Source organism: Pristis pectinata, chromosome 10 (genome assembly GCF_009764475.1).
Source record: "Pristis pectinata isolate sPriPec2 chromosome 10, sPriPec2.1.pri, whole genome shotgun sequence".
NCBI classification, from domain to species: Eukaryota; Metazoa; Chordata; class Chondrichthyes; order Rhinopristiformes; family Pristidae; genus Pristis; species Pristis pectinata.
Window position 1 is genome coordinate 10245651 of NC_067414.1, and position 111656 is coordinate 10357306.

The 111656-nt window shown below is 39.2% G+C and overlaps 1 protein-coding gene across 1 annotated transcript; it reads right to left on the bottom strand.

Annotated features, from left to right (window-relative positions):
• Positions 1–21371: 21371 nt before the first annotated feature.
• On the bottom strand, positions 21372–111342 carry disc1 (DISC1 scaffold protein). The gene is made up of 14 exons (XM_052024851.1): positions 111084–111342; positions 100180–101210; positions 96474–96543; positions 93564–93720; positions 91457–91493; positions 87820–88052; positions 83913–83967; positions 78591–78693; positions 64721–64909; positions 47154–47214; positions 42468–42726; positions 38199–38243; positions 30063–30184; positions 21372–25609 (listed from the first exon to the last, which is right to left on the bottom strand). The coding sequence occupies exons 1-14, from the start codon at positions 111340–111342 to the stop codon at positions 25498–25500; spliced, it is 2733 nt and encodes a 910-aa protein (XP_051880811.1). The 3' UTR covers positions 21372–25497.
• Between the last annotated feature and the right edge of the window lie 314 nt (positions 111343–111656).

A 111656-nucleotide genomic window follows, 5' to 3' on the forward strand; every position in this document is an offset into this window, starting at 1 on the left:
CAGGTGAACTAAGGTAGGGATGGAGTCTAGCCATCCTACGAGATGGAAATCTTTGTCTTGGAGATGGTGTGGATATGTGGTCTTAAATACATCTTGGGCAAAATTTTAGTCCTGGGCTGCAAACAGATTGATTGAGTCACATTTGTCAGGGCGAAGGATCTGTGGGAACTGGAGTTTGTGAAGGATGGAGAAAATTAAGGCATCAATCTTTAATTGTTATAAACTTCTGCACATACATTACTGAAGGGGTCAAGAGAGATTTACATAGCAATTCCTAATATAAATGTGTAAATAGATATTTATAAGGGAAACATTTACAGTAAGTGAGTGCAGACAAAATGAGATCTTAGTCTCCTAACATTACAGCAGTCTCAGAGCAAAAGACGCTGTTCCCACTTCCCCTGGGGACAGCTAATAAAATGGCTTTTTCACTGCTTCCCTTGGGGTTTTGTGGGTTAGTGCAAAAGTCCCGGAGGATTCCTGCACTATGCGAGGGGCAAGATTTTCAATACATTATTGGTACGTAGCGGCTGCAGCAATTAATTTCGCAAGAAGGCGAATAATGTATTTTCACAGTGGCATGAGCTCCAGCAACTGTCAACTGATGGATGATGATTCAAAATCTTGCAAAGGAAAACAGAAGTCAGCTGATTAAGGGTGTGCAACACACTCTTATATAACTGTGGAGGTAAGAACTTAAGTGAAACAACCAGAACAAGTGGGAGCCAATTACTATTCACCCTCTCCAACTTACCTAGGGAAATTTAATATATTCCTGCTCCAACTGCAGACTGCAATGCTCCAACCCAAGTACTGGGAGACACACCACAGGGCAAGTGAAATGAAAGCACGCTCGGTTCAAACCTTTTCAATGAGCTGATTTGAATGCTTCAAGAATGAGACCGATTCCTGAGGCCACAGGAGAACAGAAAGTGCTGCAAGTACTCAGCAGGTCAGGTAGCATTCTGTGGAAGGAGAAACAAAGTTGACATTTTAGGTCAATGGCTCTTCATTCTGAGGCAGGAGCTTGTTCTGAAACACATAATAGCTCCGGGTTGTAGAACAGCACAATTGGCTAGGTTATTGATGGTTCAGATTGGAATCTGCAAAGCGTACTAGGATGGTGATGGTGTTCCCACTCCCAATTTAAACTCTTTCCCTACCCCAGTCTGTGCTGGGAACCCCAGATATACTGTACTCTGACTGTGACTTAACTTTGAGGGGAAAAAACCTCTTCATCAATATATAGACAAAGGTGGTCTCCAAGGCCAGGTTCATTGCTGCTTCAATGAGTCAGGTAGGAAACATGATCGGTTAAGGCTCCAGGGTGAAACCCAAGCAGACCACCTACACATCAGCATGGAAACTGGAGGGGCAAAGAATGAAGCAGGAATGTACAAGAGATAAGTAAGCAGAAGGGTGGGAACAATTTAATTTTTATCAAAACATATTAAGAAATAAGAAAGTAAAAGACTGCTGTAAAACAGAGCATAGAAGTGTCTCCTAACTGATGTCAAATCAAAAAGCCCAAGATATATAAAACTCCTATAATCTGACATCTGATTGTTCAGAAATCCTGACAATCCAGCATCTGGCTCATTCATTAATCCAGAATGTGAGCCAGGGGTCCAGAGTGCAAGCGAGGTTTGCAGCCAAAGCCAGGGGTCTTGAGTGCATCTGGGACTGGGATCTGGAGTGTAGGTCAGATGTGCAGCCAGAGATGGGTTGGGATCCAGAATACCAAGGTTTGTGAACATCAACATGTTTGTAGCTGGAGCCACAGTCCTGAATGCTTAAATATTCCCCACTCCATTAAATTCACTGAGTTCACTGCAAAATTTGTTATACAATTTGTAATATGTAAAAAAAAGGGAAATAAAAGTGCATTTGGAAATCTACTAATCCAGCACTAACAAAATACTAAGGGTGCCGGATTATCAGAGTTTTACTGTAGTAGAGCACTCAATGGAGAATGGCAGTTCTTTTGGGTTCTGTACTTTCCATCGTCACTTAGAACATAGAACAGTACAGCACAGGAACAGGCCCTTCGGCCCACGACATCTGTGCTGAACATGATGCTGAATTAAACAAAATCTCTTCTGCCTGTACACGATCCATATCCCTCTATTCCCTGTATATTAATGTGTCTATCTAACAGCTTCTTAAACACCTATTGTATCTGCTTCCACCACTAACCCTGGAATTCTAAGGATCACTTTTTAATCAAAAAAATCACTTTCTTAAAGTCACTGAAGGCATGTGAATGCTGTTGCATTTATAGTCCATCCTTAATTATCCCTGAATTGCGAATTGAACCAGACTGGAGCCTCCTGAACTAATCAAGTTTCCCTGCCTGAAAGACATCAGTGAATGGTGGCATTTCTTTTAAAGACAGTCCAGTAGTTTCATGGTTACAGTTTGTGAGACTATCTTTTAAAATTAATTCCAGACTTATTTCATCACTTGAATTTAAATTCCCTAGCTGCAATTAATATGGGAATTAAATTCATGTCTTTGGATCAGCAGTTTAGAACATTGCCTACTAACCCAGTAACTATCCAGTATGCTACCATATACGTACCACAATGTAGCATTCACAGAATTGTGACTGGGTGTCACATTGCAAGGTGCCTACTCACTTGCCCTAATTGGGGTGCATGGTAAGTGGTAGATCCATGTGAATCTGAGATTAGAGTTTTTTGTTTCACAGTGAAGACAGTGAAACACATTACATTTTCAGCAGGGGAATTGAGGGTAACAGTAAATGCTGAGAACATTACCATAAATCCAAAGATTTTGACCCTCGAGGGGGTGGGGGTTATTTCTGACAATTGTTTTTCAGTGGTGTTGGGTACATGATATTATTTTTGACCTGAGCTCTTCAAATTTGTGATCATGTAGTAAAGCCCTTTATACTCTGTACTGCTCTACTCTCTCTCAATAAATTCTTATTACTTGGGGATAGATTTACTTCGATTCTGCACTGTGATGTTATTAAATGTGTCAAGGCCATTGTTTTACTGTATTAAAAATATATTTTTGACAGAATAAACGCTGCACAGTTAAACGCTGCACAGTTTTTTTGATAACAATAAGATATGAATGGTCTGAAGTCTGCAGCTGCCTATACTTGTTTACCACCAGCACTGCTGACTAGCTGTGTACACACGACAGGCAGAACAGTGATTCTGCCCTATAGGATAATTACAAATCTTGGCACTTTAATTATAATGCACTTTATTCAATGCATCCTTTTGCCCTTTTGATTTTTTCCAATTGTCTCTATCTATTTGGAACACATTTTCAGATTAATGTCTTTCACAACATGTTGTATATTTTAAACATTAGGTTTAATTGCAAAAATTTCATTTGCTGTCAAAGAGTGCAAAGTGAATGTGATTCCATTTTCCAACACAGTTGTCCCTCACCAAGAGAAAGACATTTGTAGGAGTTTGTAAAAACACTAAATTGCGTCCTGTGTTTCACCTATCAGTATAATACATGCCTCAGGGTCTTAGTTCCTTAAAGAAACACATGCAGTCATGATAAACTACTGCCGTCCTTGACCTTGTCCTCCATATCAACAGAGTGTGGGAAGAAAAATAGCAAGTCTAAAACTGCTGATAAAGATAGTCTGACACATTGCACCATCTGATAAAGGAGCAGCATATAAACTATGTTGTTAGGATTCCTGTTCCTGCTGTTTCTTGTTATGTGTGCCCCGTGTCAAAGTCATATCAAGGTATTAATCAGTGCTTTGCAGCATTTGGACTAAGATAAATGGAAAACCAAAATAAAAAGGAATAGGACTTTTTAAAGGCATTTCTTACTCCTTAAAATTTATGCTTACACTGATATAAGATTTATGTGTGCAGGGATACATTGATGAAGATATGGTATTTTGTAAATTAATAAAATAACTAAGAAAACCACGTTTGGCATTCGTGATGTTAGAACAGTGGCGCAATATCTCAAGTTATTGGACTTGAAATCCAGGAGCCTGGACAAACAGTTGAGAATCAATCCAGACTGTCATAGATCTTTGGAGTTCTCTACTGTGGATGCTGAACCTTGAATATATTTAAGACCTCAATGGACAAATATTTGGTCTATCGAGGAGTCAAGCATTTTAGGGAATATGCAGGAAAGTGAACCAAGGCCAAGGTGGCTAGAATTAACTCCTGCCTGAGCAAGGACCTGGACCTGCAGCAATTTGCCTGCCACCACAACAGGTCTACAGCAGATGCAATCTCAATGGCTCTCCTCTCTGCTTTGGAGCACCTAGATAACAGCAATACATACATCAGGCTACTGTGTATCAATTACAGCTTGGCGTTCAACACCATCATCCCCACAGTACTAATCAACAAACTTCAAAACCTAGGCCTCTGTACCTCCCTCTGCAACTGGATCCTCAACTTCCTTATTGGGAAACCACAGTCAGTGCGGATCGGTAGCAACATCTCCCCCTTGCTGACAATCAACACAGACACAACTCAAGAATGTGCGCTAGGCCGACTGCTCTACTCTCTCTACACTCATGACTGTGTGGCCAGGCACAGTTCAAACGCCATCTATAAATTCACCGATGACACCACTGTTGTTGGTAGAATCTCAGGTAGCGATGAGGAGGCGTACAGGAGTGAGACAGATCGTTTGGTTGAGTGGTGTCGCAACAACAACCTCGCACTCAACGTCAGCAAGGCCAAGGAATTGATTGTGGACTTCAGGAAGGGGAAGTCGGGAAAACACACACCAGTCTTCATTGAGGGGTCAGCGGTGGAAAGGGTGAGCAGCTTCAAGTTCCTGGGTGTCAACATCTCAGAGGATCTATCTAGGGCCCAACACATTGATGCAATCACTAAGAAGGCACGCCAGCAGCTCTATTTCATTAAGAGTTTGAGAAGATTTGGTATGTCACCAAAGACTCCTGCAAATTTCTACAGATGTATGGTGGAGAGCATTATGACAGGTTGCATCACTGCCTGGTATGAAGGCTCCAATGCATAGGATCGAAATAGGCTGCAGAGGATTGTAGACTCAGCCAGCTCCATCACGGGCACAACCCCTCCCTGCATTGAGGACATCTTCAAGAGGTGGTGCCTCAAGTAGGTGGCATCTATCATTAAGGACCCTCACCATCTGGGACATGCCCTCTTCACATTATTCCCACAGGGAGGAGCCTGAAGACCCACATTCAACGTTTCAAGAACAGCTTCCTCCCCTCTGCCATCAGATTTCTGAATGGTCCATGAACCCATGAACACTACCTCATTATTCCTCTTTTGCTCTATTTATTTATTTTTGTAACTTATAGTAATTTTTATGTCTTTATGTCTTGCACTGTACTGCTGCCGCAAAACAACAAATTTCATGACATACGTCAGTGATAATAAACCTGATTCTGTAAGATCTTATTGAATAGCAGTACAGGCTTGAGGAGCCATATGTTCTATATTTTCTTATTTCTTATTTTCTTAAATTCCATCTAAGGAATTTAAGTTAAGATTTTTAAAATAACTTCTGTCTCAGTCTCAGTAATAGTGACCATCAAACTACCAGATTTTCATTACAAAGTTCATCTGGTTCACAAATGTCAATAGTCACTAGTATCAATGATTTGGATAAGAATGCCTTTAAAAAGTCCTATTCCATTTATTTTGTTTTCCATTTATCTTAGTCCACATGCTGCAAAGGACTGATTAATACCTTGATACGACTTTGACATGGTTAGTATGTTTGCAGATGACACTAAAACAGGTGGTATCGTAGACAGTGATGTGGTTATCATAATTATAGTGGAATCTTGTTCAGCTGTGTAAGTGGGCTGAGGAATGTCAAATAGAGTTTAGTTCAGATAGTTGCATTTTTGGGAAGACACATCAGGGTAGGACTTTCATGGTGAACGGTAGGGCCCTGGGGAGTGTGGTAGAACAGAGGAACCTTAGGAGTACAAGTACATGGTTCCCTGAAAGTGGCGTCACAGGTAGGCAGGGTGGTGAAGAAGCTTCTGGCATGCTGGCCTTCATCAGTCAGGGCATTGAGAATTGCAGTTGGGATGTTATGTTGCAGTTGTACAAGATGTTGGTGAAGGCTGCATTTAGAATATTGTGTTCAGTTCTGGTCACCATGCTATAGGAATGATGCCATTTAGCTGGAAAGAGTGCAGAAAAATTTTACGAGGATGTTGCCAGGACATGAGGGACTGAGCTATAGAGAGAAGATTGAGCAGGCTAGGACTTCATTCACTGGATCATAGGAGAATGAAGGGTGATCTGACAGAGATGTATAAGATCATGAGGGGCATAGATAGGGTGAATGCACACAGTGTTTTTCCCCCAGGGTTGCAGAATCAAGAACTGGAGGGCATAGGTTTAAGGTGAGTGGAGAGAGATTTAATAGGAACCTGATGGGCAATCTTTCCACCCAGAGGGTGGTCCATATATTGAATGAGTTGCTAGAGGAAGTGGTTGAGGCAGGTATATTAAAATTTAAAAAGACACTTTAGACAGGTAAACATGGATAGGCAAGGTTTAGAGAGATATGAGCCAAAGCAGGCAAATGGGCTTAGCTTAGATGGGTATCTGGTCAGCATGGACCAGTTGGGCAGAAGGGCCTGTTTCTGTGCTGTATGACTCTATGAACCTCTAGCTTAATAATATGACTCCAGACCCACAATAATGTGGTTAACTCTTCTTAATTGCCTACTGAAATGGCTCACCAACAATGAAACCCAATGGGCCATCTGCCATTGACCAAGGAACCAATTCATTCATGGCAATGTTGCTCCAAGCCCAGCAGACATTGCAAAGTCCTACTCAAAACTATCCAGGGACTGGTATCTAAATTAGGAGAAATGCCCCACAGATTAGTCAATCCAAAGCCTAACAGAATCATACATGCAACCAATGTGCCAGACTCTTCCTTCAAAGTCCCCAGAATAAAAACAGAAAACACTTGAAACAATCAGCAATTTAGACAGTATCTTTTGGGTCTTTGAAACGTTACTCTGTTTTCTCTTTCAGAGATGCTGCCTGACCTGCTGAGTATCTCCAGAATTTGTGGCTTACTATTGGGCATCTGTGAGGCACTGTGGACTATCAGGGCTGCAGACTTGTAATTCACCACAATCTGTAACCCCATGATGCTCTATATCCTTCATTCTGCCTTAATATTCATGCAAAGGAATCAATTCTATTTCAATATGAAGTGTAGACAGCATCCTGGGAGTAGCAACAGGAGCACTTGAAAGTGAAGTACCAATCTGGCAAAGCTGTAACATGGCTGTAGCATGGTCCAACCATGGACCAAAGAGCTGAATGTCAGAGTGAGTTGGGAGTGATTACCCTTGACATCAGGCAGTGTTTGACTGAATGTGGCATCAAAGGAGTCCCTGGTATAAAATTTAAGTCATTGGGCGCCAAAGAGAAAAAATCCAGTGGTTACAATCAGATCTTGCTCAAAGGAAGGTGACTGTGGTTGGTGTAATTCAGTCCTCCCAACCTAAGGACAATGCCAATGGAGTTTTTCAGGGCTATGTCTGAGGCCCAACCACTTTAGCTGCTTCATCAATGACCTTCCTTCCACCATTTTGTCAAAAGTAGGAATATTTGTTGATGATTGCACAACGTTTAATTCCATTGACAGCTCCTCAGCGAATAAAGCAGTCCATGCCACCCACAACGGGAACGCCAGACCAGAACATTCAGGCAAGGGCTGATTAGTGGCAAGTACCATTCATGTGCAAAAAATGCTAGGCAATGACCATCTCCATGAAGACAGAACCTAACCATCTATCCTTGACTTTCAATGGCATCATCAACATTTTGGGGCTGGCGGGGCGCGGGGTATAACTTCTGACCTAAAAACTCAAATGAACCAGCCAACATAAATACAAAGGCTGGGTATACTGCAGTGAATAACAGCACAGCCTTTTCACCATCTATAACACACAACTCATCCGATTGACGGAATATACAGTTGCAACAACACTCAAAAAGGTTGACTCAGTTGAGGATGAAGCTACCTGCTCGACTGTACTAACCCAATGTAACTGCACTGTGTAATGAAATGACCTGTACGATCAGTATGCAAGACAAATTTTTCACTGTACCTCAGTACAAGTGACAATAATAAACCAATAACAATACCCCATCCACCAGCCTAAACATTTATTCCCTCCACTAGCGGCACACAGTATCTACAAAATGCACTGCTCTTACCCTTCTAGCAACTCCAGTAGCAACCTCCAAAATCTATAACCTCCACCAGGAAGGTGGACAAGGGCAGTAGGTGCGTGGGAACATACCACATTCAGGTTCCTTTCCAAGTTGTATGCCATCATGACTTAAAATATCTATCACTGTTCCTTCATTGTTGTTGGAAACTGCCAGCCCAATAGGCATTCTGACAGTACCTTCATCAGAAGGGCTGCAATGATTCAAGGCAGCAACTCACCACAGAGCACTGGGTCAATGACCTTGCGAGCAATTATCTAGATTCTCAAAATTCAATGAATTTAGAGAAGTATTTTTGAGATTATTATATTTGTGGTAATTGCTGGATCAAGTAAGAAAAAGTTGCAAGTACCTGGGCTCTGGTTGGCATTTAGTTTTATACACAAGCGGATATTTGAGTCTCATTACACGTGACATAAAAATAAAAACAAATATTGCTGGTAATATTCACCAGTCAGGCAGTATTCTGTGGAAAGAGAAACAGAGCTAATATTTCAGGTCAATTACCCTTCATTAGAACTGATCTGCCATTGACCTGAAATTATGACTCTGTTTCTCTCCCCACAGATGCTGCCTTACTTGCTGAGTTTTTTCAGCACTTTGTTGTTATTTCAGATTCCTTTCAAAATACAGTTTTTGGATTTACAGTCTGGGTTCTCACTGTCCCTCATTCTTTCTCTCCCCCTTCTTCTAAATATGGCGAGATTCATGGAGGGACTAAGTGAATCATGGAGGAACGCAGTGAATCACCTCACCAGCCATAGTTCAGTTGGTAGCACTCTCGCTCAAAGGTACTGGCTTCACTACACACTCCAAAGACTTGAGTACAAAAACCTAGGCTTACTACAGTTATCAGGGTAGGTATAAGGAGGGAGCAGCATTGTTAGAGGTGTCAGATTTGGATGAGAGATTAATCCATGACCTCATCTGCCCTCATGGTAAAAGATCTATATAAATACTTAAACAAGGTGGTGGTGGGGGTGGGTGGCAGGGGGATGGGGGGAGCTAAGGGAGTTCACCCTGGTGCCCTGGTCAATATTTACATCTCAATAACATGAAATCAGATTATCTGGCCGTTATCATATTATTGTGTGCGGGAGCTTGCGTGCTTTTTGCGCAGTAACTACACTTAGAAAATGCTTAATCTTCTTCTGTAGTGATTTGCGATTCATAGATCATAGAACAGTACAGCACAGTACAGGCCCTTCGGCCCACAATGTTGTGTCACCCTATATGAACACTGACTCAATTATCAATCTAACCCTTCCTTCCTACACAGCCCATACATAACTCTCCATTTTTCTTACATCCATGTACGTATCTAAGAGCTTTTAAATGTTCCTATTGCCATCAGCCTCTACCACCACCCTGGCAGTCCGTTGCAGGCACCCACCACTCTGTGTAAAAAAAAACTACCTCTGACATCTCCCCTAAATGTTCCTCCTCTGACCTTAAACTAATGTCCCCTGGTAATTGGCCATTGCCATCCTGGGGAAAAGGTGCTGGCTGTCCACTCTGTCTATGCCTCTCATAATCTTATACACCTCTATCAAGTCACCTCTCATCCTGCATCACTCCGAAGAGAAAAGCCCCAGCTCGCACAACCTTTCCTCATAGACATGTTCTCCAATCCAGGGCAGCATCCTGGTAAATCTCCTCTGCACCCTCTCTAAAGCTTCCACATCCTTCTTATAATGAGGTGACCAGAACTGAACATAAGCGGGGTCCAACCAGAGTTTCTATAGAGCTGCAACATTACCTCATGGCTCTTGAACTCGGTACCCCAACTAATGAAGGCCAACATACCATATGCCTTTTAAACCACCCTATCAATTTATATGACAACTTTTGAGGGATCTATGGACTTAAACCCCAAGATCCCTCTGTTCCTCCACACTGCTAAGAATCCTGCCATTAACCTTGTACTCCAACCTTCAAATTCGTTCTTCCAAGTATATAACTTCACACTTTTCCAATTGACTCCATCTGTCACTTCTCCGCCCAAATCTGCAAGCTGTCTATATCCCATTGTAACCTACGACAACCTTCATACACTATCCACAGCACCTCCAACCTTTGTGTCATCCACACCACTACTAATCCATCCCTCCACTTCCTCATTCAAGGTCATTTACAAAAATCACAAAAAAGTAGGGGTCCCAGAGCAAGCCCTGCGGAACACCACTAGTCACTAACCTCCAGGCAGAATATTCTCCATCTACTAGCCAATCCTCTGCCTTCTGTGGGTGAGCCAATTCTGAATCCACACAGCCAAGTCCCCACGGAATCCCAGGCCTCATGACTTTCTGGATGGGGAACCTTGTCAAACGTCTTACTAAAGTCCATATACACCACAATCCACCACTCATACCTTCATCTATTTGTCTTGTCACCTCCTCGAAAACTCAATTAGGCTCGTGAGGCATGACCTGCCCCTCACAAAGCCATGCTGACTATCCCTAATAAGACTATGCTTCTCCAAATGATCGTAAATCCTGTTCCTAAGAACCCTCTTCAACATTTGCCAACCTCTGACATAAGACTCACTGGTCTATAATTCCCAGGATTATCCCTATTACCTTTCTTGAACAAGGGAACAACATTAGCCATCCTCCAGTCCTCTGGTCCACTCCTGTGGCCAGGGAGGATGCAAATATTATCGTCAATGCCCCAGCAATCTCTCCCCTCGCTTCCCGTAGTAACCTGGAGTGTATCCATCCATCCCCGGGGACATATCTGTCCGAATGTTTTTCAGAAGCTCCAACACTACCTCTTTCTTAACCTCATCATGCTCCAGTACATTAGCCTGTTCTACGCTGACCTCACATTTGTCAAAGTCCCTCTCCTAGTGAACACTGAAGCAAAGTATTCACTAAGGTCCTCCCCTACCTCCTCGCCTACAGGCATGTTCCCCCTTTATCCCTGAATGGTCCTACCCTCAGTCTGGTCATCCTGCTGTTCTTCACAGACATGTAGAATGCCTTGGGGTTTTTCCTTAATCCTACTCACCAAGGCCATCTCATGTCCCCTTCTAGCTCTTCTAATTCTGTTCTTAAGCTTGTTCCTGGCTTCTCAAGAGCCCTGCCTGATTTTTGCTTCCTAAAGCTCAAGTATGCTTCCTTCTCCTCTTGACTAAATGTTTCACCTCTCTCGTTAACCATGGTTCCTTCACCCTGCCGTCCTTTCCCTGTCTCAGTGGGACAAACCTATCCAGAACCTCACACAAGTGTTCCCTAAACAGCCTCCACATTTCTGCTGTGCATTTCCCTGAGAGCATCTGTTCCCAATTTACACTCCCAAGTTCCTACCTAATATCGTCGCTATTAGCCCTCCCCCCATTAAAAATTTTCCCTTATCGTCTGCTCTTATCCTTGTTCATGGCTATGTGAAAGGTCAGGGAGTTGTGGTCACTATCTCCAAAATGCCACGCCCACCAAGAGGTCCTTCACCTCAGTGCTGGAGACCTGGCCGCTGTGGCTTTCCCCTGGTAGGTCAACCCTCCCAACAGTATCCAAAACGATGTTATTGAGGGGAATGGCCACAAGGGTACCCTGCAGCTGACTGCCTATTCCTTCCTCCTCCTGCTGGTTACCCAGCTACCTGCATCCTAGGTGTGACTGCCTCCCTGTAAGTCCTGTCTATCATCTCCTCAGTTTCCCGAATGATCAGTTCATCCATCTCCAACTCAGTTCCAGTTCCCCAACACGGGTCTGTGAGGAGCTGCAAGCCGGATGCACTTCTCACAGGTGTAGTCATCAGGGAACTGGAGGACTCCCTGACTTCCCACATCCTGCAAAAGGAGCAAACTACTGCCCTGCCTGTCATTTCCAACTTCTCTAACTGTGCAATAACAAAGAAAGAAAGACGACTTACCAGACCTCACTTTAGCCTCCGTTCACTTCCTCCGTATCTTCTCGCCGAAGCCTCTGAGCAAAGCCCCAAATTCCCCACTCTTACACTGAGCCACTCTTACAATGGCCCGCTGCTAACTTGACGTTTATGAGGTCCTGAAAGATGCTATAGAAATGCTAGCCTTTCTTTTGGTCAGTGGAATATACACAATAATGAATCTGATTCTCATACATTGAATGATTCAGCAGTCATCCCTCCTCCCTGACCCAGGGCCCAATAAGACTCATTACTGTAGCACAAGCAAGGGGCCAATAAATGTCAATCAGTAGGAGGGGCCATTGAAACCTTCTACAGTTATCTGAGGCTCAAAAATAAGCAAAGCCTTACATAAAGACACAGAGACAGTATACAGTGTTCAAGTATGGCATCAGACACCCTTAAACAGGACATTGTTTTTGTATTGGAGCTAGATTCTCAACCAGAAAGATCTATCGCGATACACTTTGTTTAGCTGTCTACTACTAAACAATTACTATGACTTCAAAAATAAAAATGTTAATTGGCTTCCTATATATGAAAGCTTACTAATTAAACTAAACCCTGTGAAGAATCTGGGTAAGCTTGGGTGGAGAGAAAAGTACGCTGGGACTATACTCATTGGAATTCAGAAGAATGAGAGGGGATCTTATAGAAAGTGCAGGAGGTCCAGAAGGTTAAGTTGCTTGGCATTCAGGATGAAGTAGCCAAATGGATTCAGCATTGGCTTAGTGGGAGAAGCCAGAGATTGGTAGTAGATGGTTGTCTCTTTGACTGCAGGCCTGTGACTATTGCTGTGCCGCAGGGATTGGTGCTGGGTCCATGTTGTTTATCATCTATATTAATGATTTAGATGATAATGTGGTGAACTGGATCAGCGAATTTGAGGATGACACCAAGATTGGGGGCGTAGTGGACAGTGAGGAAGGCTATCAAAGCTTGCAGCGTGATCTTGACCAGCTAGGAAAATGGACTGAAAAATGACTGATGGAATTTAACGCAATAAGTGTGAGGTGAGGACAAACCAGGGTAAGGCTTACACAGTGAATGGCAGTGCTCTGAGGTGTGCGGTAGAACAAAGGGACCTGGAATACAGATCTATAATTCCTTCAAAGTGGCATCACAGGTAGACAGGGTCATAAAGAGAGCTTTTGGCACATGGCCTTCATAAATCAGGACATTGACTACAAGAGTTAAGATGTTATGTTGAAGTTGTACAAGACGTTGCTGAGGCTGAATTGAGAGTATGGTGTGCAGTTCTGGTCACCTACCTACGAGAAAGATATCAATGGGCTTGAAAGAGTGCAGAGGAAATTTATAAAGATGTTGCCAGGGCCTGAGGACCTGAGTTATAGGGAAAGGTTAGGACTTTATTCCCTGGAGTGCAGGAGAATGAGGGGTGATCTTATAGAGGTATACAAAATTGAGGAGTATAGATAGGATGAATGCATGCAGGCTTTTTCCCCAAAGGAAGGGTGAGACTAGAACTAGAGGTCATAGGTTTAGGGTGAAATGTGAAATATTTAAGGGGAATCTGAAGGGAAACTTCTTCACTCAGAGGGTGGTGTGAGTGTGGAACGAGCTGCCAGCAGAGGTGGTAGATGTGGGTTCAATTGTAACATTTATTGGTATTGATATATTATTGTCACTTGTACCAAGGTACAGTGAAAAACTTGTCTTGCATACTGATCATACAGATCAATTCATTACACAGTGCAGATACATTGAGTTGGTACAGAGTGCATTGAGGTAGTACAGGTAAAAACAATAACAGAATACAGAGTAGTGTCACAGCTACAGAGAAGGTGCAGTGCAGGTAGACAATAAGGTGCAAGGTCATAAGGTAGATTGTGAGGTCAAGAGTCCATCTCATCGTATAAGAGAACCGTTTCAATAGTCTTATCACAGTGGGATAGAAGAGACGATTTAAGAGAGGTTGGATAGGTAACATAAGGCAGGCATGGTAGTGTAGCGGTTAGTGCCAACGACCTGGGTTCAATTCTGGCCACTGTCTGTAAGGAGTTTGTACGTTCTCCCCATGTCTGCATGGGTTTCCTCCGGGTGCTTTGGTTTCCTCCCACATTCCAAAGACATACGGGCTAGGAAATTTGTGGGCATGCTATGTTGGCGCTGGAAGCATAGCAACATTTGCGGGCTGCACCCAGAACACGCTACGCCAAAGATGTATTTCACTGTGTGTTTTGACGTACGTGTGACTAATAAAGATATCTTATCTTATCTTACATTAATGGGAGGGTCTTGGAGGGATATGGTCCAGGTGCAGGTAGATGGGACTAGGCAGAAGATCAGGTTGGCATGGAGTAGATGGGCCGAAGAGCCTGTTTCTGTACTGTAGTGCTCTATGACTCTAAACATATAAAATTATGAAAGGGATAGATAAGCTAGAGGCAGGAAAGTTATTTCCACTGGTAGGTGAGACCAGAACTAGGGGACAGAGCCTCAAGATAGTTGAATGGTGGAGCAAGCCCAATAGCCTACTCCTGCTTCCATTTACTATGTTTCTATGTAATTAACTGCAACAGGACACAAAAAAAGAGGTTAGCAGAATGGGGAGACAAATGCTAGTTGAAATTTAATACAAAGTAAGGCACTTGAATAGGTAAGGCGTACAGGGATATGGACCTAATGTGGACAAAACGGGATTAGTGTAAATGGGCAAAGAGGTCAGCATGGATGTGGTGTGCCAAAGGGCCTGTTTCTGTGCAGTACAACACTAAATCTGGTGTGATCCATAATGGCGATATGGACAAGAAGAGGCAATGACCACATAATGGCATAGTTCTAAAGAGTGCACAGGAACAGAGGAAACTAAATGATCTTTTAAGATAGCACAATATATTGAGAGAGTAGTTAGCAACTTGAATCATCACCATGAATGAACTGCAAGTTTTCATCTGAATATCCTCCTGGATCAAAATTAAGATCAGGTCAAACCAGCATAAAGACACTAATTTCTCCTTTTAGTGTAAAAAAAAGGCAGAACAATCAAAGCTAGTTTTGTTATTTCATGGAATAAAGTTCTCACTAAACATTCATACGCTAATGGAGAATTTGTTAAGAATAACGCAGATGTGGTTGCAATTTTAAGTTCCAGAGAGCAAATCCTCAACAACTAATAAATCCCAATTTCCAAAAGACTTAAGTGTAGCCACCATGAAGCAGGTGTTTAAGTGGGTTTCCATAAATTCCTTTGACTCCTTAGCAATAAAAATGCATCTATAAGAATTGTACCTCTCTTGAATTTTACTACATGCTGCTGCAAAGGTCAATAGCTTCGGTCACAGCACTGTAGAGGTTAAAGTTCTTCCTAATTCAAATTTTCTTGTCTGTAAATTCAGTTTTTAGCATTTTCTGTGCCATGTACTTAGTTTGATTCAAATTGTTGGATAACTATTTTCTTCACTGCTTTAAACAAATTCAAAAGGTTCAGTGTTGTTTATATAAAAATCTGCAGATTTGTCGCTGCTGAATCTCCTACAGCTCTTCTCTTCATGCTGAAATTAAAAGACTTTATTTGATTAATCAGCTGCTTAGTTGTTAATATCTTCTTCTTTGGCAGTCCCTTGGAGTTGAGGATGATTTTCTTCCACTCCAGTTGTGGATTCGGATGTGGCCAATAAGACTAATGTGCAATCTTCAGTTTTGTTAAAGGTTGAACAGGAAGTGTTTGATGGGAAGATGGCAGACTTCATCTGCAGTTTTGGACAAGGTTCTGAGTGCCCCAGAAAAGACTACAGTTCTCAGTGTCATCCCAGATGTTCCCTCCACTGAGGTCAGGAACTTACCCAAGACACTGAGGATTTACATTTTTCCCCAAGGAGGTTCTGAAAATGTCCTTAAATCATTTCCTCTGTCCTCCAGGTAACCTCCTGAGAGCTCAGAGTAGAGTGCCCATTTTGGGAATATGGTGTTGGGCAGTGGGACGCTTCTTGGAAAATGAAATGTTGTGGCAAGGAGTAAAGTAAGCATCAGAATAGTGAGACTGCCTTGCTTAACCTCAGCCTGGAGAGGGACCAAATCTGTGGTCGATCATTTAGAATCTTGACCTGTATGCCATGATGCAGCAGATGTAGAATGGACACAAATCTGTAGAATGGACAGTCAAATCTGAGAAGGCTTCTTCACAGTCCCATTCAACTAATTGTGTGCTGAAATAGTTCAGTTAGGAGAGTGTTAGACTGAATATCCTAAGGTCCCTGGTTCAATCCTGGGTTTTGGCATAATTATTGTTGGAATTTTTTATAGGGGCGGCACGGTAGTGTAGTGGTTAGCATAACGCTATTACAGCGCCAGCGACCCGGGTTCAATTCCAGCCACTGTCTGTAAGGAGTTTGTACGTTCTTCCCGTGTCTGCGTGGGTTTCCCCCGGGTGCTCCGGTTTCCTCACGCATTCCAAAGACGTACAGGTTAGGAAGTTGTGGGCATGCTATGTTGGCGCCGGAAGAGTGGTGACACTTGCGGGCTGCCCCCAGAACACCCTACTTAAAAAGATGCATTTCACTGTGTGTTTTGATGTACATGTGACTAATAAAGAAATATCTTATCTTAATAAGAGTAAGAAGCTTTTGCAGGTCAAATAAAGCCACATACAGTTGTTGGTGCTACTAGGTTTGATGGGGAAGATGTCATATTGTCATTGTATACCCTATGGGTAACCAAACTAAATGGGAAATCAAGCTGTTGTTCATTTTTTAAAAGGGTGATTAACACTTTATCTGTAAAATTAGCAAACATCTCCCCTTTAGTTATTTTAAATAGATTGATCAATGATTTTTTACGGAAACAACTGCTGGACTGACAACTTATTCATACCTGTGGCTCAATAGACGAGGAAATTAAATTGCTAACTGAATTCAAGGGTTGAAAGGTCACATTCCTCAGAACAGCTTAATTTTGTTTGCATTAGCTATTTTTGGATCTGTGATTCTGCCTTTTGGTGACATATTTGATTAAAGTTATCATTTTGATGAGTTCACGGGTCTGAAAGCATTATCTGTCACATTATAACTGCCTATTTTATGACCCCCCCCCCCCTTAAGCAAAATAATTAAGGCTGGTGTCAGTCAGCAGGAAATAACTTACAATTTACCTAAAGCTGTTTTGCTTCCATTTCAACTATAATTGTTTCACTTTGCCGAATTTTGAAGCTTTTAGCATTATGTTTCATTTTTCAAAATATAAATAATATGAGATTACTTACAATGTTGTTTGTAAAAACATGACAGGAAGCATTGTTTTTAAACTCATTAGTCTTTCAAAGTTCCCTTCCTGCAGTGTAATTTTCCATGATTCTGCAACCTTTTGTCCTAAACATTTTGTTCTTAACCTTGCTTTACATCTCCTTGAAGACACCAGTCATTGGGAAGAATCTATGCATACCTACACTGACCTATCAATTTTAAACACTTCACTTCAATCAAATCACACAATCATCTTTTCTGTACTTACAACACATCCCAATTTTACAAATCTCACCTCGTATTTTTATTCTATCATGCCAGGCAGAATCCCAACACCCCATTACCACAATATGGTTGTTAAGAAGGCTTATGGTGTGTTAGCCTTCATTAGTCAGGGTATTGAGTTCAAGAGCCGTCAGGTAATGTTGCAGCTCTATAGAACTCTGGTTAGACCACACTTGGAGTATTGCGTTCAGTTCTGGTCGCCTCATTATAGGAAGGATGTGGAAGCTTTAGAGAGGGTGCAGAGGAGATTTACCAGGATGCTGCTTGAATTGGAGAGCATGTCTTATGAGGATAGGTTGAGTGAGCTGGGGCTTTTCTCTTTGAAGAGAGGGAGGATGAGAGGTGATTTGATAGAGGTGTACAAGGTGATAAGAGGCATAAATCGAGTGGACAGTCAGAGACTTTTTCCAGGGCGACAATGGCTAACACAAGGGGACATAATTTTAAGGTGATTGGAGGAAGACATAAGGGGGATGTCAGGTTAAGTTTTTTTACACAGAGAGTGGTGGGTGCGTGGGACGCACTGCCAGCAGAAGTTGTGGGGGCAGATACAGTATATTAGGGACATTTAAGAGACTCTTAGATAGACACATGAATGATAGAGAAATGGGGGGGCTATGTGGGAGGGAAAGGTTAGATAGATCTTAGAGCAGGATAAAATTCTAACTTAAATTTCTAATATCTTACACAGGTGTAGTAATACATCCGACAGCAACCAACATGAAAATTGCTAGGTCATTGTAGACAGTTATCTTAAATATTAGTAGCACCATTACTTCTCCATTGTCTGCAACTTCCAAGTGCATGGACTTGTACAGTATTATTAAATATAGCTTCCAATAACATTCATTATAGAGAAAACTGAACAGCTAATGGTAAACAAAGTGAAGATGTGAGGATTCCACACACAACCCACATCTGAGATGTCAACATGTCAATAAGATACGAACATGGTTAAGTTGAAGAACAATTTTGAGGGAAGGCAGGAAGTATCAGCATTAGTTATGCTTTCAGACCAGCAGAGGTTGCCGCTGAGGAGAAGCAAATTGAAGCAGAGTAGTAGTGAGGGTACAGTTTTAACAAAGCAAATTCACTCCACCTTTTTAAAAAAATAGACATTTTAAAGATTGTTTATAGCTTAAAGGGAAATTTTACATACAGAAGTTGTAAATAACAATTATAAATTTACAAAAACTGCTGGAAACACACATCTGGTAGCATCTGAGGAAAGAGAAAGAGAATTAACATTTCAGGTCATAGACCCTCCATCAGAACAGGAAAAGTGAGAAAACAAGTTAGTTTTAAGTTGCAAAGAGGGTGGGGGAGAGATAGGCAGGATCAAGAGAATATCTCTGACAGGATGAGGTCAGGGTTACCCAGGTGACCTTGATGTAAACAGGTCATTCTGGTTAACGGATTAACGAGGACAGTGAGAACAGAAAAAACAAAACAACACATTAAAGCTGTGCAGATCAGAGCTGTTGCCAATATGTGAAACCAAAAGAAAATGCTGGAAATTGTTTTAGCTTGCTCTTGCCCCAACACCAAAGATATTTCTCCCCATCTTGACTCCATCCTTTCTCCTCTGATCTAGTTCGTTCCCACATAAAATCATGAAACCTCTGATGCTCTCCACCACTTTGATAGTTTCCACTTTCCTGGTCACAAATGGCTCATCTTTAGCATGGAAATAGAATCCCTCAACACCTCCACCACATCACAGTGGCTTGCTTCTTTCTAAAGAGGCCCAACCAGTTCCTCTTCACTAATGCACTCATTCACCTGGCTGCACTTGTTCTCACATTGAACAATTTCTCCTTCAACTCCACTCACTTTCTCCAGGTAAAAGGTGTAGCCATGGGAACTCGCATGAGCCCAAGCTACACCTGTTTGGACCCTCTCCCTTATCTTTTTTTCCAGTACATCAATGAATGCATTGATGCTGGTTCCTACACTCACACAGAACTTGAAAATATTATTACTTTTGCTGACAATTTCCATCAGCCCTCACTTACATGTTTCATCTCTGACTTCCCTTCTTTTTTTGGATTTCTTTGTCTCACTGTCAGGGGATAGGCTAGTGACAAATAACCATTACGTCCACAGACTCCCTTAGCTATAAAGGCTATCTTTGTTCCCACCTTGCTTCCCATAAGGACTCCATTTATTCATATCTGCTCTGATGATGAGACTTTCCACATGGGTGCTTCTGAAGTGGCTTCCCTTTTCCTTAACTGTGGTTTCTCATCTACCATGGTTGGCAGAACACTCAGTCATGTCTCTATTTCCCATGCCCCTGCTTTCACCCTTCTCCTCCAGGACAGAACAAGGATAGGGTTTTCATCTTCCACCACACCAGCCTTTAAAATCAACAAATTATTCTTCACAACTTCCACTGCTTTTATAGAGATTCCACCAGCAGACACATCTTCCTCTTCCCTCCTCCTGTAGACATTCTGAAGGGACCAGTCCCTTTATGAATCCTTGTTCCACTTTTCCAGCTCCACCAACTACTCCCCTTTTCACAGTATTTTCCCATGGAGGTGCAGCACCTGCTCTTATACCTCATTCCTTCCCATCATTCAAGGATGCAAGCAATCCTTCCAGCTCAAGTAGCAATTCACTTGAACTTCTTCCAATCTAGTGTATTGCATTCAGTTCTCATCATGCAGTCTCCTCTACACTGGAGAAACTAAACGGGTGACCATTGTGTAGAACACCTCTTTTCAGTTCACAAATGACCCTGAGTTTCAATTATCTGTCACTTCCATTCTCCATCCTTCTCCCACTCTGGCCAATCTGTGTGTGGCGTCTACACTGTTCCAATGAAGCCCAAAGTAAACTTCAAAAGCAACACCCATCTATGCATAGTGCAATTTTCTGGACTAAATATCAAAATCAACAATTTCAGATATCTCTCTTGTTCAGTTTACATCAGAATAGGCTAGTTCCACTGCAAGGTTAACCATCTGTACCATTCACTCAGTTCTTCTCTCTCCATAGACACTGGTTGATCTGCTACGTATTTCTAGCATTCTCCTTCTGGTTTCAGGTTTCATCAACAGAAGACATTGGGTTCACCAGACAATGCTGACTTCACCCTAGGAAAAGGTTCCCTTTGTCCGATCCAACCCTCCCAACCTCTCTGCAAGTTAAATCTAACATTTTTTTCATTTCTGACGAAGGGTTTGACCTGAAATGTTAACTCTGTTTCTCTTTCCACAGATGCTGCATGACCTGCTGAGTGTTTTCAGCATTTTCTGGTTTTTGATTTTCAGTTAAGCATTTCTATTTACAAAGCACGGGATAACAAAAAATAATCATACTTTCAAAACATTAAGTGAGCAACATGAATAATATTCTAAACAAATGATATTCAGAAACTATTTTAGATAAAATACATGTCTTAATCTAAAGGTGATAGGAGGGTGGGCACATCTATTTCTAACTTATCTTTGTCCTTCTCATGCTATCTTTTTAGAAAAAAAATGTTCACTTTTTAAAAAATGTGGTGCCTTACTTCATCCAACAATCAGACAAATTCAGAAAAACATGAGCTACTGCAGCATTCAAAGCTTTGATAGCAAATGAAGTAAAACAGAGAATTTCTTATTAACCAAGCATACTAGCTGATATATTAAAATCCATTTTGATAAATTACTCCAAGCAACTTTTTTTAATAATTTATTCTGTCAATTAATTGCATAGTTAAAATTGTAAATATGTATAATATATAAATATAACTTGGTTATTCAAAACATTGGCATTCTAAACTTCACCCATCAATCTCAAGTACAAAAGATAGTAAATTATATGGTTATTCTTGAGCTGCCTACATTATCATGGTCATTAAGATTTAGTAAAAAATATTTACAATGGATTTTTAAATACTTTTGTTAGTGGTAATACTTCTTATGTTTACATTTGCAGCTACCTTTTCATGCAGTTCTTAAAATAAACTACAAGTCCTCAAAAGAATAGAATATTCATGTATTTGACTTTAAAGGCTACAGAGGTGCTAAATAATGAAATTTCTGGCATTTGTAATGGAACTAGAAACCTTAATGGCTCAGTATTATTTTATTCATTTTCACAATGCATTGTCCATCCCCAATCTTCCTGACGTGCTGGCAGTGGGCCCTTAACCCACTAGTGTCCGTGTGGTTTGTAAAAGCTGGACAAATGAGTGGGCTATTAAGCCCATTCAAAGGACAGCCAAAAACATGAGAATAGATCTGAAGTCATTTGAATGTCAGACCAGAAAAAAAAAGGTTCTGTCCCTGAAGAGTACCATTGAACCACTTTTTAAACCAAAGAAAGATAGGTACAGAGTCACTTCTATTTGTACTAGTTTTTTACCAGGTTTACAAAGATTTTGAATGTTGAGAGATTAATTTATTATATAGCAATAGTGTTACTGAATACAATGAATCAATGTTCCTTGTCTTATTATACTTAGTAACACAAGATTTTCTTCTCAGAGTTTGCAGGATGGTTAAGTGTACCAGAAATAAACTCTTGTGAAACTTTGACCAACTGTGCTCCAATTTCCTCAGTATTATTTCATATAAGGAAGACATTCGCCAGGTGAAATAGCAGAGGATAGTCATAATAAAATACAACCTTAAAAGGAGCTGTATTACCTGCCTACTTGAAATGCTGGACCTATTAATTGACAACTTTACAATCCATTTCTGACATTTTACCCTCACCAACGATCTTGTTCCTCTTGTTCAAAAGAACTAGTATAACAAGTGGCCATCAACAAGCTTCAAGTTAAATGCCTATTAAGGAAGAGGTACGACGACTTGTTTTGACAATGACATTAAGATTCTCTTGCAGCTAACACAAAGAGCCAATATTATCTCCAGCAAGGGAATAAAAGTGGCAAATTCAGTGAGTCAAATGCATGGCAGGAGTCAGAAGTTAATAAATCCCAGCAACATAATACTGTGTAGGGAGAAGTTCAATAACTTCACCAGAAAGGGCAAGGAAGGCCATTAATTGTAAACTTTGCATTCCCTCTGCTGATAAAGGTGCCAATTGCTACAGTACATTGTTTTACCTCTTTCTTACAGGTATCAATAAATTCAAGATTCACTCCTTTGGCACCTTGGAGGCCAGAGGTGATCGCATTTCAGGGAAAAATCTGCTGTAAAGTCACCAACTATTGGGAGCCTTTTGTTGTTACAAAAAGGCCACTCAAATTTCCATCAATGGTATTCTTTGGAGACAATAACGTTGCCCAATACTTAAAGCACTGTACAAAAGTTCAGAATCTCTATGGAACAAATGTTAACCATCTAAGTAGCTCTCTTAAATGTCCTGTTCAAAAATTTGTGGTGACCATCACCACACAGCAATAGACTCGAGGGTGCTCTGCAGGACTTGAGAAACCCCCTGCAATGTGGCATCTCCTACTTGCCAATCACCTCAACAAAGTGCCTTCAGACCACCAGTGATCCATAGTAATAATTATTTTCAAGATTGTACTATGACCTGGTCCTTAGGCATCTCAACCTTGGCTAGCTGTTTCTTCTCAAGCACATAGAAACACCATTCCTCCTTTTCTTCCATCATTGAAGCTCATTGCTTCACCCAATCATTGGTAATGTAAATATAAATGAGACATTACTGAAGTACATAACATTCTGGAAGCATAATGTTAGTAAAGTGCATTCTGCCTAGTGCTAAACAGTGTAACAAACAAAATCTACATTATTTTGCATCTCTTTAAAAGGGAAAAGGACCCACCAGTTGTATTGCACTGTACCTCTTAAGTGCCTGAGAAGAATCAGTGAATAGTCAAGAGTTTTGTAACAGAGATTTCACTTTTGGTGAATTAAATGTTTATTCTGGTCACACCATTCACTTCTATTTGCATATTATACTGTGCTTGGAATGCCATTTCAAATCTTCATGGACCTTTGCTTTTTTGAATTTAATCAATGGAATCAGCTGTAACTAAAACTGCCTTGGCACTACTTCCAAAAAAAAGTACCATTCTATAGCTCATGCAACAAATTGCTTGTACAGTTTGAAGATGAGTGAATGATGATACCCTATATCCAGTGTAAGGGTAGAAACTGAAATTATAAGGAAATTGCATTGCACTTTTAGAATTACCAGCTTAATTTTCCATTGAAACTTCATTGGCCTTAACCTTTAGGCCATATACATTCACAAGAATAATCTCTTTTTATGTATTGTCATAGTAATGTTGGGCAACATCAATGAAGTTCCTCTGCTGGAAACATTAACCTTTTCAAAAGTTCACAGGCCATGCTCCTAGCAGCTATGCTGATATTCTACACACCAGTTACTTCCCATTGTACCCTTGGAGTTTGCAGTCATTGGGAGAGCATCAACTTTGTATCAAACCTTTTAATGGATTTCCAATGTATGCCTGGCCATGAAGTGAGGAAGCTTGCCACTTGCCTGATTTAGGTAGGCATATTGCCCAGGAGCCCCTTAAAATTTCCATTCAATACTCCCTTAGTCTGGTTTCCCTGGACTATTGCCCATTTTAATCCTGATTTATTTTCTTTCCTTTGGTGTACTACTTTCAAGACCTGAATGAGAAAGGATGCATTAACAATTGGAATAAGGAGCCCCAATGCCCATAGCTATCTCTACCATCACTGGGTAAAGGTTTGTGCTTTTGCTGTTTATTATATTGTTCAGAAACGTCAGGTACCAGCACAACTGTACTCCGCCATTTTCTGGTGAGTTCCACAAGCCGTTTGTCAGAATTACTGCATGATAATTAGGGAAATTCTGCCTTGTTATCTTCTAAGAAGAGGTCTAAAAGCAATTCAGAAAAAAGCAAGTTTGAAAATATTTAATGCAATGCATTGTCAGGTTCCGAAATGACTCAAACTAAGGAACACAGCTTCCAAAATGTAATGAAGGTTTACTTATGCCTATCTGGTGACTTGAATGAAACTGTCATTTATGGATGCATACTGTTACTATTATGGGGACTTTGGTGCCACTGTTAGATCCAAGGGAAGCAGTTTACATCAGTGACTCTTCCTTTAACAATGAACTTTGGCCATATTTGAATATCACCCCGTATCAATGGGAAATATAAATATCTAGCACCAAGCAGTAATCTAAGCACTGTCTGGAGTATCTGGGGTGATGGTAGCATCACCATTTGAAAATACTATAAGAGGGCTTACCTTTTACATGTGAAATATTTGAAACCCCCTTTTTTTTTAAATCAAACATGGTGTAGTTTCTTTTTCTTTCGCCACCAAGGCCACTTCAAACCTTTTGCTGCACAGGGGGCTAACTCCTCTGATCCTGAAAGAACCCATGTGGTCTTACTGAATGTTAGGAAACAAGATTTTACATTTAGTTTGTGAATAAGGAAGTTGATTTAACCAAACCATTTATACTGAACTGAGTGCACTGTGATATTCTTAGTAGAAAATGTCCCATTGATCATCTTCATTATTAATAATGAAAAAGTCAGAAATGTTCAAATAATGTAGTAGAGAAAATACTGTAAACTTGAATTATAGGAGGGCTTACCTTTTACATGTGAAATATTTGAACCCCCTTTTTTATTAAACATGGAAAGTTGCATCTTAGGCTTGATTTTTCAATACTTTGCTTCTAGTATTTTGTATAAAACAAGAGCAAGATTCACAATTAATTCTGATATTAGAAATAATTATCAATGTAAGTTGACTAACATTACAAGATTAATTTTAGACCCTGGCTTTAGAATTTTCAAATTCTAAATCAAGTGCTTATTAATGATTGTCATTTTTGTTACAGTAATTATTAATTCCATCTCTAAAATATTACAGCTAATAAAAGTGGAATGTTGCACATCAACATCAGGTGAATTTGCCCTCAGGCAATTCATTCTTTAGTCACCAGATGTTAACTACAAAATCTTCCGTCGTTCCCTCTTCCAAAGACAAAAGCTGTTTCAACATTGCCTGCAGTGCTTCTTTCACCATCTGGATTTCTCTTTGTAGATACTGTGGACATTATTAAGGATAAAACATGACAGTGATTAGTAGTTATTTTCTACAGGGTTGATTAGTTACCAGGTGCTTTGATTATTAAAATACCAGCCAGGCAAAGTTTAATAAAAGCTTTTTCAAATTAACTTTAAATATTTTGTTAATAAATATTTACAAATTTACACCTAAATAAAACACTTTTAATATTAATTCCACTTAATTTAGTCATTCATTTTTTGGGATGTGGATTTTGCTGGCAAGGCCTGCATTTACTGCCCTAATTATTCTTGAGAAAGTGATGGTGAACCACATTCTTGAACTACTGTATTCCTTCTGATGAAGATACATCCATAATTTTTTCATACTTTTCCAGGTCAGGATGATGCACAACTTGGAGGGGAGCATGCAGGCGATGTTGTTCTTATGAGTCTGCTGCCCTTTTCCTTCTAGGTGGTAGAGGTCACAACTTTGGGTGTTGTTGGAATGGTCTATGCAAGTAATTGTGATACTTCTGCAGGTGGTAGATACCATAGCCATGATGTGGAGGTGGTGGAGGATATTATGTTCAGACTGGTGGATAGCGTGCCAGTCAAGGGAGCTGCTTCGTCCTGGATGTTGTTGAGCAGCTTAGGTGTTGTTGGAGCTGACTCATCCACTTATGCCTAGTGTTTGTGGTGTCAGGATGCAAGTCACCTATCAATAGGATACCCAACCTCTGACCCTGATCTTGTAGCCACCGGTTTTCTGTGGCTGGTTGAATTAAATTTTTTGTCAATGCCACTGCACATCAATGGTTAGCAGTTAGACTCTCCCTTGTTAGAGATGGCCATCACCTGGCACCTTTTTTCCAATTCCCTCTTTAATATCAGAATGGAATTCTGCACTCATATGCTGAGCCCCACCATTGTTGAGGACGGGAATGTTCTTGGAGCCTTATCCTCCATAATCATCATTAGAATTTACAGTTGCACTGCAGAGCTTTGATCTGATCTATGGTATGTGGGACTGCTTAGCTCTATGTATGGCATTCTGTTTTTTGCTGCTTAACTAGTAGTCCTCTGTTGTGACTTGACCAGTCTGGCAACTCATTTTTAAGTACATCGGGTGCTGCCTCTTTTCTGCATTCCTCATTGAATCTCTGTCATAAGGTCATACTGCACACCATGTCCATGCTGACCTTCAAGTGCTCATCTAAGCTAGTCCCATTTTCCAGCACTTGACATGTAGCCTTCTATGCCCTAGTCATTCACATATTCATACAGATACCATTCATTTAGAATGGCATTGAGAATCTTTGCTTAAGGGAATGCACTTTCTTCGGCTGTGTGTTCCCCTCTAAATTCCCTACCCTTCTACTGAACAATACTCTCTGGTTTTAGACATCTCTTTCTTAATATCGACCCTATGCCAGTCATAATTTTGTACACCTCAATCAGGTCCCTCTTTAGTCTTCTCCACCCCAGGGAAAACAAATCCAGTCTATCCATTCTCTCCTCATAATTGAGACACTCCAATCCAGACAGCATCCCAGTGAACTTCCTCTGCACCATCACCAGTGCAATCATAACCTTCCAGCAGTATGTCCACCAGAACTGCACACAGTACTCCAATTGTGGTATATCCAAATGTTTTATGCAGTTGTACCATAACCTCCCTACTTTTGTTCTGGCTAATGAAGGCAAGAATCCCATATGCCTTCTAAATTACCTGATCTACTCGTTCTGCCACCTTTAGGAATCTTGGAACTTGTACACAAAGGTCCTTTTGTTTGTTAATTCTCCTTAAGTCCCTACCATACTCAAAATACATCACCTCTTACTTATCAGGATGAAGTTCCATCCACCATTGTTTTACCTGTCTTACCAACTCATTAATATCATCCTGTAGCCTAAGACTACCCTATTCAATATCAACAAATCACCAATCTTTGTGTCATTGGCAAACTTACTAATATCTCCTACATTCACATCCAAATCATTAATGTAGATAATAAACTGCAAAGGTCCAAGCACGATTCCTGTGGTACACCACTGATCACATGCTTCCAATCACAGAAACAAACTCTTCACCATCCTCTCTGCCCCCAATTACCAAACCAATTTTGGATCCCATTTGTCAATTTGCACTGGATCCCATGGACTCTAACCTCCAGACCAGTTGACCTTATCAAAGGCCCTATAGACAAGACTACATCATGTAGATTACATCAGCCACACCGCCCTCATCAACACAAACTGGTCACACAAGTTCTTCCCCTAAAAAAGTCATGCTGACCATCTTTGTTTTTCATTGGAAAAGCTCAGCAGGTCAGGCAGCATCTGTGGAAAGAGAAACAGTTGACATTTTGGTCGAAGATCCTTCATCAGATTTTCTTTCCACAGATGCTGCCTGACTTGCTGAGATTTTCCAGCATTTTCTGTTTTTATTTCAGATTTCTAGCATCTGCAGTTTTTAAAAAATTTGATTATCACTGCATTTCCAAGTGTCAATTATTCCTGTCCCTCAGAATTTTTCCAATAACTTCCCTGCCGCTGATGTTAATCCTACTGGTTTGTAACATCCCTACTGACTCTCTTGAATAAAGGTACCACATTTGCTGTCCTCCAGTGATCTGGCACTTCATTCAAGGCCAGTGATGAATTAAAAATCTGTCAGGGCCCGTGCAATCGTATCCCTTGCCTCCCATTACAGTATGGTATGCATTTCACCAGGCCCTGGGGATTTATGTACTTTTATCTACTAAGACATCTAATAGTTCCCCCTTTTAATTGGAGTTTGGGGATTTATCTACTTTTATCCACTAAGATATCTAATAGTCCCTCCTGTTTAATTGGAGATTGTTTTAGAATTTCACCATCACCCTCCCTGAATTCTCCAACTTCTACTCAAGACATAGGGTCCATAATGGGCTCTACCCTTTCCCTGGTTACTATATTGCCCTTGATATACTTATAAAATGCTTCAAAATTTTCCTTAAACTTGTATGCCAGTGATATTTCATGCCCACTTCTTTACCCTCCTGATTTTTTTTTTAAAGTACCCTTTACAATTTCTATACTCCTGTCTGGTCTCACCTGAGCGTCATATGCTTTCTTTTCTCTCCTTATCCAACCACTGATACCCCCTGATAACCAGGGTTCCTTGGTCTTGTCCTTACCTTTCATTCTTACAGCAATATGTTGGCCCTTTCACTTTCATAAGACTGATGTAGAATACCTGGAAACAGCTGCTCCCAGCCTACTTTTGCTAGGTCGTCTTGTAATACTGATATCAGCCTTCCCCAATTCAGGGCTTTAACTTCTGGTCATTCCTACCCTTTCCATACCTACCTTAAAATTTAATGTTATGGCCAATAACTCAAAATTTCTCTGCCACTGACACTCTACCCAATTGACCAATTCCCTCCCCTAAGATTAGGTCAAGTACTGCCCCTTTTCAGGCAAACTATCTATGTACTAGCTCAAAAGTTCTCCTGGATGCACTTTAAAAATTCCACCCTCTCTAAGCCTTTTATCCAAGGTGATCCCAGTAAATATTAGGGAAAATGAAATCTGGTCCTACTATAATTCTACTATTTTTATATCATCTATGATTTGCCTACATATATGGTCCTCCATCGCTTATGACTGTAAGCAGGCCTGAAGTATACCACCAGCAAAATGATTGCATGCTTTGGCTTCTTCCCAGGATATCCTCCCTCTTTTCTGCAGTAATGGACTTCTAATTAATATTGCAATGTCACCTCTTCTTTTACAACCTCCCTGTCATGGCTGAAGAATCTATTCCCTGGAATTTTGCTAGTCATATGCCCTTCTTTCACCATGATAGCAAAAATATCATATTCCCGTGCACTAACCAGCAGTGCAAGGGATCTGCCAGGCTACAAGGTTAGATTGTGGCAGCATACTCTTCTGCTGTTGATGGTCTACAGTGCCTCAGGATGCTCACTTTTGAACTACCAGACCAGTTCTGCGTCTATCCAACTAAGCATGATACACAACTGAAGGTGGGTATTCGTCTCCACAAGGACTATGTCGTGGGCATTTATTCAATGATATAATTTCAATAAATTTAATTAATTACATAAAATAACTCATCAATAATTCAAACATCATGTTAGTGAACCATTTTAAACAAAGCCCTAATTTCAGAGTCAGAGCAATAGAATAATAATGAAGGAAAAAAATACATCAGGTTGCTACCTGGAATGCATACACAGTTTGCTAAATATCATTTCCTATTGCTGAGTTTTATTGTTCATCAACCATCTGAAATGCAAACTGCGATTCAATAAATTCTCTTTGAACAAAACTCTCTTTGAACAAGCTTGGAAGAAACATCTCCTGGCTAATTACTACATTAGAAGATTTTAAAATCTTGCAAATATATTACCTACAACAAGATCAAAGACTGGTAACTGCTTGCTGCAAAGCCTTAAATAAGATCTGCAATTCCAACACTAAAGGATATGAGTAAGGCTGTCATCGTGATTGTTTACTGCCACTTGCAGCTGCTCTTCCAAACATACCAGCTTGTCGCTAATATCTTCACACTGTTCTCCTATTTCCACTGCAGAACCCTTATAGGCAACCTGCAAAAAACAGAAAAAACCCTCTGAACAAACTAGATTATTCTTGGACGTGCACTTTGAAGCATATCAAAAATGTAAATTTTAAAATTACTGATGTGCCATAATATTTTTGTTTAATTACTGTTTGTCACAATGGATAGGCTTACAGAAGTGGCTGATTACATGGTCTGATTTGGCAACAGTTCAGATGCAGGAGTGAATTATCCTGTACGTTAGTACTTGGCTCAGTACTATTTCACATATTAAGTTTTGCCCATTCATTCAGCTTGACCGTATCCTCTTGAAGCCTCTTTGCATCCTCACCAACAATCTCATCCCATTTAAGTTTCATGTCATCAGCAAATTGAGAAATGACACATTTTGTCCCTTCAGTCAAATCATTGATATAGCTTGTGAATAGGCAGGGCTCACACACTGAAGCTTGTGGTACTTCACTAACCACAACCCGTCACCCAGAGAAGGACCAGTTTATTCCTACTCTTTGTTTTCCATCTGTGAACCAACTTTCAATGCACATTGTTACAATATCCCCAATTTGACATGCTCTGATCAACCTTCTGAAAATCCAAGTACACCACATTGCATGGCTTTCCCTCATTTTATAATTTATAGTTTTTATACTTTTATTTACAGCGTGGTAACAGGCCCTTCCGGTCCAATGAGTCAGCGCCAACCACTTTAAACCCCAAATTAACCTACCTGTACGTCTTTAGAATGTGGGAGGAAACCAGAGCACCCGGCAGAAACCCACGCAGACACGGGAGAATGTACAAATTCCTTACAGACAGCAACGGGAATCGAACCCCGATTGCTGGTGCTGTAATAGCGTCGCGCTAACCACTATGCTACCGTGCCGTGCTGTTCCACTAGATAAATATTTAAAGATTAATCTAACATGATTTCCTTTTATAAATTCACAAATAAAATGTTTGAACAGGTTCAAACTGCCTTGATATCACAGCCTTGATTAGAAGATGCCAACATTTTCCCAACTTCCCCAACATCACAGGGATAGTTCTGCAGTTCCCAGTTTCTTCACCCCCTACTTTTTTTTAAAATAGTGAGGTCACATTGGCTGCCCTCCAATTTGCAGGAACCATTCCAGAATCATCAGAGCTTTGGAAGATGACAACTAGAGCATTCACCATTTCCATAGTTATCTCCTTTAATATTCTGTAATCATACATGCCAAGGAATGTGCAGCAAGGAATGATAAAGGCAAAAAATATGCAAGGGGGATGAGAGTACACAAAAGTCTTGCTGCAACTGTACATGGTTTTGGTGAGGAGTACTGGAAGATGGTGTGCAGTTTTGGTCCTGTATCCAAGGAAGGTCATGCTTAGCTTGGATGTGGTGTAACATAAATTCACTACAGTTGATGGAAGATTATCAACCTGAAACATTAACTCATTCATTCTTTTCATAAATGTCACCTAATTGGTTGAGTATTTCCAGCATTTTTATTTCTCTTTTCTAGCACCGTGTTTTACTATTGTTTGCAGGATTGATTTCTTAGATAAGGGCTAGAATAAAGTCAGCTTATTGGAGTTAAGTGGCAGTGGATCTTATGGAAACATTAAAAATACTGTGAGGGACCAACAGACTAGATGCTGAAAGGCTATTTTCAATGGCTGGAGAGACTTGAACTAAAGGCATAGTACGGTTGAGACGAAGAGAAATTTCTTCACAGAGAAGGCTATGAATTTTAAAACTGTTTACTCCAGAGTACTGTGGATGCTCCAAGATTGAATACGGTATATTCAAAGCTGAGGTCAATGTACTTTTGGACACTTCTACACTGAGAATGATGCATACCAACCACTGGGTTACACTTCAAAATCTTGAACTGTGGCATTATCCATTCAGTTACAGGCACATGTCCTGTGGTCATCAGAAGAGCTTATGCAAAATCTTTTTTTTTGAATAAAGCTTTGCGTATGTTCTCCTGATTTTAGTTCCTGTGGTTAATGCCTCAACTCACAACCTTGACGAGTTTTAGATCAATTTTATATTCACCCTTTTAACAGATTCTCACAGGTAAGAAATAAAACTGCATTAATAAAATTAAACTACATAAATAAACTAATAAACATCAAACAGCAATCAAAACAAGCTTGGTTATACCAAGGAAAAATAAAAGTAAAAGAGAAGTATGTTTGATTATATTATATTTATATTATATTTATAGGCAGCACGGAAGTGTAGTGGTTAGTGTAACACTATTACAGCGTCAGCAACCTGGGTTTGATTCTGCTGCTGTCTGTAAGGAGGTTGTACGTTCTCCCCGTGTCTGCATGGGTTTCCTCCGGGTGCTCCGGTTTCCTCCCACATTCCAAAAGACATACGGGTTAGGAAGTTGTAGGCATGCTATGTTGGCGGCGGAAGTGTGGCGACAGCACATTCTCAGACTGTGTTGGTTGTTAACACAAAAAGACGCATTTCAGCGTGTTTTGATGTATATGTGACTAATAAATAATTATTATATTCAGCAACTTATGAAAAGCTTGCACAATCTCACAGACACAAGAAGAGTTAAAACTATAGACTGCGCTGAATATAGATGTTTATCATCTATATTAATGATTTAGATGATAATGTGGTAAACTGGATCAGCAAATTTGAGGATGACACCAAGATTGGGGGCGTAGTGGATAGCGAGGAAGGCTACAAAGCTTGCAGTGTGATCTTGACCAGCTAGGAAAATGGGTTGAAAAATGGCTGATAGAATTTAATGCAAACAAGTATGAGGTATTGAACTTTGGGAGGACAAATCAGGGTAGGACTTGCATAGTGAATGGTAGGGCTCTAAGGAATGCGGTAGAACTAAGGGACGTGGGAATACCGGTCCATAGTTCCTTGAAAGTGGCATCACAGGTAGATAGGGTCATAAAGAGAGCTTTTGGCACATGGCCCTCATAAATCAGGGCATTGAGTACAGGAGCTGGGATGTTATGTTGAAGTTGTACAAGAATTTGGTGAGGCAGAATTTAGAATATTGTGTGCAGTTCTGGTCACCTACCTACAAGAAAGATATCAATAAGCTTGAAAGAGTGCAGAGAAAATTTACAAAGATGTTGCCAGGACTTGAGGACCTGAGTTATAGGGAAAGGTTGAATAGGTTAGGACTTTATTCCCTGGGGCACAGGAGAATGAGGGGAGATCTCCACATGGGAGATTAGTTCAGAAGGTTCAGTCAATGGGTATCCATGGAAAGGTTATAAACTGGATTCAAAATTGGCTGAGTGGGAGAAGACAGAGAGTGGTTGTGGATGGTTGTTTCTCAGATTGGAGGCCTGTGACTAGTGGTGTGCCTCAGGGATCTGTGTTGGGGCCATTGTTGTTTGTTGTATATATCAATGATCTAGATGATAATGTGGTAAATTGGATTAGTAAGTTTGCGGATGACACTAAGATTGGAGGTGTAGTGGACAGTGAGGAAGGCTTTCAAAGCTTGCAGAGGGATCTGGACCAAATGGAAAAATGGTCCAGAAAATGGCAGATGGAAGTTAATGCAGACAAGTGTGAGGTGTTGCATTTTGGAAGGACAAATCAAGGTAGGACATACACAGTAAATGGTAGGGCACTGAGGAGTGCAGAGGAACAAAGGGATCTGGGAGTTCAGATATATAATTCCTTGAAAGTAGAGTCACAGGTCGACAGGGTTGTAAAAAAGGCTTTTGGCATCCTGGCATTCATAAATCAAAGTATTGAGTATAGGAGTTGGAATGTTTTGGTGAGGTTGTATAAGTCACTGGTGAGACCAAATTTACAATATTGTGTGCAGTTCTGGTCGCCGAACTACAGGAAGGATGTCAGTAAGATTGAAAGAGTGCAGAGCAGATTTACAAGAATGTTGCCGGGTCTTCAGGAGTTGAGTTATAAGGAAAGATTGAGCATGTTAGGACTTTATTCCCTGGAGCGGAGAAGAATGAGGGGAGATATGATAGAGGTTTATAAAATGATGAGGGGTACAGACAGGGTTAATGCAAGTAGGCTCTTTCCACCTAGATTAGGAGAGATAAGTACGAGAGGACATGGCTTTAGGGTGAAAGGAGAAAGGTTTAGGGGGAACATTAGAGGGAACTTCTTCACTCAAAGACTGGTGGGAGTGTGGAATGGGCTGCCATCTGATGTGGTAAATGCGGGCTCGCTCTTAACTTTTAAGAGTAAATTGGATAGATACATGGACGAGAGAGGTCTGGAGGGGTATGGGCTGGGGGCAGGTAAATGGGACTAGCTGAATAATGTTTTGGCACAGACTAGAAGGGCTGAATGGCCTGTTTTCTGTGCTGTAGTTTTTTCTATGGTTCTATCTTACAGAAAGACTTTACAAATTATGAGTGGTATAGATAGGGTGAATGCAATGCAGGCTTTTTCCCCTAAGGTTGGGTGAGACTAGCACTAGAGGACATAGTTTTTGGGTGAAAGATGAAATCTATAAGGGGAATCTGAGGGGAAACTTCTTCACTCAGAGGGTGGTGCAAGTGTGGAACGAGCTGCCAGCAGAAGTGGTAGATGCAGGTTCAACTGTAACATTTAAGAGAAGTTTGGATAGGTACATGGATGGGACGGGTTTGGAGGTATATGGTCCACGTGCAGATAGATGAGACTCGGCAGAAGATCAGGCAAGGACTAGGTGGGCCAAAGGACCTGTTTCTGTGTTGTAGTACTCTATGATTCTATGAAGCTCAAGTGGTTCTTTTCTCCTTCAAACAGTAACAAAAATCACCTGTGAAATCGCACTTGCCAAAAGTCAGTAACTGTCCAAAACAATGTAGTCTCACAGAGTAGTTATTGAGAAAAAAATTGCAGTTCCTAATCCCTCAAAAAATCTCAATATGCCCATAGTTTTACAACCCCTCAGCTATAAGGGACTTTGCCAGACACCAAGTAGAACAGTTGCTCAGATTAAGAGCACAGCCTTCATGACATGGAAATGAAAAATTATCCTCAAGATGTCTGCTAAATTATGCTAAAGCTCAACTTACCTGTTTGTAGTAGTCCATAATGCCACCCGTCACTCTACTCAGCTACAAAATTATATATCTTTACATTTCTGACTGATGATTAAAAAGCCCCTTAAAGATTCCATGAATGCACAGCCTGGTGACAGAACTCCAGCCCAAAGGAACCTAACACCATGACATGGGTTCAGATCAAGTATAAAAGTTGTAAGTCTTCAGACTCACATCAGACTGGCTTTGTACTTTATAGTTTGGCACCAAGTACTTGTTCACCTTGAAGGCACTATGAAGCAATTTCTCCTGGGATATGGATTGGCTTCACAGCGAGTGTATCCAGCTAGACACTGGGAAAATAAGTTCAGTTCCTGAAAGGGACTGTGAGATCTGATGAAATGCAACTTGGGCTCAGGAGGTTTGGGGATGGAAAACGGGTGAATTCGACTTAAAGAGGAGAGTGAAAAGAAATGGTAGTTTAATTGGCCACTGCAAATTATGCATGGTGTAGGTGAATGGTAGAAGAATCAGTTTGGTGTTGATGGGCATGGGAGATGGAATGGATTGCAGAAAAATAAATGACAGGGACACAAGAGACTGTAGGTGCTGGAAATCTGGAGCAACACACAAAGCACTGGAGGAACTGACCTGCTGAGTTACTCCAGTGAAATACATGACAGAATGGGATTGATAGGATTGCTCTGAAAGCTGGCATATTGATGGGTGGAATGGCCTCCTTCAAAGTCATGAGACAAAATGAAAATCTCTCAGACTGGCATTATTTGTTGGAAAGAGAATGGAAGCTGATGCGCTGGAGCTTAAAATGTCCACATGGCTTTTTGACAATAAAGCATCAATCTATACGCCTTCTGAAAGCACACACCCATAGAGGGATGGAACTGCCTAAAGGGCCTGAACCTTAATCAGGAATTTAAAATGCCCAGTTAGATGGACTTCAGATGAGAGCAACTGTGGAGCAGAAGCTAGGAAGGCGAAAAGACTTGGAAAGAAGCATGGAACACTAAGGATTGAGTGACTTTTTCTATTTTGATTAATTACTCCAAGTGGTAATCAGGATGAGGGGGCCCCCTTGTGCATCCTTCCCATGATGGTGACCAGGTCCAAAGCATACAGTTTCCTATGAAAGTCCAGGACCCAAGATGTCCCAACTGGCCCATACAAAATGAGTGCCTCCGAATTACCCCACAAAGTAAGGCAGGTTCAGTTCTGGAGATCACTGGTGGCTTTAGCACCAGCACAACTGAGGGTGCAGCCTCACTATTGCTACAGAATATCTATTATAGTTTTAGCATTGGAGCAAAAAATACAATAGATTTCACTACTTAAACCAAAGGTAAAACTTAATCTTTAAGTTCATGGAAGTTTTGATTATTTGAGTGATATTATTTCCCAATGCGTTGCCAATTTAAACTGTGTATTTCTTTCATCTGCAAACGGAAGTCACATCTGTGTAGTATGTAATTAGCTCTCGGAACAAGAGATTACAAAGAATATACTGTTTAACTAACAGATATAATTAGATCATTTGTCTGGCTGACCTTCGATCACAAAAATGGTAAACTTTAGTCATACCTCTGCTGCAAGGAAAACCTTCATCCATTCACTATATTTAGAGTGATATTTAATAAATACAAGCTCTTCTCTAATACTTTTGCATTTTGCTACTAATATAAATTTAATGTCTTGGATTTATTGGGCCAGAACGTGGTGATTCTGGATCACACCTCCTTCTCAAAGTTGCACTGTTCCCAATGTACTGTTGGCATCGCTGGCACAATCCTTCCCCAAGGTACTGTGGGCCACAGTTGGTAGCTTTGCCTGATATAACGGGAACCAAGGCCCTACCCATGGACTACCATGAGAGCCTTCTGAAAAACATGAACTAATAAACATAAAACATATTGTGAAATAAAGATAAATAAACAAGTATTTTACCTAAACTTAACTCTTAAATGAAGGTCAGTGACCCCATTCAAATGAATGGAGCCCCACTACTATGGCTAGCATAAAGCTGACATTAAGTGCATCTGGCCCTTGGGCTCAGCAAATTACTGGACATCTATGGCGAGTCTATGGGCACAGCAAGAAGTCAGATGTGCATGCATCTGACCTCTAGCACATTTCCAACATCCACACTGCACTGGACAGCTTTGGAAGTATGGGACACACTGCTGTACTCAATATTAACTAAACTACCAGGTCCCAGTCATAAATTCTTTTGTTTTTGAAAAATGGTTTATAAATTGAGTTATATTCATATGTGAAGAAAGGGCCTATTTAAATCCTTTGTGCCTTATTAGAATGAGACATCCAAAAGATTACAAAGTCGTCTTGTTCTGCTATCAGCATGGATGGCAAAACAAGACACACATTAACATTTTTGTAAGAATGCCCATCATCTTTTAGGTCTTTCAATTATTTGCCACAAGCAAACAAACTCTTCATTAAAGTGAGTGGTTGGGGGTCTGACAACCTCAATGCCGTTTTAATTGTGTGTTGAAATGTCAGTGTAAGATTCTGGCTTTGCTATGGAAACCTAATGGGCCCATGAGAGGAAAGTTAAGTACTTGTAGTTATTTTCTTCTGCCAAAGGTTTCCCTGAAGGTGAAGAGAAGTGAAAAAATTTCTCTCCCTTTAGTCTATTTCCCATCACTTACCTAACTGCAAAAAACCATTTCTGATAATTTTATTCAAGACCATGATATAATTGATGCAGCATTTAGATAGGAATTGGTCCTTGATCCAATTATAAAGATTTATTTTTGAATAAATTGGTGACAGTAGTTTTTAGTTGGATCACTACTGACATTGATTTATATTTGGATCCATCGTAAAAAAAGATTCATACTCGAACTGCTACCAAACATCAGATCTCAAATTTAAAAAATAGAGCTTTTGTGTTCATAGGAAAGCAACAGTGTGCATCTTTTACTATTGAACTATGCATTTCAAAACCACACAGTATGAAATTGTACAAGCCTTTATTTGTGCTAGCCACACAGTAAAGCACTGGAAATGAAATTCTAAATACTCACCTTCGACTGTGAGCCTTTGGTGCTGGGAAAACATTTCATTGATACCTAAGAAATGAACATACAAAATATTATGAACACATTGAAGATGTTGCAAGTAGTTCATATGAATTATCATTCAAAAAGCATGTATCGATAAGACTGGTAAAGAAACAAATTCAAGGTGAGTGAAAGAATAGTCAAGGGAAAGGCATAGCTTAGCTTATCTTAAAAGCTCTGTAAGAAGTACATAAAACAGTGAATATCATGAATAACAAAGGTTTTATCCCCACATGACAAATTCATTTTTCTTTGCAAAAGTTGTGGTAATGAAATCCACTAAATTCCATTCTCTATAATATATAGCAGATAAAACTATCAACATCATCTTATGCTCAAGTCACTAATGGTACCTCTTAGAAAGCATTAGATGTTCTCAGATAATTTTTCTACACTATAACAGAATAACAAGCTGATAAAATTTACTGAACAGTGTAATTTAAATAAAGGGTAATTTACATGCACCATAATTTACAGGTGAATTCCTGGACAGTGACATACAAAAGAGTAAATTGCAATGTGAAAGACTATGGAGGGCAGCAACGAACATCTTTGGCCTCAAGTTTTTGATCTTAGAAGTATTAATTTAAAGTGTCATTCTCCCAAAAAAATACCTTTTTTGTTATTTAGATACAGAATGAAACTATATCAGTTATATCCTTTTGCTACTTACATTCAATGTAGTCACAATAAAAATCATCAATATATACAAATATCTCTGATCACCAAAGAAAAGTAGCTAAGCTTCGAAGGCTTACTATATGATGCCATACAGAAAGAATTTGTACTATTTGGTTGTGCAGGAATGGCAACCCAGGACAGAGATTCATGCTGCACAAGAATTGTATGGAAAATAAATCAAATACAGAAAAATAAATAATGTAATATCTAGAAAGATTCCATAAGACCTTAATTCACACTTGTCGCAGTATTTTAAAAAACTTTCCTCATTCAATGATTAACCATGCACTAAATTGTCATAAATTATGTAGGTTCTGAAACTATAACTTTTTGCAAAAAAAAATATTTTACTTCAGAAGTCAAAATTGCTTTAGGTGGAAGTACAAAATGGGCAATGACAATTAAATGACAATGACAATGAAAATTAGCCAATTTCAGAAATGGGTTGAGCAAAGGATGTATAAGCTTTCCATTTTGCATTTACCTATTATGTTTATAAAAACTGAACTATGCCTGCTTTACAATTTCTTCTTAGTTTGTTCAGCCTTAATACTTCCCAAAGCTATAGCATTTATTAGACAGATATTACTTCACTTTAATAGCGACATTCTATCATACTATTTCAGACAACGTAACTCATAATGAATAGACTCAACGAGTCAATTAATAACAATGTATTGTGGCTTGCTTTCCTTTTTAACAACCTTGTAACTTTTAATAAAAACAGGCAAAGACAAATTCACCAGTAAAATATAGCAAGTTATTTAGATTGTTAGTTCAAGCATTAATTTTGAAATACAATTTTAGAAATATTTTTTGAATATATACAGCAACAACATGGCATCATTCTAAAAGGATGACCTACATTGTACATTATTTCTTCAGCTGATTAATTCTATTAACTCAAGACTAGTGGGGAGAACACTTGTAACAAACCTAGGTCAAATTATTCTACACCAGTTTCCAGTCCATTTTTCCATCATGCACCTGGAAATGCAGGATCACAGATATCCTCCAAATTTATAAAATAATAAAAATATTCATGAGAAATATTCAAAATCTATCTTAAAGAGAACTGACTACTCCAAAAATACTGGATAGTATTAGTATTACCTTTGACTGTTTCTCACCTTCACTGATTTGGAATCTAGTAGGTTACTGGGAAGGTCAGCCTCTCCTTCAAAGGGACAGAAAGGGAACACTGCACAGCATGCAGGGCATAGAAAGAGGTCAGGAAGTTAAAAAGCAAACTTCAGGTATTTATCATATACTTCTAAATAAGTCCAAGAGAAGAATCGAAATTAGGTCCAATTACAAAGTTGCTAACCTTCATGCAGAATCTAAACTGAGAATTGGCATGCAATAGTACATAATATGAGGTAGGCTGTTAATTAAGTCAGTAGGAGGAAGAGAAAGGACTGTTGTCAAACATGTATGAAACCCAGTTTAGCTAAAATGCAATGATAAATGTTGCTTTTCAAAAACATATATAATAAAGCTCTGATAATCTGGCATTCTTGAAACTTTGCTGGTGCCAGACTGGCAAATTTTCTGGACCATTGGATATTATTCCTATTAATGCCATAATACACTTTTAACTCACTTTTGTTTTAGATGTCACATAATATTATAATGAATTTTCCAGTGAATGCTGTGAGTTGAAGGGGAGCTCAGGAATTAGGGGCTAGTGAGTTGAAAGGGAGTGCAGCAAAAGGGATCACTGCCGAACCATCGGGAATTCAGAATGGTAGAATAGCAGTTTATCAGATTTTTAGTGTAAATATACTGCATGTATACCTAAAAGTGTTGGATGTTGCTAAGCTGACATTTTGAAAGTAGCACCATATTAAATTGGTTTGATATGGTGACAACAGGATTCTCTCTTCCTAAGAATTTGCATCCCAAATGTTTTTCTCTAAAATGTTCTGTAATCATGTTCAATGACTATTTATAGATCAATGAGAAGTTACAAGGACAGAATATATGTAAATCAACATTGGAAGAGAGTTATTTTGAAGTATGCCTTATAGACGTCAAATTAGTTTATGTTATTTTATTTATTATTTTTATTGCAAAAAAATTAGGCAAAGGAAACAGCCTGCAGCAAGAGTAGCAAGTCGCAAAGAGTAAGCAATGTATAAGATGCCCTAAATGACTACCTTTTAGTTCTCCCAATCTGATTTGCAGTGCAATTTTCCTGAATTTGTTTCCCAAAACTCATATACATGAACTAAATACCTGTGAATGTATTCCCTTTTCATCTATTCATGTATTTTCATCTCATAAATCTTATTAACCCATGACATAATTGCCCAACATCTACTGAAGGTTGCACTGCCATACATTTTAACAAATGTAGCAATAGAAGGCAGCAATCTGCTTGTCAGATCCATGCTAGTTCCCAGTTAAGCAATCCTATTCCATCCTCCCTTAACCTTATTCTCTCTCCTATGGCCATCAACTTCCCTTTAATTCTTTTTGCTACATCTGCACTAAGGGGTAACTTACAGTAGACAATTAACCTACCCGTATTTCTGATATTTTCTGTTTTTATTCTTTGAGATGAGGTCTTATACTTTAAGATATTTGGTAGTGGAGTATGTGGATTTACATCTTTCAAGTATTCAGTTATTGACCTATTTTTATTTAAAATTTCCAATGATATTTCCAACTTCCTTAGCTTTTCAATCTACAATATAGATGCTTTTCATTTAGAGTAAATGAATTTGAAACATTCCAATCAGATTGGTGCTTGAAATGTTGGCTTTATGCTAAGCTAGTAATCAAAACTTGAAATCACGTACTATTCCTGTATAAGACAATTTAATTAAAGTTATTCTGAAAATAATTATAAATTTGTTCTTTTAAGGTATTTTGCTTCAAAATATGAAGGAAAATATGAGCATAAATTTCCCTACTTGGACTCACTCGAAACATTATCCTGCTACTTTCACATATACACCACCACCATGCCATCAGTTGGTTCCCTTGTTTTAAAGGCCATTCAAAATCATGTTTTTATCCAGGAAAAAGTATTAACCTCAAATATGATTTTATTTCTACTGAGTCTGAATATACAACTGATGAACAATCACACATTAATCACACATTAAAAGTTCAATCATTTTTGGCCATTTTTAAAGCTATGCAACAACTCAAATTGTTAATTCTTTATGCATAATTAATAAACTCTGTGTACACAGTAAATATGGAATTAAAACAGAATGTGTGTGCACACAATCTATGCATAATGCTGTTTTACAAACAGATAAAAAAATTCCACAAAGCAAGCAATGAGTCTGGAATTTGAAACAAATATTTTATTTTGGGGAAACTGTCAATAATTGTTTATAACAAAAATCACGTCTCAGTAATCAGAACTGCTTTTAGTCATCATACCCACAAATACAAGGAAACTGTTAAGGACCAGATTTCCAGATCTCTGAGAAGTTTCCTGCTCCTGAACTGATCAGCTGTTACCGAATCTAGCAGGGGCACTGCATTGTTAACTGTCAACAAAATATCAAGCAGAATACAGAAAACAGTGGTTACCTCACTTGAATCAGTTTCTTTTTGATCAGGAACAAAGCACTGTACAGTACGCCAATCTTGTTTATTTGGAAAGAAATAATCTCCAGCATCCTTAATATCTGAACATGAATCTTCAATGGCTTCATCTTCTTCACCTGTTCGGTACTCCTCCCCCTCACATGCATGGTAGCTGGACTCTTTCAGGTGCAAACCTCTGATAAAGAGTTGACAGGTCTCCAAGTCTGCTTCCCACACTTTCTCAAATAAATGGGTTCCACAACTGAAACAAAAACCAAGTTAGTGATATTCTTCAAAAGCTGTAAGTGATCTACTTATTGGACAAAGTAACCTAGTTAAATTAATTATTTCTGTTTATTTAGTCAGTTACATGAAATATTAATACAACCATAGATTAAAAACTCTACCATAAATCTATTTTAAACAATGAAGTAGCTGAAGTATTCAAAGACATAAACAGACTCTGGCAGAAGACTTTAACAACAATTTTATGATAGCAATACTGTTTTATATGGTGTCTAATTAAATCACCAGGGAGCTTTCTTTCCTTACACAGCAAAACTGTGTAAACCTAAATCAAATGAATGATTAGTTAATACTGATGAAAAAGCAATTTTGAGCCAAAAGACATGTAGGATTGCTTTTTGTCCATATTGTAGACAAACGTTTGACTTCATTTTAAACATTCTGAGACAAGCTGTTACTTAATTTATTTGCTATATATAACATCCTTTTCAGCTTTCCTAATACCAGGAAAGGTACTTAAATCAAACTGATACAAATTAAAACAGGTTTAGCTTGTTAAGAGAGGCAGTGTGGTTCCTTAGTGAAATTTTGTATATCAAGGAGCACAAAAAAAAGTTCTATTCTTACTTAAATTAGTTGATTCCTATCAAGTTGTTCAGCATTACAAATAACATGCATGTCATATTTGCAATGTCAAGCAGGGGAATATAGGGACAGGAGTAGGCTCCAAAATCAAAATATTGCAGGTGCAGCAAATCTGAAATAAGATCAGAAAATGCTGGAAATACTTAGATTAGACGGCATCGGTAGAGAAAGAAACAGAGTTAATGTTTCAGATTGAAGACTGTTTAATAATTCTGATGACCTTTCAATAATTCTTATCAACCCCAAATGTTAACCGTGTTCCACCCTTCACTGATGCTGCCTCACCTGCTGAGTATTTTACAGCATTTTCTATTTTTATTTCACATTAAATAGTGGAACAGTCTTAAGAGGTTGACGCTATGGCATAAATTCCCACATGCACACCATTGCCCAACAAATTCCTGGACCTGACAGTCTACATCCCAGGATTCTAGAAGAGGTGACTGCAGATATAGCAGATATATTAGTGATTATCTATCAGTATTCCTTAGACTCAGAGGTTTCATTTGATTAGAAGATGACACATTTACAACCACTGTTAAGTGAGGAAAAGCAAAGATAGGAAAATACAGACCAATTAGCCTGAGATCAATTGTCAGGAAGTGTTAGAATCTATTGATAAGGAAATGGTAATTGAGCACCTGAAATATTGCAATGTGATTAGATATGCTTATTGCTGTTTAGTAAACAGTAAAATGGTGCTTAATAAATTTCAATGGACAAGTAGGGATGGTAGATGTCATAAACATGGATTTTCCAAAGGCATTTGATAAAGTGACACATGAAAGGTTATGGCATAAAATACTAGAGGATTGGTTTGGGATAATAGAAAAGATCAGCTAAAAGACTGAAAACAAAAAAAAGAATAAATGGGTGACTTTCAGATTAGCAGAGAAGAGTGCAAGGATCAATGCTAAGACAATGCTACTCACAATCTACATTAATGAGTTCCATTCAGACTTGGGGATGAAATAAAAGTAGATGTGATAGTAAGCTTTAAATAGGGTGCAGCGAGTGCAAAGCAATATAATCATATTAAATAAATGGACTAGTAAGCAGTCAATGGAGATTAGTGTGGTGTTACGTACCAGCAACAATAGAAACACAACGAGCCATATATAAGTGTTAGAATCTATTAATAACTACTTGTAATAAGAGAAATAAAAACGTTAGCTATTAAACATTGACCCCAAAAATATACTCAAAGTGTGTGTGTGGCAAGTTCTCAAACCCCAAGTCTAGGAATAGTTCTCAAAGTTCATACCAAATAGCAACCTGGCTCGTAACAGCAGGAAAATGTGTTTATTTTGATAGGAAGAAAAGAAAAATATAATTAAATGCCGAGAAACTATTAAATATTGGGTTTTGAGAGATTTGGATATACATGAAATAATGACATGCAAGGCTTTGTTCTTCAGTTCTCTTCCAATAAATGGATGGCCCAATTTTGAACCCACCATCTTTTGCCTGCTAACAATGATGACACCAATAAAAACTGGAGTCTGATAGAAGATAATACTAAATAAAAGTTTATTTTATTATTCTCAGAAGGCTATGGGTGCTCATTTATGGGGTGTATTGGGACCAATAGAATTCTAATTTCTAGATACAGATGGAATACAGGGTTTGTGAGGACTGTATGGGATGAGTGGACTTGCAGGATTAGTGAAAATCTTACTGAATGGCAGAGCATGCTTGAATGGTCACATGGCCTATTCTTGCTTCTGTTTCTTACATTCATAACGTTCAGCAAGCACTTGGTCCTTATTGCAATGCGAATGGAGGATGGGTAATTGTACAAGGTTTTGGTGAAAGTACACCAGGGATAGTGCGTGCAAACTTGTTGCACATCACTGTCTGATGTGCAACAAAGGCTCATTAGATTAACTCTGCAATGAGAGGGTTGTCCTTTGAAGAGAATTTGTGTATGATATGTCTACAGTCTCTGGAATGTAAGAACTTCTCTCATTTAAACATACAAGATTATAAGATACCATTGTGATATTTGAATTCTGGACTGCTGTTCAGTAAGCTGGGCCTCAATATTAGTCTTGTAGCCTAACAACAATGCAACTGCACCAATAACTTTGTTAATCTTTGGAATTCTCTGCCCCAAGAACGTTCTGGACATTCAACCATCCAGCATATTTCAGAATGAAAGCATCAGATATTAGGAAACTATGGGAATTAAGTGATCTTAGGATCAGATGGGAAAGTTGATGAGGTTGAGAACCAGCCATAATTATAGTGAATAGTAGATAAGGCTCAAGGGACAGTCAATGTACTCTCACTCCTTCTTATATTCCCAAACCCTGGATTAAAATTTTAGGCAACACCTTGTTTCTTAAATATGCCATAAGAAACAGTGGTTTAATCTTACATATTTCATTTGATAATAAAACATTGCATAAAAATGCACTTTCCACAACAGATGTTACATGCTGATCATTTAAACATACAGCAAACAACCCCAAAACATTAATGGTTTGTAGGAATTAACCATGTTTTATCTTACACTTACACAATGGTAGGATCAATATAATGAAATCATAAATAGATGTTAAAACCAGTTGCTTTGAAAAATTCATGCATATGAAAATGGGATTAAGAGATACAATTATTTTTCTTGCAGTAATTTTGCAAAATTTCAGTTGTCACAATTCAGAGGCAATGTAAAGTTTTTTTTTCTTTCTTTGGGCAGAAATTTGAAGACAGTTTCCAATCTAGCAATTTCCTTCACAGGAATAAAATTAGCCTTTTGTAGCGACTCACCGTCCGAGCAAGCGAACCGGCTCGGCGGTCGGGTCGTGCATCATTGGAGTGGCGAGGCCCAAGATGGCGTTGGGCCTTCGTCTTCCCCGAGCGACAGGGAGAACCCGCGCACGGGAAAGGTTTGATGACGTAGCGTATACGTCATTTCCGTTTTCGGTGGGCGGGAACAGTCTCTCTTAAAACGCCCGCGCAAGGCGGGAAAATAAACCAGTTCTTGTTCTGCAACCCATCGACTAGTGTCTTGTTTTCACATCTCGGTAGCAGCTGCTACACTTTGTTTGTTTCCAGCAGTTAGATTCTGCTCCCTTAAAAGGAAAGTTCATATTAAACGAAAATGTGGTTCATCAGGAGAAAAATACACTGGGTACTACATGGGTTCTGCACTATAATATTCTGTTGCTAATCAAATTGCTTATTCTTCTGTCTTTCTAATGAGACTGTGCTAGAATATCACTGCACATCTAAAGCATTCTGAAATGGTTCTGATGAGTGATTTCAACCTGAAATGACAGTCAGATTTTGAGAGGAAGTAACTGCATATCCATCCATGTGTCAGAATGTCTTAACAAACACAAAATTCCTTCATTTCAGGCCACTGGTTCAACTGTGCATTTCCAAATGCATTCTGATGCTGACTTCAACCTATTATGATTCCCCATCACTTATGTGTTCTGCAACAAGGAATGTTTTCCCATTCATTACAGTACATGGAAATAGCTGTGATTAATATATACACTAGTTATTTATTTTAAAAAACTGAGCACGTTGTGCTTTTTTCACATTCTGAAATTTGTTAAGAGCTTTTGAATATTCCTGAATGTCAAAGACATTTTACAATTTCTATTCAGTTTTACAATTCAACTTTAAATATTCAGTTCCATCAATTGTAATACCGTATTTATAGAAATAGTTAAATTTAGATTGTTACAGTGAATATGGAATAAACGTAGATTACAAAAATAAAAATGTGCTTAAGTCCAAACCTCAATCTGAAAGTGTATTCACATATCTAACATAAAACCTTACCTATGAAGTTTGTCTTCCAGGACTCCCATATATTTAATAACATTTTCTCTCTGGTCATTCTCTGCAATTGAAAGCAAAGTATCCATATAATATTTGTTAGCATTTAATAGATCTTTGGCAAACTACGAATAATATAAAATATTTGTATTTGTGGGCTGTAAATAATTAATTCAAAGCTGGCAATATGATAGCAATTCATACCAAGAAAAGAAATTCCACTTTCTACATGTTTATAATTACATACATTGTTGATATGAGGGTTGAAATTATTGGGGCTGTTTAATTGTCAAAACTGGCACTGAAAGAAACAGCCTGCAATCAGAGAGCAGGGTCTTGAGACAGGTCTAAAGTTGAGCCTTGGTTTCATTTACATATCTGCAAAGCTGCTGGCAGTTCTTAAGTCTCTAGTGGGATTGTCAGGAATCTTGATGGCCTCTCAAACAGATGGCAGGAAAAGGAGAAGCAAATTGCTAAAATAAATAGGTTTATTATTTTCACATGTACTAAGGTACAGTGAAAAACTTGTCTTGCATAAGTGGAATGTCACTAGCTCAACATTGGCACATTACTTTCATTTACCCTCCATTCTATTCAGAAATGACATCATTGACTGACAACTTTGCATATTTCAATGTCCTGACTATTTGGCAAAGACCACAAAGGACAGGGAAGTGTGATTGAGATTAGGGCAGCACCATGAGACAGCAGTGTGGCACAGCAACTAGAGCTGCTGCCTCTCAGCTCCAGCAACCCATAGTCAATCCTGACCTTAGGTGGAATTTGCATGCTCTCCCTGTGACTGTGTGGGTTTCCACTGGGTACTACGGTTTCATCCAACATCATAAAAACATGCAGATTGGTAGGTTAATTGATTACTGTAATTTGCTCCTAACCCGTAGATGAATGGCAAAAATCTAGGGAGTAATTAATGGGACCGTACAGATAATAAAATGAGTTGGTGTAGAATTCATGTAAAAATGAATGCTTGATGGTAGGCACAGATGTGGTGGGCTGAAGGGGCTGTTTCTGTGCTGCACCTCTCTCTGACTCCATAAAGATCAAAAGGGCAAGCAATTGAAAGCTGGGAATTGAATGGAGACATTCAGCAAAGCAATCTGCATAAAGGACTCTCACAAAAAGGACAGTTCAAAAAGATGGCCCACAACTACCTTCTCAAAAGCAATTAGGGACGGGCAAAAAAGGTCTTGCTGGTGATGCCTGCATCCACCCCCCCCCAAAAAAAAATGATTTGTAAGCAGTGAAAAGAATAAACTGATAACTTTGAGGACTTCACTAAATCCATGTTAACTATTCAATGAAGACCCAAAAATACTGGAAAGATGCACTGCATAATGTAAAGCATAATTCTGCAGCAGGAAGTGGAATTGGTTCAAGAAAAATGTTAAGAATTTAGCTGGAGATAAAATAGCCCCATTCACAACAAAACCAGTTTTCTCCACTTAAATGGGAAAATGTTTTCCGGTGACACAAGATAACTAAAGAAACTAGACTTGACCAAACAATTTCAATGCAAGGCAGAAATGGTGGATCACTTATTGATCCTAATTTAACAGGAATTTCTCAGATTTTTATTCCTAATTAGGATTAACTCCCTGGTGAGTTAAAATCTCTCCAAAGAGTGGGCATTATTGGGATGCAAAAGATATCACAATTGTCAAAGAAGCTGGATGGACCACCAGATCTTTCTCCATGTTTGACTACTGTTTCCAGCATTTTTTATTTACATCTCAGATTTCCAGCATCTGCAGCTATTTTTGTTTCTCAGTTCTTTCGCTGTCATTTATCTTCAAAAATATACAATTAGCCTTCGAACAAGTAGTTGGGCTGCACCTGTGAAATATTTCTGATGGTGGAAGAAATGGTAGCTTTTGTATCTTCGTGTTTACATTGCTGTTGAAAAAGATGGCATCTTGGAGCTTTACTACTTTTGTTTTTGTAATGGAACCCTACTACATACTATATAGTAATAGATGGGGTAGGCTAAACTATACAGAAATGTACGGTTGCTCTGGACCCACATCAGTCTACTACCCCTCCAGATACACCGTAGGCAATACAAATCAGGATACTTTACCTGAGACCTTGCAAGGGAATAAAAGGCTAAAACAGGTTCATCTCAGGGCCCATATCAGAGCTAAAGGGGCCATTTGCTTCCCAGAGCTGGTCACTGATATTGACCTACTCTCAAATACTTGGCTGATATCAATATTTGAACCTCATGTCTCAGGGACTGCACGGAGAAGAAATCCTAGATTTGATAAATACTTAACACATATTTATTCAATATTGTGTTTTTCCAGCTCAGAGATTTGATTCCCATGCTTAAAATTTAACACTGTATTTGCAGCTTTGTTATCTATATAACCCTAAAGTCAGCTTCCACACATTTATGAAGAAGTGTCAAAAGGACTGGTAATGAGTGAGCAGTGTCACGAACCAGCAACAAAAGAAACACACTGAGCATGATTCAGTGTTAAAAACTATTTTATTAATCACTACTTATGACAATACGTAAAATAAAAGTAAAAATGTTAGTATGTTAGAATTCAAAAATGTTAAACCTTGAACGTTAACCCCAAAACTAAACTCTTTGTGTGTGTGTGGCAAAGTCCAAAACTCCCAGTTCAGGAATGGTTCTTAAAGTTCAGTTCCGCAAGCCATAAGGTGAAACATGAGCAAGGGCTTCTTCAACAACCACCGTTGTCTGAAGATAAGACGTAGACGTAGAGAAACATAGATAGAGTAAATACAAAATCCAAATGTTCCACGATGGAACCCAAGCGACACTTCAGTGTTTACTCGGTAGTGACTTCCTCACCCCGAAAAGCATCCGAATCGTGGTCGTCCACACACACAAATACCTGTTTCCTTCTACAGGTCAGCAACAAAGTGAACTCCACCGGATTACTTCCAACTTCCATACATGGATTTCAGTGGCAGACACAGTTATTGTTTCTCATCCATCGATAGAGAAAACTAGCAGGCTGGTGTCTCTCTCCCTTCTCTCTCTCTCTCCTTCTTCTTCTTCTTCGGACTTCTTCAACAACATCATTACGTCCTTTATCTTCTATTGACCTAAGCACGCCCCACACACACATACACACACACTCTCTATCTTAAAGGGACTTTCACTGAGTCCGTAACAGCAGTAATTCACATTTATGACATGCCCACTTATTGGATAAATGGAGGCAATTCACCATGTAATCAATTAATCCTTGGGCTTTTAAAATGCTGATGTTCAATAGAATTATATATTGTGGTCTATTATTTCCAGGGGAGTGTTATGCAAATTGTTTTCCAAGGTATTAGTTATCTGTCCTTTGCAGACTGACATACCCTCACTGACTCTCTAGGATGAGTTCAAAGCAAAACTGTTAAAGATCATTGTGAATCTGAATGTTATTGCCGGTGTCACGCTCATCTTAAGTGTGCTGCTGCAAGTCTTCACAAAGCACGTTGCACAGTTCTGTCTCTGCTTTCCCGATGAAAAAAAGCTCAAAGACCAATACTTCTCTGCAAGGTCCAGATAAATTAAATACAAGAACGTCAATCTTAAATTGCAGATATTATAGGACAGTGGCAAATGCAATTTAGTGAGGTTAGGAGCAATAGGTCAGTGGGATGTAGTGCGAGATAAGACAAGGACAATAAATAGAGTTTGAAGCCCGAAGTTTATGGTAGTTGCTGGACAAAAGTGGCTAGGCCCATTGTAAAAATCACATTTGGAGGTGACAAAGGATTGAATAATGGTTTTAGAGGCAGATGAGCAGAAGAAACGATACATTCAGAAAGTCAAGGGTGAACTTTTTGAAGGGAATATGGAATTGGAAACTCAGCTTGTGATCAAAGAGAATAATTTTGTTGCATTTACAATGGAGTTAAGTTTTAACTTATAGGGTTTCAATCACTGTGCTGATCAGAACTGTTTATTTTTTTATTTAACACGCAGTAATAGCAAAAATGGAATAAATACACTGTATGATAAATTTTGATTCTTTTAGAAATCCTACAAACATAACAGCAACTTAAAGTCAAACTGTCTGGTGAAAGGTCAATTTGAAATGTTAGTTCTGTTTCACTCCACAGAAACTGCATGGCCTGGTTAGTATCTCCAACATTTCTGTTTTTGTTAAAAATAAATCACCTCTCAGGAAGATAACATTTTAATCTGGTTGGCTTTAAGTGTCATTGTCATTATCTTTGCAATGAGTGGGTCACAAAATCAAAGAGGTGCCAGCTTTATCTGGTATAACACCTGAAGGAAAATTAAAACCAAATGTACAGATAGACTCATGACGAAAGAACTGCATTTAAAGCTGTCAGTCCTATCTTTCCCCTGCACAATACGAGATGAAAATTATTAATTCTAACATTTGCTGTAGATGCTAAAAGAATGAAAATATAATTTCTTTCTTTTAATTTGGCTTAAAACAAATCTCAGTTTCAAGTAAATTTACAATTGGGAGCAGATGGTCCATGTACTTGGCTTTAGTAATTTTAGCAATGATCAAGAATAAACACTCAGAAACAAAATTTTATTCAAAACGTTTCAAACTTCATCTCAAAGTGACAACCAAACAAGCATCTATTACGTACTTCAAGATCCTAGAGAAACGAAATGCAAGAAAATTTAGAAGAAATAAAAAGAGTTAAATCAATAGTGATCTGTGAAATCCAATCCTAGTGGCAGGACTTTCCAAAAGTATAAATCATCTATTCCTAATAAATCTAAATTACAATGTTTTAAGATTGTATCAATTACATTCACTAACTTTTCACACTCCCAAATATTAGGCATACATTTGCAATAGGTCTTGTAGACGTGCCAAGTGGCAACTTGCTTTCTAGTTAATAATGCAGAAAAATACGATGCATTATACATTTAACTAGCTTCTGCTTGGAACACTGAGACAATAGGTCTCAAATAATCAGATAGAGCTGCTAACTTGTCTGACAGGCACTATGTGGCTAATTATGTACCAAGTATAGTATTTCCTTCCTCACTGAATGAGTGAGGAAAAGAAAAATTCTATTCATGCACCGCGACTTAAGACCTCAGAGCTTCACAGAGCAATTTACAGACAACAGAGTAGTTCTGAAGCAATACACAAAAATGCTGGAGGAACTCAGCAGGTCAGGCAGCATCCATGGAGGGAAATAAACAGTTGACGTTTTGAGCCGAGACCCTTCATCAGGACTGGAAAGAAAGAGGGCAAAAGCTAGAATAAGAAAGCGGGGGAGCATACGCAGGCAGGTGATGGATGATTTCAGGTGACAGGTGAGTCCAGGTGAGAAGGGGACGGTAGGTCAGTGGGAGAGGGGGAGATGATGTAATAAGCTGAGAGTTGATAGGTAGAAGAGGCAAAGGGCTGAAGAAGTAGTAATCTGGTAAGAGAGGGCAGTGGACCATGGAATAAAGGATGGAGGAGGGGAGGGCCTCTTCTACCTATCACCTGTCAGCTTATTACATTCCCCCCCCCTCCACCCCCACCCACCTACCTTCTCCCTCTCACCTGGACTTGCCTATCACGTGTACTCACCTGTCACCTGCCTGCTCCTCCTCCTCCCCCCACCCTCTTATTCTGGCTTCTGCCCTCTTCCTTTCCAGTCCTGATGAAGGGGCTCGGCCTGAAAATGTGACATTGATGATGTTGTAGAATCTGCAATAACAGGCTACATCACCCAACTGACTCTCATTCTTGAGGTCTTTGGCTTCCCTCTTGGTTGCTCCCGGGGTTTGCTATTTGCTCACTGAATCCCAAATTAACCTGTTTCTGAAGCAGACCCCCTTGAACCCCTGACATGTCCCTGGATGGACAATGATTTGTGCTGATGGACCAATAGATCTGTGCTGATGCAAAAAAACTACACTTACTAAGGTAAAACACTCCACGGAAATGATTTAATGGCATGACTTACATGTTATAAGTACTTATGCATTTTAAGTTGTTTTTCGCAAGAATCTATTGCTGATTGATTTTTGCAAATTAATAAAAAGTCATGACTTTTTATCTGGAAGTTCATTTGCATATTGGATAGGGCCTTATGGTGCATGCAAAACATTGTTACTGTAGCTACATTTGTTGGTAGTTAGCAATTTCTATGGACAAAAGCAAGCCAAACTTCGAATTATGTAGTAGCCACGACACTGATAGAAACCATATGGTGGCATTAATAGTCCAAATGAACCTCACCCACCAACAATTCCCTTACCACTCTGGAAATTCTAAAGTATTTCCTTCTCCACATGTACTCGTCAAGCCTCACTTTAAAAAAAATTTCATCCACGTCATACATCAGCAGAGAAACAATGAAATGTATAGCATGAGGCCAGATAGCCCATTGGGTCCATGCCAGCTAAAATATACTTTAGGCGAGTCCCGCGTCCCAGCTTTTTGTCTGTAACCCTGCAGGTTACGGGTCTTCAATTACTCTTCCAGGTGGGACTTAAACTTGTCAGGCTTCTGCCTCTACTAGCCATTAGGCAGTGAGTTCCAGACTCCCATCTTCTCAACTCCCTTTAGTCCACTAAATAATTAACTTACATCTTTCCCAGTTGCTGACCTCTCTGTCTATGTTCCTCAATGTTATGCACTTCAGTGAAATCTCCCCTCAGTCTCCTTTGTTCCAAAGAAAAAAAGTGTCTGAATTGTGGTGATCTGCATTGTATATGTAACTTTAAATGGGGCCTAAATCTATTTTCTACAACAACATGACCATTTTGCTCTTATATTTGATGCATCAGCCAATCAAATATTTAACCATGCATCTTTAACCAGCTTATCTAATTATCCTGCAACCTTCAGGCATTTGTGAACATGCCCTCCAAGATTCCTCTGTACATTTAAAATCCTGCCATTTATCATGCATTCCTTTGCCTTATGGCCCTCCCCAAATTACCTCACACATCTCAAGACTGAATTACGTTCGGCACTTTTGTGTCCACCAAATGACCCTACTATATCTTCCAGCAGCCTGGAATTTCCTCGTTCTGATAAACTGCACTACCACTTTTTGGTATCATCTGCAATCTTCTTAATTGTGTTCCATACACTAAGTCCAAAAAAAAATCTAAAACTCTAAAAACAAGGATCCAGATACTAGAATTCTTGGACTATCACCCTCTGGTTTTGGCCATAGTCCCAACCTTTAATCCAACTTGCCATTCCCCGAAAGTAAAATCCCACAGGATCCCTTTGTCACAAGTTTTGTCAAATGCCTTACTTAAATCAATATACGCTACATCAAATGCTCTACCCTCATTGGCATTCTTTGTTATCTCCTCAAAAAATTCAATTTAATCGGACATGACATTCCCTTAACAAATACACATTGAGTGGCCTTGATTAACCTATGCCTCCCTGAATGCTGATTTTTGCTATCCATCAGGAATTTTTCCCCAACAATTTAACCATCACTGATGTCAAACTGATTGTCTTATTATTCGATTTATCCCTTTTTTCTTTTTACAATATGGTATCATATCAGCAACCTCCCAGCCCTCTGGAACCACACCAGAAAATGAAGATTACTGGAAACATTTCCTGTATTTTCAATACGCCAGATCTTGTTGATGGTTAGCTGGCAATTTCATAGTTCAGTGCTGGCTATGTTCAGTGCCTATGTCTGCACCGGCACACTGCACCACAGAAATACATAATTTGCCACTGGTCAGGTACAGACACATGTGGACTCAGCACCCAGTACAGAGGTGTTCTGTAAAAGATACTGAACTTCATATCTGCCCCCCTCAGCTTTACATGAGTGATCCCTTCAATAGTTTCTTGATTCCAAGTTCAATAGAATATTGTGCTTCATTCATTTACCTGCAAAATTCTTGAGCTGAATGAGTTTTTCCATCATATTTATAGCTACAAGACCTTGTAAAACTGTATAAATTACAGCAGCTTCCAGCACCAATAGACAAGATTACAAACAAGCTTGTTGAAGTGTGGATAAATTGCAAATTAAGTGTGAGACAGTCCACTTGGTAGGAGAAATAAGTAATTCAATCCTCAGAGATAAGAAAATTAATGAGGTTGATATGAATGCCATATATATACACATTGTTTAAGAAAGGAAGACAAGCCGATAGAGCCAGAAAAAAACAACTGGGTTCTTTTCAAGCAAAATAAAATACAAAACCTAGGAAGTACATTTTTTCAGATCCATATTAGGGAATATTTAAAGCAGAGTGCCTCATTAAGTTAGATGAGATCTACTGCAACTTGGTTGGTTGGATTCAAAACTGGCTTGCCTATAGTAGACAGAGGTAATGGTGGAGGGGAGTTATTCTACTGGAGATCTGTGACCAGTGGTGCTCCACAAGGATCAGTGTTGGGACCTCTGTTGTTTGAGATATATATTAATGATTGGGATGGAAATGTAAGTGGTCTGATTAGTGACTTTGCAGAAAGCACAAGTATTGGTGGAATTGCAGATAGTGAGAAAGGGAGTCAAAGGATACAGAAGGATATTTGGGTGGAGAAATGATAGACGGAGTTTAATTCAGACAAGTGCGTGGTAGTGCATTTTGGAAAGTTAAATACAAGAGGAAAGTATAAGGACCCTTAGGAGCATTGATGTACAGAGGGATCTTGGGGTGCAAGTCCATAGCTCCCTGATAGTAGCAACACAAGTGGATAGGGTGATAAAGAAGGTGTATGGCATGCTTGCGTTCATCAGTCAGGGCATTTTGTATAAAAGTCGGCAAGCTGTGTTGCAGCTGTAGAAAACTTTGATTAGGTCACATTTGGAGTATGGTGTGCAGTTCTGGTCACCATACTATAGGAAGGATGTGGAGGCTTTGAAGAGGGTGCAGAAGAGGTTCACCAGAATGTTGCTTGGATTCGAAAGCATTAGCTGTAAGAAGAGGCTGGACAAACTTCGATTGTTTTCGCTGGAGCGTCAGAAGCTGAGGTGAGAAGTACATAGAATTATGAGAGGCATAGATAGGGTAGATGCTCAGATTCCTTTTCCCAGGAGGGAAATAGGGCATAGGCTTAAGGTGAGAGGGAGAAAGTTTAAAGGAGATTTACAAGGCAAGATTTTAATTTTTACACATGCAGAGGGTGGTCGGTGCCAAGAACACACAAAAATACAAAAATGTATTGTAAAAGCAGGTACGATAGCAGCATTTAAGAAGCACTTAGACAAACAAATAAACAGGCAGCGATTAGAGGGATATGGACTTTGTGCAGGAAGATGGGATTAGTTTAGATTGGCATCAAAGTCAGTGCAGACATAGTGAGCTGAGGGGCCTGTTCCTGTCCTGCACTTTTCTATGTTCTATGTGCAGTCTCCATGATACCAAAAGTGGTCATGGTCAACTCCATCCACATCGCATGTTCACCTCCCATGGCTTGCTCATGGTTCTACTAATCTTCCATGCCCAGTTGCTCCCAATGTACAAGTCTTCACTACCCCTGCTGTTCTTAGCAACAGTTTGATTGATGAGAGGCAACTAGGCCTAGGGCATTGCCAGATGAGGCCCTACCCCAGACTATCAAGATGGCCTTTGTTACATTCAGAAACAATTGAAGTACATGTAATCAATTTGGATGGGATTTTCAACTTGCCTGGAAAAGGTAAATTAAGTGTTTTTAAATATAATTTTAATTATTAACGTTTTAATGAACTTGCATGTTGGATGAGTATTTAACTGCATTTTCTCTTTTATAAAAATAATTATTCAGGTTTTTTCCTAATCATTTAAATGTAGTTCAACCATTTTTAAATACTAGTTAGTAGAAACTGCAGAAAAAACTCATTCATCTAAAGAATTTTGCAGATAAATCGGTGTTTGACAACATTCTACTGAACCAAGAAACCATCTAAGATCAAAATTTAAGATAAATTCTGAGGAACATAATTAATACGCAGATTATAGCTGTTAACATATTTCTATATTACTCAATATATGCAGAATCATCAACACTGCAGTATACTACAAAGGAAAACTTAAGTCTTAAAAACAGAGAGGAAAAAAATCAAATACGTTACATCAAAAATGTTGTGTTGAAAGATCAACAACCTGTAATGTTAAATCTGTTTCTCTCCCCACAGATGATGCCAAATCTGCAGTGCATTTCCGCCATTTTCTGTGTTTAAGATATCCAATAACTTTTTTTTACCTTTGACTTCAAAATAAATTAACTTGTTCAAAGTCAAATTATGGTCTAATGCAGGATATCACACCTGTGGATGGTTTGCTTTATCAAATGGTTTTCATACAGAAAACTCAGCTGCTCCCCAATCATACCTTGAGGAAAGATCAGTAGGTTTTAACAGAAATGAATTTCAAACTGAGGAGGAGTTGCTGAAATTACTTTGGAGATACCGTAAATGTGAACCAATCAGAAGTATTCTTCTGAACAAATATTGCCTAAGACAAATGGAAACTATGTCTTTCCTGGCAAAAGTAGATTAATTTTAGTAAATAACTTTGGAACTGTGACCGCAGTCTGTATCAAACACTTGATTTTATGAACTTAATGCAGAAATGACACAGAATATTGCTCAACACCCAAGTTAATTAGCTGCTGATGCAAGTGATCATTAGCAGCTTTTTCTTGTGTGGAAGTTGAAACCATGTGTATTTGAGCATACTAGCAAGAACCAATGAAGCACAAAAGGCCATCAGGGCATGGTTTAATCTCAGCTAGTGTTTAGCAGTTGAGGTGTGGTTACTCTCAAGTTATAGACATTTTTTTTTAATTTTTAAAAAAATTTTACTTACAGTGTGGTAACAGGTTCTTCCGGCCCAACGAGTCCATGCCGCCCATTTTTAAACCCAATTAACCTACCCGTGTGTCTTTGCAATGTGGGAGGAAACCAGAGCACCCGGAGGAAACCCACACAGACACGGGAGAACGTACAAATTCCTTACAGACAGCGACGGGAATCGAACCCCGATAATTCTAACTTGCTCAGTTGATGCATCTGATTTTACTAAAATTTAAAAGGAAGCGTCTGGGATATAATGGGGCAGTTGAAATCTGCACACTGCAATAACTGCATGATCTAATAACATCCGGATGTTTTAAATGGCCTCAGAGCCCACATGTTTGAAAATTGCCTCCTTTTTCTTGAGCTTACAGCTTTGAGCATACGAAACAGCAGTAGGCTTAAGACATTTTGGAATGCTGTAGGTAGTCTGTTGATAAATTTATGCAAGGCAATGGTACTTTCAGAGTACTGTACTGTTGTTTTGAATGCCACATTAAAGGGGATTGAATCCATAAATATTGAGCCAAAACAAGCTTACCCCCACCCTTGTATCTTCTGAAGGATCTACTTGTTTCTGACTACTATGCCTGTGCATGAAAATGGAGAAGTCAGAATCTCTTACCTCAGCATATTGATAAAACACAAATATCCTGAGCGGAGAGGCTGGTTGCATTTAAATCTGGCCCATCAACTTCAAGACCCTTGGCTTAAACATCTATGATTATCCAGAGATATTTAAAAAGGCCTTTGACAGTAACAAGCAGCTGAATAACTATCAGGGTATTCCAAGAAAGGGGCCTCAGGATCCATCACATGAAGCCTAGTCACCATTTGCAACTTGCCCTACCTAAAAGGACAGCCACGGCACCCAGGCTGATAAACCTCACTAGCTGCAGAAGACAAGTGCAACCACAGAAAAAATGGGAGTGAACACAAGCAGTGGGCCAAATGGAGCATAAACTGGCTTATTCTACTGCACAGATTAACCAGACAATAAACCCCCTAGTTATGAAAGAGATTTGCAAAATGGGGTCTGTTTCTATTGACAAAGGAAGGTAGTAAAGGAGTTAAACGTGTTTTGTTTTAAATTCTGAGGTTTTGATGGGATATTCAAGGACAAAAGTCACGAGTGTTAAAGTATCACAAAGTGAGAAAGGACGGGAAATGAGGCCTGCTGGAACAAAGAATGCTTTACCAAAAGGTGTACTTGAGGTGGCATCCTACACAATATCTTTCAAGAGAGAAAATGAACATGCAGGGCCATTTGGTAGCAATAGTTTTCAAGTGCTTAAGCAAATTCTGTAGTTGGCGCACCTTCTAAACATAAAACCTTTAGGGTGGAATCCACTCACCATAGACCAGATATTAGAACACAATTCTTTAAAGGTCATGATGTTGACAATACTCTGAGCCTCAGAAATGATTGTCAAACATTTGCACTGTGGGGACCATTGTCAAATTGTAATGAAACATTTCACAACTGACTAATTTGGAATCAGCTAATTTGGAATCATTGAAATAGCCCTTTCAATGTATGACACATCCAAAATTAATATAAGCAACCATCACAAAAAGGGAACATCGTAAAATTCAATGAAAATCTTGAATCAAAGATCAAGATCCAATGAACAGCATAAATTGTTAGCAAAGAAACTTAACTAGACAGATTATGAAAATGAATCCTGGGCATGCATGCAAAATTGATGGAACAACATGTCTTGGTACCTGCTCCCTGCACTACAGCAGAAAGATTAACCAGGGCATCTGGGATTGAAGATGCAATGATCTGCCTTACAACTGAATTTCGGAGTAATAGTTATTGGCATCTACAAGTAAAAAAATCTTTTTTTTACTTATAGATTTTTTTACATATAGAAAAAAATCTCTTTGCTTTACAAATTCAATATTCAGGATATGGCCCAATGACTATCCAATCATAAAAAAAATTATATAATTTGCAAACAAAACTCTCCCTATACTTGATGGTCTCAGGATTATTGTATGGCATGCACCCACAGCAGAAGACAGAAGCATCTCACTCTCAGTCATTTTCCATGCAATGCATTTTTCCTTTCTTCACCTACCCTATTTTTAATCTATCCAGTTGTACAAATTACTAGGATGGAAGTCTGAAGGTTGGAGTCTGGATCAGAGGAAACAGCAAGCAGGCCATTGAACAAGGTGTCCAGAGCGCAGGCCATCAAAAATTTGAAGTTGGTGGAAGTTGATTATAGATCCATGAAGTAAGTAAATTCATTTTTGTGGAGTTAGCACCCATAATCTACAGTGAATAGTCAGAAATAACATCGCCATGCAATATTAGTAGTATAATTCAAGGTAAATATAAATTAATTTTGAGAATGCAGAGGCCAATATCACCAATTCAGATTCAATTTACAAATCAGAAACAAAGTAAAATTGTGACAGGATGCTCAGGTAAGAAATATTCAGTTGGCCATTGAAATCTTGCCACTGGACCCAGAACCTGCATGTTCTATGGTTCATGATGCTAATCCTTTTTTCAGGTTTGACTCACCTACAGGCAACCTGACTGACATTCTGAAATCTTCAACTGAGGAGGTCTAATAGGATGAGTAAGAACTGTTACAGATCATAGGATTGACCAGATGATATTGGAGGTGGGAATTCACTGGTAGATGAGCAAGAGTTGGGCAGGGGTACAAGGCATTTTACTGAAGAGCTTGTTGGACCAGGAAGAACCAGCTAGCCTTTGCAGCAAATCAATTACTTTATGGGTTCAGCCCATCTTAGACCAAATAAGCTTACCAAGCTCTGGGAAATCCAACTAACATAAATTAAAAATCTTGCCATTGCACCAAGAACTTGCTTTGTCAAGACAATGTAGAAGTTGATCTGCAATGGTTAACCCACATTAAAAGAAATCACACAGAGGCATCTTCTACTCCTCAGAGGAAGCAAGTCATCCTCAATCCCGAGAGACTGCTTAAGAAGATGACATTCATTCTTCCTAATAACTAAATTAGAGTTTAATGAATCAGATAGGTAAAGTAAAATATCTGAAAACCAGGCAGTAGGATTACCAACCATAAATTCGACTGCTTGATATTGCACTGAGCCAGATAACACTCAGCCTCACCACCTGCACTTTTCCCAGCAGCTGCACAGGATAAATCAACCTGGAGGCCTGGTTGAGCAAAGCACAGCAGGCCATGAACTTAGACTACGCCACAGAGAGCAAATCCTGAAGCTCCACCACCCTACACCAAACATAGTGTTGGCCCTTTGCAGCTTCCCGCTACTAAACAGCTTTATTAAAAGTACTTAAAGATAAATAATCATATGCATTTAAAAACAGTCAAATAGATTTAGAACCATAGAACAATATGGCACAATACAGGCCTTTCGGCCCACCATGCCGCCTTTCAAACCACACCTAAGACTATCTAACCCCTTCCTCCCACATATCCCTCTAACTTAAATTCCTCCATATGCTTATCTAACAATCTCTTCAACTTGTCCAATATATCAGCCTCCACCACCACCCCACGCAGCGCATTCCATGCACCAAACACACTCTGGGTGAAAAACCTCCCTCTGACATCACCCTTGAACTTCCCACTCAATACCTTAAAGCCATGTCCTCTTGTTTTGAGCATTGGCACCCTGGGAAAGACATGCTGGCTGTCCACTCTATCTACTCCTCTCAATATCTTGTATACCTCTATCATATCTCCCCTCATCCTCCTTCTCTCCAATGGGAACAGCCCTAGCTCCCTTAGTCTCTCCTCATAATCCATACTCTCTAATCCAGGCAGCATCCTGATAAATCTCCTCTGCACCCTTTCCAACACCTCCACATCCTTCCTATAATAAGGCAACCAGAACTGGACACAGTACTCCAAGTGTGGCCTAACCAGAGTTTTGCAAAGCTGCATCATCACTTTGCAGCTCTTAAACGCGATCCACCAACTTATGAAAGCTAACATCCCATAAGCTTTCTTAACTACCATATCCACCTGCGAGGCAACTTTCAGTGATATGTGGATATGAACCCCCAGATTCCTCTGCTCCTCTACACTGCCCAGAATCCTGCCATTTACCTTGTACTCCACCTTGGAGTTTGTCCTTCCAAAGTGTACTACCTCACACTTCTCTGGATTGAACTCCATCTGCCACTTGTCAGCCCAGCTCTGCATCCTATCAATGTCCCTCTGCAAGCTTCGACAGCCCTCCACACTATCCACAACACCACCAATCTTTGTGCCATCTGCAAACTTGCTAACCCAGCCTTCCACCCCCTCATCTAAGTCATTAATAAATATCACAAAAAGTAGAGGTCCCAGAACCGATCCCTGTGGGACACCACTAGTCACAGCCCTCCAATCCAAATGCACTCCCTCCACCACAACCCTCTGCTTTCTACAGGCTAGCCAATTTTGAATCCACACGGCCAAGCTTCCCCGGATCCCTTGGCCTCTGACCTTCTGAAGAAGCCTACCATGCGGAACCTTGTTAAACGCCTTACTAAAATCCATGTAGACCACATCCACTGCACTGCCCTCATCAATCATCCTGGTCACCTCCTCAAAGAACCCTATCAGGCTTGTGAGGCAAGATCTTCCCTTCACAAAGCCATGCTGGCTGTCCTAATCAGTCCATGTTTCTCCAAATGCTCATAGATCCTATCTCTTAGAATCCTTTCCAACAGCTTACCCACCACAGACGTACGGCTCACAGGTCTGTAATTCCCTGGACTATCCCTACTACCTTTTTTGAATAAGGGGACGACAACATTCGCCACCCTCCAATCCTCCGGCACCATCCCCGATGACAACGATTAAAATGACTTAAATGATTAAAAAACAAAAATCTGTAAGGATCAACTTTACTTAAAGACATCTTCAATACTAAAAATTAAGTAAAGGCAAAGTAAAATAAACAAACCATTTAACTGTATTTAACTTTCTAATCAAGGTACAAAGCTGAGAAACCAGAACATGACTCAAGTGACGAATCCGATGCACCATCATCTGATCTCTGACTTCTACATTTCAATGCATTCTTGCCTAAGAGAGGGACCAACTGACCCACAAGGAGGACGTCAGCAATTCCATATGGAACAACTGGCCAGAGGCAAGTACTTCCTAGTCCTTTATTTACTTCACACATGTTAACCATTATAGCTGATTACAGAACTAAGAATCTCTCCCATGCATGCTTTTCTGAAATACATTTCTCTTGATTAAGTGATGAATAATACTGACAAAATACACTTACAGCTTGTTTCTAGAAGTGACAACTGTTTGGAATGCATAATGCAGCAATGGCGCCCCCTTATGATCAATGCTAACTATAGATTTAAAAGTTAGATTTTATGATATGGAAGTTGCCTGTAATATCAAAACTGGTGATGAGCAAGAATGTTCTCACACTCAAGTTTGCTGAAATCTACTATTCGTATAATAGATCAGTTGGAATAATATTATTCCAAAAGCCAATGACATCAAATGCAGTAAAACACTCTTTCTGTTCAAATTTAACATCACATGAATGTGCTTTAAATCTACAAATTTATTGCAAAATTTGAGTCATAAAATCATGCTTAAGCTATTTCAGTTATTTCCACTTTACACCTCATGCTGTCAAATGATCATCAAGATATCTTTTAAATATAATGAGAATTTCTACCTCCATCATCTTTTCGTGCAGTAAATTCCAGATCCTCGGTGGACTTTAAATGGAATGCTTTTTTCCTCAACTTCCCTTTAATTATTCTACCAGTTAACTTAAATTTACATCATCTAGTTATTGACCTATCTATACCAAGGGATATAGATAGCTCCACTCTGTTCATTGGTTCTTGGATTCTTATAATTTTATAAACCTCAAATAAATCTCCTTTGTTCCAAAGAAAACATATCCAACAGAATTGGTCAGTCCTGATAATAATAATTCTCTAGCCCCAACATGCTCATAAATCTCCTTTGTGTTCTCTTTAGTCATATCACATCCTTCCTATAGTGCGGTGACCAGAACTATACATTGTACCATCATAACCCCTCTTGTTCTAAGCCTCAGACAATGAAAACACATATTCCAAATGCCTTCTTATCCATCTTACCTACTGCTATTTTCAAGGACTTATGGATCTTAACTCCAAGATCCCTCTGTTCTTCTACACTTCTTAGGATCCTGCCATTTTTATGCACTTGTCTTGTTTTACCCTTCCCAAATGCATTATCTCAAACTTCTCCAAACTGAATTCTAAAACATTGCATTAGGTTGGTGGGGAGAGAGGGGTACAAGGAGGGACAATGTCAGAAGGGCAAAGTGATACAAATAATGGTAGGACAGATACTAATTCATTTTAACATGTCAACACATATGCACACCTGTTACGTTAGAATCATCTATTCAAATCAAGGCAGAATGAAATAACTGCCTTTTGAGTTGTAGGAAAAAATGCCTACAACTAGGAGAACAGCAGTCCATTTGATCTGTGTCTCATGTGGCCAGTTCCAGAGAAGGTTAGAGGTCAAGAAATACATTGTATGTAACATTTCATAGATCTAAAGAATGAAAACTCTCCTTTATTTAATTCAACAAAGTCTTCTGCTCCGAAGTGCATATTTGGCCCATTAATCTGTGGCCTCTTGTTACTTTGATGAAAAATGTTACAAAAGTTACCATTTCTAGAATCAGCTACATTTATTAATGGTTCATCTCGAGAAGAAATATGCAACAAAATTATACATCTATTTATTTAGATGATACAATTATAAAAAATTTAAAAATAACTGGAACATTGCTACCAAAAAGCAATTGGAACTTACCAAACAGCCTTTCTTCCTGCTCCAGTTCAGTTTTCAATCTGCTATAATCATCCTTGATAGCCTCAAGCTGCTGACCATTTCTAATGATTAAACTCTGCAAGTCGTTAATAATTCCTTCAAGTCTACCTTTATCAGAAGTCAAACATTTAATCTCCTCAGCACAATCCTTCGCAGTTGAGAATTCATAGCCTACAAAATAAAAACACTCAGAATTCAATGTACCCAATTGATAACAATATATTGGTATATTTTATCCCAAATGCAAATTTGTGCAATGATTGAGAGCAGAGGAGGTTGTCTTGAGGCCAGAAAAACCAGAAATCTGCAATATCCTATAGTTCATGAATGCTCCAATGCTTGAGATACCACCTTTTGGATGTGGTGGCCTCATTTGTTCTCTCAAGTGGATGCAAAATATCCCATAGCACAATTATGATTAAGATTAAAAGCATGAATTTTATATAGTGTTTTTCATAATCACAGACCAAATAACTGGCTTCAGGTCTGTGATTATGAAAAGGACTATATAAAATTTGTTCTTTTCATTTGCTCTTTGTGAAGTCTCTTCCTCCCATTATTTTATAATAACCTGTCTCAGGGATGATTACCTGAGGTGGTATCAACCATGGAGCATACTTCACCCTACTATCGAGGACAACAGTGGTCACTCCAGCCAGAAAGTTTCAAATACAGACAATAATGAAGTGAGACCTTTCTCATGTCCTGCTGCCAAGCAGTTCTTTTTTATTATTCCAAAATGAACTTTATTCATCATAAAAAAACAAACTATAAACAAGAAAACAGTGTAAACCTTTACATTCATGTACGGATCAATCATTAGTGTTACCTTTTCATATATAAAAAAAAACCACAGCACCGATGCCACTCGTGTGGCTCCCTGGGGTGCTACCCCAATCCCACATTTACAATATTTAAGGGGCTTCCTCACCTGACCCTGCCCCTCCCTCTCCAGTGGCAGAAGAACCCTAAACTGTAGTCCTTCCCCACCGAGCCCTTGTGTTGGCTGCACCCAGCTTCAGTGCGTCCCTCAGCACGTACTCCTGCAGCCTGGAATGTGCCAGTCGGCAGCATTCCCTCACGGACATCTGGCAGTGCTGGGAAACCAACAAGTTTCGAGCAGACCAAAGGGCATCTTTCACTGAGTTGATGATATTCCAGCAGCAGTTGATGTCCATCTCTGTGTGTGTCCCTGGGAACAGCTCGTAGATCAGAGAATCCTCTGTTACACAGCTGCTGGGGATGAAACGTGACAAGGACCCAAAACTTGTCAAAGTCAAAACATATTGAACCAAGATATTTCCCAAGATTTGAAGGACAATTGGGAAGACAATCCTTACAGTGCAAGGTCTTGTACATCCACAGGGATCAACTTTGCAGTGGAAACCTCAAAGGTAGGGGACCAAGTCTTCTGAAGGAAATACCCTCAAACAGGGCATAAACAAATGTAGTTATCCACTTTTAACCACTCATGAATGAAGTTATGCAAATTCACTTGGCTCTACCTGATATTAATGGAGGGCTTCTCATCATTTAACTGAACCCTTTTGGTGACACAGGATTTTCCAGTGAAACCCAACAAAAATATCTAAGAAAAACAGACGAATTGTGTAAATGAAAGAAATTTTAATTATTCCACTGTTGACTTTGTACACCAATCCCTGCTGCATCCACCAGTACTAGAAGGTCTGGTGTACTTGCTTTTCCTTTGGGTGTGGACAAAGCTAGAAAGAGGAACCCGTTAGGCAAAGTGATCGATCTCAGTGGCAGTATCCAACTTGGCCAAGCCTACAAATCTCTGCATATTCCAAGGGAAGTAGTTGGTTCCATATCACCTAATTATGTGAATGAAGAGTAAAGTAGATGGACTGCTCAGAGGCATTGGCATTTCTCAAAAATAACCAAGACCCAGCATTACTTAGCAATGCTAATCTGAGTTGATTCATGCCTGAACCATCTCCCAAGTAACTCCAATGTTCCCTTAAGCATGATCTTACAGTGACATGTATGCCAGGACCTCACAAATGAGTAAGCAGATTCAATTTAACTCTTTCTCTTATACCAGCAGAAAGCTATACGACTGTGTCAAACAATTGGCTGTGCCTGACACTAATGGAGAGCTTCTCATTCTACCTCTTGTCAAGTTCGTCTAATGTAATTTGGAATATTTTTTAGTAATGTATCCCATAATGGTGAAAATAAACAAAGCTTTTTGTTGCAAAGTTTCACTTTTAGGGCAAAATACATTATCTGATATTTTAAAATATTAAGACAAAAGTAACAAGTTAACTGTGAAGAAAGCAAACAATCTTTAATCTCAATGGGTACCACAATAAAATAATCAGATATTTATAATAAATACAAGATAGGTTGACATTTTTATTAATTCATTCATTTTTCATGGTGCCCATCACTGGCAAAGGCCAGCATTTATTCTTCATCCTTACTGCCCTTGATGAGGGCAGTAGGGATATGAAATATATTTCCACCCTAAATTACTGTAAACTACTGTGACTGTGAATATATTTTCACCCTAAAATAGAGAATACAATTTAACCATGAACTAGGTGACAGAGAGTTTGGTAATACAAATGTATTTTATATTGTGTTAAAATATGTGGCAGTTTACAAGATTTCATGGAAAAGAACATCCTCTTGATAATTTACCATGATATGGAGAACACCAAGAATTAATGAAGAGAAAATAAAACAGTCACAGACAAACCTTCTCAACTATCTTGAGATTTTTCAACATTCCCTTGTGAGAGTCACTCATTAGGGAAATGCCATTGGCAAAAGCAAGGCTGGCACAATATTTACTGCTGCTATCCTAATGAAAACACAACCATCTCTAATTAAAGAACATAACAAAATGTCTGTAGCAAAGTGAAATAAAAATCAGAGAAAGCAGGTTACCCCGCTTTACTCTTTTAATAGAGATGGGCATAGTCTTTGCTTTATCACTTTCAAAAGAAGTAAATGAGTTAATATCAAAGTCAGCAATGAGATCAAAACAAAAATGCACATCAACACCCATGTGGCCAAGAGCTTATGGCCCACAGAGTCAAAAGGTATTGACTAAATCAATAACTACCTTCCTATTCCTCTTGACCTCCACTAATAAATTATTTAAAATTGCAATATTTTGATTGCAACCAGGCATGCCATTAAAAATTCTTTCTGTTGGGCATTAAGGGGGAGAGTTGCCAAGCTTTTAGATAAAATCTTTATGCATACTCTCAGTAATTTTCAGCCGATAGTAACTGGCCTCCAGTTATCAATATTGTAATTTTATTGGATCATCCAACTTTGGAATAAGATCAATGCAGATGTTCTTGATATTCACTGGCTCTTTAACCACATTTTATCCAAGAGCAATAGAATTGTGCTCAAATTCTGATATCAATTTTCTTAAACCCATCTAAAACCATGGCTTTCGGGCTGTCAGCGATGTTTTTAAACATCAAAAGCTTCCCTGATCTCGGTCGCAATAACATCAGCTAAAAGATTCTCATTATTGCCAAGCAAGAGCTGATCAAACTTTCCTAAGTCATATTTATTAATAACTGTGAACCGAGATTTAAAATGGTCTGCTAAAACATCAATTGCTAGTTGGCAGACCATATTAATTGCCCACCTATTATTTGCCTTGGTAAAGCTCTCCCACTTAAACATCCTCTGAATCACTACATACTCATCCTCATGGTTAGTGAACCCCCTTCTTATCCCTGAATTAAATACCTCCTTTCTCTTATGGCCATGCCATACATGCCCCCTATTAGGCCTCTTCTTACAAGCTGTCATCGCTGGCTGCTTTACTAGCATATTCATGATGATAGATGGCAAGGCCACACATTTCTGCCTACGACTGAAAACTCTCATGGTGCACAGAATGTCTAACTCATTTGAAAGCTGAATAAGGAGAAATTCTGTTGCTACTAGTAGAACCCATACCAGAGCTGCAATCCTTATCATTGTCATTGGAATTGATATTAACATTAATATTGTCTAAAACCTTCTACTGATGCTCACAACATTGTAATAAACATCAAAAACCGTGGAATTCATATCATCATTTGCACTGCTACCTTTCCTAAAATCAGCAATATCTTCCAAAGAAATAGATCTCAGTTTTAGCACCACATATCTCTGATAGAATCGGCCATGCTACACTAGTCGGAAATCTGTTTATTCATATTTGTTTAAAGTTCAGTGGCAATCAAAACAGATGTTTCTCTTGGCAACAGTCTCTATATTTACAAAAGCCTCTCTCTTTCAGCCTCTGCCCGAGTAGATGAAGGTTTTTCTTACCCACGCCTTTACTAGCTTACTTGCAGGAACTGCAGAAATCCTCTTAAGATTATGTCACAAACCAGCAACAAAAGAAACACACTGAGCATGATTCAGTGTTAAAAACTATTTTATTAATCACTACTTATGATAATACGTAAAATAAAAGTTAAAAAAAATGTTAGTATGTTAGAATTCAAGAATGTTAAACCTCGAACGTTAACCCCAAAACTAAACTCTTCGTGTGTGTGTGTGACAAAGTCCAAAACTCCCAGTTCCTGAATGGTTCTTAAAGTTCAGTTCCACAAGCCATAAGGTGAAACATGAGCAAGGGCTTCTTCAACAACCACCGTTGTCTGAAGATAAGATGTAGATGTAGAAAAACATAGAGAGAGTACATACGAAATCCAAATGTTCCAGGATGGAACCCAAACGACACTTCAGTGTTTACTCGGTAGTGACTTCCTCACCCCGAAAAGCATCCGAACCGTGGTCGTCCACACACAAATACCTGTTTCCTTCTACAGGTCAGCAACAAAGTGAACTCCACCGGATTACTTCCAACTTCCATACATGGATTTCAGTGGCAAACACAGTTATTGTTTCTCATCCATCGATAGAGAAAACAAGCAGGCTGGTGTCTCTCTCCCTTCTCTCTCTCTCTTTCTTCCTCTTCTGACTTCTTCAACAACGTCATTACGTCCTTTATCTTCTATTGACGTAAGCACGCCCCACACACACATACACACACACTCTCTATCTTAAAGGGACTTTCACTGAGTCCATAACACCTCCCACCTAAAAAAAAATTTTTCCAAGAAAATTTTAACCGCGCATAGTTAGTAATTTTAATAATTATCACGCTACACAACTACAGACTATCAGATTAGTACAGATACATGTTTCCCATTTAACATCGGGAAAGACAATCAGCAATCACATTATCTTTACCTTTAATGTGAGTTATCATGAGATCAAACTCTTGCAAAATTAAACTCCAGTTTAACAGCCTTCTGTTCTTGTTTTTGACTCGGCTCAGAAACACCAGTGGGTTATGATCTGTATACACAGTCAATGGTTTCTGAGCGGTGCAAACATATACACTGAAATGTTGCAAGGCTAAAACAAGCGACAGTAATTCTTTCTCTATGGTGGAATAATTCTTTTGATGCTCATTAAATTTCTTTGAAAAGTAAGCTACAGGATGGTCAATATCATCAAGGTCACCCTTCTGCAACAACACAGCTCCTGCAGCTTCATCACTGGCATCTACTGCTAATGAAAATGGCTTTTCAAAGTCAGGTGTTCTGAGCACAGGATGGTAGCATAAAATGGCTTTCAGCTTCTCAAATGCTTCTTGACAAGAATCTGTCCAAACAAACTTTACTCCCTTCTTCTGAAGATTAGTTAGGGGAAGAGCAATATCAGCAAAATTTTTACAAAATTTTCGATAATATCCAACCATTCCCAAAAATCTTCTAACAGTCCTCGTACCTGTGGGAATAGGGAACTCAGATATTGCTTGAACTTTTGCCTGAACAGGAGCTTGCTTGCCTTGACCTACAACATAACCAAGATACGTCACAGTGGCATGGCCAAATTCACTTTTAGCCAAGTTAACTGTAAGGTTAGCCTTGGAAAGTCTTTCAAACAACCTTTCTAACGCAGAGATGTGATCCTCCCATGTATCATTCCCAGTCACTAAGTCGTCAATGTAGGCATCTGTATGTTTTAACCCATGAATCACTGAATTAATCATTCTTTGAAATGTTGCCGGAGCATTTTTCATTCCAAATGGCAAAACATTGTATTCATACAATCCAGAAGGGGTTACAAAGGCTGAAATCTCCCTTCCTCTATCTGTTAATGGAACACACCAGTACCCTTTTAATAGGTCAATCTTTGTAAGAAATTTTGCCTTTCCCACTCTGTCTATGCAATCATCCACTCTAGGAATAGGGTAAGCATCTGACTTTGTTACAGCATTCACTTTCCTGTAATCTGTGCAAAATCTAACAGTTCCATCAGGTTTAGGTACAATAACACAGGGCGAACTCCAATTTGAAGTAGAATGTCTAATAATATCATTTTCCAACATGTATTTTATTTCCTGATCAACAAGTTTACTTTTTTCCACATTCATTCGATATGGGTGTTGTTTGATTGGTTTTGCATCCCCAACATCAACATCATGGGTAATTATCGATGTTCTGTTTGGAACATCTGGGAACAGATTTTTAAATTTTAAAATTAATTCTCTCATCTGTTGTTTTTGTGAAACTTGTAAATGGTCCAACTTCGTTTCAAGGTTCTCCATGATATTTTGGTTTTTTAGTTTCGATGGAACAATATTTGGTCTAAATTGGCCTTCCTCAACATCAACATCAGGCATTCTAGAAACAACCTTTACACCATCCACCAAGGCCACAACTGAATCCCTCTCATAATAAGGTTTTAGCATGTTTACGTGACAGAGTTGTGTTTTCTTGCGTCTATCTGGTGTTTTGATTATATATGTTAGATCAGTCACTCGAGATTCAATAACATAGGGTCCAGAAAAACGAGCTTGTAAGGGATTATTTTGGCTAGGGAAAAATACCAACACCTTTTGCCCCACTGCGAATGTCCTAGGCCGAGCACGTCTATCAAAATATGTCTTCATTCTTATCTGGCTTGTTTTCAAATTCTCTCTCGCTAGCTGGCAGACTCTCTCCAACCGAGTTTTAAATTTTTGGACATAGTCCAACAGACTCAAGTGAACTTCCTCATTAATCCATTGCTCTCTTAACAACTCCAAAGGTCCTCTCACCCTATGTCCAAATACAAGCTCAAACGGACTAAATCCTATTGACTCCTGGATCGATTCTCTAACGGCAAACAAAAGTAAATGGATACCTTCGTCCCAATCCTTGGTGTTTTCAAAGCAATAAGTCTTCAGCATATTTTTGAGAGTAGAATGAAATCTCTCCAGAGCTCCTTGAGATTCTGGGTGATATGCAGATGATACAATCTGCTTTGCTCCCAGCTCATAGACTATTTGTTGAAAAATTTTTGACATAAAATTACTACCTTGATCAGATTGGATTTCTTTTGGCAAACCAAACAAGGTAAAAAATTTTACAAGAGCCTTTGACACCGTCTTGGCCTTAATATTTCTAAGGGGTATTGCCTCTGGAAATCTAGAAGTGGCACACATGATGGTTAACAAATACTGATTTCCAGTCTTAGACTTTGGTAAGGGGCCAACACAGTCCACAATCACCTTCGAAAAGGGTTCACCAAAAGCAGGAATTGGTTTCAAAGGAGCCACAGGGGGTTTTTGATTTGGTTTACCTACCATCTGACATGTGTGGCAGGTTCGACAAAACATCACCACATCTTTTCTCAAACCAGGCCAATAGAATTGTTTCAAGATCTTCCCTACAGTTTTATTCACACCAAAATGACCACCCAAAGGCATACTATGGGCCAGGTTTAAAATCTCATCCCTATAAACTTTTGGAACAACAACCTGATGAATAACTTCCCATTCCTCAGTAACAGGAACATGAGGAGGTCTCCATTTCCTCATTAACACTCCATTTTTGACATAGTATCCAGTTGGCACTTTTTCAATCTCCTCACATGAGAGAGCTTTTTCTTTCAATTCTGTCAACTCAGGGTCCTTTGTCTGTTCCACCATAAAATCCTTCCTTGACAAAGACAAATCTTTAAATTCAGGCTCACTATAAGGACGTTGATCCTCCAGTGAAGACAGAAAAGTCTCAGATAAGGCATCAAAATTTTCTTCCTGTTTAGGACTGTCACAAGGAACCACATCAGACTGCACCGGACTGTCTGTCTTGGCTAATTCTCTAGCTCTAGCTCGAGTCACCGCACATGATGGGTAAACATCTGAATCATTCTCAGACTCATCAATCCTTGGTTTGGTTGTTAACCGTACCACAGGATCACTTTCTCCATTTGCAAGGTCATTTCCCAATAACAAAGAAACTCCTTCCACTGGCAAACTAGGTCTTATCCCTATCTCGACTGGTCCTTCTACGAACTTTGACTTTAAAATCACCCTGTGAAAAGGGACAGACATGGTCTCACCTGTAACGCCTCGTATTAGATTTACCTCACCAGTGTCACTTTCTTCACCAAAATTTAAAACACTGTCCAGCAAGAGAGATTGACTAGCCCCAGTATCTCTAAGAATTTTCACTGGCACCTGGGGTGACTCATCATTCAGTGAAACAAAACCCTCTGATACATACGAACGGAATTCTTTTCTCACCTCCTCCAACTTTTCCGCTTTTCCCTCTTGCAAGGACTGATCTTTAACAGCATCTCCTAAACCTTTTTGATTTTTAATTGCCTGAAAGCAAGCATTGGGCCCAGCTTCCTTCTTTTTCTTCAAAAGGGCACAATTAGATATCACGTGGCCAGGTTTCCTACAGTAATAACAAGTACGCTCAACAGGTTTCTCCAGCCCTGGCTTCTTTTCATCTTTTCCTTTTTGATTACCTCCTAATTTAATCTCTGGTTTACCTGGATTGTCTTTGTAACTCTTTTGAAAGGTTTTAGGTTGTCCCCATTTGGATTTATGGGTTAAAGCATAATCATCTGCCAACCTAGCAGTTTCTTGTAAAGTTTCCACTGCCTTTTCATTTAAATATGTTGTTAATTCAGCTGGAACACATCTTTTAAAGTCTTCCACCAGTATCAATTCTGTCAATTTATCGTAATCCCCATCTACATTTTTAGCCAGGCACCATCGTTCAAAACATATTCTCTTTCCATTGGCAAATTCCATATAAGTCTGATCTGCAGATTTCCTCAAGTCTCTGAATTTTTGTCTATAAGCCTCAGGGACCAATTCATAGGCCTTCAATATAGCTTGTTTTACCTTGGTATAATCAGCTGCATCCTCAACAGACAAAGCAGAATAAGCTTTTTGAGCTTTACCTTTAATCACACTCTGTACCATAAGAGCCCATCCTTTCCTTGGCCAGTTTGAACTCACAGCAACCTTTTCAAAATGTTGGAAATACTGATCAACCTGATCTTCTTCAAACGGAGGGACTAATCGAACCTCCCTGCTGGCTGAAAAATCATCATCAGAATCAGATTCCGAACTCCTACGCTTCATTTGTAACTCATGCTGCCTCTTTTTCTCCTCGTTATCCAGCTCCATCTGCTTCATTGCTAGATCAGCCTCTATCTTCATCTGAGTTAGCTTTTGTTCGGCCTCTATCTTTAACTGGGTTTGCTCTCGTTCAGCCTCTAATCTCTTTTGTTCGGCATCTAATTTCTTTTGTTCTCGTTCGGCCTCTAATCTCTTTTGCTCTCGTTCAGCCTCTATCTTTAACTGGGTTTGTTCTCGTTCAGCTTCTATCTTTGCCAGCTGCACCTGTGCCTCAGAAATTGCTATTTCACTGCCAGGAAACTGTTTTAACACTTCCTTCTCAAACACCTTCTTTTCCACATAATGGCCAGCTATCAATCTCTGAATATCTGCCTTTCTCATAGACTGCTTTACTTCTGTAAGGTTTAGCCTGGTAGCAATCTTTATCAAATCATCCTTTTTCGCCACCTCCAATCCCTTTTGGGTTGGTGACTCCAAAAATGCCTTAATATCCATTGCTGCTGGTTTCCACACACACAAGCCAATTAAAAAGAATTTATCAGACCTCCCTCAAAAATCTTTGGATTGAATCTCGAACAAATCTCGTCAATCTGGGGTACAATCCCAGACGACACTCGTTAACCTTGGGAACTATCCCGGACGAGCCCCCAATTTTGTCACAAACCAGCAACAAAAGAAACACACTGAGCATGATTCAGTGTTAAAAACTATTTTATTAATCACTACTTATGATAATACGTAAAATAAAAGTTAAAAAAAATGTTAGTATGTTAGAATTCAAGAATGTTAAACCTCGAACGTTAACCCCAAAACTAAACTCTTCGTGTGTGTGTGTGACAAAGTCCAAAACTCCCAGTTCCTGAATGGTTCTTAAAGTTCAGTTCCACAAGCCATAAGGTGAAACATGAGCAAGGGCTTCTTCAACAACCACCGTTGTCTGAAGATAAGATGTAGATGTAGAAAAACATAGAGAGAGTACATACGAAATCCAAATGTTCCAGGATGGAACCCAAACGACACTTCAGTGTTTACTCGGTAGTGACTTCCTCACCCCGAAAAGCATCCGAACCGTGGTCGTCCACACACAAATACCTGTTTCCTTCTACAGGTCAGCAACAAAGTGAACTCCACCGGATTACTTCCAACTTCCATACATGGATTTCAGTGGCAAACACAGTTATTGTTTCTCATCCATCGATAGAGAAAACAAGCAGGCTGGTGTCTCTCTCCCTTCTCTCTCTCTCTTTCTTCCTCTTCTGACTTCTTCAACAACGTCATTACGTCCTTTATCTTCTATTGACGTAAGCACGCCCCACACACACATACGCACACACTCTCTATCTTAAAGGGACTTTCACTGAGTCCATAACAATTACATAACACTGGGTGCTGTGCCATTTCTACTGTCCTTGCCTTATTTTTGAAAAAAACTCCATACACATAATAACACACTATTACACAACATCTGTCAACCTTACTACATCTACCAAACTGCACCCAAATCGACATACCTGCATGTTTTCTCTCATAATTGCTCTGAAAAGCATTCAAGGCAAGAAAAACCTTCACTGCACACAAAATCAAAACTTGGAGAATTAAAAATCTTATTATGAATAAAAAATGCTAAAACTATCCCTAAACTATCCAAAAAGTCCAGAGTTAAAAACCAGAATATTAAAAAATTTGCCCTCAACCAGAGCTATCCTCTTCTTCCCTATCCTCATAACCTATCATCTCAACACCCTCTAAAAGGTGGAAGTACCCTGGGAGCTAAAAATACTTCATTTAAAATTAAGTAATCCTCAGTAGTTTGAGCTCCCAAGGTTATAACCAGCCTCGCTAAGCTTAAGGCGGCCAGTCCACATTGAGTGCATTTTTTGCTAGAGACCTCTGAGGGAGTAATATTTCTTCCATTACAAGTCCCCCCAAACATGAATGCTCCATGAGGGACACCACTCACAAACGTTTTCTTACCATTCACTTGTACAACACACATTTCCAGCCAGTTCTTGCAGGTCAACTTAACTGACAAGAGGAACCATGTAGGGGGTGGGACTGTATGATAATGAAGTGTAGTTCACTGTGACTAACTAGTGGTAATCAGTGTCTAACACCTACCCATACAGTTGTGAGAACATGAGGTTTTGTTATTCAAATGAATAATGTAAAATCTTGTGTGCCCTTACGTGTAATTCATTATTTTTGGTCAGTAGACCAACACTTGGGAGACAAGGCCAAAAATCAGCAAGCTGATTTACTTATAGATAATAAATGATTCAAAGCACTAAATCCTGAAATTTAACTGTCATAAACTTTCCATAACACTTAAAATAACAATTTGATTCATACTATTACTTTCAGCCTACTACAGAAGAATTTTTTCAGCTATTTACCTCTTCTTCCAGTAGAAGGATTTGTTCCTTGATACTTAGCAAAGGCCTCTATGCTTTCTTTTCTTATTAGCTCTATTAAAAGTAGTTCAACCCCTGTTATACTCCTTGTCAAGTGGATGGCATTAAGGATGTCGGCTAAACCCCCAACAGCCTCCTAGGTGTAGATTTCCTAGGAACTACTAACATTATACCTGTTACTTCAATAATCATCTACTTTCCTGATGAGAATGACTTACTGTCTCTAGTCAAAGTGTTATTTAGAACCATAGAACAATACAGCACAATACAGGCCCTTCGGCCCACCATGTTGTGCCGCCCTTCAAACCACACCTAAGACTATCTAACCCCTTCCTCCCACATATCCCTCTAAATTAATTTCCTCCATATGCTTATCTAACAATCTCTTCAACTTGTCCAATGTATCAGCCTCCACCACCACCCCACGCAGCGCATTCCATGCACCAAACACACTCTGGGTGAAAAACCTCCCTCTGACATCACCCTTGAACTTCCCACTCAATACCTTAAAGCCATGTCCTCTTGTTTTGAGCATTGGCACCCTGGGAAGGAAGCGCTGGCTGTCCACTCTGTCTATTCCTCTCAATATCTTGTATACCTCTATCATGTCTCCCCTCATCCTCCTTCTCTCCAATGGGAACAGCCCTAGCTCCTTTAGTCTCTCCTCATAATCCATACTCTCTAATCCAGGCAGCATCCTGATAAATCTCCTCTGCACCCTTTCCAACACCTCCACATCCTTCCTATAATAAGGCAACCAGAACTGGACACAGTACTCCAAGTGTGGCCTAACCAGAGTTTTGTAAAGGTGCATCATCACTTTGCGGCACTTGAACTCAATCCCCCGATTTATGAAAGCTAATATCCCATAAGCTTTCTTAACTACCCTATCCACCTGCGAGGCAACTTTCAGTGATATGTGGATATGAACCCCCAGATCCCTCTGCTCCTCTACACTGCCCAGAATCCTGCCATTTACCTTGTACTCCACCTTGGAGTTTGTCCTTCCAAAGTGTACTACCTCACACTTCTCTGGATTGAACTCCATCTGCCACTTCTCAGCCCAGCTCTGCATCCTATCAATGTCCCTCTGCAAGCTTCGACAGCCCTCCACACTATCCACAACACCACCAATCTTTGTGCCATCTGCAAACTTGCTAACCCAGCCTTCCACCCCCTCATCTAAGTCATTAATAAATATCACAAAAAGTAGAGGTCCCAGAACCGATCCCTGTGGGACACCACTAGTCACAGCCCTCCAATCCAAATGCACTCCCTCCACCACAACCCTCTGCTTTCTACAGGCTAGCCAATTTTGAATCCACACGGCCAAGCTTCCCCGGATCCCTTGGCCTCTGACCTTCTGAAGAAGCCTACCATGCGGAACCTTGTTAAACGCCTTACTAAAATCCATGTAGACCACATCCACTGCACTGCCCTCATCAATCATCCTGGTCACCTCCTCAAAGAACCCTATCAGGCTTGTGAGGCAAGATCTTCCCTTCACAAAGCCATGCTGGCTGTCCCTAATCAGTCCATGTTTCTCCAAATGCTCATAGATCCTATCTCTTAGAATCCTTTCCAACAGCTTACCCACCACAGACGTAAGGCTCACCGGTCTGTAACTCCCTGAACTATCCCTACTACCTTTTTTGAATAAGGGGACAACATACGCCACCCTCCAATCCTCCAGTACCATTCCCGTGGACAGTGTAATACACAGTTATAAACTAATCTTGCATAAGTCTATCTATCCTTTGTTGATATCCTTCACCTCCCTCTACCCCAACCTTGTTTTAGTCTGCTTTGAGGAATTTTAATCTGCTATGAATTAAAATTAACAGCAGCCTATGAATTAAATTAACAGTAACATGACTCTGCATGACCTAATATGTAGAAATTCCAAAACAGGTCAAAGAAAAGGAGCTAACAAACTATTCAAAAACTTTAAGTGCAATGGATGTTAAACTTGCAAAAAAAGTTAAATTGTATGATTTTGATTACGTAACACACAACTTACCAGATATGGCTAACATCTTGGCTTCCAAGAGAGTTGGAAGTTGTGTTTCAATATCGCTCACTTTCTTGCTGAAGTTACTGCACAACTTTTGACTGCTGCAGACCTGAATGTTTAAAATGCAACAGTTTATGAAAGCTAAGTTGTAGTCATCTTTTAGAAAACACAAAGTTTGATTAGCAGAGATTAAAACTACATTACAGTTTCTAAATTAGCTAACGGTAGTAACATTCCACAATATCAGAAAAATACAAGGACTCTGATATTTAAAGCAGGTGGGAAGGGTGCTGGAAGTGTGGTAGAAATGCAAAAAGGTCAAGAAAGGTACTGCCAGATTTAACAATAGGATCTCATTATAATTCTTTTCTGTCATATTCTACTGAAAGAGCAACCAGATTGACAGACTGAAATAAAAGAAAATGCTGGGAATACTCAGGTTAAGCAATACCTAAGGGGAGAGAAACATATCAGGTTGATGACATTTAATCAAGACATTAACTCGTTTTTCTCTACACTGGTGGTGCCTGACTAGCCGAGTAATTCTAGCATTTTTGGAAGTAAATTTTTGTGCTGCAGTTTTATGTTTTTGGACTGACATTTTGGCTGATAAGTTCCAGAAAAAAGTGTTGTATGGTCACAATCAGAAATCTTAAAGGCATCCCTGGTGAATTGGGAATAAGAGATCAGGTTTGGGCATATGCATGTTGTTTGGGAGGAGGAGGGAGGGGAGGAATAGAGAATTGCAACTGTAATTTAGAGATCAAGATTGAAGGGGTGGGGGGAGAGAAGAGATGGCAAGAGGCAAGGATGGTCAGCAGGGGTGAATGGTTAAAAGTGTGTAGTAATCTGGAGGAAATGAATCAGAAAGCAAAGCTTGGTGGAACAAAAGACAAAAGCAACTGGAAATGAAAAATTAGAATTCGATTTTGTTGGGAGGAGGTTTGGAAAAAGATAGCAGTAGTTGAGCAACATGCGTAGAAGACAAGAAGAAATAGATGGGTAAACAAGATTCCTTTATTAGTCACATGCACATCGAAACACACAGTGAAATGCATCTTTGCGTAGAGTGTTCTGCGGGCAGCCCACAAGTGTCGCCACACTTCTGGTGCCAACATAGCATGCCCACAACTTCCTAACCCGTATGTCTTTGGAATGTGGGAGGAAACCTGAGCACCCGGACGAAACCCACGCAGTCACAGGGAGAACGTACAAACTCCTTACAGACAGCAGCCAGAATTGAACCCGGGTCGCTGGCACTGTAATAGTGTTATGCTAAAAAGAGATCAAGGCCATGGCATGTATACTGAGAGTGGCAACGAGGAAGGAGAGTGTGAGATCAGGGCTTATAGGTGTTGAAAGAGAATGAGAAATAAATGATAAGGTAAAGTTCAGCAGGAAACTCAAAGAGTGCAAAGAAGAGAATGAATAAAAGGTGAGGAAAAAATGGGAGGGAGAAAGACAGAGTGAGAGCGCGCGAGAGAGCGAGCAAGAGAGAGCGAGCTCAACAATTGTAATGGGGGAAAGTGAAAGCCTGTGATCAACCAAGGGGTGCCTATAGGTTTCTTGTATAGGTTGGGGAGCATGCTTGCTCCTCCAGGCACAGTTATTGCTGTTACCTTAGAGCTGGACATTTCTGCCAACTCTATACTGCCAGATTTCCCAAGGCCAGGGAAACCCAAGCCAATAACATGAATTTAAAAATCAGGCTTCATATTTGACATGGAGAGCTGTTAATATGTCAGCACTTTTGCTCAAGAGTGCAATTAAAATCATAGTACTTTCATTCAAATGCCAGTTTACACATTTATCCCATGCATCAAACTGACAATGTTTTTCGCTTGAATGAATTTGGCACCAGATATACCAATTGCTGAAAGCTGCGGTTGAAAGTACTTAAAAGCAACTACTCAAGGAGTAGCACTTTTTTTTGCCTCCCCTTAACAAAATATTCAAGACACAGAAAGCTAATGAAATAAACTTATCGGTGGAATCACTGAGAATCAAACAGTAAGAAGGGAGACAATGTCAATGCCAGCTCTTCTAAAGAGCCATCGAACTAGACCTACACCCCTGCTCTTTCCCTTCAGTTCTACAAGTTTTCATTTCAAAAGTCACCAATGAATTTGTTTCCACTATCCCTTCAGATGAGGCAATCCAATTCATAAAAACATGCTGCATGTAAAAAAAAATTCTTCCCAAATTCCTTTTGATTTCTTATCATCCTGCCAGTGGATATAAGTTTGTCTCATTAAAACTCTTTTAAAGATAAATACATGCAGGACAAAACTCTGATAACCTGGCACCCTTGGGACTCAGATTATCCAGACAATGAGATGCGACTCCTCTCAATACCCAAATATGCTTTTATTTTACTTCCTTTTAAAAAAATGTAATATGGTAGCATAAAAAATTTTCCAGTGAACCTGGTGAACTTGAAGGGAGCAAGAAATACACAACTACTCTGGACCCCAGCTTTGGCTACCAACCTACCCACATTTCTGACCACCGGTGCTCTAGACCCTAACTGTGGCTCCAGCCACACAACCGGCCCACAGTCCAAACCCCAGTTCCGTCCACACTCCCATCGCCAGGTCTGGTGGTACAAACCACTTATTTGCACGTTGGAGCCCCAGCTCACATTCAGACTAATGATCAAGTCTGAGTTTTACTGTGCATTCTTTCTATATAATTTTTTAAAAATCAGAATGAACAAATGAGGTAGAGCTTTAGTTTTAATTCATTTATAGGGCTAGGGCATTGCTGGCAAGGCTAATAATTATTGCCCATTCTTGCCCAAATGACCCAGAGAAGATGAGAGTGAGATGCCTTCCTGATCTATAACAATCTTCTGGTCAAGGTACTTGCAATGCTGATGGATTGGAATTTTCAGGACGTCCTAACAATGCTGAAGTGGTAATATATTTCCACATGAGGAAGGGTGTGCGACTTGCAGAGGAACCTGCAGGTGGCAGCATTACCATGCATCTGCAGCTGCACCTTGGCGATGGAGGTCACTGTGGAAGCAGCATTGGTCGAGTAACTGTATTTTGCAGATGGTATATACTGCAGCCTTATTGCACTGGTGACAGAGTGAGTGTATAGGATGGTAGATTGGGTAACAATCAAGAGAGGCACTTCGTCTTGAACTTAAGTGTTGTTGGAGCTGCACTCATCTTGGTAAGTGGAGTATTCCCCTACACTGCTGATTTGTGACTTATAGAAGTGGAAAGTCTTTGGAGAGCAGCATGCCATAAGAAGGAATATCTGTAGTAATAATTTAGGGCCGAGATGAGTAATTTCCAACAAGCATTGTTCTTTGTGCAAGGTTTTTTGTGTTGTGTTGAGAGTTTTCTCATTTCCCATTGACTTTAGTTTCAGCTTCTTCATGATGTGTTGTCGAAAAGCTGTCTTGATGTCAAGTACAGTCTAAAATTCATTTTGAAATTCAGCTCTTTTATTGCCTTTTCAATTGAGGTTGCTATGAGATTATGAATCAGATGGTCTTGTATGAACCTTCATTGTCTTACTCATAATGAAGATTGGTGAGAAGATTATTGATATGCAAGTGCCCTTTGATAGTACAGTACCATTGCTTTGCTGACAATTGGGAATGGACAACTGGGGTGGCAATTTGCTGGACTGGAATTGTCCTGCTTTTTGTAAGCAGAAGCCATTATTGCAACTGTACAGATCAAATGGGTTTCTGCAACAATGCAGTAACTTCATGTTCTTCATTGCTGGGCTATTTTTTTAAAAAACTTCATATTATAGGATTATCTGAATTTAACTTCTCTAGCTGTTATGCTGGGAGTACAAATGTACAATTCAATAACTGCTGCAATGCAAATCAATCAGGCCAAAACAAAAGCAAACCAAGTACTAAGGTTTATTTCTAGAAGGACAGAGTTAATGAATGGAGAAATAATGCAAATATTACATTGGAGAAATCAGTACTGGAGTAGGTACAAACAGGATTTACAAAGTATAATCTTACAAATGAATAAACAGTCTGGCTTGCTTCTCTACTGAAAAAGGAAAGCTGAAGGCTGGCCTAATATATGTTGTTACAATTATGTGATATTTTTTAAAAGTAGACTTAAAAGACTATTTTTACACCTGTAAGGAGCAAGACTAGATATTGTACAATAACTTGAATATCCAGAAGAAACCTGATTACATAAGGAAATGCTAAGAATGTCAAACTCTATGCCGCAAATGGATGTTGAGGCAAGTAGTATATAGATATATTTAAGGAAATACCTAACAAGCACAAAGGAGAATGGAAATGACAGACAATGAATAATGGGTAGAGACTTGAGTGGTGCAAAACCAGCAGTGTGGACCGATTAATCCACACGTGTGCTGCATATTCCATTTAGTACTAATCTTCACAATTATTGTACCTTCTTTACTCTAACACAAACTATTTCAGCACCTCTAGTCTCTCCACTTAATTGAAATCCCTCATCCTGGTAATTAGTATCCTAACCAAGACTGATGGGAGAGGCAGAATTAAACCAAGCTTTTTAAATGTTATTATAAATGTTATGAATTTTGTGATTTAAAAATATGCATTGTGAATAAAAGCTCACTATAATGCCAACTGTAGGCATCTTTGGCAAACACAAAACATAAGCACAGTTAACAATGAAATTTCCAGAGGACATGTTTTTAGATCACCCTTGTCTGATTTATAGAAGTGTTTCTCACTTTCAGATTGTGACAGAAACTTGGCTAGCCCCTCAAGTTCTATTTAAAAAGATTTACCTTCTTAACATTAAAAGCAATCACTGAGTAACATTGTAGAATGATCTTAGAAGACAAGCAATCTTCCGCCATCCCATACTATCTCACAGATGCATCCTAACTCCTTTCATCCAGATAGTACTCCAGTGACTTTGAAGGCCAAAATGTTTAATTGCACAATAACTTAGAATTTAACAATTTGAGGCCAAGCATTATCCCATCATACATTAAAATCCCTTTACTCTGGTGATGACTTTTTGTAAGTATCTGATTGGAGCACTCAGTCTCATCACAAAAGCAACAGACATCATTAATATACATATTTCAACATGTGGCATCTTTACAGTCATGGCATTCTGGATTAGGCACATCAACTGCTGCACTTCTCAAAACTATTTAGCCAAATACATAGCAATTTGCTACTTATCTTTCAATAAGTTTTACTTTTATTTACAAAAAACAATACAACTAAAAAAAATCAATCTCAACTGGTATAAATAGCATAACAATTTGGGACTAAACATCATCAGTTGGAGGAAAATAAAACTCTGTACTGGGAGATTTTATTATTGTACTTACCTTTGCAGCAGCTGTCTTTATAGCTATACTTAGCAATTGTTCTCTTCTCTGAAGCCTTAAAAAAAAATTTACAATTTACACATTTCAGTCATTTTTCATCCATGAGAATATATTTTCATGCTTCATAAACCCAGTGCTCACCAAGACTACTCATTACTGGCAAAAACACGTTTAGACCTTAAAAGGCTGAGAAAAGTCAAGGAATAGGTATTAAATTCATAATTTTTACCAGTTTTAAGATGTTCTTTCTGACTGCATTCAGGACATTCCACCCTCCCCTCAGTTATCTCCAGAACTAATTATGAATCCCAACTCCATCATCTCCCTGAGCATTACAGCTGCCTCATTAATATCTTCCTCCAACTCTTGAGATCTTTCCCCCAACGACTGATATCTCCAAATTATGGGATTCATAAGATCCCCTCAATATCCCTAATCTTTCTTTCTTTCTTTCTACCACTCTACATTCCCCATGATTCTCTCTACTCCATGCCCAATTCACTCTCCAGCAGATTTACACTGCCAGCTCTACAAAGGATAAAAAAAAAGTGGGCATTTAAGTGTATAAGGTCCATTCTTGGGGTTTCCATATGCGTGGGACACCAGCAAACAAAACCAGCACATCCCCAAGGTAATCAATGTAATCTAAAAAATATATTTCTATATAATCCAAAAATGCCACAGGACTAAAAATTGCTATTTTCCCATACAGGTCTCAAAAATGTGGACATCATACAAGAGCTGTGTAGTTAACAACGAGGACAGCAAGCCATTGGATACACTCATCCATTTTTGCAATGGATTTCGCATAAACAGATAATGAGAGCAATCTGAGAGTTCATCCCTTTACATGAAAAATGCTTTAAAAAGAAACTTGTCCATTACACTGACATGTTTCACATTTCAGTTTAAAAATCTGGAAATTATTTAATCTAGAAGTCCAAAATTAACATTTGACTAACAGTAAGAAAGGCACAATATTTGTGCTCAATATAATACAAAGCAACAAAATTAGCTACCCATACAAATACTTGAATTTTCTGTATTACATAGCTGCTCATTCAGCATGCCTTCATCTCTCAATATGCTTGTCAGTATTGTTCACAACAGGCTTTTAATTTAAGTCTCTGTAAAGGGTAAGGACGACAGGTCATGATGCCGTATGCACTTCTGGTGATTGGTCCAAGGGAAGTCGGTCACTGACAGGAAGAAATTTCAGACTCAGAAAACCCACAATTGGAGTACACAAGAAAGGTGGAGCTCCCTGAAACTAATTACATTTTTACACATTTTCTTGATGACTGGTGATTCTCTGCACCTGAACAGTAACACTCTGCTCTCCGATGGCAGTAATCTATTTGCGTGACATCTCTCTGTTCTTGAAAAGTAATTTGCTCCCAGATGACTTCGCAGAGCTCCATTTGGAGTGGACAGAGACTATAGAGACAGTAAAAATTTTGGATGACCTCTGCTCAGTTCCATGGTGCTACTGCCCAGACAACAAAATAACTGCCATTTTCAATATGGAAATGATGCATACTTGGCTCCTCACACAGTCCTGGGAGATAGGAGAAAGACTCCATGTTTCTTGACAGGCTGAACAGTGAGTCAAGCATCTTACTTGCATCTGCATCAGCCTTTAATGTTTGCTCTCCTACTGCAGTCCCTGTCCATACGAGTTCTGTTTGTGAAACAAGTACCTTAAAACCAACTTGGATATCCCATATGAGGAGCTCTGTAGCACCGAGAATTTTGATGCTGTGATTTTCTCAATTTTATCTGTGGAGTGGTGTTCCTATGTAGTGTGTGTGTGTGGTGCAAATGATAAGATGTAAAGAGCATAGTCATAAGTAAGTGCATATATATAACTGTTATATGCAACAATCAGCACTCAGATATACCTATAAACAGAACATTAACATTTCAGGTCAATGACCAATGGTCTGATGTCCAGTTGATATGTTCTGGTGAAAGGTCATCAACTTGAAATGTTGACTCTCTTTATCTCACCTCAGATAATGCCTGACCTGCTGAATATTTCCAGCATTTTCTGTTTTTATTTCAGATAGAACCTTCATTGTCATAAGGGAAGGATATATGCCTATGGCCCAATAAGTCCCTTCATTTCTTAAATATATGTCCCAACCTCAGCTGTATGAGGGACTGTAGCCAGAGTTGTGAAAGGAATACCCTATTCTGAATGCTGCCACAAAACAACAAATTTCACAGCATATGTCAGCGATAATAAACCTGATTCTGAAACCTGGTGAGTCTCCACGGTAAAGGCACCTCTTCTTGTTTGTTGCTGGAGCACTTATTGTAGGCAACTCTCGCTTGGAAGATAAAGGAGGAAATTTATTTTCAATATATTCTATAACAGCATGGCTGACATAATTGATATATTGTGCACGTGTGCATGCACAATATGTAGGTTCTTGACAAGAGGGAATGCAGTGAGGAGCAGAAGAGAATATACATCTTATGTATTAATTGATGTATGAGAGGTGTGGTCATATTTGAAGGCAGGGGAAGTGAGGCACAGTTCAAAACGTTAGAGGTCTCACGTTGGTGCATCTCGTCAGGTCACAGAATTTCTTGTGCCACTGCATCCAGCTGCTGAGTGAACCAACCCTCAGCACTTATCTCTTGCCAGCTTCTTTTCATTAGCACTGGGAATCCTCCTTGCAAATCTGGTGTACAGAACCTGCTTCCTGTGCTGCACTTCATCCATAGGGATATTATGGTCATAACTGGAGAAATGTGAAGCATGCTACCTCCCATACTGTACCTCTCTGTCAGCCACTTCAAGAACAACAAATACACTTCTAGCAATGCTGTGCCATAGGGAAGAGTATCCTTTAAGATTTGGAGTCTTGATATCAATTGTTGCAGAAATAAGCTAGCAGGTGTGCTGAATTCAAGTACTAATTGTCAGGACCTGCATATTACCATTTAAGACAGCAACAGGCTCTTAATTGTAGGTTAATAAGATCATGATATTTTAACCCTCTTTGCCCTCTCCTCTCCAGCTCTTTCTACACACTATTGCCAGATTCCAACCCATTCACCATATCTCCCCTTTTTGGGACAAACAGGTTTCTGGTGACCGAATTCCAAAGACGTACGGGTTAGGAAGTTATGGGCATGCTATGTTGGTGCCGGAAGCGTGGCAACACTTGCGGGCTGCTCCCAGAACACTCTACGCAAAAGATGCATTTCATTGTGTGTTTCAATGTACATGTGACTAATAAAGAAATCTTATCATTATTGTGTTTAAATCCCCCTATACCCTCACCTTCTCCAGCCTCCAACTCTTCCCCCTCTAGTCACTTGTGTAAATCCTTCTTCCCCTTCCCAGTCAAAATACTGATAACTTTGCCTTGGTCATCTAAGCCCCATTCTGAAAGTCTTTCTCTCTTCTTTGTTTACTACTGAAACCTTTCATGATATCCATCCCATTGAAGGGCTTCTGGTCAGCTCTTAAATCTTTCTTGCTTATGCTGCCTATCTCTTCCTCCCTCAGACCTCTACAAAGGATCTTTGAAATTTTTTATTTTTAAATTAAAGATAGTTATATAACGGTGTTGTTGCTGCCATCCTCTTATGGCCTCCCTCCTCTACCCTCCATTATAGAAACATGTCAAAATATACTAAACTCTCCAATTCTGCACTAGGTGATTTTACAGAAGGATGGTGAAGACTTAATACTATTATTCAAAATGAAAATGGAATATTCTCAGTGACTTGGCCAATAGTTCTTCCCCAATGAACATCACCAAAGAAAAATTAATAGGATGAATGAAAGAGTTGTGGGTCTTTGCTCTGCACAAAATGATTGCCTTATGTACCCAAATACAAAAAGTCAATTCAAGGTATTTCAAACTAAAACATGTAAATATTATTTTACCTTTTTATATGTTCAGGGAGCTCTTCATTGAGAAGGACTTTATTTCTTAATGGTAGAACATCCTCTAGCATCTTATGCAGATCGTGTAATTCACTTGCTGATGTGTTTGGTAAGGAAGTAAGTTCACAATCACATGACTCTATTAGTCTGTTTCCTTCTTCTATTTCTATACACAGCTGATGGTCTCTGGCTTCCAACAATGCAAGTCGTTCCTTAATTTCAGCAATTTCTTTCTGGTTTTGTAATTAAATACATTATTGAATTAATTAACAGTAAGTGAAATACAAACTTCATTTCAGACTAATATCCTTGACAAGAATACCAGAAATTTAATAATTCATTCAACTGCCTGAAAATTAGAATTCAGTTTGTTGAGGTTCTTTAGAACCACAGAAAACTACAGCACAGAAAACAGGCCATTCGGCCCTTCTAGGCTGTGCCGAAACTTTATTCCGCTAGTCCCATTGACCTGCACCCAGTCCATAACCCTCCAGACCTCTCCCTTCCATGTATCTATCCAATTTATTCTTAAAACTCAAGAGTGAGCCCGCATTTACCACGTCAGACAGCAGCTCATTCCACACTCCCACCACTCTCTGAGTGAAGAAATTCCCCCTAATGTTCCCCCAAACCTTTCCCCTTTCACCCTCAAGCCATGTCCTCTCGTACTTATCTCTCCTAATCTAGGTGGAAAGAGCCTGCTCGCATTTACTCTGTCTATACCCCTCATAATTTTGTAAACCTCTATCAAATCTCCCCTCATTCTTCTACACTCGAAGGAATAAAGTCCTAACCTGTTCAATCTTTCCCTGTAACTCAACTTCTGAAGACCCAGCAACATTCTAGTAAATCTTCTCTGCACTCTTTCAATCTTACTGACATCCTTCCTATAGTTAGGTGACCAGAACTGCACACAATACTCCAAATTTGGCCTCACCAATATCTTATACAACCTCACCATAACATCCCAACTCCTACACTCAATACTTTGATTTATGAATGCCAGGATGCCAAAAGCTTTCTTTACGACCCTGTCTACCTGTGATGCCATTTTCAGGGAATTATGTATCTGAACTCCCAGATCCCTTTGTTCCTCCGCACTCCTCAGTGCCCTACCATTTACTGTGTATGTCCTACCTTGATTTGTCCTTCCAAAATGCAACACCTCACACTTGTCTGCATTAACTTCCATCTGCCATTTTCTGGCCCATTTTTCCAGTTGGTCCAGACCCTCTGCAAGCTTTGAAAGCCTTCCTCGCTGTCCACAACGCCTCCAATCTTAGTGTCATCAGCAAACTTGCTGATCCAATTTACCACATTATCATCTAGGTCATTGATATAGACAACAAACAACAATGGCCCCAGTACAGATCCCTGAGGCACACCGCTAGTCACAAGCCTCCAGTCTGAGAAACAATCATCCACTACCACTCTCTGTCTTCTCCCACACAGCCAATTTCTAATCCAGTTTACAACCTTTCCATAGATACCTAGTGTCTGAACCAACCTCCCATGTGGGGCCTTGTCAAAGGCTTTACTAAAGTCCATGTGGACAACATCCACAGCTTTTCCTTCATCTACTTTCTTGGTAACCTCCTTGAAAAACTCTACAAGATTCGCTAAACACAATCTACCACACACAAAGCCATGCTATCCTTAATCAGCCCTTGGCTGTCCAAATACTTGTATATCCAATCTCTCAGAACACCTTCCAATAATTTACCTACTACTGATGTCAGGATCTCCAGCCTGTAATTACTTGGTTTACTTTTAGACCCTTTTTTAAACAACGGAACAACATGAGCTACCCTCCAGTCCTCTGGAACTGCACCCTTGGCTAAGGGCATTTTAAATATATCTGCCAGGGTCCCTGCAATTTCTACACTAGTCTCTCTCAAGGTCCAAGGAAATATCCTGTCAGGCCCGGGGATTTATCTACCTTTATTTACCTTTAAGGCAGCCAGCACTTCCTCCTCTTTATTCTGATTTTGCCATGCATTTTACTGTTCATTATTTACCTCCTCCATTTTGCAATTTTGTTTTATAAACAATTTCTGGTAGGCACAATGGGTGTAAAGAATAATGGTTAAGTTGGCTAGATTGGTTGGAATAGAGACCTTTACCTTATGAATCCACAGGACATGTGGTCTCACATCTGATACTGGCTAAGAAGCTATGAACGAGAAGAAGTTTTACTTTGCCTGCAAGCTTCATATCTCTGTTACTGATTGCACTCTATTTTTATAGCTGATATGTTACCGCTTTTTTTGTCACTAAACCTAAAGGCAAATCTGTCCAAGTGGTTGCAGATTAATTGTTTAAAATCTAATAATAGACATAGTGTTCTTAAACCTCTCTCCATAACTCATCCACATCCAACTCCTACAACAGGTGCAAAGAGATTCTGATTCTAAAGAGCTCATGGTTATTTTTGTTAGTAAGGCAGAGCTGTTTATTTCATCCAGCTGAACTTCTGAACACAAGCCTCTGCCCTAGCCATCAATTTTCTCTGGGTTCCTTCCTACTTCCCCTCATGCTCTCACCAAGCTCATTCTGTATAAAAAATCCACTGTCTACTCATTTGACCAGAGTGAGACCTAATTGATGTCCCTTCCGTGTTATCATGTTGTTAAAGAGTTCTCTCCCCTCAGTTACTATCTCTTCCCTTTCAAATCTTGTTGTGCATTATCTTCAAAGTAAAAACACTTGACACCTCTGTCCTTGCAAACTAATGCCCCATCTCCAAGTTCTTGAACCTGCTCTAGTCTCCCAAATCATTCCCAGATTTCCCAGAGCGCCAATTCCAATACCTCCAAACATATTGCCAACTCTGGTGAAAAAGCACTCAGAATCATAAATAACAGCCAATGTGTCTGTGATCATGGTAGATTATTCCTTCTCATCCTTCTCAATCTGTCTGCAGACTCTGACATGGTTGACCACATGTTCCTCCTGTATCGTCCATCTGGGTGGAACCGTACTGCCTGTCTTATGGAATTCTGATTATGTCAGTACCAAGACTGTATACATCTACCTTTGTCATCTCAACCAACATTCCTCCTACTTCAACCCACCAAGCTTTACTGCTTCCAGACACATTTCCTCTCACTTCTTCTTAGCTAGTACTCCATTCTCACCTCCACAAAGTTTAGCTAATTTAAAATTCTGCTGCCCTTATCCTAACTTTAACCAAGTCCCATTCACCCATTATTGCTAATCTAAATGCTATCATCTTCCAACCACTCTTTCCACTATTAAGTCCTTACGTTCCTGAGAAATGTTTTCTTAATGCTCCTTAAGGCATGTTAGGACTTTCAGAGAACTACCTGAATACAAATTGCTTAATTGATAAAGTGCCTTAGAAGAGATGTGAGAAGAGGTTAGAGCAAGTCTGCATTGCACACACAATTTTCAGACCACAAATATAGAACTAACAGCATTTCAATCACATCATATTTAAAATTTGCAATCACAATGTCTGTGTATTATGGACATATCTGTGCAAATTATATTTTCACAATTATGTCTGCAGTTTTTATAAATGTATATTTTCAGAGATTCTCTGCAGAAAAACAAATATGTTTATTTAGGCATAATATTTAAATAAGAAAGTACATGAAGCATGCACATCACAAACCTGTAACTGTTGTCTATCTTGAATAAGCTGACTTCTCCTTGACCAAAAAATATGTAGGTTATCAGGGTTTGAATCTGAATATTTATCTTCATTACTTTTCAGCAAGAAGCTCCCTCCATTCCTGAACATACAGTTTAAACATATATGATATAAATAAAATATAAGCATGCTCAATAATACTGATAAATATCAAAAAAAGGTCTTTTGTTCCTAAACATAACTTCCAGTACAGTTTATGTTTAAATATAAGATATTGAATGTCTTATATTGATGCCTAGATTTTACCCTACCAGCTAGATGGAACAATGAAAACATTTCAACTAAAAACAGTTAAATAACAGCATTAGAGCAGTTTGTAATCACATCTGCCAAGGTCCATAACTTATATCCTGTAGATCATAGATAAAGTTAAAATAAATATCCCTATTTACTGACATTGCAAACTTCTGAGACCAATGTATCCAGTTAGTTTTATATATTTTTTCTATAAATAAGAACAGAGGAGGGATTTACACAAGATAATATAAACTAAGAAGCTGAGACAGGTCCTTCCTATTCATCCTGTTTTCTTTAGCAGAAGTTGGAAACAGGGACGTATACCTTTAAGGTAAAAGGTAGGAACTAGGTAAGTTGGAAGAAAGATTTTCACCTGAAGAGTGCTGGGAGTCTGGAACTTATTGTGTGAAACAGAAACCCTCATCATATTAAGAGAGTATATGCCATAACCTACATCATTCCAGCCTGAGAGTTGGAAAGTAAGAATAGTTAGATTAGTTCTTTTGGTCAGCTTGGAGACAATGGGCTGAAAAGCTGCTTTCTATCCTGTAAATTTCTATCCTTCTACCATTAAAGGCATTCTTTTACAAACACACCAAGATTAAAACAGGGCAAACCAAAGCAAACAAGTAAAAGAAATGCTAGACTGCCAGGACTTGCAGGTTATAATAAGTAAGTGATTTTAAAATACAGGGTATATATTAACACAAATGCAGTTAAATTTGTACCACCACACACACACGCGCATACACACACACACACACACAAACTATAAAACACTACTCTTAAGTGGACTTAAAATATCTCATAGCACTTAATCAGCCATCATGGCATCTCCCTCGTGGGTTGGCCAATCCCCTAGCTAACACTTGGAAATCTGGTCTGTCTCAGAGAGGTTTTTGAAGGATCTTTGTAAGCACAAATTAGCTGTTGCATTTCCTATGTTAGAACAGTAATTACACTTCAAAAATATTTCACATGGTATAATACTTTAGAGCATCCCAAGGTAATCAAATGCACAATATAAATACCTCTTTTTTTTAAATATGTCTTTTAATGCACATTACTTCTCCCTCACAGACCATGAGCTTTAACCAAACCAGAAATCTACAAGCTTTTTGCCCTTTTCGGCCACTTAGGTGAAGATGAAGGAGCCAATGAATCCATTTATGTGTACACATAGTCCCCTTTTCTTTTCCTTTAGTGCTCTTAAATTAGGCTTCTGTAACTTCATGAAGCAGAAGAACATTAGGGTACACTGTTTCAGATCCCAATTATTAGTTAGAAAAGGTATTGATCAATACATGTCTTCACTTGCAATGGGGCTGCAATGGATTGAAAAACTTGTAATGAAAGATGCTAAATAACCACAGAAGAGTAGAAAAGCCTTCTTGTAGGACTCGATCATAACAATAAAATATATAGCTACAAACATCATGGAGGTTTCTGGTATAAGTAAATTCTTCTATAAGAAGCCATCCTCTCTATTTTAATTGACTGGAAGATTTTATTTGTTTTCACATTAGGGAAATGTGAAATGGGCAGGCATGGTAGTATAGCGGTTAGCGTAACGCTTTACAGCGCCAGTGACCTGGGTTCAATTCCAGCCACTGTCTGTAAGGAGTTTGTACGTTCTCCCCGTGTGTCTGCAGGGGCTTCCTCCGGGTGCTCTGGTTTCCTCCCACATTCCAAAGACATACAGGTTAGGAAGTTGTGGGCGTGCTATGTTGTGGGCTGCCCCCAGAACACTTGATGCAAAAAGGATGCATTTCACTGTGTGTTTCGATGTACATGTGACTAATAAAAGATATCTTATATCTTATGTACATACTTATTTAAAATACAATCATTCTGGTGCTCAGCAACTTGCTGTTGAAGTTCAAATTTTTGCAGAAACCTCAGAATACATGGATGGTAGGAAGGCAGCTGGAATTTTAAGGAACTCTGCTCTCTCTTCAATTCTGCTAACTTCTTGTTGAACTTGTCAGCTATAGCAAAAAAAATGATAATTGTTATTCATTGTAAATAAAAACCTGATAAATAAAAAAAATGGCAAAACTGTAAAATGAAGGCCAGCACTTGTTCCCACCTGTCTTCTCTGCCTGATGCCCATTACCCTTAATTCTGCACTAGTCCAAAAATCCATCCATTACATTCTTAAATATCCTTAAAGTTGCAGCTCCGGAGTTATGCATTCCAAAGGTTCACAGGCCTCAAACAAAATTCCTCATTATTTTGCTTTTTTTTATAAATGGTTGACCATTATCCTGACACTGTGCCACAAGCTCTTGGTTCCTCCACCAAGGAAAACATCCTGTCAGGATTCACCCCGTCATGTTCCCACAGAATTTTAGTTTTTAATAAAGATTGCCTCTCATTCTTTTAAACTCCAGAGAGTATAGGCTCAAATGCAAGTCAAAATTATGTTTCATTGTGAAAACAATTCAGAAGAAACACCAAGAGTAGCAAGAGCACAGTGTGTACTGCGAATCAGGCTCCTTAACATCCATTACCAGGAGTGCCTCAGCCCTACCAGTGGCCAAACTAGCCAGGTTTTGAAGAAGACATCTATTAGATCGGACCTTTAGCCAGTGATGAAAGAACCAATTCAAAAAAAATGTACTTGACCGATTTGACATTCATGACTTCTCACAGAAAACACCCTCCATCATGTTAATGTGGTACTCCCACAGTCCAAATAGCCCAAACGAAGGAGGGATCTAGCAGCTTAAAACGTACACCCATGAGGGGCTATGAGCCATCAGAAGCAAGCCAACTGGATTTCATAACATTCTATGACCTTGTGGTCCAGCATATCCTTCATTATACCTTTAGCATCAAGCCAGAGGACCAACAAAAGAATGTCAGAAGAATCACCAGGTTAACTTAAATGACCAAATTAAACTACAACACGGGATCACATGCATGCTTGTCAGCAGAAGCAGCAAATAGTAGAGACTTAAATAATACCAAACCAAAGAACTAGGTCAAATCTCTGTTCTTTTCTCACCATCAAGACGGTGGTGGACAATTAAGAAAGAAATAATAAGAGGCAGCTACATAATCATCCTCAAAAACAACAGTGTGCAAGTGTTAAAGACAAAGCTGAAATTTTGCAAACATCTTCAGCCTGAAGTACCAGTGACTGATCATCTGAATTTCCCAGTATCATAAGAGTCAGTTTTCATACAATAAGACCAACTCCATGTGATGTAAAGAAACAATGGGCCTCAACGATCTCCTGGCTTAGTCCTGAAGACTTGTGCTCAAAACTAGACATTCATCCACCTAAGTTGTTGCAGTACAACTTCAAAAACGTAATCTTCCTAACAATATGGAAATTACCCAAGTACGTCCTGTTCAAAAAATAAGGCCAGACAAATCCAATCCATTTATTGCCATGACATCTCTCAAACATTAAATAAATGAAAAACATAATTGACACACCTACTCACTAATACTCTGATTCAGTTTCACCTTTACAAACCAGCTCTAGCCTTAGTCCAAAAGATAGAAAAAAGAGTTGTATTTCATAAGTAAGACAAGAGTGGTTGCCCTTTATAAAAAGGCAGTATTTAACCATGTTGGGCACTGAGGGATCCTGGTAAAATGAAGTCCATGAAAGTCAAGAGGAAAATCTTCCACTGGTTAGAGTCATAACTTTCACAGAGAAAGATGGTAATGGTTGTTTGAGGCAATTCATCTCAGCCCTAGAATATTCCTGCAACAGTTCCTGAAGAGACTGTAGTCCTTCAACTGCTTTATCAATGATCTTCCTTCTATCATGAAGTCAGAAGTGAAGATGTTCACTATTAAGTAACCAGTTCCATTCACAACAATTTACCTTGATGAACATCAAGTTTTGGACACAGCTCTTCAATACTAAGCCAGGAGATAGTTGAGACCCATTGTTTCTTTACATCCCATGGAGTGGATCTTTTTTGTATGAAAACTGATTTTCATGATACTGGGGCACTCAGATAAAGAACAATCTACATGCATCAAAACCTAGACAAGATTCAAACTGCAGCAAGGGACATTCATTCTAAACAAATGTCAGGAATGACCATGCCAATAAGAGAGTCTAACTACCTTCCCTTGATATTCAATGGCAATATCAACATCCAAACATCAACAAGCCATCGTCACCACTGGACAAAAACATAACTGGACATGCCTCATAAATATGCTAGCTACAGGAGCATGTTAGAGGCTAGGTATTCAGACAGCTAAGCAAATCACCAACTGATTTTCCAAAGTCTTTACACTATCTTCAGTGTACTTCAGATTAACGATGTAATATTCATCTGGATAAGAAGAGTAACACCCTTCAAAACAAAATAGTCCATTAGATAAGCATTCCATCTCCTACCCTAAACAGCTCCTCCTTTACCAGTGTACCATTACTACAATAACGTGCCAAGGCTTTTTGGGCAGTGCAACCAAAGATATAAATTCAAACTCGAATAAAATGAGGGAGAAGCTAAAATAAATCAATTGTTGATAAAGAGGTCACTCAAGACAACTTTTTCCCATTGATGGATAGTTATTATCATATTGTGGAGCATCAAATGCATGCATCATATTTTCTAAATCAGTATTATATCCTCAGCCCATTTGTACTCCAGCAATTGGAGCTTGCCTTTCCATATCACACAGAAGAAACTTCACATTCTCAAAAGAAAGCTGATCAGTACAAAGTTTTAGAAAATGAAATTTAAAAAATCCTACAAGACCTCACCTTTCTCATAATCATCATTCTGTACAGCCTTCTTCTGAAGTTTCTGTAGCTTTAAGATCAAAGTTTGAAGCTACAATGATCAAAATACAAAATGCATAAGCTAAAAGGCAGATCAAATGCAGATTTAGAAGATAATCTAAAATGAATTACTTGAAAGCAGTGAAATTTACCATAACCAACAAATGATCTGAATTCATCTTAGGAAAGATTTTTGCAGTATGCACTTTCTGGAACTAAAAACACATTTTATAAACACATCCATCAGATGTTACATATTTCATAACATTTTCTGTTACTTAATGGTAGGTACCAAGGATAGAAAGGTCAAACATGCCAATGACACTGCACAACTTGATTTGGCTCCCATACACATAGGTATTGGATGTACAAGTCAGTAAGGTTCTATGAAATGAGCATTAGATCTGCTTATGAATATAAATATCAATAACTGTCAATTATACAATTTTGATTTATCAAATTTCACTCGGTTCATGAGATTAGGCATATCTATATAGCCTCACATATATAAAGAGCCTCATTAAATTGAAGCCAGAATAAAATACTTGCCAACCACTACCATTATGCTGGGGAACTTTTGGCAAACCCCAGTAAGAATATTTTATTTTCTATTTGGTTTGAAGCTAGTTAGTGCTCTTTGTTGACACAGAAGCTAGAAGTCTCATTGCACAGAGAGCCTGAAAGAGTCAGAAGGGGAGAAAACCCCGGCTGGAAGTCAAAACTAGAAATATAGGAGGCAAAATAAATACTGTGGAAATATAGACAGGCACCAAATAAGGTCAGAGTACAAAAAAATGCTAAAACATCAAATTTAAAGGCACTACACCTAAATGCATGCTGATCTGTAGCAAGGTGGATGAATTAGTAGCTGAAAATAGTCATAAAAGGGTATAATCTGATTGCAGTTACAGACTTGGCTACAGGCTGATCAAAACTGATAACTAAGAAGTCTGGGGTATTCGGCATTCAGGAAGGACAGTCAAAAAGAAAACAATGTTTAAGGTAGCACTGTTTACAAGGGATGATATCAGTACAGTAGTTGGATAGGATCTTGGCTCAGGATTATAAATCAGCTTTGGTGGAGCTGAGCAGCAGCAGGGGAGAGAAACATTGTTTTATAGTCCTCCAAACAGTAGCAGTGATGTAGGATGTGGTATAAATGAGGAAGTTAGAGCTGCATGTAACAAGGGAATACTGCAATCACAGGAGACTTTAATCTACATATAGGCTGGGTAAATCAACTCAGTACAAACAGCGTAGAGAATGAATTTCTGTAATGTACATGAGATGGATTTCTCGATCAGAATGTTAAGGAACTAACAAGGGAACATTTATTTAGATCTATTCATAACAAGAAAGAATTTACAACATGAGGGTGTTTCCGAGGGGACCTCTTACTGTAAAGGATCCCCTAGGAAAGAGATACCAGAATATGATACACATTTATATTAAGTCTGAAGCAGTGTAATTCAATCTGACATCAGGGCTTCCAATCTAAAGCAACTGTGACAGGATGAGAAGCAGATTAGCTTAAGAAAGTGGAAAACTATGTTTAAGAATATGCCAGTGGACAGGCAATGGCAAGCATTAACAAAAAATACATGATAAATATATGTTCTTTTAAGGCACAAAGACAAACAAGAAAAGTGAGCCAACCATGGATTTATAGGAGCTCACTCAAGGGGCTGAACAGTCTTGTCCTGCTCCTATTTCTTATAAGAATAGATACAAATGTAGACAGAATACACAATTCTAACAACTGAGACAATCTACTATTTGCCTTATTTCAAATAAAACAAAAGACTGGGTAAACAGGTGTCAGTATTGAAAAAGTGCATAATTTTCAATTTTATGAAGATGACTAAAATTAAACCAAAATCTCTGCTTATACCAAGTGTTCCTTAATGGGCTCACACAAAAATGTGAATAACAACTATCTTCCACCATAAAGCTCAACTGACAATCATAAACAACACCTGACAAAATTATGAATAGGGTGAAGCTCCTGTAATCATAATATTTAAGTTATTGTTCATTACAACTCAAGCACTGTTTAGCCTCCTGTCCTAAAATCAACATTCTTAGACATTTTGATGTTCACAATCTTTACCTTTTTTTTTACAATGACGTGCTGACACTGAATGTCTTTAATAATCCTGAAAAACTTATCAGTTAGTTTATCTATGTTCATGATTGTACTTATGATGTAGCTAATCTCCTAGACCTTTATATCTTGCCTTCAATCCAAACTCATTTCTACCATAATATACTTCACAACAAATCATTTTTGAAATCAGGTGAACCCTTTTTTAAAAAAATCTACAGGTTATGGTAAGATTTATGAATACCCAAGAAATGCAATTGCTATTGGATATAATGAAAAGAAGCCACAGGAAATAAAACCAATTCGTATTTGGGTATTCGGGTTTTATCATGGCTTGGTTGAAGAATTCTCATTTTCTGAGTTATTTAAATATGTTACAGCATTTTGTAATTACTAAGATTTCTGAACACCAAGCAAACGTGGAGAATTACACCATCATTTTTTTGATGACAAGCATTTTATATTTGCTTAAAAAAAAGACAAAAGTGAATGAAGTCTCATGGCAGAATTTACTGCTCAAATTTTGAAGTATTAGTATTGAAAAATGAAGTCATCCTCTGTAGGCAAAGTGAAACTTGTGTGGTTTACAAGCAATTTTTCATGTCACGCAACTGCCAACAGGCAATCTATTATTTTTAGCAAGTGACAGGACATTTGGATAAAGTCTGGAAAAATACTATAAAAAGGATAATTAAACCTCCATAATCTTAAATGAATAATGTTTGCTTTAGAGTTTTTGCAAAATATTACTTCAACAATTTAACTTATTAGTTTTAGACAATAAGGACTAGCCAACAGAATCAATGAGCAAATATGGTGTGCATCCCAGATCTCTGTTAAATATTTTATAATTAAGACAATTGGTAATATTATTACACCAAAGTACAGCATGATAATTATTATGTTATTCACATCTTTGTGTGAGCCCATTTTGGTGTAATAAAAGCAGCAATGGAACTACTGAACAATATTTACAGCCTCAAATTCATATTTTTCAGTCATTTACAGCAGTGTAAGCAAGTAGTGATAACATTTGATTGCTGTTCACCAATACTAAGTTTCTGACCAAGAAGAAAGAAAAGTAGAATTCAACCTCAAGCAAATGTTTTGTACGATGCAACAAATTATGTACCAAAATGAAGATGTCAAAACACAAAATTAATACAATGAAGAAAATCAGTAAACCGCAACAAAGATTACTTTAAGAATCTGAAGTCCCAGACTATCATTTTTCCCCACTGATACTGTAGAACGTACACACAGATATTGTATTGGAGTTCCTATTTTTTCAATTCTGCATTCCAAAAATGAAACAAAATATTTTTAAATCTACTTACAGTTATACCTAGTTATATTTCATTCTTTAAAAATAGTTAGAATTTACTTGAACAAATAGACTCATTACACCAAATAGTTCCAAGCATTTTAGAAAATTCTAGAAGCCTTACCATTTTATGTTCTTACAGGAATGACAGTATATACATACAGGCATCCACAGACATTTTGTTTCAGAACATAATACCGCATTTATAATACGTTACAAGCAACATTGAATATTGACTAAAATATTTGAGAAATACTAGCCTTTAACTTCATTCTGTTTTCATGGAGGCAATCTTGAAGAATTGGATCATACTTCCTCATTAAAGAATTACATTTCTGGTCAAGTACAGTGATGCTGCTCTCATACCCTGATGTTACAGATGAACCACAAGAGCCATCAGAAGAATCAGCTGAACACAAACAAACATCCATATCTAGTGAGAGCAAGTCATAATCCTGAGGCCTGTTCTCTGACTTCGTATCAGTACCACATCTAATGCCGACTTTTTGAGATGCATGCAAGGAATGGGTCTCAAAATCCTTCCATAAAGATTTGGAGCAGAATTGATTTTTTACTAATGTATTTGCATCATGCTGCCTCATTTCTGGTTCAGCATTGGGAAATTGTAAAACAAATCTATTCTGCTGTAATTCATCTTTACTGTCAACAGAAGTACTGTTACAATTTGATGACATCTGTATGAAATTGAAGCTGGAAATGAATGTGTTAGCTGAATCCATTTCTTTATCTATGTCCCAAGGCTGCTGTCTTTGCAGATTTTCACTATCCACTTGTCTAATTGGACTAGCAACAGCTTGTGGCTTGCTTACATCAATACCCCTTTCCTTTTTACACTGTTTAAGGCAAGCACCCTTCTTCTGTAGATCGCCTGTCAACAAATGCTTGGAGTAAGTATTAATTCCAGTGTATGAGGAGTCTTCTTGACTGTCAATCCATTGACAGCTAGAATCAAGAGAGTGCCGAACACTTTCTGACACAATCATAGCTGCAACCACAGAACTTCTGGCAGGTAAGTGATCCGAAACTGTATTCTGATATTCTGCAATTTTGTTTTCACTTAGGTGTTTATTATTTAATCTGTACTTCTCCTGTTTATTAATATCAAAAGACAAGTCTATACAAGTCTTCATTTCTTTTCCAAGGTGTTGTGATGCCAAATGAATACCAGCAGGCGTGGGATGGCTTAATCTTTGTTCAACATCCTTCCACATATACCCTGGTCTCTTTGAGAGCTTTTTTTTGCAGGATTTGACTCTAGGTACTACTGAATCTGAAAAAAAAGGAAAAAACACTTCTGAAAAAGAAAATCAGATACATTGAGCAATTACTCACAATCAACTCTGTTCGTTGTAATCTTTAACCATTACTTCCACACTCTTGTTCTTATTTGGAATGCCAACATGTATCCAATTCCCTTTTTGAAGTTATAATCTGCTTTCATCACATGTTGGGCAGTGCATCCTAGACAATAACAAGTCAGCATAAAAACACTCTCTTCTTCTCTCATTTGGTTCTTTTAATTACTTTAAATCAGTATTTTCTGGTAACAAACTCGTCTATCAAAATAAGGTGTATTCCCTTACAAATCCTATCAAAACCCTATTTAATTTTGCACTAATCTATTAAATCAACCCTTTTCTGCTCTAAGGAGACCAAGCCCAGCTTCCCTCATCTCCACCTACCTATGGGTCCCTCATCCCAGGTTTCAAAGGCTTTGATAACTTTCACAATCTGTGATGCTCAGAATTAGCTGTAGCATGACTATCTAGCTTTTTCATAATTTACCTCCTTTTACACACCATGTCATTCTCTATGACCACATTGAACTCCACTGTGCAATACAAAATTTGAGAAGACACACAATTCGCCCTTCAATATGCCCCCTGAGCTGGTAACTCTTTTGTTGTACAGATCTAATTGGTTGGACATCAGTTGTTAGCATTTGCTTTCTCTACCCCCATCTGCTTTCACTCCCTCATTCCTCTTCACTGTTTACATTCTTTTTGCAGAAACAGTGGCTGCATTTTAGCCCTAACTACATGTTGAAGCTATAAATATACATCACTAAGCCACAGACTATCTCCCAATCATCAGAGTTTCGTCAATGAAAATCTGACTTTCAATTCTGTGTACCTCACTGCAATGAAGACTCAACACTCTGGGCTCCCATTTTCTACATGGTTATGCAGGTTTTAAGATAAAATTTTCCAGCCTGTTGTCAACAACCCACTGTTGTTGTTCTACCTGATGGCACCACTGCTTTTACGGCTTCAATTTTGCTAGAATGCTCCTTGTCAAGAAAATCACTCTCCTGGGTCCAAGTCCACTTGACCTCCTTCTGAATCTTGGTGACCCTCAAATTTTTTTCATTGTTTTTGTGCCCATAATCAATTATGCACAAGTCCTTCTCTTCCATCCTATTCCTATTGAAATGCTGCAGTGATGCATCCTCCCATATTCAAAAACCAGCCTCTGGATTTATTCTTCCTCCACATCCATTGACAAACCTGTATGTCAGTTTATCAATATTTCAAACTTAATTCCACCCTAGATCAACTTCATCACTCCACAGCATTTCTGAATTCTGGACTTCATCCTATTATTTGCAATCATTGTTACATTTCTTGTGCAACCAGATGTCTATTATTTACTGCAGCTCTAGAATGAAGTAGAGAAGACAGGCAGGGAGTGAGGAAAGACTGTTGGATTAAATTGTATTTATTTCAATGCAAGAGGCCAGACAGGTAATTCAGATGAACTCAGGGCACGGATAGCTACGTGGGACTGGGATATTATAGCCATTACAGAAACATGGCGAAGGGAGGGACAGGACTGGCAGCTAAATGTTCCAGGGTACAGGTCTATAGGTGGGATAGAGCCGGAGGAAACAGAGGAGGGGTAGTTGCATTTCTGATTGAGGAGAACATCATATCGATAGTCCAAGATGAAATTACTGAGGGATTGTCCAGTGAGACTTTATGGGTGGAGCTGAGAAATAAGGGGTTGATCGCCTTGTTGGGGTTGTACTATAGGCCCCTAATAATCAATGGAAATTAGAGGAACAAATGTGCAGGGAGATTGCAGAAAGTTGCAAGAATAATAGAGTTGTCACAGCAAGGGATTTTAACATTCTTGATATAGACTGTGTGTGTGTGTGTGTGTGTGTGTGTGTGTGTGTGTGTGTGTGTGTGTGTGTGTGTGTGTGTGTGTGTGTGCTTGACCTAATCTTGGGAAATATGGCAGGACAAGTGACTGAGTGTCAGTGGGGGAGCACTTTGGGACCAGTGACCATAGTTCTAATAGTTTTAAATTAGTTATGGAAAGGGACAGATCTGGTCCACAAGTTAAAGTTCTAAATTGGAGCAAGGCAAATTTTGATAGTATTAGAGAGGAACTTGAAAAAGTTGATAGGAGTAGGTTGTTTGCCGGCAAAGGGCCATCTGGCAAGTGGGAGGCTTTTAAAAGAAATAACAAGCATTCAAGGTCTGCATGTTCCTGTTAGAGTGAAGGGCAAAGCTGGCAGGAGTAGAGAAGGCTGGATGATGAGGGATATTAAGGCTCTGGTCAGGAAAAAGAGGCATGGTTCAGGTACAGGCAGCTGGGATCAAGTGAAGCCCTGGAGAAGTATAGGGGATGCAGGAGTATACTTAAAGAAATCAGAAGGGCAAAAAGGGGGCATGGGATAGCTTTGGCAGAGAAGATTAAGGAGAATCCAAAGAGACTTTAAAAGTATTTTATGCATCATCGTATTGATGGGTGGAGTTCCAGAAGAATGGAGAGTGGTTAATGTTGTGCTTTTATTTAAGAAGGGCTGAAAAGAAAAACCTGGGAACTATAGACCAGTAAGCCTAACATAAGTCACTAGGGGGATTCTGAGGGTTAAGAAATACGTGCATTTGGTAAGACAGGGGTTGATTAGGGATAGTCAACACGACCCTGTGCGTGGGAGATCACGTCTCACGAATTTGATTGAGTTTTTTTGAAGAAGTAACCAAGACGATCGATGAGGGCAGGGCAGTAGACATAATCTATACGGACTTCAATAAGGCCTTTGATAAGGTTCCACATGAAGGGTTACACAGAGTGTTGATTGGTTGAGTAGAGGGAGTGAGTATTTGAGATAATTGGCAGGGACAAATATAAGGAGGGGTAACAAGAGGAGCAGCCAGTGTATGAGTGGTTCAGGGTAGGCGCAAAGCTTTGAGGTGTTGGCTTGAGAGGCTTCAGTGGGCAGAGGTTGAGGATGAGCTTGCTCCCAGTGAGGTAAGGCTGAGTAAGTTCCTTTAATTAATTTAATTAACTTAGGAGTAGGTAGTAGAAGGTAGCAGTTAGGACAGTCGTGTGCTCTGTATGCAGTATGTGGGAAGTCAAGGACAGCACACTTGTCCCTGATGACTACACCTGTAAAAGGTGCATCCAGCTGCAGCTCCTGACAAACTGGGTTAGGGAACTGGAGTTGGATGTATAAAATCATGAAAATATTAAAATTGTTTTATGATGCATATATTGGCTCTCAACCCTCAATTATTTGTAAATCTTCTCCCAAGCTGTCAACTTTCAGTTGATTATTATTGTTCTGAACAATAAAAACACCAATATAATAATGTCCCTTTCAAAACACAAAACAAAAAGATAGAAGTAAGCCACCTTGCCCCTCAAGTCTGATCATGGCTGATCAATTTGATCACTCCTCTTCTGTGCCAGTTCCCCATAGTCCTGAATTCTCTCATATTTCAAGCATGTATCTACTTCCTTTTTAAATACTTCCAATGACATACATTTAATCTTCATTATTTTGATAATCAGAAAATGAATTTACCTGCACAGCTTTTAATAGTCCTGATTAAAAATGTGTACTTCTATGCATAATCTATTTATAAACATAAAATGCTAAACCTGGAAGCAGCATTTCCTTACACTAATTCTTGACAATGCTGTGAAAATGGTTTTGTGTACTTCATTATGTTTTTTAAAAATAAAAATTACATGCAATTCTCACAATACTTATCTACTTGGACTTGGTAAAAAAAATACTGAATTCTAATTTCCAAGACTGTAACTGTATCATGATCCATGTGCCTTACACTCAGTATGGTTTCAAATTTCAAATGGTAATTCAAATCTTGAACAATTATGCATTATTTATTATCCATTGACCATTCAAACACAGCATTTAGAAAGAATGACATCTTGTCCACTGCTTTAAAGTTACTGAAAAAGAAGTCTCTTATTATCCCAATACACAAACATATTCCACATATTGAAATTTGAGAGGCTCTAATTATGTTTAAATTTAGCAGGTATCACAATACTAATGATAATCTTACAGATTTACTTGGGTATTCAGGTTTGTCTTCCATACATAGTTCAATTACAACACTCTTTACGTAGCTAAGACAGTTTTGCAATTTTGACTCAATGAAAAACTTGTATTTATTGAGAGGCTAAGAATATTTTCATATCCCAGCCTGCATTGCAATAGCTAAGCTCACTCAGCCCAAGTACTGAGAGATGACTGCAAATGGTTTCTACACAAGTAGGTTTTCAGACTGAATTCCTGAGCTCAATCATTATTGAGTAACGCCAGATGTAAATGTACTTGTTCACTGAGTCAGATCCCACAAAACTATCTAAGCTCAGAGTTCAGGGTAAAATATAAATGATAAGACAAAGAAAAATCAACAATTATAAAATGAACATCAATGCTAAGGAAAAAAGATGAAAAAAATTGCAAATGTCAATATCTTACAGCACAGAAGCTGGTCCACTATATAGTTTTGCTCTTTGAAATTACTATTCTATTTTGTAGAACTAATTTTCATGCAAGCCATTCCCTCAAGTTGTATCCAGTAATAATTTATAAGACATGTTAAGATCTTTGAGGAAATTTGTTAGAACCATTGTGTTCTCATCAGCTTAACTGTTCCCAGTTGGAGAGGGAGTCATATTTGATGCTCTGTGCTTCAGGTTTGCACAGGAACTTGGAGCGAATCATACGCTTTATTTTGCCTCCTTCCCTGCATCAATAATTCAGTGGTGAGAGAAATCGAGACCCCATCGCTCAATCACTTGCTTTTATACTTTTTAAAAAGCACTCACTCTCAATTGTCCAAATGAAAGGCATTACATGATGGCAGCCAATAGAAAAAATTGCAATGTTACTGGAATTTACAAGAACTTGTTACCAACTTATACAAAATGCAACTGTTTGTGCACTTGTTATAACATAAGCATTCTCCTGTAAATATTACTCATCTTGTCTCAATAATTGTATCATATTACATAAGAATACATGAATTTGAAACAGTAGCAGGCCATTTGGCCCCTCAAGCCTATTCTATCATTCAGCAGAATTATGGCCATTCTTTCACATTACAGTCATTTTCCATGCTTTAAACTAAATAGTGGGGGGGGGGGGGGAATCAACAGATTGGGAAAGTATGGATAAAGTAAAAGGGAAGGAGAGTGCAGGAGAGGCTATAGAAGTCTCCAGAATAAAAAAAACAAGACAATGTTTAGAAAGGGATAAAAAATTTAACTTCAGACAACATGGAGACATATTTGAGAAGAGGGGTGGTGAATACAAGTCTGAAGGTGTTAAATTCCAATGCACACAGTATACGGAACAAGGTAGATGAGCTTATAGCACAGTTAGAAATTGGCAGGTACAATGTTGTATGCATCAGAGTTGTGGCTGAAAGAAGATCACAGTTGGGAGCTAAACATCCAAGGATACACGTCCTATTGAAAAGACAGGCAGGGGTGGCTCTGTTGATAAAAAAAAGAAATCAAATCCTTAGCAAAAAATGACATAAGATCAGAAGTTGTAGAATCCTTGTGGGTAAAGTTAAGAAACTGCAAGGGTAAAAAGACCCTGATGGCAGTTATATACAGGCCTCCAAATAGTAGTCAAGATGTGGGGTATAAATTACAACAGGAGATAGGAAAGGCATGTAAGAAAGGCAATATTACAGTGGTCATGGAGGACTTCAATATGCAGGTAAACTGGGAAAATCAGGTTGGCACTGGATCCCAAGAGAAGGAATTTGTAGACTGCCAACAAAATGGCTTTTTAGAGTAGCTTGTGGTTGAGCCCACTAGGGAAAAGGCAATTCTGGATTTAATGTTGTGCAAAAATGAACCAGATTTGATTTGGGAGCTTAAGGTAAAGGAACCCTTAGGAAGCAGTGGTCACAATATGATAGAATTCACCCTGCAGTTTGAGATGGAGAAGCTGAAATCGAATGTATCAGTATTACAATTGAATAAAGGTAACTGCAGAGGCATGAGAGAGGAGCTGGCCAAAGTTGATTGGAAGGGGACACTAGCAGGGATGACAGTGAAGCAGCAATAGCAGGAGTTTCTGAGAGTAATTTGGAAGACGCAAGATCATTTCATCCCAAAGAAGAAGCATTCTAAAAGGGAGGATGAGGCAACAGCGTCTGACAAGGGAAGTCAAGGACAGCATAAAAGCAAAAGAGGGCATACAATATTGCAAAAATTAGTTTGAAGCTAGAGGATTGGGAAGCTTTTAAAAACCCACAGAAGGCAACTAAAAAAAGCAATTAGGAGAGAAAAGATGAAATATGAAGGTAAACTAGCCAATAATATAAAAGAGGACACCAAAAGCTTTTTTTCAGATAGAAGGAGGCAAGAGTGGACATTGGACCACTGGAAAATGACGCTGGAATAGTAGTAATGGTGGATGAACTGACTAAGTCTTTTGTATCAGTCTTCATTATGGAAGAAACCAGCAACATGCCATAAATTCAAAGAGTCTAGGGGCAGAAGTGAGTGTAGTTACAAGGGTAGTTACTATTACTAGGAGAATGTGCCTGGGGAGCTGAAAGGTCTGAAAGTGGATAAGTCACCTGCACCAGATGGACTACACCCAGGATCCTGAAAGAGGTAGCTGAAGAGATTGTGAAGGCACTAATAGTGATTCTTTCAGAATCAGTGTCAGGAATGGTTCCAGAGGGCAGGAAAATCACAAATGTCACTCCACTCTTTAAGAAGGGAGAGAGGCAAAACACAAGAAATTATAGGTCGGTTAGCCTGACTTCAGTGATAAATAAGATTTGAATCCATTATTAAGGATGAAGTTTCGGGGTACTTGGAAGTGCATGATAAAATAGGCCAAAGTCAGCATGGTTTCCTTAAGGGGAGATCTTGCCTGACAAATCTGTTGGAATTCTTTGAGGAAGTAACAGGCAGGATAGACAAAGGAGAGTCAGTGGATGTTGTTTACTTGGATTTTCAGAAGGCCTTTGACAAGGTGCTGCACATGAGGCTGCTAAACAAGATAGGAGTCCATGGTATTACAGGAAAGGTACTAGCATGGATAGAAGATTGGCTGACTGGCAGAAGATAAGAGTAGGAATAAAGGGGGCTTTTTCTGCTTGGCTGCCAGTGACTAGTGGTGTTCTGCAGGAGTCAGTGTTGGGTCCGCTACTTTTCACATTATATGTTAATAATCTGGATGAAGGAACTGATGGTTTTGTAGCCAAATTTGCAGATGATACCAAATATAGGTGGAGGGGTGGGTAGTGTTGTGGAATTAGGGAGTTTGCAGAAGGACTTGGACAGGTTGGGAGAATGGGCAAAGAAGTGGCAGATGGAATACAGCATAGGGAAATGTATGTCATGCGCTTTGGTAGAAGGAATAAAGGCATAGACTATATTCTAAATGGGGAGGGAATTCAGAAATCAGAGGTGCAAAGGGATTTGGGAGTCCTAGTGCAGGATTCCCGAAAGGTTAATTTGCAGATTGAGTCAGTAGTAAGGAACACAAATGTAATGTTAGCATTCATTTTGAGAGGACTAGAAAATAAAAGCAAGGATGTAATGCTGAGGCTTTATAAGGCGTTTGTCAGACCACATCTGAAGTATTGTGAGCAGTTTTGGGCCCCAATTTTAAGGAAGGAGCATTTGATGGCTCTAGGCTTGTAACTGCTGGAGTTTGGAAGGATGAGGGGAGATCTCATTGAAACCTGCTGAATATTGAAAAGCCTGGATAGCGGATGTGGATAGGATGTTTCCAGTAGTGGGAGAGTCTAGGACCAGAGGGCACAGCCTCAGAATAAAATGATGTCCCTTTAGAACAGATGAGGAAGAATTTCTTTAGCCAGAGGGTGATGAATCTGTGGAATTCATTGCCACAGACAGCTGTGGGGGCCAAGTCATTAGACAAGTTTAAAGTGGAGGTTGATAGGCTCTTGATTAGTAAGGGCATCAAAGTTTACAGGGAGAAGGCAGGAGAATGGGATTGAGAGGGAAAAATAAATCAGCCATGATCAAATGGCAGAGCAGATTCAATGAGCTGAATGGCCTATGTCTTGTGGTCCATAAGTCTTGATTCCCTTAAGGAAATCTCTGCCTTTAACATGCTCAGTGACTGAACCTCCACAACCTGTTGAGCTAGGGTATTCCAAAGAATCACTCCCTTCTGGGTGAAAAGAAGTCTTTTCATCTTAGTCTGAATGGCCAACCCCTTATTTTGAGTTTGTGACCCACCCCCCCAGGTTCTGGACACTCCAGCCAGGGGAAACATTATCCCTGCATTTACTGTCAAACCCCACTAGAATTTTGTATAGTTCAATGAGGTCACCTGCTGTCCAGAGAATAGACCCAATCTGTTAATCTCTAGTCATAGGACAAACTGCCCCCACACACCACTATCACCATCCTCCCTGCAATCCATCAGGTGAACCTTTGTTGCATTCTCTCCAAAACAAGTATACCTTTCCCAAGGTAGGGATTCCAAAGCTGTATGCATTGTTCCAGGTAGGTCTCCATATAATTGCAATAAAACATCTTTACTCTTACACTGAAAACCTCTTGTAATAAAGGCCAACACACCATCCTCCTTCCTAACTGTTGCTATTCCTGCATGTTAATTTTCAATCATTCACGAATACAGACACCATTTCTCTGACCACCAATACACTTCACGCTCTCACCATTTGAAAAATTACTGCTTTTCTATTCTTCCAACCGAAATTGATGACGTCATATTGTTTTCACATTTTGTTCCATACGCACATCCTTGCCCATTCACCTAGCCTGCCTCTATCCCCTGAAGACTCTTTGCACCTCCTGACAACCCACACAGCCACCCAACTTTCTATCATCGCCAAACCTGAATATATTGCACACAACATAGATTGTGAACAGATGAGGCCCCTGCACTCATCCCCATGACACTCTGCTTATCACAACCTATGACACTTTTTTTGCCCATTCTTAAACCACAACAGGATATTTACTGCATCCCACAGGCTCTGATTTTGTTTATTAACCTCATGGCACCATAATGAGACCCTCCTACAAGTCCAAATCTGCCACATCCTCTCTTTGTGCCTTATCTACTACCAGCCACGACCTCTTTTTAAAAAAAACAATAGTAGATTTGGCAAACATGATTTCCTTTTCACAAATCTACATTTGACACTGCCAATACTATTATTGTCTAGACGCCATTGACTATTTCCTTAATGGATCCTAGCAGTTACCCTGCTTCTGATGTCAGTCTGTGGTTCCCTCCTTAAAGAGTGGGGTTGCATTTGTAACCATTCAATGGGTGGGAACTGTTCTAAAACGTGTATAATTTTGAAAGATGACAACCAGAACACCCACTATCTTCACTGCCACTTCCTTCATTGGTATGTACGTCATGAAATCCTGGGGATTGTTCAGCTTCCCGTCCCATTAATTCCTCCAATACCATTTTTTTATACTGATGCTAATTTCTTTCAGTTTCTCATTCACTCTTGACCTGATGTTTCTGGGAAGAAATTCGGTCATGTGGCAGGTGGAGACCTCAAGGGCTACAGACAGAGCTATTGCTCACATCTCATGTGATTAAATCATCAAATCCATCAGTTTTAAAACATGAATTGCAACAGTTTCAATAATTATGTTGAACACCAAAATACATTAACAGTTATGAAGATGTCAATATCCCTATCGTTAGTCAACCCTTAATCGTGAGTGCAAGATTTAGGCTCGACACTGGGGAAAGGGTGTGGCTTCAGCGCAGAGGCCAAGTGTTCGACCCCTACACGGACTGACCACGGTTATCATAATTAAAATCTCGGCCGCACCCCTACCCTGCCCGGGGCCCAGCCCGTGTCGTTAATTTTACCTCTCTCCTGCGGCCGTTGTCCTCCAGGCCCATCACCGCCGTCGGGAACAGAGCCTAACCGAGAGGGAAAGGTCGGCGAATCCGAGACGGTCATCACGTTCATCCCGGCGAACATCCTCGCCGCCCGGCCGGGGCCAAGCGCGGGCTCTCCCGCCCGGACTGCGGCGGGGCCCCGCTCTCGCGCGCGCTGCGCCCCGTTAGATTTGAATTCTTGCGCCGCGCGCTGCAATCCGTTCCATCCGATGGTCGGGCGCTCCATCCGGCCACTCAAACATGACTCCCCTCCCCCTTCCTCCCCATGCACTGCTCCCAGCTGGATCTGATCCCTCCCTCCCCCCTAACGGTTGCTGAGCTCCCGCCACACGCACTATCTGAGGCAGTAAGACAACTCTGCCAGGCTTGCAGTCCAAGGAACCCATCAGTCTGTGAACGTGGAGGGTTAAAGTCTGCATCGACTGTGGTATTATGTTTATTGCTTCCCTGTGGCTTCTTGCCTCAATTGTGTTTACGGTGTTTTTGGCTTTATCGTTGAAAACTGAGGAAATTTGCTACAACATTTTGGACGGTTTCTTG

Coding starts and splice junctions, on each gene's coding strand:
- disc1 (XM_052024851.1), bottom strand. CDS start 111,342: ATGGAGCGCCCGACCATCGGATGGAACGGATTGCAGCGCGCGGCGCAA. Junction 83,968..87,819: donor CTCCCTGAACATATAAAAAG/GTAAAATAATAT, acceptor TTTTTTTTTAAG/GCTTCAGAGAAGAGAACAAT. Junction 38,244..42,467: donor AAGAAACTGATTCAAGTGAG/GTAACCACTGTT, acceptor TTCATTTCTTAG/GTATCAATGAAATGTTTTCC.